At 36.5% G+C, this 144,179-nt stretch overlaps 5 protein-coding genes and 1 long non-coding RNA gene across 9 annotated transcripts in view; 3 read left to right on the top strand and 3 right to left on the bottom strand.

Moving 5' to 3' along the window:
- Nucleotides 1-25,437: 25,437 nt before the first annotated feature.
- anapc1 (anaphase promoting complex subunit 1) lies at nt 25,438-97,571 on the bottom strand. 2 transcript variants are annotated; one of them, XM_079854948.1, is made up of 48 exons: nt 97,377-97,571; nt 95,883-96,119; nt 94,410-94,565; nt 93,665-93,707; nt 93,378-93,478; nt 92,595-92,677; nt 92,388-92,461; nt 90,944-91,086; nt 88,883-89,106; nt 87,712-87,921; nt 87,522-87,617; nt 87,293-87,383; nt 85,354-85,419; nt 83,037-83,174; nt 80,905-81,045; nt 78,913-78,973; nt 73,169-73,356; nt 72,437-72,511; nt 70,343-70,608; nt 68,604-68,695; nt 67,017-67,165; nt 63,178-63,256; nt 61,642-61,678; nt 61,441-61,514; nt 60,661-60,839; nt 59,593-59,819; nt 57,135-57,253; nt 55,988-56,259; nt 53,224-53,458; nt 53,002-53,093; nt 50,458-50,592; nt 49,791-49,873; nt 48,900-48,978; nt 47,071-47,145; nt 45,628-45,698; nt 45,340-45,430; nt 45,200-45,253; nt 44,924-45,117; nt 41,146-41,232; nt 38,311-38,428; nt 36,978-37,055; nt 36,829-36,896; nt 35,628-35,766; nt 35,242-35,328; nt 32,901-32,996; nt 32,564-32,768; nt 31,553-31,687; nt 25,438-26,456 (listed from the first exon to the last, which is right to left on the bottom strand). In XM_079854948.1, the coding sequence occupies exons 2-48, from the start codon at nt 96,093-96,095 to the stop codon at nt 26,344-26,346; spliced, it is 5,832 nt and encodes a 1,943-aa protein (XP_079711074.1). In that variant the 5' UTR covers nt 96,096-96,119; nt 97,377-97,571; the 3' UTR covers nt 25,438-26,343. The 2 variants fall into 2 exon arrangements, with proteins under 2 accessions (XP_079711074.1, XP_079711075.1); XM_079854949.1 differs by having other exon boundaries at nt 45,203-45,253.
- LOC307148977 lies at nt 60,663-62,403 on the top strand. Its single transcript, XR_013819510.1, has 3 exons — nt 60,663-60,844; nt 61,146-61,183; nt 61,411-62,403. It is a non-coding gene; the product is annotated as an uncharacterized lncRNA (long non-coding RNA).
- A 4,722-nt stretch (nt 97,572-102,293) lies between the features above and the next one.
- vip (vasoactive intestinal peptide) lies at nt 102,294-105,255 on the top strand. The gene is made up of 6 exons (XM_079855371.1): nt 102,294-102,444; nt 102,864-102,968; nt 103,672-103,776; nt 104,318-104,449; nt 104,539-104,647; nt 104,734-105,255. Coding segments are annotated over exons 1-6 (462 nt in total). The 5' UTR covers nt 102,294-102,442; the 3' UTR covers nt 104,743-105,255.
- A 13,120-nt stretch (nt 105,256-118,375) lies between these two features.
- Nucleotides 118,376-122,802, bottom strand: fbxo5 (F-box protein 5). Its single transcript, XM_079856365.1, has 5 exons — nt 122,679-122,802; nt 120,892-121,553; nt 120,708-120,798; nt 120,066-120,239; nt 118,376-118,946 (listed from the first exon to the last, which is right to left on the bottom strand). Exons 2-5 carry the CDS (start codon nt 121,527-121,529, stop codon nt 118,695-118,697), a joined length of 1,155 nt encoding a protein of 384 aa, XP_079712491.1. The 5' UTR covers nt 121,530-121,553; nt 122,679-122,802; the 3' UTR covers nt 118,376-118,694.
- Nucleotides 122,803-123,033: 231 nt separating this feature from the next.
- On the bottom strand, nt 123,034-128,526 carry mtrf1l (mitochondrial translational release factor 1-like). The gene is made up of 7 exons (XM_079856210.1): nt 127,979-128,526; nt 127,820-127,899; nt 126,778-126,961; nt 126,479-126,642; nt 126,105-126,222; nt 124,665-124,801; nt 123,034-124,273 (listed from the first exon to the last, which is right to left on the bottom strand). Exons 1-7 carry the CDS (start codon nt 128,388-128,390, stop codon nt 124,064-124,066), a joined length of 1,305 nt encoding a protein of 434 aa, XP_079712336.1. The 5' UTR covers nt 128,391-128,526; the 3' UTR covers nt 123,034-124,063.
- Nucleotides 128,527-131,549: 3,023 nt separating this feature from the next.
- Nucleotides 131,550-144,179, top strand: part of slc29a1a (solute carrier family 29 member 1a) — a 39,541-nt gene continuing 26,911 nt past the window's right edge. For all 3 annotated transcript variants that reach the window (XM_079855089.1, XM_079855088.1, XM_079855087.1), the window contains exon 1: nt 131,550-131,694. The gene's annotated coding sequence lies outside the window, so the exon portion shown is untranslated. The remainder of the gene's footprint in view (nt 131,695-144,179) is intronic.

Raw genomic sequence — 144,179 nt, 5'->3', positions numbered from 1 at the left:
CAGGAAATAAACGCCCTCGGAGGATCAGACTCAAAATGCAAATTACCCTTGTAATTCGGTTAATATACAATGACACATAGGCTAAACAAAGATAAAGAGGGAAAAGGCATTTGAAATGAAAACCTCCATAGTCAAACCTATCCTACACATAAAAACGTTTTGTTAGTGCTTTATGTGATAACACCAAAATTAACTAGTCTAATGCATCATCAAAATATGACTGAATAAATCAGAAGATTACAGATAACACCTATGAAAGTCAATGAGTCAGAGGTTGAAATATCTCCTTAACTACACTGTTTTATAATGAACAGTTGTATATATGAAGAGTTCAGATGCAAAATCTGAAATTTTCTTCTAGAATGATCATTTTTATCAAGCTCGTATATTTAAGTTCAGTAATTTCACTTAAATGGCAATGAAAATTACCCATGAATTGTCATTTAAGTGAAATTACTGAACTTAAATATACAAGCTTGATAAAAATGATCATTCTAGAAGAAAATTTCAGATGGCACTTAGAGGCTTTTGCATCTATATATATATATATTTATTGTATTTTTACAAATGCTTTATAAAACATATTATATAATATATTATGTCTTCAGTGTATATTCATGAGATAATGACAACTTATAAAGCACCAAAAACGCATGTAAATGTACGAGCAAACAAAAAGCTGCTGGTGTGTTGCAATTCATGAAAACCAACCTAAGGATTAATGTTAATCTGGATATTTGATCATATTTCAGAATGTGGTTAGCAAACGAGACAAACACTGAGGCACTGAAACCAAAATAACGACACCTGAGACCATTTTTTAAAGACTAAGCAGGCCTATTATCGAAATAAATTAGATATAGTGCCATTTTAATAGATGCTGATTTACCATGAATAAAACTAATGTCAAAATAGCTTTAATTTCATCGGACTGACTAGAAATTATTTCAGATGCTGCTCCTCTAAACTCAGTTTACACAGAATTGCTGTGTTAACTGGAGCAGAGCAGGACAGAATCCCACAGAAACCAGTAGAATATTTATTTTATAACACTGACCGTTTATAAATAATTTATTACGAAAGTAATGAGCTCTCATTAAATACGAGAAATTTGAATTGTGACCCTTTTCACATACCGAAGCGGAAGTCGTCATATTTGGGTAAACATGAGATAATACAAAAATATATTTTTTTGGTGTTCCCATTTGCTCAAATAGCAAAAGAAACCCCCAAAATAGTGTTTTCACAACTTTCAAAAAGAGGAAAAAAATAGAGAGAGACTGATAACGGCAGTCACACAGAAAAGAAAAAAATGTCACTCCTTCAGCCACTGTTTTAGAAACAGCAACTTTAACTAGTTTGTTGTTGTTTTTTTTGTCATTTGATGTAAAGGTAATATCATACAAAAGGTACAGAGCTATAAATGTACATACATTAAAAAGAAAAAAAATTGAAATGTTGCAGGATTGCTGATGCCGTTAAACCGCTTCATCACAGTCTGTGAGAACTGTGCTGTGTGAGTTTTCATTAACAAAAACGTGATTTTTTTTTAGAAGTATTAAAGGTTGTAGGTTTGTAAATGAAACTCCGATATTAAAGAGAGTTCCCTTTGTTTCAAAATGACGCTAATGACTCATCTGTGTCATATGGGGAGAGAGATATAACGTTAGCCTACCTGCGCCGAAACTTCATCACAATAGAGGAAAGCAGAGCTGCAGTTTCAGCAACAGGTGTTTGGCGACACCAACTGGCCGGACGCGGTGTTACACCATTGCTCGAACTTTACATAACTCTGTTCTTTATATGATGGACTTAAGTGCTTGGAACTGGAACAAACCTTTTCATTTGCAATTAAGTTTCAAAATAAGGTTTTTGAAACTTTTTCACTCAAGTTTATTTGATCAAGAGGGGATTAAGTAGAGCAAATGGCCTTAAAATCTCGTTTTTTTTTTTTTTTTTTTTGCTCTATTGAGCCCAACGTAGAGCCCCAGATTAAAAATGTTTTTAATTTAACCACAGAAGTTGTGGACAATCAAAAAACGGAAACATTATATTAACTTACAGCAAGAAGGAAAAATAAAAAATTGAAAAAGCATGGATAGCCAGACACATATTTGTTCTACTAGCTTTAGCTTTAAAAAGCTCCTGTGCACCAGATCAGCTGTCAACAATGAGCAATGCTGTGTTCTCATTGGTGGTGGAGGAGGAGGAGTGGGCGGAGACTAAAGCAATCAAACAAGGAGAGTGGTCAGGCCTCTCACTGCACCACATCATGTGACACTGTAAATCAACAATACATATTTAATAAACAACAAGTTAGTGTGAGTGTATGTGCCCAAAATAATTACTGGATGTGTGAGATGTCATTTTTATTTTATTTTAAATGGCAGTTAAAATATCCATAGTAGATAGATAGCCTTCTTGAGGTTAGTCATATAGACAGGGTCTACTGATTTTAAGACTTGTAAGGGGGGAAATGACTGATAACACCACACGAGTCGTACACGTGCGTAGCGGTCACTGTTTGAGTAAAGAAATCACTTATTTCAAATTTGTCAGATTGATTAGTCAATTATACTGTTGCTATTTTTGAGAACTGAGCAGAATTAAGTGGACAGTTTACAATGATTTTCATTCTCAAAATGTACACTACCTTTCAAATGCTTGGGGTCAGATTTGTTTTTAAAGAAATTAATGCTTTTATGCAGCAAGGATGAATTAAATTAATCAAAAGTAGACTTTAATAATGTTACAATTTTTTTATTTCTAATAAATGCTGTTCTTTTCAGTGTACTATTCATCAAAGAATCATGAAATTAAAAAAATTATCACAGTTTCTAAAAACAAAATATGAAGCAGCACAACTGTTTTCAGCATTGATAATAATCAAATGTTTCTTGAGCAGCAAATCATCATATTAGAATGATTTCTGAAGGATCATGTGACACTGAAGACTGGAGTAATGATGCTGAAAATTCAGGAATAAATTACATTTTAAAATATATTACAATAACAAAAAAAATTGTTCAAATGAAGTATAAGACACTTATTTAAATAACTTTTTTTTTTTTTAATTGCTGACCCTAAACTTCGAAACAACAGTATACAGGCTAAAGTAGGAAATAAATGAATTTAATTCTTCCATATACAAAATTAGACATTTAGTAGAATTTCTAAGCTGCACATTTTTTATACAATGATAGTGAATCAGGGGCTGTTAATCTCCACAAAGGACAAAGACATGTCATAAAACATCTTGATTGACAGCTGTATTCGCCATTCACTTTCAATGTATAGAATAATTCTGTAAAAAAATAAAATAAACGTTTCAAAAACCCTGAGGGTGAGTAAATGATGACACTTCATTTGTAAGAAAATGACTTTAACTGTGCACATCAAGATATCTGAAGATTTGAAAATAATTTCTGGTTGAAAAGACAATATTTTATTTAAGCATGTTATCTGAGCCCAAACTATACTAACAATATTGCACTAATACTGCGTCATTATTATTCCCATCACACAGCTCTCTTATCTGAACCACCCAAGCTTACATCTACTGTTCCTCATTACATCAGTCCTTTAAATACAAAAACACACCGGCTAAAAACAAAAGCTAACAATGCTATCATTTTATGTAACCCGAAATTAAGTCACAGGTCTATTCTGATAAGAGTCACAAACAGCAGAGAATAAACAAGGCTAAAATGTAACTAACTATATAATCAGATAGCAAAATAAAAATATGCATCAACTTTTAAACACTTTCCATATGCTTTTGTCAATAACTTTATGTACTTACAAAATTGTCGATTTTCCTGTTGAGTCTGTTTTTTGTGTGCACATTGTTGGGCCTTTATAGTTCATGATAATATTCATAAGTGTAAATAGTGGATTTTAAATACATTTATGGTAACACTTTACAATAAGGTTTCAGTTGTAAATATTAGTTCACTACATTAGTCTAACAATGAACAATACGTGTACACCATTTATTAATCTTAATGTTAATTTTAACATTTACTAATGCATTATTAAAATCAAAGGTTGTACTTCTTAACATAAGTTAATGCACTGTGAACTAACATGAACAATTAGATCTTTAAAATATGCATAAAAATATATATTGCTCATTGTTAGTTTGTGTTAACAATGAACAATACATGTACACCATTTATTAATCTTAATGTTAATTTTAACATTTACTAATGCATTATTAAAATCAAAAGTTGTACTTAACATAAGTTAATGCACTGTGAACTAGCAATTAGATCTTTAAAATATGCATAAAAATATATATTGCTCATTGCTAGTTCATGTTAACAATGAACAATACGTGTACACCATTTATTAATCTGAATGTTAATTTTAACATTTACTAATGCATTATTAAAATCAAAAGTTGTACTTGTTAGCATAAGTTAATGCACTGTGAACTAACATGAACTATTAGATCTTTAAAATATGCTTAAAAATATATATTGCTCATTGCTAGTTCATGTTAGCTAATGCATTAACTAATGTTAACAAATGAGAGCTTATTGTATAGTATCACCACAAATTTGTAGCTTTTTTGTGATAAACACTTTTGCTTCTGTGTCGTGTCACACTACGTGATGTAAAATCGTGATTATTTTTAGACGTTTATATAACATCGGGGGAAATGTGTGAGATGCCTTTCCCACGATGGACTGGCGAAATGCAAAGAGTTAATGCATTTCTACTCTGCAACCTTGAGAATCTACAGTGCTGACTAAAAGCTGGAGTAACCGGAGGGCCGGGACCGTGCCGTGCCCTACTGAGCATCTGACATCATGCATCAGCAAACCTATTCTCTGCACCCTTCCAAAAAAAAAAAAAATGTGCTGAATCTTACTACTAAAAAAAGACACCAAAACGAAATGACTACACCATTTCACAAACATTTCAAGATTTGTAATTCGTTTAGTTCGGTATGACGGGAAAGCGAACTGAAACCAAGCTCGGATGATCAAATAGGCAATTTTAAGAGTCATCTGACACCTGATTGATACGAGTTCTTTTCCTGTGACATTAAAGTGACATTTTGCCAGCTCAACGTCAATCTTTACCAGAAATCATAACAACTCATATAAACTTTTCATCACGTCATTACCCAAAAATCTCAGCACATTCTGTAGCAGACATAAACACTGTTCGATCAAAGACTGAGAAATGAACTAGAGAAAATGGAGACACTTTACAATAAGGTCTCATTTGTTAATGTATTAACTACCATTAACTAACAAACAATGAGCAATGCATTTGGTAAACTTCTTTGTTAATATATTTAGCATGCGCTAAAAATACAGTCATGCATTGTTTGTTTATGTTAGTTCATGAACTAATGTTAACAAATGATTTGGTGACACTTTACAATAAGGTTCATTAGTTAACAAGAACTAATGAACAATACTTCTACAGCACTTATTAATCTTAGTTAATATTAATTTCAACATTTACTAATACTTTATTAAAATAAAAAGTTGTATTTGTTAACATTAGTTAATGCACTGTGAACTAACATGAACAGCTGGATTTGTATCTACTAACGTTAACAAAGATTAATAAATACTGTAACAAATGTATTGCTCATTGTTAGTTAATACAATAACTAATGTTAACTAATGAACCTTATTGTAAAGTGTTACCAATGATTTTAATAACGTATTAGTAAATGTTGAAATTAACATTAACTGAGATTAATAAATACTGTAGAAATATTGTTCATTGTTAGTTTATGTTAACTAATGTTAGCTTATTGTTAAACATTACCGAGAATATATAACATTTGCAATTCAAAACAGAAATTTTAATGACTAACAAATCATGTTTACTTTCTTTCTTGCTGGTGAGGTCAAATTAATTAATCTTTTATGTTGTGCTGTGCACTTAATATCAATGCCCATAAACTAGGACTTGTAATTTGTGTTGCATAAAATATCAATATTCACTATATAATATCAAAGGGCAACAGCGGTCAATGTATGACGTGTGTAAAATGTAGCGGTCAATAAATGACGTGGCCCAGTAAGATATCAAGTGAAAGCATCATTTCATTCATTTGACAGATTTAATTAGAAAATGCATTATATTAACTATGCAAAATTAATATATATATTATGCAAAATGCTAAACGCAACGTAAAAGTAAATCTAAATCTAAATCTTTACTGTCCTGTAAAGTAGGTTCTGCAGTAAGTGCTGCAAAGTCTTTAAAAAAAAAGCAATTCATGCAGAAGCAAAATGCATCAATAAATACACAAATAATAAGATTAACACATGCAACAATGCAATGCAATGCCATCTCCATGTAAAATAGGATGCATATACATTTAGACTATCTTATACACACATATAGAAGTCTTAACCTTCTATTAAAGAAAAATAAATCGCAAAACAAACCTGCAATTAAATGTTCTCACTTGAGATGCTATAGTTGAAACCTCTCCGAGTGTCATCGGTCTATGAGAATGTTACGCTCTAGATGAAGATTAACGTTTAAGACTAATTTGGTTTTTTTTTTTTTTTTTTTTGCTTGGCAAGACTGCTGACTCATCTCTGTCATGCACCCCACGCAGTGCTCAGTGCATCATGCTCCCTAGAGCCAGCGGTTTACGCTATCAGTTCTGACGCTCTCCACTTACTGTAAATGGTACACTAGTGTGGGGTACATGCCTCCATGAAGGACTTATTCTGCATCATGGCAATATCAAAACAAGACCTCTCACACTTCTGCAAAAAGTGCTTTGCATTAAGCTGCATGTGCTTTGGACTCTCTAATTTCACATAGGCCTACTTGCACGTAATGAGTATAGCCTACTGTAAAATAATACGCCAGTATTGGAACATACATGCGTAAAATATGCATTTGTTGAGGACTGTTTAGGTGCGTCCCAATTCGCGTACTTATGCACTAATGTTCACTAGTGTGGAATGTTAGACACTTCATGCACTCGACTGTCGCAGGATTCAATACATTGCTGAAGGGGAGGGGCTAACAGACTCCGATGATGAATGACTAAATAACCTTATAACATTCATACACCAGGGGTCACCAAACTTTTTTCTCTGGGGGCCACATTATCGTTCCTGACTGTGATGGGGGGGGGGGGGGGGGGGGGGGGTCGGCCGGGTCAGCTATATAACATAAAATTGTATGACCCAGACCAAAATGACCACCAGCAGGCCTCATTGTGTAGTAGAGATTACTAGCCTGGCACAGCAATCCCCACTACGTCCAGGCACAGCCATCCTCCGAATCCTGTCTTCTCTTGCTTGCCCTCGCAAGCTAGCATACTCTTTGTGGCGGGTTTCGTGGTGACGACGCAGATTATATTCTTTGAAAACTGCCACACTTTCTTTACATATAATACAAACTGCACGGTCCTTACACTGAACAAAAAAATAATTGTTGGTCCACTGTTCTTTGAAAACTCTGCACTCTATCAACTTTCCGTTTAACGCTAGCCATTTTGCTGTCCTGAACACTGACAGTTCTCTGACAGTTCTCTGCACGTGCGTTATCTGTCACTGCTTGATCTCGAGCATGTCGGGTGACGAAAATTCGAAAATTTTTAACTGAAAAAAATCAACAAAATACCAGATGCAGATATGTTATTATTTTCCAAAAAGCAATTTTAAAAAATTGGCCATGACGACTTTTGGGGTTTGCCTCATAGGGCCGGTTCAAGTAGTGAGGGGCAGAGGGGCTGGGGGGGCAGTCAAAGGGGGGTGGCGGGCCTGAGTCGGCCCGCGGGTCTTAGTTTGGTGACCCATGCACTAGTGCATAGTATTGGTGCGTTCAAGTCATGTTGGAACGATCGTATTTATGAGTGAAACGCACATAACGAACAGAAACGCAGAAGCTCTGGATTTTCGTCAGTGAAAAACATGGCGGGATTAGTGCTTTCAAATCGATTAATCGCGATTAATCGCATCTAGCATACATGTTTGTGTTTATATAATATATGCGTGTGTATATGTATATATACACTGTATATATTTATGTGTATATGTATATATACACTGTATATATTTATGTATACATGTACACTACACACACACACACACACGTACATATATATTATATTATATTATATTATATTATATTATATTATATTATATTATATTATATTATATTATATAAGTACACACATATTATATAAACAAACTTTTATGTTAGATCAGATGTTTTGACAGCTAGCAATGGCATTGTCAGGCTTTTCTATCTACAACAAAGTAAGCTAATTTCCTGCACAAAATATGATGGCATTATCTAAAAGTAAAGTTAAAAACCATGCATGTTTTGTGTGTGTGTGTGTGTTATTTAAAAGAAGGTACACCGCCATCTTACTGATGAAAGTGACTTGAACACACCTGACAGCATAAACATGACTTGAACACCTCGTAAATTCGAACTTCCCAGAACGGCTTGAACCCGCCATATAGGTATTATTATAGTATCATATTATTAGTATTATAGCATTATTAAAATTAAGGTGTATTAACCTAAATATGTTTAAAGCTACACTGTGTAACTTTTTTAGTTGATTCTTAGCAAAAAACACTTAGTTCTTTCAAAAATATATGTGCTCATTAATGTATAATTACTTCTTTCAAGTAATAAAGTATTCTCGTAAGTTTATAATCTGCCATTGAAAGTACATACGGGTGAGGGGTTCAAATGCCGGTCGCCATGTTGCCCCTCCATCTTGAAACTACATTGGCCAAAGAGGTACATACAAGCTTCGCCTTTCGCGTTTTTACACTCAGTGGCACCGTGACGAATGTGAGAGGGAGATTACTCGCGACTGCCGGCAGATTTGAAATAATACGGCCACCGTAGGAGTTAAAATGCCTTTGGAATGGGAGGCGCTAGAAAGTAATATTTAGTTGGTAGTCATATACAATTTCACCGCTAGATGGGAGTAAATCCTACACAGTGTAGCTTTAAGTTAATATTTGTTCACTTTGGCTTTGCATTTCTTGACAATTTGTCAATATAAAAAAACCATCACAACCTGCTCCACTTCTGTGGCACAAGGGATTGTGGGTAATATTAGCCAAGCTTGAATGCACACTTTTGAAGATGCATGGTCTGTGCATACTATCTTCTAAATACTATGATTAGCAATGCACTATTTGAAATCTTTGTAGTATGGCTAGCATACCAGTTGGGACTTAGCCAGTGTTCGTCTCAATGAACTACATAAATACATAACTGTGAGACATAACCAACTCCAGCAGCTAAAGATAGACCAGAGGAGGGACTGTTTTCCCACACTGTGCTGGGAAAAATCCAAAGGGTCTCTGGGAAATGAAGAAGGTCACATATACTTCCTTTTCTATCAGAGGGACAGCATAATGTATAACAGTTAGACTCTAGTTAAGCTACTAAGATCACACATTTACACCAGTTATAGATTGATGACAACATAAATAAAAAAATGCATAGATATACAGTCATAAAAACATGACGTATACCAGAAGATATATTGTTTATAAATTAAAATACACTTGTACGTGCGCATTACAGTCCATTTACAGGATCTGCGCACCAAGATCATAAAACAAATCTTTGACTTAATCAAAGAAATCAAACAAAAGGTCTGAATGGCTTTCTGCCACTTGAGTGGAACAATATCAAAAGCTTCCACAAGCGACTCCAGCACGTCTGCACCATTCAGACTGTAGGTAATGAATCACCACAATCATACAACAAACAGATTCATAGCCGCTTAAACTAGCAAACTGGCGCACAGGGCCAATATCAAAGCGTTATTGATGTCACGTGTTGTAATTTGTCAGCGCGCCACAGACTTTAAGGCACAATTTACAACAAACGCTTTGCAAATGTTTTTACGGTCTGGGAAAGTGCCAACCCAATACTACTATCGCAGTGAAATATCTCGATTTTGATTTCACAACTATGGGTGCGTGATATAATGTATTGCACAGTTATCTTATTTCTTATAAACACAACAAATCAGAGTAAAGACACATCCAAATACATCCCATAAACATTCCTCCGCATCTGTGTGTCGTGAGTTACTGCCCATCCATCTCTAAATATTGATTAGATATTGACTTACCATTCACTCCTTCTCTTGACAGTCGCACTTACAGCAATGAACAATACAACGGCAGAACAAATGGACCAGAAACAGAGGAACGCAAGCTTTCCTCCCCCTCACACACACCCATCTCACAGGACCACAGGGATCTAGATGACTCAAACAGCTAAAGAGAGGCAAAGGCCAATGGAACGGAACGATTCATGAGCGCTGACTCACTAAACCACTGCTTCCTCTCCACCGCATGCCTCTCATAACTGCTCATATGACTGGTCAAGTTCCCACAGCACTGCATGTGAGGGGCCAGGTCAGAGGAGACACACACTGACCCCTGAGGAAGATCAGAGCATGTGTGTGTGTGTGTGTGTGTGTGTGTGGGAGAGAAACCAACCCATGACAGGAATGCACCATGAGTTCAATGATCTCCAACTTCACACAGCACATTCACTGGATGATCAAGTACACTGAAAAAAATGATTTCCTAACTTAGTGTTTTTTTATTACAAATATCTAAGCATAGTTCAATCAAGAAACATTTACTTGGGATGGAAAATGACTGTACTATATATATATATATATATATATATATATATATATATATATGTATATGTGTGTGTGTGTGTGTGTGTGTGTGTGTGTGTGTGTGTGTGTATATATGCATGTAATGCATGTATGTATGTATAGCCTATATATTCCAGATGTACTTCACCATATTCATCAGCCATTTCACACACACACCTAATATAAAGTTTGTAAATATATAATATGTGTATAATATATATATATATATTAGTGCTGTCAAATTGATTAATCGCATCTAACAAAGATTGTAAATATATATTGTGTGTGTGTGTGTGTGTGTGTGTGTATATATATATATATATATATATATATATATATATATATTTCCATGTTTTAAGCACAAACTCAATTAATTGTTATATATTTTTCAGAAAACAAGACTCTCAAGCAATTGTATCTTGATTTAAGGACGTTTAAATAGTTTTTTCTGGAAACCAAGACGAAAATACTGAGGAAGAAAATCTTTTTTTTTGCAGTGTACAAACAGATCAGACAGACTCTCCAAACATGTTGCAAAATGATTTTTCAAAAAAATGCAATTGTGGTTTATATCAAATCATGTGACTGAAAAAAAAAAAAGAGGCTGTGATTTTGACCTTTTTAAGTCAAATGCTTCAAGCCATTTCAAATAAGCGCTTTACACTAATTGGTTTCTGTCTGAGAAATAGATTAGTGACTATCATATGAAACAACAAGGTTTTTCGTTTTCTGAAGAAAGCATGGGTTGTGTATGACTCGCTGACAAGATGCTAGGGTGTTGTTGTAGGCGGTAGTTAGGGCGTTGCTATGCGGTTCTGAGAAGTGTTTTGATTGCACTGTTATGTGGTTGCTAGGGTGTTCCCGGTGGTTGTTTACTGGCTAAAGAGTCCACCCTCAAGTATCTTATCTTCAGATCTCTGTCAATGGCTTGGATCCCTACTTCAATGCAAGTCTAATGTGTTTCTGTGTCTTATGTGTTTGTTGTGCACTAGTTGAAAATCTGGTCAAAGTCTTACCACTTAGAAATAGTAAAAGCACATCAATCAACAAATATGAGGTTTCTGAAGTGTCGTGTCTATTGCAAAAACGTTGTGGCATGAGTTATGCAGAGAATACTTGGTTTATATCAGGGGAGTTACATTACAAAATGTGACATTAAAAATCACTTTTTTTCTAAAGCAACAGTGTTAAACAGCGGCACCATTTGCTTTGAGTTTGATTGACAGGCGATCTGACCAATCATAACGCAGAATCCGCTATTTTGTCCGACAAACAAACCACACAGAACAGTTAGTAGATTAACGTCGGTGGACTTATACTTGGTGTGTATTTACATCTTTCCGTGGTTGAAACAACAATTTCTGATGTTAGTTCATGTTTATTTCGTGTTGTAGCTCGTGGGAAATGATGATTGATTCACATGCTGCTTGAACTGAGGCGCTACAGCGATCTGTCACCACAAAATAAAGGGCCACAAAATAGTATTTATCGTTTACATTTCTTTAAAAATGACTAAATTTGAAAGCTGAGACTGTTTCATATCAGAAGTAACCTGCCCTGTCTTGTTTGCCGGCGCGTTGTCCGCGATGTATTTTTTACTGCGTGAGAATGCCACGGCTTGTCGGATGTGGGGAAAAGTCACGTGAGAGGAGGCCTCGATCACGCTATGGTTGGATATGATTGGTTTGTGCGATAAATCCCACGTCTTGTTTTCATGCACGTTCTGGAATCGGACTGAATAAAGACAATGTTAATGGAAAAATGAATTAAAGGGGTGGTTGATTATGATTTCACTTTTCTAACTTTTGTTAGTGTGTAATGTTGCTGTTTGAGCATAAACAACATAAGCAAAGTTACAACGCTCAAAGTTCAAAGCAAAGGGAGATATTTGCTTTTAAAGAAATTGATTTTTAAGGACTACAACAAAGACTGGTAGAGACTACACACAACATTCCTCCCGGGTTAGTGACATCACCAACCCTAGAATTTACAAAAACCCACCCCCGGGAACGCTATTTATAGATTATCAAGACAGATGCTAATCAATGACTAGAAGATAGTTAACTCCACATCAGCTACATAAATTTAAACAAACAAAAAAGTTTTTTCCCCGTGCCGGGAGCAGCAGCTCATTTGCATTTAAAGGGACAGACACAAAAACGGTGCGTTTTTGCTCACCCTTAAAAAGTGACAATTTTAACATGCTATATAAAAATATCTGTGGGGTACTTTGAGCTAAAACTTCACATACACACTCTGGGGACATCAAAGACTTATTTTACATCTTGTGAAAAGAGCATTATACCACCCCCTTAAAAAGTAAACAACTCAGCCATTTCACCACTTTACGTCACGTCAAAATCAAACTTGAAATGGCCTGAAAACATGATGACGGTGGGTTTTTTTTAGTGAGCATTCAGCTTGGTGAAATTAAAGGTAAGCTACATCTTTGTTTCTGTGTGACCACTAGTTTCATTTTTGCAGACTTGATAGATATCTCAAAAACTGTTGTGACATCTCACCTTTTTTGACAAAAATATCACGTTAATGTTGAGTACAAAAGATATGAAAGAACTGCCAAAATGCCCTACATGGAAAAAATGTAATTAAATTAAATCATCATAACAAAGAGGTTAATTCACTATTGTATGTTTGCACCATATGTACTTACAAAAGGCAGATTTGGTAACAATACTTGCTGAAATAAATTTGATTTACTGTACAACTGCTAGCTTTTTTTGACCATGTTGGATTTTTTGGCAAATGTCACATTTCGAATTCCATCTAATATATATATATATATATATATATATATATATATATATATATATATATATATATATATACACATACACATACATATATATTCCTTAAATGAAAAGGTATGAGACTGAAAGGATCAACAGAGAGACTGTTAGCGTCGTCATACTGATAAAGACACATGTGTGTAGTAAAGTGAGTACTGTACTAATGACTCATGATGCGGCTTCTTCACACCCTCAATGATCAGTCCTTCTCTGTTTTACTTTCACAGTGCTATGACACACCAGAGTCACTTAAGGTGAACTTTTAAACTACACACACATCACCACATGCCGAATTGCTGCATCTGGAATCATTCATTTAGAATTAATGATGTTAAAATCGATCAAAGTTATGAATGCAGTCATGCTCAGACCACCCACTGAACATTCACTGACTGTCTGATTTACATTAAATGGAAAAAATAAACACTTTCTTGATCTGGCAAGCTCTAATCTGATTGGCTGGCTTTGTGGCATAAGTAAAGGCACAATTTATTTATTTTTTATCAGTTTTCCAAGAAACTTATAAGTCACTTATAGGGCAAGAAATAATCGCAGGATTTGCAAAATGTTCAGAGATTATCACAGAGTGGCAATCGGTTACCTTTCATTTTAATGGTCCACTTTAGACACGCTACTAACTATAAGTAACTTTGCAACTCCTGTACATGTCAACTAACTCTCATTAGAGTATTAGTAGACTATAAGGTTTGGGTTAGCAGAATAAGTTGACATAGTTGCAAAGTTACTTATAGTAAATAGCAGAATGTCTGTTGGGGAGCATCAGAATAAAGTGTTTGCAGATATTAAGTCAAGTCACCTTCATTTATATAGTGCTTTTAACAACATAGATAGTTTCAAAGCAGCTTTACAGTGATAATAGGAAATTAAAGTAACAGAGATTGTTTTGGCTTTATAGCAGCTCTAGAATAAAGTTATTGTCCAGCTAAAATTAGTTTTATATTGATTCACTTCTGTTGCAACGATCATTAGTTATTAACTTAGGGGCCGCTAACACGACACTGTTCCAACAGAAAACCCTTAAGTTAAGCTGACAGTCCACTAATGCACTAATGACTGCTAGTTGACATGTAGTTGCAAAGGTACTTGAAGTTCGTAGAATGTCTCCATCGGATTAAAGCGTAACCAAACAAAATATCCATTGTATGACGGCATGCAGGAAAAGATTTGGCTAGTCAGGAACTGAGTCATAGTCATTTAATGCTTTCCCATGTTGTTCTCAGATCCGTCGCTACTGAACTTCCCGTGACGAGTCTGAAAACAAACAAACCGGGGGAGGAGACGGAAGAATAGAAATGATTAAGATCCATCGGTCCAGATCCGGCAGCTGGGAGGAAAAGCAGAATCTGTGAGTCACAAGATAGTAGTTTTCTCTCAGATTTCACATGATCTTTACAGCTTCTGTTCACAGCATGAACTCGAAGTGTCAAGATATTGAAAGTCCTCTTAGATCAAATCATTATAAGAAAACTAAAGGGTGAGAAGAAGAAAGTCTGCACTATTAGTGGCGTCAATGGTCACTGACGGTGCAAAGTCAAAGTTTTCTGGATGGGATTTTGGTTAAATGCCTGAAAGCTCAAGATATTTTCACATTTTGTTCTATGGCACAGAAATACATCAGTAATAGCCCAATCATGATTTTTTTTAAGCTTTCATGTGTCTTGAAAAAAGGTTTAAAAAAAGAAAAGTTTTTTACTCACTAGTTTGCTTTCACAGCCTCGTTGTGTTTATAATCACATTTGCAAACTATTCTAACTCAACCTTTCCGACGTGTAGATTTGAAATAAAGAGTGAACGAGTTGTCAGACGCTTAGTGGTGGTGTAGTTCATTTATAGCCTAACTTAAGCTTTTTACTTCTGGTGACTGTATTTAGGCTTCGAAATTAATAAAAGTTGGGTTAATTTGTGAAGATTGATCAAGAATCATGTAAGAATCATCAACTTTTTTTGGTCACAGAGCTTATTTTCTGCAATTATTCAATTGGGTTTTTGTTGAGGGAATCAGGGTGATGCGAACTGGGTTGAACCTCATGTCGTTCCAAACCTGTAAGACAACACAAATGAAGATCGTTTTTGATGAAATCCGAGAGGTTTCTGAACCACCCATAGACTGCAACGTCATTGCAATGGTGGGCCGGCGGACTATTTTAACGATGTCTTTGCAACTTTCAAGGCCTAGAAAGGTATTAATGATGTTATGGATGGTTTAGAAAGCTCTGGAATTTAACCAAAAACTAAAATAATTTGTGTTCTAAAGATGAACGAAGGTCTTACGGGTTTGAAACGACATGACGGTGAGAAATTAATGACAGAATTTTCATTTTTGGGTGAACTATCCCTTTAAGACACACCCCAACTCCATCAGGAGAGTCACAGTGCTGCCCCACGAAGGCCAAACATAGTAACACATTTTTTTGTATTCTTATCTAGTGCAAAAAAAAAAGTCAAATTACTTAAAAGACTTTGTAACCTGCTAATGCATTGGTTTAGTTTTCTCTACAGTCCAAGACACTATCCAGACAAATCCATTGGGATTTCTCCCCATGCACTTTATTGAGCATGGGGAGCATTCTCCCATAAACTTTCCTATCCATATTCTGAAAATGTATATATATATATATATATATATATATATGTATCCTATGAACACATTGTATACAAAAAATATGGTGTAGCCTAACTGTTTTTCTGGATTTTCTGCTAATATGGAGATTAACTCTGTACATACCTTTAAATGTAATATGTCAACAGGAAATGCATGTCATTTGCATCACAAAACAGGCTGAAGAGGATTTCACTGTTCGCGAGCGCTGAAAGCTTCTACACACTAATGCTACTGCGTTCTGCATGCAGGAATGTCTATAAACTAACTGAAAATAAATGCACAGTCAATAAGTGTCAGTAAAGACACGTCCCCTGTCCCGTGTGCAGCTGGGTCTCTCGTCCACTGACCCTGTGAGAACAAACTCTGGATTCATTCTCACCGCAACCTGCACAAACCCTCTGATCAATACTCTCCTATTACACACTCCTCCTGGGACCCTGAGAGCGACCCGTCACACACAATAGCCCTCTCCGCTACAGAGGACCTCTAAAGACGATCAATAATCATTTGACTGAGCTGGTTTAATCCTGCAGAGGACGACTGACACTCGCTGTCGCTCAGGAGGAGGGCATGACAGAGCAGGTTTACTAGTGTACAGATGACTGTGTCGCACTGCATCAGTGAACACATGGCTGCTTATCTTCATCGGTCTACATAATCACTAGAGGCTGTGTTTGACACTCTGGTGTATATATATATATAAATACATATATATATATATGTGTATATATAAACACTATATATACACTATATATAAACTAATAATAATAATATATGTAATATAATTAATATTCACATAAAGTAAAATTTACATAAGAATTTTTTTATTTGAGATATATATATATATCAAATAAAAAAAAATTATTTGAATTTTTAATGAATGAATTTTTAAATGAATGAATGAATGAATATATATATATATATATATGTGTATATTTATTCATTCATTCCTTTATGTGCCTTGGCATACCATGTATAAATTTTGTGGTATATGAATATTAATTATAATATATATTATTATTGTTATTTATCTATCTATCTATCTATCTATCTATCTACCTACTAACAATAATAATAATATATAATATAATTATTACACACAAACACACGCACACATATATAGATGATCATATACCACAAAATTATACATGGTACTCCAAGGCACATAAAGGAATGAAAGAATATATATATTTTACATACTTTTAGTATTTTTTGTGGTATATTAATATTAATTATATTATAAATTATTATTGTTAGTAGATAGATAGATAGATAGATAACAATATTAATATATATTGAATGATCAGATTGAATGATATATTGAATCAGATTGAATGCATTAATATTGCGAACAGCAGCTACGCTAATTATTTCCCATATGCTTTTCTGTTGTTATCTCGGGACGCTAGTCCCGAGGTAAATACAGATCGTCAGCTCCAGTTTGTATCCAGCCTCTCATGGAAACTACAGATTCGCCAACACCCGTGCAGAGACGACTCGCCGCCTGTGAAGAGACGACTCGACGCTGGCTATGTTTATGCCCTAAATCAATACATGATTAACTAACTGTATTTCTCAATGTACATTTCTGAAATGCACTTTCTGTAAAGCTGCTTTGAAACAATATGTATTGTGAAAAGCGCTATACAAATAAATTTGAATTGAATTGAATTGAATATACCATAAAAAAAATACTAAAAGTATGTAAAATATATATATTCTTTCATTCCTTTATGTGCCTTGGAGTACCATGTATAATTTTGTGGTATATGATCATCTATATATGTGTGTGTGTAATACCACAGTACTTTTTTTTTGTTAGGGTTAAGGGCATGATATACTAATATAATGATACACTGATATAAACCATGATACTGTATGATTATAACATTCACATAATTTTGTTTGCACAGTACTCCAGTGCACTTATGAAAATACCATGGTACTGTTGTACATATTAACAAAGAATTTATGACTATGCAGGACGTGTATAAACCACTTAAAGGGATAGTTCACTTTGAAATTAAATTTTGGTATGTTTTAGCTTACCTCAAGGGCATCCAAGATGTTGGTGTCTTTGTTTCTGCAGTGTTTTCAATTTTGATATTTTTAGGTCAAACCGTTCTTGTCTGTCAGTCATATAATGCAGGTCTATGGTCACTGTCTCAAAGAGCATGCACAGAGAAGTCCAAATTAAACAATTCCCCATCGTAAGTACACATTGATGGCCTAAGACACGAAACGAGCAGTTTGTGTGAGAAAACGAACAGTATTTATATCGTTTTTACCTCTACACAACCACGTCCAAGTGATCTGAGGGCGCGCGCTTCCTGGTGTGTGACGTGTGCGCGCGTTCTGGCTTAGTCTGCGCAAGCGCCGGAAAGTGTACAAGAGGTAAAAACAATATAAATACTGTTCGTTTTCTCACACAAACCGCTCGTTTCGTGTCTTAGGCCATCAATGTGTACTTACGATGGGGAATTGTTTAATTTGGACTCTGTGCATGCTCTTTGAGACAGTGACCACAGACCTGCATTATATGACTGACAGACAAGAATGGTTTGACCTAAAAATATCAAAATTGAAACTACTGCGGAAAAAAAAGATTTTTTTTTGGATGCCCTTGAGGTAAGCTAAAACATACCAAAATTTCATTTCAAAGTGAACTATCCCTTTAATCTATATTCGTTTATGATTAACATAACATTAACGCTGAACTGCCTGCAGTGATTAACTGTATGGAAAGTTTGTTACGTCCTGATTTTGCCGAGTTAGACGCTTACCTGGGTAAACATATTGCTGATCCAGGAACAACATTCCTGTCCGAAAGTGTACCCTGACCCAATCCCTACCCATAACCCTTTACCCATAACTTATCCCTAAAATCAGAGGGAAATAATAGGTGAATAACACTGATGTAGAAGCACCAAACCCTAAGCTGAAACTTGGCATAAACTGTAAACGTGTCCCTCAAATCTGATTGGTTGATTGGAATGTTGTTCCAGGATCAACATCTTTGTGGTACTTGGTGAAATCAGGTTCTGCACCAAAGGTCATGTGTCAGAAATGTTGTAAATACTGCCATCTAGTGGACAAAAGAAACTCACGTCTTCATGTTTCACTGCTGATATAAACCATTACCGTACAGTTTTTATGTATACACTTAAAACAAAAAATACTTATTTAATTTTAATAGTTGCTTTTTATTATAATTAAAAATCACAAGTGAAAATCTTTAAACAATATATATATATATATATTTTTGGGTAGAACTTTATTTTAGTGTCCTTGTTACACATGTAACATGTAGTTTCTATTGTAATTACTATAAACTATGCATAATTACATTCAACTAACCCTAAGCCAAACCTAACCCTAAGTACTTGTACCCAAGGTTTCGCAAACAAGGCGTATGTCTAGTCCCAGACTAAAATGCATGTTTGAGCTGTTTTAAAGCAACTTACTCTAACATATCTTAAATATGTCAGTGCCATTGTTTTGTCTCGAGATGCACACCAGTAATGTTTTTTTTTTTCTAAATTATTATTTCTTAAATTCCCTAATTGAACTCAGGCTGGCTTAATCTAAGCCCTGTCTGTGAAACCAGGCCTATATGCTTTACTTAGCTGAGAGAAATGTCCACTAGATGGCAGAGAAACCTAGGAAAACACGAGGCCCTCAAAATCCATCACTCACACCACAGCAACAGCACATGGCTTGTTTTCTAATCACCCTTTATCTATCATCAGATATGCATTTTGCAGATATATATGCATTCATCAAAGCCGTTTTACTTGCTTTTTCTATTCTGACTGATCAGACTAAACTCAGGCCCAGTGATTCAGAGATTTCCCTCTCACATACTCAACCTCAGAGCCAAAGATGAATTGCATCAGACTCTGAAATATGAAGTGATCTATATCCCCTGAACCACCAAACTACTGATGAACAGTATAAGACTGCGTACAGTCATTCTAAACACATCTGAAACAGAACAATAGCCACTTTTTTTATTTTTATGAATGTAAGTTTCATTGCCACCACTTCCGCCTCTCTACGGCCACCAGTAAGCGGGTTTTACTGGAAACCAAAGTTGCCTAACTAAAAGTAGACGTGGAGGAGGCATTGTAAAATGACAGGGTACGAATGTGACCTTAAAAATACATGTCGACTTCTTAGAGTGCTTACTTTCAGTTCAATAGCTGGGCCTTCTGTCACTTCAGATATGTAAATTATCATAAAATTGTACTGTAAATTGGTATTGCACAGTCATATCATATATTTAAAACATAAAAGTACTAAGGCGGTAACATGTTACAGTGATAGTATCATATGGTATGACTATCATATTATACCATGGTATTTACATGGTACTCCCCAAGAGCATGGTATTACAGTGGTCTGAAGACTAGGATAATCTACCATAGTGCTTTCTGAGTGATATATTTTAAACCAGCCTAAGAAGGTGTGCTGGTTTTATCTGATCAGGCATACAAGGCTGTGGGACCATTTTAAATATATTTTAAGATATTAGTTGAGCAGGGTACTGAATTAGCATGTTCCACTCATGATCTAGATCTTGAGTAAATTCTGTAATATTCATCACGTTTGTTAAAAGATGTCGGGCACTGGAAATCACCTCTGTGATCACAGATTGTGTATATAGTACAGGCGCGCGCGGTGGCTACTAAACCACATGAATGGGCGACGGGAGGAAGTTCCAGAAGACTGTTAAACATCATACGAATAAGAGGGAAAACATACTCAGAAGAGCGGGATTATATGACTTTCTCACAGTAAAGGGGTCAAAAGTTGATTTCAATTAGTTTAATAAACGTTTCTTTCGCGGCGCGTTCCGTCCGCGTCTTGCATGAGTCACATCGCGTCGTGTTTATTCAACGTCATCAGTGACGTGTAAATATAAATACAAAAGACTAAATGTAAAAATACTAGTTTTTATTTCCATATACGGATATATAACAGTCAAATCAAGAAAAAAAAATAAGTTACTGGACATTTTGATGAGGTTATAAAAATGTCTGTAATAACACACAGAAGTCGATGTCAGCTATCGATTGATAAAGCCACACATATATTCATAAATTGGCTAATTTCGTTAGAAGTCCGCTATCAGGCATCGGCCATGAGGACCCTAGTTTTGTTATCTAGATTCTAGGAAGCCAGAGAGCACACTGACACGGTTTGACAACCAATACGCGCGCGCTTTTCTACCCAGATACAAACGCATTGACAAGCCGAGGCCACGCCCCCTCGCTGTGACGTGGCTGGAACTACTTAGTACGTGACTCGACAGTCGACACAGTAACTAACCACAGAACGGGCTTCGCGTAACGGGTCAAACGCTTCGTAAAATTAACAAGAAATAGTTTTTTCATTGGGAGCTCAGTTACAGGTGTCATTACGAGACGTTTACATTATCCTTGGTACGTTATTCCACGCGAAAACAGCAGTATATGTGCGCTTGCCATAGGGAGACATGCATAGCTATTCCAATTAAGTGTCTTTTTCTAAAGAGGAACAGGAAGTTAGAAACACTATCTCATGCTTGCACCGCAGGCTTCCTCTTATCTTCATCGAGCGCCCAATGAGAATAAAATGACCCGAAAAACTCACTGTGTCTTATGTAAGAAAGCCTGCAACCGTTCTTTGCATGTGACAGTATAATATAGTGCATACTAAGTAACGTTATGCACATATATGTTTTAAAAAAACTATTATATTGTTCTGGTAGTGTCTACAGCCGTGGTGATGGGAGGAACACACCAGTGCACGCTCAAATTCTGACTCATTTTTATACTAGACTAGACTATACGGGTAGAGGAGTGCATCTAACAGTAAAAGTTTAGAGAATCATATAAAACACAAAATAAATAAGAACAAAAACGCATTAACATGATTATTTCCCCCCTAATTAATCAAAAGCCTACTTAAGTCAGTGCGTTAGTGAGTTTAATGTACACTTACCACAAAACTGCTTGAGAATGGAGCTGCACTTCTGCGCAAAAGTTACCAAGTGACTTTGGAGAGACTTTGCGCAGATGCGCACGCAAGTTCCACTGCGAATGCTCAAGATGTCCCCTCTTCCTCTTCTTTTTCCTTTGAAATAGTGGTTTCACGCGTGTTCTTTACTTGAGTCATTCATGTAGAGTCACAGGTCCATACACACACACACACACACACACACTTTCTCTTGAGCGCTCTTGGTGACGCCCACTTCACCCGACACAGTTTGCCGCAACGATTCAAAATCTGTCTGTAGGTTGTGAATGAATAGAGTCTCAGTTAACGCCTTGACAACAGTGACTTCATTTTCCAGGGTAAAACAATCAGTTTATTACTCCATGATGCATTGGGCACAATGAGCTCATTGTGATGCGTGCCAAAAATTTTTAAAAAAAGTGTATATGAGTGAGGTTTGGTGACCTGGCACAACTTTTAGACTTAGATTTTTAGAGGAAATGCACACAGCATTGGTTAACTACAGGTGGGTGGCAGCCATGACATGATAATATATTCCATCTGAAATGATTCTTAACTGATTATTTTACCATTATTATGCATGCAGTTTTTAATGGAACATTTGTACTTTTATAAAAAATAAGTCACACAGTAAGACTTTTTGGATAAACTGCAAAAAGGTGATTAAAAATGAACAAAACCCCAATATTATCTAAAAACATTTTTCTTTAAACATTCAGAAACTCAAAATTCATGTTTAGTTAACTCACCAGACCCAGTTTTTTTATTGGCAGCATTGTAAAGGGTGGAGGGGATGTGAAAGAATTTGGGTGTGTATGGGAATTTAAACTGCGATACTGCCTGAAAACCTGCTCATGCATGTTTTAAATGCTTGTCAAATTCAAGCCACTTGACTTGACATAATCAATAATTAATATAAAACACATTCCTCCGGTTTCACAGGCAAGGCTTAAGTCTAGTCCCAGACTAAAATGCACGTCTGAGCTGTTTAAACCGAAAGCAACACATCTTAAAAATATATCAGTGCCATTGTTTTGTCTCAAGATGCACACCAGTAATGTTTTTCTCTAAGACACGTTTATAAAAGCAATTTAAATGTCCTAATTGAACTCAGGCCTAATCATGGCTTAATCTAAAAACTGTCTGTGAAACCGGGCCTTGCTCACCTACATAAATGCACTCGCTACATATAAAACAATACTTCCCCACATTGTAACTTTGAACGTATTGTGATGTCACAGCAGAAGAAAGGGAAGTCCTTCATTCTGACATGACTAATCATGCCAAATATAGACTCGGGGCGGCAGACCAGGGGGGTATCCGATCACGCTTAAGCACAGACAGCATGCTTCATTGTGTCAGCGAGGACTTTCCAAAAAAAAAGCTGCATGCAAAGACAAATATTTAAAATGTGAAACTGTTTTCGAAGCATGAAAAATATCAATAACATCCCAAAAAGGCGGACTGCCCTTCAACCACAAGACTGCACAACATCATTGTTCACATTCCAAACATCCCACGTCTGGTATCACAGTTTGCCCTGCCTTCCCGAAATGCACACGAACAGAATGACAGTCAAAAACTGTCTCGTAACAAAATTAAACAAGTTAAATAAAAGCCATGCATGCTTTCAAATAAACCGAATCTTCCAAACCTCACAAATAAGCTTCAAAAGTGAGTTTTCCCCCCAGAATTCAGCACAGATCTCATGATTAAAGGTTCAGTAATCACAGGCGTCACTGTTCAGGAATTTCCAGACACGTGAGCGGCGGTTATTTCTTCATCCAGACTTTATATGTGGCCTCGCAAAGGTTGCACAGCCTTCTGGGCGGAAGTGATCATTTAACTCATTCCAGAGGGAATCAAGCAGAAATTAAGTGTTTAAACACACACACATACACACGAGTATATCTGATCAAAGAGCATTGGTGGAATCACATTGCATGGGTTTCCTGAACAAGGCACTGCCATACCAATGCCCAGCCACACAGGAAGTGAACAGAGAAGTAAAGAGTGTGTATGAAACTCTGAATATGCTTTTTGTCCAAGTGGTGCACTCCAAGCTAACTAATGGAAATTTTATGCAAATTGAAAGCTGTTTCAAAATGAATCTCCAATCGCCAATGGCATGGGATTGGCAGACAGGAGAAAAGTCTTTATTCTCACAATTATGCTTGATAGTGGCACAGAAAAAACTTCCTCTCTGTTGCGGCTTTCAAATCTCATTCACACTTCTGCATACTCCAACTTGACATCACATTCAAGTATGAGAGTCTCAGTCAACGTTTTAACAAGTGACTTCAGTTTTCTGGATAAAACGTACTTCTAAATAATTCCATGACGCATTAGGCACAATGACCACATTGGTTTGGTGACCTGGCATCGAAATTTTAGAAATGCAGCGTTGACATGTTGTTGACATGACATGTATTTATATTTTCCATCTAAACTTATTATGAACTGATTCTTTTAGCATTATTATGCATGCAGACTTACTTAATGAGAGACTACGTATGTGAAACATTCATCCATGAAAAATTCGTGTCAATTTAAATAAATGGTGACAAAAAAAAGACCAAAAGTGGCCAGGTACAGCATCTTGACTCTTCCATTTACATTCATATAAATGCTCATAAAAACTCAAATCTTCATATACAGCTTGCTGTGTAAAATTAAAGTACGAGATGCATGATAACTTTTTGGGTAAAGAGAAAATGAAATGATATTCTAGTGGCTTCTACACAAGTGTTCTGACTTCACATGAAGTTTATATCACTTCACGTTTTTTAAACAGCAAGAGTTTCAGCAGAACTTTCACTTCAGTGTGGTTTAGTTTAGTAAAATAGTTACACAGTAACTGAAAGCAGTATTCAAAGAGAAGTCGAACCAGAGCTATTTTAAACAGCAACGTGGCTATTCAAATACTGTGGAATGTGAGAGGGTGTGTGGCGATGTGTTGCTGGCAGTGGGGTGGTTTTCATTTATACAGGAATGCTTGTGCGATACTTGTTTTGCTGAGCCACAGTAAATAAAGGCAAAGACAGCAGAGCAATGTGGAAGACAAGCAGACGTATACAAACTAGATTTTTACATTTCCTTATGGAAATGTGAGCGGTAGATGCCCATGCAAAACCTGTCAACCACACATATATATACTCACACACACTGCCGTTCAGAGGATACTCGACAAAACTGGGATTTTGACAATTTTGTTTTAAACTGAAAAAAAAAAATACTCGCAAAAATTAACACGTTCATTTTGACAGCCCTAAAATATAGATTTTTCAGGTTTTTTTGTAATTTTGTTGTGTGCTTTCGTCTTATATATATATATATATATATATATATATATATATATATATATTTCTATATAGACTTTTTTTAGTTCTAGCTTCAGTAATTTTAGTACTTCAACTTCAGTTAGTTGCCAAGGTAACATTTCATTTTTAGTTTTTCATCTAATATTTATATTCAATTATTTTTAATAGGTTTAGTTAATAACAACACTGAAAATGACAGCACACCTCTCCTCAACAAGACATGATGTCCTGGTGAAGTTATTGCGGAAACGTTTAATACTTCGGTTTATTGATTTGAACAAACCTCTAACCTTAAGTATAAGCAATAGTGAAGGGATGTTCACACATACAATTATGTGCAGCAACAAAGTGACTGGAAGTCATTCTTTTTTATAACAAGAATTACTGATTTCCAGACAGTTGGCAGAGTAAAACTCTATGCAAATGAACAGTGACATGATATGAACTCTATCAATGGGAGTTATGCAGTTGAGTTTTAAAGATTTTTTTTTTCCAAAGATTTAGTAGATGTTGCATGTGTGAAAACCCCTTAACAGTGATGCTCACCTCGGCAAACACCCCTAAAATCCCCCGCAAAACTGACTAAACAGAGCTTCTTTTGTTTCTGACAAACAAAACTTATTTTATTTCATACAAGGCAGGCATACTTTATCAAAAGCATGTCCTCAAGACATATTTACTGGCTGAATTATCATAAGTACAAATATAGTTACAAATTATTTACATCAAAATAAGTGTTTCTTCAGAGCTTCTGTGCATCACTTTGGCTCTTAAAGGACATCATGTCATAAAAACGTCCACGCAATAAACCTTAAAAGTTGACGCAAGGTATTGCAGCAAGTTCCTGTGAGTCGTTGGCTGGCTTGTGAGGACACTGCCACTGTACCTGGTTAGGGAGAACGTTGGTCGACCTCCAGGAATTGGTCTGAAGGAGTGCAGTTAAACTCCAGAATCACGATTCTGAAGAAACAGAGGACTCAAACGCAGCAGGGCACGTACAGGAACACCCAACTGACTGCTCTTGAGCAGGAACTCTGGAAAACAGGAACATCCTGTACAGATAAAGTTAAGAAACACAGTTTAAGAAAGGCTGGCTGCACATAAGTGAAACATTTCAAAACAAATTAATCAGATATCCAGTACTTCAAAGAAAAACTGACTCGCTTTGTCTCATTTATGGTTGCTCTTGTCATTCCGACTTTATTTCTTCTGTGGAAGCAGCAGAGACCAGAGGTCGTAGTGCAAACAAAGCACCCATGAATGCCCCAATATACGTACGTACGCAAAGCTCTTTTTCACTCTTTGTTTAGGGGTAAAAAGAAGAAGTTTGAAAAATGTGAGAGTGGCAGTATACTGTAAAGACCCCTGAGATGTCATTTCAAACAAAATACAGTAGAAATGAACCAGAGAAGATTTCCATGTCAAAGAAGTTGGAGCCCCAGAGCCACACGTATCTATTACGTAATCACCATGAAACAGTAGTAGTTTGAAGGTGTTTATCAGCTGGAGTGAACATTTACAGAAAGTTTGCTTTTGCAAGCTGTTTCAAACTTCCGAGAGAAACTCTAAACGAACTTAGTTTCAGCCTGATTTTGTTCAAAACCACGTCACACAAGTTCATTCTTCAATTTCGGCTGAAGTATATCGACCCTTAAGAGTAGTTTATACACAACTCTAGCACTATATTTCAAGTCTTCTGAAGCCATATGAGAGCTTTGTATCAGGAACAGACTGAAATGTAAGGGGGACATTTTTTTTGTCCTTTTTGGAGCTTTAATTTGGGTTTCACCAAACTAAGAATTAGTGTTGAGTTCAAGTCCACCTTAGTTGAGTTACGTCCAAACCATGTGTGCCGCACAAGTCCTGAAAAGTGAAGCCAAAATGTTTCGATCGCCCCCCCAGGTGGCTGGATCCAGTATATGTAATAAACCCCGCCCTCTCCATGTAGTCTAATGGGACGTGAGACAAGGGTAACTTTACTAGGGTAGATGGAGTAATGTAGTTTTACCACAGGACGTCTGTAATATTAATGGTCAATTTGCATGGGATAAGATATCTCAGTAAAACTAGCAGAAGTGGGAGGGGTAACTAGATTTGCGCATCGCCATTACCCTCCTGTCGCCATGTGTGTATTACGCTGCTTCCTGATATCACGTGCGCAAACACATTTAACCTATATATATATATATATATATATATATATATATATATATATATATATATATATATATATATATATATTTATAAAACAGGTCCGGTCAATATATGTCCGGTCAAACGATGTATTAATGAACTTCAGATTGGATTGTGTTGGTAATAGGCACTTACCTAACGCTAAAAGATGTTTCGTGCCTCTAACAAGTGCTGTCGATCTTCTCTCTGATCTGAATGGTGTGTGGAAAACACTTGAGTTTTGCCACAGACTCGTCCCAGCGTCTAGAACGCAACTTTTCAAGCGTCTCCATACTTGAAAAACCACGGAAAACTACTTTTAAACACGAAATGACGAAATATTTACGTACATATTTACAGCGGGTCTATTCGCACGGGATTAGCATCACCTGAGGTCATTTTTCCAGACCTTTTTACTGAAGGTAAAAGTCGCCGTAATCTTTACTGACATTGTCCGTGATGATCACTGAGATGCACATTCGGACGAGACTAAAATCACAGAGAAGCTCTGGTAATAATTACTTTAACCCTCCTCTCCATGTTAAACTAGTCCAGTCCGAATAGGGCTAATGGAAGAGAGTGAAGGTGCGTCTATGGTCCAATCGAGTCCAAATCAAGTCCCAGTCTAACTAAACAATACTGTATTTCATTAAGTCAATAGCCCCTTTCACACAGCAATCCTGGTAAATTACCATAAAATTGCCAGAATGACTGGTAAATACACAAATATGTTGCTGTATGCATGTGTGGCATTCCAGCTTTTTACCGGTAAGAGACCATTCACACATCAGCTCCAAAATACCGGTAAATTCTGAGATGTCAGTCATCAGAAGTGATCTTTCATAATTTTTCATGGATGAGAGTAAGACTGTGAGGAGACAGACCTACAGTTTTTACAGTGGCATGCACTGTGCATTGTATGCTGGAGAAACTGGAAGAACTGGTTGAGGAACGACCACTCCTCGAGAAGACAATGGACCTTTCTGGAAATTAACATTTGAACTCTCTCTTGTGAAACTAGCACCTCTAGCAATCCTAATCTACATTTCTTCCCCTCTTCCCACACCCCTCCTCCCTCATGCTGAGAGCACCAAAATTCCCCCAAGAATCTATAGTTTTAATGTGAATAATTATCATCATGTTTGGTATCACTTGAAATGTCTCAGTGCGACTGGTACAAAGGTCTCATTCCCAAAGTAGTAAAACAAAAGGTAATAAGGTTTTTAAGAGTTTAGAGATAACTGGCACACAAAGGAGGGTGGGTCTCCAGGCAAATGGCCTCCTACTCCCAAAAGGTGTCAACTCTGAATGTAAATTCCCATTGTTAGCAGATGTTTCCATGTCATGTGAAAGAAGTTTCTGTCTATATAATGAAATGCAACGAGAGGATGGGGGCGATTCTGTACCTCAGATCAGCCCGTGAACGCTGAGAGTCGCCATCATGTATTTCCTAATGTCGGGTTCGCATCTCTTCTCTTTATTCCAGAGCATTTGGTGTTTTGTATTGATTATCTTTGAAATGATTATGTGATTGGCATGATACATTTACCTTACATAATAAATTGTAAACATTTGATTTTATTCTAATCGACTCTGACATCATTTTCAGTAAAGAGTTAAAAAGAATAGTCAAACATTCACTCACATTTAATGATGCACAGATATCATTAAAACCTTTTCATGTATGGAGTCGGATGAAATAACCTATGAAATAACCGCGCAGAGACCTTCACCGCTGATCGGATGCCTCCATTGGGGCGATTGAGCGCAGGTTTACAGTACAGTATAAAGGTCCTGTAGCCTGGTTAAAACCAGACTATTCTCAGTAGTAACTGAGTTATAGTCTGGCAAAGCTTCATTAATAACTCATTTCCAAAGGGGCGTCACCAACGGACGTCGCTCAAATGCCTCTGGGCACAATTGGATAGACCTAAAACCAATCGGAGCGATCGACATCGTGTAAAGCCATATGCTGCGTCCCAATTCGCCTAAGTTACACTACGCCATAAAAGTATGTACTCATTTTGTGAAGAAAAGGTATTTACTTTTGAATGTGTAGCAAAAAAGTAGGCAAGCTTTGGGACATACTACTTCGTCATCTTTATCAGACGGATCTGTCGCGTGCATCCTGTCACGTAAACTGCCCTGTCAATCATCTTGTCACAGTTAAAATCCTCTATTAAATCTAATTTAATTTCCTACCGTTTCGGAGAGAAATGTAGTAGCACGTTCATCTGCCAGTGGGTCTTTCATGGAGACTGTCCTCATGTGTTTGCAATTTGAATATAATAATGCATTTAAAAGTTGAACGGACGTCGCTCAAATGCCACTGGGCACAATTGGATAGACCTAAAACCAATCAGAGCGATCGTCATGTGTAAAGCCCGCCTCAACGTTTCTGATTGGTGCCACGATTTCTCGGCATGGGGAAATGGACTTGAATGAGCTCTTTGCCAGACTACTTGCAGAGCAAATCTAAATTTGCCGGAAGTTGTCTGGGTTTTCCAAGGCTAAAGGTCCTACATGTAATTCCCATAACTCAGGGCCAACTCAAAACAGTTTAATTTTTTTTTAATGCATTTACGATTAACAAATTATATTACTGGCAGTTTTCAAGTTGATGAAAATGATCCACACGTGCATATAATTACTGTATATTTCCATATTTATTTAACACAGTAAAAGCTATAGTAATAATTAGTATTCAAAAAACAAACAAGGATTTTTATTGCTGTTTTTGAATTCTAAACCAATGTAAATTACTGCTTCAAATATGTTAAAAACAATCTTTTTCTTTGAAACTAGAAGCTGCCACCATGTTTAAAAAAATTAATTTCATTAAAACAGCAAAAACTAATACTAGCCTAACTAAAGTAAGTAAAAAATTCTCAAGCTTACAGAACACAGGTAAACGTATTAACCGTCTATTACAAGCAAAAGGACACATAATATATTAATCAAAAACATTTTTAGGCTGCTGTCAATTTAAGATCTAATGCACGGATCCAATATACTGACGCATCCAATTTTCTCCCAACTGTTTACATTCACTTAAGACTGTGGGGTGTTTCTCAAAACCAAGAATGCAAAGAACGGACTTGTGTTCTTGGGGAGAACGCTCTTGCTAGTTGTTCTTGGAAGAATGAACTCACAAGTTGACGAGCACACAGAACGCTGCTGACAGTTTGAGACGATGTGTTCTTGCTGGTATTGCGCAATAATACCCAAACATAACGAGAATTATTGACGTTATTATTGGCCGTTATTCTTATGGAGATTCTCACTTCCGAAAACGTTTGAGCACATTTTCGATTCGCCATAAATTTTCGTAAAAATGCCAATATTTGAAATCTACACAGTTGATTTCTCGCATCAAATGCTCTCAGAAGTGAATTTAGTGATGAAATAGCGTACGAAATTGTAGAAAAACGACTTGTATTGACCTGCCTCTCCTTCCTCGAATGCCGAAATGAATGCTGGGATATTTCTGCCGTCAAGGTCACACAAGTTACCAACCGTTGCATCCTCGGTAAAATGGGCGTGTCAAGAACACTTCCGGGATTTTTAACCGTTCTTGCCAAAATGCAAACTTGTGTATTGGGACAGTACTTGGGCAGCGACTGATGACGTTTCACAAGTCCACAAGAACACAAGTACAGACAAGAACGCATATTGAGAAACGGCCTGTGTTTACGTGAATACTCACTGAGACGGCCATTTTAACAACTTGGTGTGTATTTAAGTGTTTAAGCACAATAAGACGCGAAAGAGAACTTAATTCGGCATTCACACGCTGACTGATAGGCCCTTTCTGTGAGCGCAAGTGTTCGCACAGAAACTCGTTTTAGACAAGCTTGCAAGTATCGAAATGATTGTATAATCCGGCAAGACTTTAAAGACAACTTTTCCTTTAAATTAAGACTTCTATGTTCAACAAGTAGAACCAGGTTTAGCTTCTGTTCGAGCGTGACCTTACCTTCCAGGTCAGACGCCACCATATTCTTGAGGCTAGGGATGGAATGGTAGACCAGGAAGCAGGCCAGCATGTTGACATCAGTGTCGTTGTTCATTGGCTGTCTTCTTAAGTATGCTTGTAGCGCGCGACTGTTATCTGTTTGTAACGAGAAACAGTGTTGTTGGATTAATAGTTTTAAAACAATCAAGCTTCATGAATTTATTTTATGTGCATTTGAATACATAAAAGGTGTGGCTGTACCTTTATACTCCCCAAATTAATGACAAAGAAATTCCCGGGCCATAATTCAGATATCACCCACCCCCACCAATTTTTTTAAATAATTTAATTTAATAATTTAAATAAATATAAATATGAATATATTTTTAAATATTTTAATACAAAATTATTCAAATATAATTCTAAATGAATACATTTATATTAATGAAAAATAAATATAAAATAAATACATTAATAATAATAATTGATTTATTTTGTGCAAAGAAAATTAAATGTGGTTTTTGATCATTTAACATTGCATTTTAACATTGACAATTAAGCAAATCAATTCTTCAAGTCACTCTTCAATTCTCATTAATATAATAATGCCAGAACAATAACCACTGATAATGATAAATAAATATATTAAATTCTTCTTTTTTTTTATTCAGTATAGTAATGAGAAAAGGGGAGAACAGTAAATAAAAACTGAATGGTACTAAAATTAGACATTTCTTTACACAAAATGTAATATTTTTTTTTTTCCTTTAGATTTTGGACTGATCTAATCTAGAAATCTGATGTGATCTAGAAATGTTCTTGAGAGGTTTCATGACATTCACCCTATTAGCCTTTAAGTTGCCAACCCTGCAGAGCATACGTGATCATAGCCTTTCACACTAGCTGAAGGTGTTGACCAAAACACGAAACAAATGCAGTCCTACACGCTGACTAGAGTTGACACAGAATCTCTAAAATAGAAATCTGAGAAAGCACATCTGAGTCACTGTTAATGATGCTGCTGATACTGACCACAGAGCCAGTGATCCAGGGCTCGATCCGCCGAGCTCTTCATGACGGGCAGGAACTCAGAGTTGAGCAGAAGGCCACGGGTCTGACGGTGTGTGTCTCTGAGCCGCTGTTGAAGGACTCTGCTCTCACACAGCTCTAACACCAGCTTCATCTGCCACAGACTGAACGTCTCACACAGATCGCCCTGCTCCAGAGTCCTCACAGCCTACAGAGATGATCACACACACAAGTTCACAGAGAACGTGTTTTAGCTGTTAAAAACAAGGGATCGAACGACTTCCGATTTTTTAAAGTCGACATTTCATGTATTTTTAATGCCATCTTTACTGGAACTGACCTGGTCAATAGAGATGTGTGTTGGCAGCATTTCTGGGTTTTCCTGTGTCACACATTCATACAGAATTGCTGACAATAAGGCCACTGTCTCCTGCTTCTGTGAAAACAAGACAGCATGTGTAAACTACAGCAACCAGCAACACAACCCATACATGAACTTTCACTTATTTACAAACCTCATGCCAATGAAGTGGTATGAAGCTGATGACTACAGAAAATACAGTTCGTGTGTTCATTTGTAATCCACATAAAAGTGGGTCATATTTACTCTTATGTTTACTGTATTCATTAATATTTATAGCTACTGTGACACATGCACTGTAGGCAGCATCATAAGATATAAAGATATTAAAAAAAATAGTCATTTCAGATAGTATTTTAAAGTGGCTCACATGAATCATTCACAAAGGCAAACTCATATTGAGCTACAATAAGTTAAATGGATAAAATGATCCAAGAAATGTAAATTATAAACTTATTATTCATCTAATATTAAGAAGTATCTAATTAAAAAATGTTATTTTACACAGAATTTGTATGATATGAATATTGTTTTGTTATTAGAATATCATGCCATTAGTTTAGCAACAAGTTAATGTCAAACTCTGTTGATAATACCTTAAGTCTGTGGTGTGGAGTGCTATTAATTTGAGCGGGTAACACTATTGTACTTGCAAAGTCACTTATAGTCAGTAGAATGTCTGTTGAGGAGCATCAGAATAAAGTGTTGGCAGATAATAAGTCTACTAATACTCTAATGACTGCTAGTTGACATGTAGTTAGAAAGGTACTTAAGGTTAGTAGAATGTCTAAAGCGGACTATCTGAATAAAATGTAACTTCAGAGCGAACCCAATCAGTCACATGACAGTTAGGATGCTGCCTTAAAAGTTAGATGGCTAAGCTCATTTCTGAGGCTCCAGAAGTCATTTCACATACAATAGGAAAGAAATGACAATAAACGTACGTTGATGTGTTACGGTTATACTTTTGAAGCTGAGAGTTTTTATTTGTGGCACCGCCTGCTCACCTGCTGAGCTTCCATTATTTACTATAAACACATTTCCCGTTTGTTTATACACAATGAAGGGGCGAGTTGCATTATTGTATGTTGTATTTGCCAACATACTAGATGGTGTCCAGATGTTCATGGGTTCAAATGGAGAGCATTTGATGCATGCGTTTGATATAATTATTTTTTAATCCTGTTCAAAAATGTGTTTTATTAAACATGTAAAGTTTTCGAAATCAGTTGAAACTCTAGTCACTGTATGCCTTACCAACATAATTCCTGTGTTTTTTCTCCATATATACACAATCCCTTTCAAGCATCATTGCACATACTGTATCATGTAAAAGTGATCAGTTTACCGACTTCACATGGTCATGACATGACTAGTGATTTTATCACACTGGTCTCATATTCAGTCATTTTTATCATTTTATATTTGAACGATTCTCCTGGTGTAATGCTTCGCCACTTTCATTCTAAGTGCATTGCTCGGGAAAGCAAACTCATCAAGGATAAGAAAGGTGGCAGCTTTAAAATGTACATTTCTAGTTGAAGTTATCATAAGGGAATATAGGGAAAAAACCTACCCTAGACTCCATATAGTTGATAAATTCATGGATATTTAATTGATTTGCTTTCGAATATTAAACCATTGAGCTTTCATTCTGAAGGAAATTTTGGGTTGTATTATTTTGGATGTCATTTCAATTTGGGAAGATGGTTGGGGAGTAAGCGACCTAAACTCAGTGCTCACCAGATCATGTGCTGTTTATGTGGAAAAGAATGCAATGCTGCATTTCAAGCGCTGAAACTAGAAACTGCAAATCACACAAATGACCTATTTTGGATCCAAAACATCCATCCAAGTTTCCATCCCATATAACTCTTCACATATTTTTGCTTATTTATGAATAGTGAGGGAGGCCTAAATCATTTTTCAACAACATGAAAAGGATGCTGACGATAAAACGTATAACAGAACCCAGAACATTCCTTTAAGATGAAAGTGACCCATAATAATCCTCTAAAAATCCATAAACATAAAAACCAAAGGCTGTTGTACTAAACACTGACGTGGAAACTCATCATCTGTCATGAAAAGAAAATATTAATTACTACACAATTGCATCCTGCAATGTGTAAATTGAGGCCTTTCACTTCACCTAAACAGTTTTTAAAAGATCAAGTCGTCTCAATTTAGTCTCTGACAGCTATTTAGTATCCACATCTCTTTCCTTACGAATGCAAAAGCTCTGTAGGGACATGAACACTTTTTTTCCAACTGCACAAACCAAGCAGTTTCCCTTAAAACAACATGTTTATGGTCTCACATGCTTCATGTTTTCCGAGGCTCTGCAGAAGTACTCGGCGAAGGAGACCAAAGCAGCATCTGAGGTGAAGGTTGAGATGGCCTCGGGCTGCGTAGGAGACGGACAAAAGAGTGGGAGGGAAGGGAAAAATAGCTCATTGACATGAAGAAAATTCTTTGCATGAGTTTGAAAGAACACATAATGCTGCATTAATCCAATTAGGAACACAATGTGACCTTGGCAAACATCCGGAAATATCTTTATATCTTCATCCTCTGTATTTGCATGAACGGTTTAATGCTCGAGTTATTTTACAGCTTTACAAACAGACATATGACATGGTAAATATTGACAGACATTGGCCAAACCAGTTTGTGGACAGTATATGTTCGGCCACACAGACCGACCTTAAAAGTGCGCACTTCAGCACTTCTATTGTTGAGGTTTGGGGCCAGTAAACTCTTCCAGCCTTGAGGGTCGTCCTTGTACGGGAGCTGTCCGGCACGCAGCTTCACGTAGAGAATGCCGTCTCGGGATAAGATGGATCTAGAAAACACAACGTACTCAAACTACCCTGTTTTTTTTGTTTACAATTACCTTAAGTTCCGTTCCAAAACCTAGTGAGCTGGCTTCTAAAGTAGCATACTAACTGAAATGGATCTTAAAGGGTTAGTTCACCCAAAAATGAAAATTATCCCATAATTTACTCTCCTTCAAGCCATCCTAGGTGTATATGACTTCTTTCAGCCACACACAATCAGAGTTATATTAAAAAATAACCTGATAAATAGAGCTGATATTGAGTAGTTTGAGATTAAGCCTAAAACTGCACTACCGTTCAAAAGTTAGGGGATTTTTTAATGTTTCTGAACTTAGGAAGTGTATTTCAAAATGCTCACCAAGGCTGCATTTATCCGATCAAAAACACAGTAAAAACAGTAATATTATTAAATATTATTGCAATGTAAAAGAACAGTTTACTATTTAAATATTTTGTAAAATGTAATTTATTCCTGTGATCAAAGCTGAATTTTCAGCATCATTACTCCAGTCTTCAGTGTCACATGATCCTTCAGAAATCATTCTAATATGATGATTTGCTGCTCAAGAAACATTTCTGATTATTATCAATGTGAAAACAGTTGTGCTGCTTCATAATTTTGTGCAAACCGTGATACATTTTTTTCAAGATTCTTTGATGAAAAGACAGCATTTATTTGAAATAGAAAATGGATTAAAAATTAAATAGATAAAGGATGCACAAATTCTTGGTAAAAGAGTCCATTTTAATTGATTCATCTATATATATTAATACTTCCATACTGAGCAAAATAAATATGAACATTTCAGCATCTTGGATGAGCTTTTTTTTTTCACTGAGTTGTTGCAGTGCATTCTGGGATTGCTTTATTTTAAAGAACACGTGATGCTCATTAGATTGAAAAAAAAACAGTTGCTGCCCAGTTCCCACCTTTTGGGAAAGTCTTTGCATCTGGACTTTGGCTACGATGCCTCAAAATACTGTCTAGATAGGCAGCTCAGATTTTGGAACAAAGCTTAAAGCTGTTTAGTTTGACTCAATCTCTGTTAATCTACATGTAGACTTACTGCAGATGATGGGTTCCTTTACTGATGTCGATGTTTAGCTCCCAATATCTTGGACCTTTTACCTTAATCTGGATGCAAAGAGGAAAAAAAATGTAAGGTCAGATTTAGGGAGTTCATATGAGCTATACTGAGGAAGTTTAATTTGTTACCCGTTTTAGAAGGTGAAGCTCAGGCAGCATGGTGGGAGCCATCAACTCCACGGTTGTCTCTTCGTACCACTGCGTCTCCTATTAAACATATACCACATGCATGCACAAACAGATTAGAAACCCAACGCCTTGCACCACGATGTATACGTCTGCTATGCGTGACTCAATGCCTGCGTGAGCAAAGACGTCTTTGTAATTGCTGTGAACAGCTGGTTCCCTTCCTTTGACTGGCGTCATTTAATTGAAAAGATGAGTCCTCTCAAAGCAGCAGGAGAGACACGGTCAGACGCCACGGTCAACCTTCAACAGTCCTTCGCCATGTTTATCACCCAAGAATCTCTTTGATGTGGCCTAACAGCTTCACATGCAATGGGACGGCTAGATGTTGAGCAACGAGCTAATTACGCAGTCTTGAATGACACATGGCATTCAAGCTTATTTATTGAAGAAAAAAATGATTTGAATAAAGAATTGGGATCATGAAACATGTCAGATCTGAGTGTGTGTTTGCAGTGCACTTTTGAGGAGGCTTTTTGACCTGGAAATGGAGGTTGATGGTCAAATTCATCCTTAAAGGGATAGTTCACTTTGAAATGAAATTTTGGTATGTTTTAGCTTACCTCAAGGGCATCCAAGATGTAGGTGTCTTTGTTTCCGCAGTAGTTTCAATTTTGATATTTTTAGGTCAAACTGTTCTTGTCTGTCAGTCATATAATGCAGGTCTATGGTCACTGTCTCAAAGAGCATGCACAGAGAAGTCCAAATTAAAACAATTCCCCATCGTCCAAATTAAACAATTCCCCATCGTAAGTACACATTGATGGCCTAAGACACGAAACGAGCAGTTTGTGTGAGAAAACGAACAGTATTTATATCGTTTTTACCTCTACACAACCACGTCCGAGTGATCTGAGGGCGCGCGCTTCCTGGTGTGTGACGTGTACGCGCGTTCTGGCTTAGTCTGCGCAAGCGCCGGAAAGTGTACAAGAGGTAAAAACGATATATAAATACTGTTCGTTTTCTCACACAAACCGCTCGTTTCGTGTCTTAGGCCATCAATGTGCACTTACGATGGGGAATTGTTTAATTTGGACTTCTCTGTGCATGCTCTTTCAGATAGTGACCATAGACCTGCATTATATGACTGACAGACAAGAACGGTTTGACTTAAAAATATCAAAATTGAAAACACTGCGGAAACAAACAAAGACACCTACATCTTGGATGCCCTTGAGGTAAGCTAAAACATCCCAAAATGTAATTTCAAAGTGAACTATCCCTTTAATGATATAATATAAACTATAAAGTGGTGTTTGGCATGTGAAGTACATACCTTGTAGGTGACATCTAGCAGAGCATAGCAGGGTTTGAGAGTGTCCACGTCTACAGGCACCAGCAGACGAGGCTCTGCTGCGAGAACAGCCAGGTGGCGCAACGCCTGGAGGTGATACCTTCAAAGAAGAACAGGAACATATGTTTAGGAGAAACAAAAAAAGCTGATTTATACTTCTAACCAGTCACTCCTACTAGCCACTTTGGCAGGTTGAATTTTATATATAGGCTAATATACACATTTTTCAATTGTAGTCTTATAAAAAAAAAGGCATCTGAAATAATAAACTAAGTGCAATGTAGAGTTGTCAAAAATATTTGAAAGACTTCCAATACTCATTTTCCGCAGAACAGATACACAATACTGCGCTTTCTCGCTCTCTCATGAATCTCTCCGACAGCGAGTTACACACAAACCTGCCTCCTCTCACTCACTCATTTCATTTGCTCTGGGATTGTTGGTGTTACAGGGCTTGAATTCCGGCATGGGATTGCGCATAATTTAACTAATTCCTGCAGATTTTGTGCTCGCACAGTTAAACAGTCAAATACACACAAAATAACATTCAAATGTGAGTATTCATGTAAACAGTCAGTTATGTTTCAAGTGAAGGTAAGAGTTCAGTAAGGTAAGGTAAGGTAACAGTTGAGAGAGAAAACGCATGCATGTGTAACAGTATAATGGATCCATGCATCAGGTCTTAAAGTGACAGACAGCAAATTATGAGATCATATTAAAAATATCTATATGTTTTTCTCCATGGTATCAATGTCAAAATTGTGGCCAGTGAAAATGCTGAGTGGCTAGTAACTTGGGAAAACCACTAGTCAGAGTGGCTGGTGAGCAAAAAAGTTAATGTTAAGCCCTAGTCCCAACCTAAAACTCAAACCCATCCAGGGTATTGCCTCATGTGCACACGGAAAAGTACCAATAAATAAATGTATAAACAAATCTGGAAATCAATACATGACACATAGCCAGTTGTAGTTAGCAACTCGGGAGTACACATTTCAAGTCAAAGGATTATGGTCATCTCTATTTTTTATGGTAGTGGCAAAAATTAAATACAGTCTAACCAGAAAATCTGTGTACATTTTGTATACATCTGCATACTTTTCAACACTATATAGTAGGCGAAAAACAGTATGTGAGCTAAGTAGTATGTCCGAATTAGTATTCATAAAACAGTAGACAAAAAGTATATGAATGACCAACTACTTCCAGGTGAGACTCTGAAGTGCGTATCTGATGGACACTTTACTATCCCATGATGCCATTTGAAAGGATTTGTGAATGGTATTAGTGAAGTGACGAATCTGATGTTGTAGGTCACATAGCAACATGGCAGATACAGTGCATTCATTCATACTACACGCATTATACTATATAGCACATACTTTCGGCCGTGAAATAGAATACGATTTCGGACGCACCTTAGACGTATCGTTTTATTTCAAATAGGGCTGGGCGATAAAACGATAACGATAATTATCGCGATATAATTTTTCTCGCTAAAACGATATCAAGAGCTCGATAACTGTTCGATAATGTTTATGCGCCAAAAGCGGAACGAAACTCATTTGAACCGCGCGCCACACGGACCATTTATCCGCTCGGCATAAAGTCCAAACGGCAGCGCAGCGCGAGCTCACTAGAGCCGATGCGTTTACTCTGATCGCTCTCATCACGAGATCCAGTGAGAAGTGCTTGAATTCAGCGAAGAACACAATGTCTCAGTGATTTATACCAGTTTAAAGGCAGATGAAACAGCGCTGACAAACAGGAGAAACACTGTGCGCAATGATACAGTCAGAAGGCTTTTCCGTCTACAAATTCCCATCATTTACCATGAATTTACTGAAACGTTAGCATAGTAATATTAACTGCACCATGAAATGTGGGATATACATATTGAATTGTATTACATTATTAATGTAGACGATGTATTAAAGGACTGATGGAATATAATTACAGTATTTAATAATTTATTTAGGCTACTGTTTTTCATACAAATACCATAGAAACCATAACGTTACATTTTGCCATGATAGTGAGGTTATCATGATATCATAAATGCATGATACTGGATGACCAATGTGGTTAAGTTTAATAAAACTCAGTCATTAATAGTTTAATAAAACAGTCAGAATATTACATTTTACCAAATAAAAATTAGCACATGCAGAAACTAAGAAATTAATTGTCCAATAAAGATATTTATTTTGTTAAGGAAAAATGACAAATGTTTGAATGTTCTACCTCAGATTTGTGAAATGTTCACCAGTTTGGCAAGTGTTTGTCCTGATATGTTCTGACAATAAAGAGTAGTTTAAAACCACAATTAACGCTCTGGTTTCTGCAACTTTCACTTAGGAGCAAAAATCTGCCTTTAAACTTGAAAGAAATAAAGATTTGACTTTTATCGTGATAATTATCGATATCGACTGATTTAAAAAAAAATATTGTGATTTTTTTTTTTTGGCCATATCGCCCAGCCCTAATTTCAAACTCAAAAATATTTTTGTAAAACGTGTGCTAGAAAAGTGTGCTTGTGCTCTTTCATTCAAATAAATGGCACTTGCTTTGACATTCTGTCATCTAATGCAAGACATTCACACTTTTTGGGCCTAATGTATAAAATGACACGTTGACACAATGTAGCTACAGGCAATTCAAACAAACACATTCACGATTCTAGGTAACGCGTCTCATTTACAGTAAAAGTGAAAGTGGTTTTCCTCAGAAGTGAAGACAATATAGCCATATTCTCTCACTGTGACGTGTGTGTGTGTGTGTGTGTGTGTGTGTGTGTGTTAGCAACTGATGTGCATCTACCTGTTGTCTGTGCTGTGAGCAGGAAAATGAGGATAAAGTGCACAAAGGAGCGCAGCAATGGCCGAGTTGGAGGTGCTAAGGGTGTACCTGTGGGGAAAAAAAAGTATGTCAGAAAAATTTCAATCTTGATTAGGTTTTTGACTGACAGCACATTACCAGCTGAGTGAGGGAAACGTAAATCAGCGAACAATGCATGTGAACTGACATTGGAAAATTAGCGTAAAACAAACAATGGACGCACATGCTGCATATTCAATTGTGCCAGGAGGCAATATTTCAGAGTGCATGTGACACACGCAATTGTGTTGCGAGGGGGAAATTGGTCATCCATTGTTCACCGGTACTATTTGTGCTCTTTCAAAGGCCTCACTTAAAATAATGGCCGAGTTGAAGAGTGCACTTGAACAGGTTCTGACAGGACGAGAGGCTCTTACTGTGCATTTCATTGACCTGGTTAGAGGTCAAATTATTTTGCTTTAAAAATGCTCAAGAGCCTGTGTACCGGCCAACCAGACAACCATCACACACGCGCGTTTCCATACATTTGTTATATGCCATTTATTTCCATATCTACAGCAGCATGAATGTAAGGACGCATCTGACATTTTTGGATTAAGGATTTTTAATTTTTTTATTAAAACGTGTCATTCTCATGTTGTTTCTTCCACATTTAAACTTGGTGCATGAAGCATTATTGCAAATTTGAGGTCAATGATGATCCTCATGCATCGTGTAACCGAATGTAACTAAATATGTAGAAGTGTGAATGACATGAGGATGAGTAAATGGCAAAATTCCATTTTTGGAAACTTCCTTTAATGCATTATTTAGCAAAGAATAAAATGTGGGGTCAAAGGACATAAAGAAGCCATTTCATGACAGAGGAAGTATTATGATAAAAAGCTTTTTTTAAAGTCAGAGGACAAAAAGACAATAGTGTTTTATCTGGGGTTATAAATATCATGAAATATAGCTGACATGTTCTCATGCTTTGCTTGGCCAAATACCAACAACCTTTGTCCTGAGAAATAATTCATGCCTGTGTGGGAGTAACAAACCAAAAGTTGAATATAGTGCTGGAGGAATGAGCCCTTAAACCCAGAAACACATTAAGCATTTTTCAGATTCCGGTTCCATCAAGCGAATGGGGTTTTTTTTTTATGGGTTCTTGAGAAAGGCTAAATTGGACTACAGATGTTGCCATTATGCTGAACAGATAAACTCATCTATTCAATATTCCACTTTTACAGCCTTGTTGTGTTTGTACTCTTGCTCTTGAAAACCTATTCAAATTCAAACTTTGCAACTTTTACCTTCGGTTTCACAGATAAGGCTCGAGCCTAGTCCCAGACTAAAATGCATGTTTGAGCTGAAAGCAACTTGCACTGACAGATCTTCAAATATGTCAGCGCCATTGTTTTGTCTCGAGATGCACACCAGCAATGTTTTTTTCTAAGGCACGTTTTAAAAAAGCTACTTAAGGCGAGACACGGCAGGCAAAAACTTTTTCAATTTTGAGATTTTGGGATATTTGTCTTCAATAACATGTCTTCTTTCAGCCTTGTGGTGAAAAAAAGTCTGAAATACACATATAGGGCTTTATTTTACTACACTTTGTTTGCGTCTGTAGATTTCTCATAAATTCAACAAAAGTTGGCGTTGTAAATCATCCCGCTGCTCCGCGATCGCTGCCTGCACCCTGTCATCACATACACCGTTAGAAAGCTCTCTCTCTCCTGTACAATGCTGTCGGATCCAAATATGGTCATTTCCTTTTTATCAGCAACCAATCGTGAAAGTAAAAGGGGAGATTTAACTCTAAATGCGCAATCTCATTGGCTGATATAAATCTTTAAAGCCCGTTTTCTCAAAATGACTTTTCTCTCATACCCCAAGTCCGAAATCTCCACTTCAGTAGCACCTCTATACACCAAAATTTCCAGTCTTGTACCTAGTTATATTATGAAGACATTTACAGAGGGATTTGTAAATATATTATTCCTAGCCTGATTTATATAATATTTTATTCCAAAAAACATGGCGAAAATAATTTTTTTAAGGCTATTGACAGTATATTCTGATTTACAGGGTAACAAAACTAGATATCCATAAATCCCTCTGTAATTTTTTTCCTATCTAATATGTGAACACAATGAAAAAAAATTTCATTTTGAACCTGGCTTTATTCAATACTCAGATTTCGTTTTTTTAAATATATGCAAATTAGCACATTTAATTAGATAATGTCTAATTTGCATATTTAAACATTAAATTACAGAAAACTTGTAATACATTTTGTTCTCATCTTAATGTAGGTAATCAACTGGGAAAGTTTCATGGTGATATTTGCTAGTTAAAAATTGTACCCTATTCACCTGTAGTGTCTCGCCTTAAAGGGATAGTTCAGGATTTTAGACATGAATCTCTATAGCTTCCCCATAAGCAGTGTGGTGCATTGACCATGACTTACCCCCGACAGCGTCCTGTGAGCCGAGCTCCGGTCCAGTTTTGGTCAAGATGAAATTAGTCCGGCAAGTTTGCTGGGGTCACGGCAATAAAGCTTTTTTCTTCTCAAATCAATATGTGTTCAAAAGAGTGATATATTTGCAGCACAAAACCGCTGTCTATGGAGAGGTCAGACCTCGTAATGGCTTGGCACTATTTTCTTCCCCGTCATATCACTGCGCGCTGCCGCTACCTACAGCCAGCTGGGAGCCGCGCACGTGTCACTTTGTTTACAGCTCGTAAAGAGAACGATAACATGTCTGACTACAGCAGCGACGATGACAACATTGACTTCGACACACAGCCAAAAGGATATCTTTACGAAGCTTCTTTATCTTGGCCAGTTTGGTGTTCACATTGAAGCCCAGAGCAATGAGCCAAAGTCGCCTCAGAGCAACATCTGCCACAGGAAATCTTTGAAATGTGTGAGGAGAAAGCGCCACATCTTTGTTTGTACAGTCCGGATAGTCACAAGTCCCCACCATTTTCTACAAAGCTTGTACAAACTGATCGCTCTTGGTGAGTAGCTATGTTAGCTCGTTCGTGTAGCTGTTCTGAGCACGTAAACACTGCTGTAAACACTGCCGAACAACTGAAAAAGTGGTGTGCGCCTGCGCAGCTCGCAGCTGGCTGTAGGTAGCGGCAGCGCGCAGTGATATGACGGGGGAGAAAATAGTGCCAAGCCATTACGAGGTCTGACCTCTCCATAGACAACGTTTTAGTGACGCAAATATATCACTCTTTTGAACACATATTGATTTGAGAAGAAAAAAGCTTTATTGCCGTGACCCCAGCAAACTTGCCGGACTAATTTCATCTTGACCAAAACTGGATCGGAGCTCGGCTCACAGGACGCTGTCGGGGGTAAGTCATGGTCAATGCACCACACTGCTTATGGGGAAGCTATAGAGATTCATGTCTAAAATCCTGAACTATCCCTTTAAATGTCCTAATTGAACTAAAGTCTGTGAAACCAGGATGTAGATTTTAAATGAAGATTGAAAGAGTTGTTGGAGGATTATGTTGAAGTCATGTGACCGTGGTGTAGTTCGAAACTTAAGCTTTTCACTTCTGGAAACTATATTTAGGCTTCAAAATTCATAAAAGTTGGGTTCATTTGTGAAAATTATGTTTGATGAACAAAACGTGTACGAATAATCAACCTTTGTCAGTCACTGGCTTTTGGATTATTACTCATAAATAAGCTCTAATGAAAAATATCAGGGTTATGATAAATGATGTTGGTAGAGCAATCATATAAAACTCAACCAACCTCCCTCCGCCCAGGAAGAGCAGGCCCAGGGCCATGTGATGGGCCATGTGGAAGCCATAGTTCATCTCGCCAAAGGTGCGTTTGTGGAGGAAGCGGCACAGCTGCAACACTTTCAAGTTCCCTGAACCGGCCATGACCATAGAAACCGCCAAGAGGACCATGCTCAAGCACGTCTGCAGGTTATACTGCCCTGTCTGGAGGACACCGAAAGTTGTGTGAACTTTGAGAGTTTTGATGGCATCAGGATGGACGCCATTGATGCCAATAAATACTTACTACCGTAGCCGTAGAGGTCGTCAGACACTGCATGAAGTTTCGGGCAAATTTGTACTAAAGGAGAAAGAAAATGCTTAGGATATTCAGAGAACTTTCAGAAAAATCACAAATCTGTGAGGAGGAAGTAAACGTCCTCTTACTAAGCAGTCAAAAGCATCTGAATTTGCAGACCCAGCAAACCGGAATCCCACGGCCAGGCAACCTCCAGCAATTATATAGTCATGAGCTTGACTGTGGAAACATTGACAACTTTATTTCACTCATCAAAGGAAGAAACCCTCAGACTGTCAAATGGAAATTCAAGTCAGACATGAGGAACATTATTGAAAACACCTCCACATGAATGAGAAACAGTCTGTGGGCATAAGGATCTCCTACAAACACACAAGACGATAAAAACAGATCAGTCAGAATCGGATGCTACTCACACTAAGGTCTCCATGTTAAGATCCTCAGAGACGGACGTCTGCTCCTGGTTTCCGATGTTTTCCTTGATGATCTGAAAACATGCATATTTTTAGCTTTAATCGTATTAAAAGGGCCTGACAAATAATGTGTAAGCTCGATGCTAGAAGCCAGCAACAGTAAAATGGAAGACGTTTTATATTTATTTAAAGGGGTGGTTGATTATGATTTCACTTTTCTAACTTTAGTTAGTGTGTAATGTTGCTGTTTGAGCATAAACAACTTCTGCAAAGTTACAACGCTCAAAGTTCAAAGCAAAGGGAGATATTTGCTTTTTAAGGACTACAACAAACGGCTGGTAGAGACTACACCACATTCCTCCCGGGTTAGTGACATCACCAACCCTAACATTTACATAAACCTCGCCTCCGGGAACGCGGTTTATAGATTATCATGACAGAATATGCTAATCAATGACTAGAAGATAACTACACATAAGCTACATAAATTCATCAACTAACCATTCAGAAACATCTTGTTGCTTCTACATGTTGTCACTTCTTCTTGAGTCTCTCCATCATTGTCTGACTCCGGTTTGAACATAAACTTTGACATTTTCAGTGCATGTCTGTGTGAGGTAAAAGGACAGGAGCTCTTGATGCTCCGCCCCCTGTGCCGGGAGCAGCAGCTCATTTGCATTTAAAGGGACACACACAAAAACAGTGCGTTTTTGCTCACCCTCAAAAAGTGACAATTTTAACATGTTATATAAAAATATCTGTGGGGTATTTTGAGCTGAAACTTCACATACACACTCTGGGGACATCAGAGACTTATTTTACATCTTGTGAAAAGGGCATTATACCACCCCTTTAAAGTTTTATGCATTTGTGGTTTCCGTAACTAAGGTATTTAAGGTTAACGATTTTCCATTGACGTGCATTAATAGAATGTTCAGCATTCAACATTCCAAAAACTAACCGTCAGGGATGATGTCATCAATATTTGAATTCTAAATTGTGATTGACATTTTCTTTTTCACATACATATGCAAAAATAAGAAAATAAAAGCAACTAGATTAACAGAAACAGCCAGTTTTGTACAAAACACTCTCAGAGTTCAGGCTGCAGGGCTTCTGAATACAATTCTAAACAAACTGGATAAACTGCAACACCTGCAGCATTGTGAATGTACCTCATTATTAAAAGACACACTTTGAAACATCTCAATAACCTTCCTCTCCTCCCTCCTCTCTTGCTCAATGACCTGCTCACCACCATTACGGCTGAAGTGACCAAACAGTTCCGCTTTTCACAACACATGCGTTGCTAAATATTTGACCAACCTGTGAACTTACAGGGAATGGGGAAGTAAAACCATGACCTGAGGCAAAAATGTGCTTCCTTTTTTGAGAAACTAGTTGGAAACAGAATGCAATGTTGGATTTGTTAGAGCTCTAACATACCTGAGGCACATTACTGGTCACCCAATCAGCATTGGGAACGATCTCGTCCCACATGATAAGACATCTGGCCAGCGTCTGTAGAGAGAACAAAGACACAGCTACTAAACACAAAGAGCTTGCAATGGATAAACATTTTATGCTGAATTGTCAAAAAGGAAATATTTGTACATCCCTTTCTTTAGAAGCATTCATGTTTATTGGTTAAATCCTGTATGGCTCTGTTTCAAAACCTAGTGAGCTAGCTTGCCTACTTGCCAGATGCCTTCTAAGGGGCTGATCACACAAAGAAGTTTTGCATTTAAAAACGTGAGAATGGAATAAGAAAAAAGATTATTAAAAGTTGACCTTTTTTAACTTAGACACGAGATGTGACCGCAAAGGTCAAAGACATCCGTCTAGCGCAGAGGTACATAAACCTTTAACTATGAAGGGGCTAAAAGTCAAACTTGATTTAGGGCTTGATTTTTTTATATTTTCAATCAAATTCATTTATATTTTCCACATTTCAATGCAAAAATCAAACAAAAAATATTTGCGAGTTTGGCAAAAGCATTTTGCTACATTGCAGGAATTTTATTAAGAGTATCCACCTAATTTTACAATGTGGAAGAAAGCTTTAAAAAATGTTTGTGAATGTGCGAGACTTCCGATTCATTAGCAGTTATAGATAAATAACAATAATAACAAAGTGCAGTAAAAGGTCAAACTATTTGCGCTAAACCAGTGTGTTTATAATTAACATAATGTTGTAAGAAATAGCAGTTTGTGGTATCAAGCAGCATAACGAGCTGTTTTGTACAGCTAAAAACAACTGAAAGCGGATGAGGCCAGGCACAAAGTTACAAATAACCATGCAGCTCTTACGTTAAAAATAAGGTGGATAAACCATTTCTCACATCATTTATAATAAGATCATTTTTATTGATACCAGTACAGTATAAACGACCATCTGGGATGCTGTTTTCACAATGCATTATAGGATTGACTTCTCAGCAAAGAATTTAAGGTAAGAATAAGGTAAGAAGGGCTTCTTAAATTACTACCTTTTGGAAGTCTATGAAGGCAGCATTAAAGTCCTCCTGTAGTCTATAATTTTATCCCTTAAAACTCATCTTTGATCACCAAAATTACATTTAAATATTTTTTCCTGTGAAATAAAATAATAAAATAGCTTGAATGTAACTCTACACCATTGGCTTCATTTAGTATACGTGGAACCATGAATATGCAAATAAGGCCTATAGTTCACAACACCGTAATATACATCATATATAAAATTCACCCGCTATATTGCTAAATGTACCCGATTTTTCATATCAACAGAAAAATATACTGGGATAACCTGGCATCTCTTGAGACTCCCCTGCTTCGCAGCAGTTAATGATATGCTAAACGCGCACCCTCGAGATGGGATTGGTTATAACATATTTTTGACGTCAGAAACACCAGCGATTTCAAAGCGTGTTTTTGAGACTGTCTTTGGTTCACTGCAGTTTTAAGGAGAAAATACTCAGCAATGGTGTTGACTGAAGAATTTGCACATGTTTTGTCTTAAAGCATATTAAAAACACCACATAGACATAAAACAACATTAAAAAACTTGATTTTCAACACATGGGGTCTTTAAGGTTTTGGAATAGTGCCAGAAAGGAAGTGACCTTCCTGTTGGTTAACAAGCACAGCGGGCTAAAATGAGCCCATATGTGGCCTAAAAAACCATCATAAAACATGAGAAGCCTTGGTAAAAAGTGTGAATGAACCCAACATGAGGTGATAATGTGCAAGTCCCCCTGAGCCCAGAGGCTGTCGGCCCTGAAACGCTCTCTCACCCTCAGCAGCAAAAACTCAGGCTTGATGAAGTCCAGCAGGAACATGGTGTCTGGGGCTTTCAGCCAATCAGCTATAGACCTGGAAGAGTCCAGAGAGACAGGTGTGAATGTGAGAGAGAAGACAAGCTGAAAGAAGCCAGCTTCAATCTTGCACTGCTCTTAAGAACTGAGGAAGATGTCTACCTTTTTTTACACAAAGCATTATATTTTATACTTAATTAAAGGCAAGGTGTGTGATTTTTGGGATTTTAAAATACCCTTTTTATCCTGGTTTATTGCACAGAGACAACTATAATTTGAAAGTTGACTTTCTGAAGAGTGTAACACTGTGACTCTAGCTCTATATGTTTGAAGGGCCCAACAACTTCTAGATCAACCAATGCTGCGGGACTATCTGTTTGCTCAACAATGGAAGACAAAAGAGGGCAGAAGGGTCTTGCTGCTGCTAGAGTGTTTTTTTAGTTAACTAAAACTATTAAAAATTACTTTTGGTAATTGAAATAAAGATGAAATAAAATAAAAATTTAAATATTAGATGAAAAACTGAAACTTAAAAAAAAACTTAAAAATTTGAAATGTTACCAATTAACAAATAAAATATGTTTAAATTGAAATAATAAAAGGCAAAAAACAAAACTGAAAAAGCTATATACAGTAGATATGTTTAAAAGTAAAAACTAATAAATATGACATAACAAAATTATGATATTACAAAATAATAACATTAAACTTAAAATATAAAAATAAAAGCCAATGTTAATAAATATCATAATAGTATATAAATAATGCTAAAATAAGACTGTGCTTGTGGCACAAAAATTACACATTTCACCTTAATGTTAATGGTCAAATAGAACAAAAGTAAGTGAGAAAAAAAAAAAAAACACTCACCTATTATTTGTCTTCAGGTAAATCATGGCTAGAGCAAGCGTCGCACCAGGACAGGTCACGTCCACATTGATAGTGTCACCCTCCTAATAAAAAGAGTTACATTTAATCTGTGTTGCCTTTTGAATATTATTATATAATGCAGTGTATGTTCTGCATACTACAACACAATTAATTTACATTTATTAATTAAATATAATGAAACATGCAAAATATAAATAAATACAAATATTCATATTTTTTTCTGGAAATAGCCTACCATTTATGTGCATGAAAACATACTTATGGGTAATGCACACCAATAATATGAAATGCAATGCTTTGATAATTTATATACATTTATTTTAATCTAATTCTATTTTGTCTACTTTCCTTTTTTTGTCAATTTTCTAAATTTCATGCATAATGCATAAATATATATATATATATATATATATAGATGATGCATGAATATAAAGTACGCATGGAATGCAGCATTCATATAGTTCACTTTGACGTCACCAGATAAATATAGTATGACAGCACATTAGCATTGCTAAACATTTCCTCGCTTTCTCGTACAATAATATAAACTGTTAAGCATGACCACATTAGAGGTGTGGCATCATTCTCAGCGCATAGAAAGCTCCAGATGAATACATGCTCTTTGATGGTAATGTCATGACTCCACCTTGATCTGATAGCTGGGAGACTTGTGTTTCTCTCTGTTGATGCCAGCATGAGTGCGCCGATGGCCTCCTACCATATACTGATAGAGCTGCTCGGGCACGTTCAGGTCGGTCATCCCGATCAGGTTACTGCCGTGCTGCAGAGAAGGAGAGAGCAAACAGCTGGGTGAGCGTGGGAATAACTCCGCTTCCCATCTCTCAGAGATGCACACATTGCATGCTTTTTTGCTGAATGAGCTACAAGCTTTTTCTAATAAATACTACTTCAAATACTAACTCCATCTTCACTTTAATAGTACACTACCTACCACACATACTAAAGGCCCGTTCACACCAAGGACAATAACTATAACCAGATATTAGGTTTACACAGATGCATCAGCAATTATTTTGACTATCGGCCATCAGCCGTTGTTTAAAAACAGCCAATGATCAGCGCTGATTATATCATGGCAATCAAAAGGGGGCTGAAAAATGTGTCAGACTGAAACTCTGTGTATTACTCTGAAATACTGTGTGTGAAGAAAATATCTTGTGTTGAATTTCAGGCTGTCGAAGTTAACATGACAATAATGCATTAACAGTTAAATAAATAGTGACGTAAAAGCAGGCTTTGTTGGACCCTATGAATCACCCGTAGTTCAAGCCAGAGCCGCCAGCTCCGTGGATTTTCCCTACACCAAACATTATTTGTAGTGCCTCCCATCCAATAATCGCAAAGAGCTTTGTTACTTCTGATAAGAAACAAAATCTCAGCTTTCAAATTCTGTCCATTTTATTACGAAAGTCAAACAATAAATGGTGTTTTGATGCTCTTAAATGTGACGTGACAGATCGCTGTAGCGCCTCAGTTAAAGCAGCAGTCTTTTCTTTTCTTCCACTTTAATACAAGTTAGAGCATGAAAAAACATGCATGAATATTAAAAGGTATGTTGAAAGATATAGTAACTTACCAAAATGAATCATAACTCATGTAATCACTCAATCTGTGTTTCAACCGCAGAAAGACGTCAAAAAACAGCTTGTGAACTATATGCAACATTGCATTTACCTCAGGAAAGTTGTTCGTTAGTTAGCAATAAAAAAACACTAGAGAGGAGATTATTTACTGTTAGTGTATGTTTAAATACATTTGTCATGAAGACTAGTATTTATGAAGTTATGAAATTACCTTACGTGCAACTGAGCTGTATACAAACATTTGTAATTATTATATCTGAAAATAAATAGCATTTGAATATAATAGTTTGGGCTCTGTTGTTAATTTTAACCTCTAATATTAAAAGTATTGTACCAAATGAGAGGGTTCACTATATAGTTTAAAGCATTAGTTGGGTGGGATTTCCTTTACTTAAGAAAATCAAACGGTATCGGCAGAGAAATCTAGTATCGTGCATCTCCCAGATATAGTTCTAAAACTCGTTCTAAATATAACAGAATAGCCATAATAATAATAATAATAATAATAATAATGTCCATGCCACAACTATAATGATAACGGCACAGGTAAACAATATGATTGGAATCACTTTCAGAACTGTTTTTTTTTTTCCAGCTGATGAGCGATCAGCCAATCAGAATCTATCCTGCTTAAAGTGGAAATAAACAGAACGATATTGTCCACTTGCTAATATAGTTATCGTTATTGGTGGGCGCATCAATAACGTCACTCTAACATAACGTCTTTTCTATTACATAAGTTGTGTGCAATACTGTACAGTATATGTTCTATTTACTTAATAACAGTAATAACTTTATATTTTTAGATATATATAATTATTTACTTAGTTCTTACAAGTCAAACATATCCAACTGCTGCTACACACTTTATGTATTACCTACTTATTTAACTTTCAATTCTGTTTTTACTCTTTGTACTATTGTCGGTATTTATTGTCAATATTTACTGTTGACTATTTTAGTCCTCGGGACTAGTTGCGTCCCAAATGACGCACTATACACTTGTACACTATGTACTCAACACTCATCTGTGTAGTGTATGAACTTTATAAGATTGTTTTTTCATTCAACATCAGAGTCTGATAACTCCTCCACCTCCGTTACGTAATTAAAGCTGCAACGGTTGAGTGAATGAAGTGTCTAACATTCCACACTTAGGTTTTTTTTGGGGGGTTAATTAAGTTCATCATCCAGGTATTTAAAGTGCATGTTTTCAGTTTCGGAATTTTCAGTGTTAACACACTACTTGCACTATTTATTCTACAAAACGGCATAGAACAATGCACAAGTACATGAATTGGGACGCACCAATTGTCTACTACATGCGTCACTGTAGTTTCCTGAAGGAACTGTGTTTTGTTTTTATCCACTGCCTTGCAATGCGCTTAAAATTACAACAAATTTGACTGACTTTTCAGAGACACACATTGGTATGTTCACACTGCACATGATCGAAGACAATAATGATACTTTGCGTGAATTTTATTTGGGGCAAATGGATCATTTAGGGATTTTTTTGTTTCTGTTGTTGCTGAGCATTCAAGGAACAAGAAAACATTCAGAAAATGCTTTGGAAACACACTCACCCCAAGGCAGACCATACCAAGCGCCAGTCCCGCTGCTAAAGAGTACGACTCCCTATCCGTACAGTACTCCATCTCAGGACCAGGTGGACGTCCTTGGGAACGACACACAGCTGTTACAGTCTCAGATATAAAACAATTAACTTGATATTCAATCTTGAATGGGCACAAATGAGAACAGCAGCTCATTTTATTTCATGCCAAACCCTGAACACGCATACTAACCGATCTCTGCCAGCAACACCTCGGCATTGTGCCGGTGACCGGTGCCCTGATAAACCAGACCGATGCCGACCACAGCGGCCACTTGCACACTGTGAGGCACGTCGAGCTCGGTGGAGGTGGGCGGCAGCAGTGCGGGGATGTGGATGCTTAGCAGACGAGTGATGGACATGTCCATGGTGCCCAGTTTAGCAGCAGAAACACCCAGCAACAGCCCGATACTTGTCATTTCGTGACCCTGAATCAGAGGAGACAAGATAGAACCATGTCATAATATGTTCATATGTTAGAATATAGCCCAAATTATAATAATATATATTTTATTTATTATTAATATATAATAAATATAATAAAATAAAATGAATGTATGTATGTATGCATGTATATCTGGGAACACTTTGTTCCAAAACCGAAAGAGCACCATTTTAAGCCATCAACTCTCTCCAGTCAAGTAAAGAATGAACTTGCAGTGAGCTATGCAACCGTGGGACTGACATTAACACTTTATTCATTCATTAAAATCTCTCTCGTTCATTCATTTTTACATGTGCATGAAGTAAAACAGGATGTTTTTCTGCCAGATTCTTGTAAAATAGGCAGGAGTACTATCAGAGTCTAGAAAGCCTGGCCGCAGATCTCAGTGTGAGAGCGGGCAGTGAAAACACCAAACTAGCTATAGGCTCGATATAGCTTATAGATTACAGATATGCTCGGCGACCACAGAAAGTATCAACAAAGCCTGGCCTGACTGGAAATGAGAGAGCAGCACACGTTACTGCCCTGTGAACTGTCAGAATGAAACTCAGCTCTACGTTTGACTTTCATGTGAGAAAAACAACAGGATGAGAGCAAAAACCCCAGAAAACATGCAAACCTGACAGCTCCAATGCTAAGAATGGCGAGATAAGAGAATTAGGGGAGGAGGAGGAAGAGGAAGAAGAGATCTTTGGTTTTCAGGAAGAGCCTTGACGATCTCTAGGTCCATTATCGGGAGAGATGCCATCTTGGCCTTTAAAAAGAAGTTCAATTAAGTGCAGCCCACTTCAAGACTACTTCATCACAAAGTGTCCAATTCTCATTAAGCGAAAGGTAACTTTTTTAATAACTTCTTCAATTCAATTGAAAGCCATTATGCTAAATTGGTCTGGTTTTGTTCTTCTGAATAACCACTAGAGTTAACATCGCCCGCAACTCCTGATTCCCACATAGATCTCCATTATAGATAAGCACAGGTGACTCATGTAATCTAAGGTGAATCATTTTGTTAGCTACACATGAATGTTTGGATTCGTCACATGCTGTATGGGATACATTATCTGGGTTATCTTTGGGGAACATCTGCGGATGTCTTACAGGTAGTTACAGTAGATTTTGTGTTACATTTGCAGTTGTTTATTACAACAACAAAAAACAGGGCCTTAGGTCCCATCTGAAATGTGTGGGTGGACAATATGCAAATTATTTAAGATGCAAATTAATTACGAGATAATAGCTAAGTTTACATGGACGCCTTTTGTTTCAACAGGAACGAAATCATTCCGATTGATGAATCCGAACATACTCCTTACATGATCGCTAAATAAAATGACTGGGTTATATGTAACAAACTTCAAATCGGAATTGATTTTAATTGTACACACACTGCACGAAAATACTGAGTTTTCCGATGTTATACTAACCTATCTTCCTACCACAGCTTTTCTCTTTGTAATAAATATATTCATCTATTACCGGTCCTTATTAGGAGACGACGAGCGCAAAACTTTCCAGTTTTGGTTTTCAATCCGATCAAGTGTTTACATGCCCTATCAAGCGGATTAGAAAAGGTTTAAACCACCCCTTACAATCCAAATGAATTTTTTTGGATTTGACCAATTCATTGCGATTGACGTATTTACTTGTGACTTTTTTATTCAGGCTGTGCTACTGGTCTGATTATAATTGGATTATTAGGCTCCATGTAAATGCTGCTAATCTGTTAAAAGGCACTAGCCAAGGTAGTGTGCTTACACGATTTAAAGCTGCTTTTGTTTTGTTTTTTGCACTGTGGATAATACAAAATATAATGATTATCTCCCAGAAAAGTGGAGGAAAAAGAGCGTGGACCCCAGGTTTATCATTAACTGAAACTAAAGCTTATTAAAAAAGTGCGCCGACATGTAGCGCTGTTGTGCTTCGGGCGACCCGAGTTCGAGTCCCGGCTCGTGGACCTCTCCCGATCCCGTCCCCCCTCTCTCTCCCACCTCACTTCCTGTCTAGCTACTGTCCTATCCTAATAAAAGGCAAAAACGCCAAAAAATAAATAAATAAATAAATAAAATAATAATAATAATAATAATAATAATATATATATATATATATATATATATATATATATATATATATATATATATATATATATATATATATAAACACATATATATATATATATATATATATATATATATATATATATATATATATATATATATATAAACATATATATATACATATATATATGGCGTTTTTGCCTTAAACTATTAAACTATTATTGTTTTTATAAATAATAGCATATATATATATATATATATATATATATATATATATATATATATATATATATATATATATATATATGCTATTATTTATAAAAACAATAATAGTTTAATACTAAAATAACACTGGACCCTAGAGAGTGACATTGGTCCTGTTGCCCATTCGCCGAGTTATAACTCATTGCGTTTTCACTCACGATATAACCATCATCCCATCTGAGGCTGTAACTGACCTTGGTGAGGTAGTCATGGATGTTAAGTGTTGCTAGTTTGGTGAGGTGGCCGTTGAGGCCCAGGGCCATGAGGAAGCCAGCATACTCGTTAGCCAGGTCAGCACTTTTGGGTTTGTTGTAGGCAATCCAGGCTGATTCCACCTGGGACGCAGGGGCGATCTTAAGACCAGCCGCCACTCCATTATGAAAGCTGGGCCAGCTGGTCATGTTGGGCGGCACATCGATGTTACCGCTGTTCAGGTCCACCATGGTGTTCCTGGGAGGAGCACGGCCTGGTGGAGAAGACAAATGAGAGGGGAGTTTAGTTACTGCATGGCTTCTATGGTTTAACAAAGATAACACATCAAAAATGGTGCATTTTACAGGGGGAAAGTGAGTAGCAAGTAGCTAGTAAATTGCAGAGGAAGAGGTTTCTTATAAAATGACACCCTAAAGCAGTTTCCATTCATTTGCTTTACATAGTTTTAACGTAATCAAACTAATAATCTTAATGTGATGCATATGTGTCAGTCATACATAAATTAAACGGGTAAGATTTCTGTTATAGCACTCATCAATATCATCGATAAATCCAATTTGTTTCAGTCTCATATATTTTAACTAAATTAATATTGCTTGCTCGACAACTGAATAAATGCATTTTGAAAATATGATTATATACAAAAAAATCTAATACATGCAAATAGTTAAAAAATAAACTATGCCGTTTTTTGAAAAAAACGTATCCGTTTGTTACCCGTTTGATTTGACCAATATGCATTTCAAGTTTTACAGTTTGTTTATGTTAAAATCCAAATGGATGAATAATTGATATGCAATTCAAATACACGTCTTAAATTAGGCCTAAATATTTATTATTGAGAGTGGTTAACAGAGCGTTGGAGGTCTGGGTAGTCCAAATTGGAAACATCTACATATGAAGAATACCACTAAGGGTCCTGGGAAAACATTTTCTCTTTAACTGACATGAAACCGTTGAAGATAGAGTGAAAGATATAACGCTGTGGTAGGAAGGGTCGGATATTTGCATCTTCTGGGCACAGATACTGACAACAAAGTTCAACAGGGCTCTTAAAAACTGTTTGCTAGCGCTGTAAATGTACTCATTAGAAAACTTCAAAGCATGAGTGGTGGTTTATGAGAGTACCAGTCAGGTTGAGTTTGGGCACAGGGAGTGGTTCGGTTGGCACAGGGTGGTATGAGAAGAGTGTGAAGAGTCCTCGGCCCACCGGAAGAGACATGGTGCGCTGGCACAACTGTAGCAGTCTGCAACAAAAATAAGAGCAATGATGATTTTTTTTTAAGATTTCCATAACGTCACTGTTGGGCATGAGAAACCCTGTATCTCTATATTTTGTCATTTTTCTTTTTTCCATAAATCATTACTATTGGTCACCCTTTAAGTCTGTCTGTGGGTTTTGCAAACATTTAACAAATGAAAAGTATTTAAAAAAAAAAAAAAAAAAGCTTGTAACTCCATCGAATCCTCAAACTGTCTGTACAACCTCGTAAAACCTGCATGTTTGTAATGCAAGGGTAAATGAAGAACTGGTTCTTTGAATAAGTACAGCATTTTCTTTACTCAATAAACACTGTATATAGCTTATATAAAGGCTGATGTTTCATGTATTTGAGGAGCGAAGAAGTGCGCATGGAAGTCAAAGCCAGAACGGTTCTAAATGGTGTAAGAGACACATTATTGTTCTATGGGTATTCAATCAATTACATGAGTACAATCTTACCCGAGTTACTTTTAATCCATTTAGTTTTGGACATGTATACATATTTGTGTGTGTAAATCAATATTTTTTATTGCATGTACTAAAAACAGATACTTCGCCTTTAATGTTACTCAATATATGATGCTTTTGACCGAGGGATTAGAGGAGGAGGACTAAGTAATTCCTTCTAAAGAATGTTAAAGTCCCCCTGTGTTTGTGTGTCTATGTGGTGTTTTTAATATGCTTTAGACAAACCTGCTCGATGAATGTACAAATTCATAAGTCAACGCCATTGCTGAGTATTTTCTCCTTAAAACTGCAGTGAACCAAAGACAGTTTCAAAAACACGGTTTGAAATCGCTGGTGTTTTTGACGTCACAAACTACCTTGTAACCAATCAGATCAACGTGTGAACATCAACGAGTGGATCTCTGAGCTGAGTGAGTGAGTGGAGGCGGGGCTCATTTGCATATTCATAGAACAGCGTATACTAAATGAGGCAAGAGTTACATTCAAGCTATTTTAAGGCATAAATACATTTTTTAAAGGAAAAAACGTTTCATTTTGGTGATCAAAGATGAGTTTTAAGGGGTAAAAATGATTGACTACAGGGGGACTTTAACTTAAGAATGTAAGGGGATGAACCTGAAGGTTTCAAGCAGGTCGCTGCCCAAAGGAGGTTATAGCATACATGTAAGGGTTCGGTTTTGACTGGAGATGTAGTAAGTTATCTGAGGCACTCGAATGCAAGGCCTCAGATAACTACCGAGCCCCTCCTTCCATCGCACTCTTGGTAGAAGACTCAGATGTATTGTCCCTTTTATCTCTTTTTTGTCTCTCTCTCATGTTTCAAGTTTTAATCTGCAAATGCTGTGAAAAACAACTTGTGAATAATGCTTCTTTCTGTAGTCAAGGTCGGTAGGCCTGGGAAGAGTCTAGGGAGTCAAATAAAATGTTTAGTTTTCGACCAAATAACAGAAAAAATTAACCCCCACATAATTACAATGACCTTTACAACCTGTACGTTGATGAAAGCCTAATGCGATGCACTTGCTACCTCAGATGCGGCCATTCTAACGATGGTTTGAATGGTCTAACAAAACATGTCTGAAATTTGCTGGTCTAAAACCTTGTACCTTTATTTTAAACTGTTCTTTATTCTAAACTGTTTTAATTATTTTTAGTTCTTTCTCGTTTCTTTATTTTAAACTGTTTTGTATATTCTTATTTCTTCTGATTATTTTTAATAGTATGTAAAGCACTTTGAATTACCATTGTGTATGAAATGTGCTATATAAATAAACTTGCCTTGCCTTGCCTTGCCTGGCCTACCTTCATCTGAACTTGATTTCGGTAAAATGTTAATAATATATTGGCACATTCAAGTGCCTGACTTTGAATTTTAACTCTAAAAACCTTGAATGTAACAGTGTTTAATTACTAAAAAAATAGTCTTTGTTTCCCCCCATTTCCTGAAAAGTAGCATGTATACAAGGTTATACAAAAATACAAGGGTTCCACCTGACAGCGATGATATACACTTTCAGGACACATTTAAAGGCATTTGTGTTTTCTTTCTGTACTTGGTTGTTCTTTACAGATCTTTTCAGAACCCTACATTCTATAAAATAAAGGTTCCTCAAGAGGGTTTTCACCAGCAATGCCAAATAAGAACCATTTTTGGATCCCCAAAAAAAAACTTTCAGTGAATGGCTTTCTTAGTGTGAAGAACATTTTAAAAACCTAAAAAAAAAAAAACTTTTTCGACTATAAAAAACTTTTTGTGGAAGATAAAAGACTCCATGGATGTTAAAGGTTCTTCATGGAACAGTAGATGCCATAAAGAACCTTTATTTTTAAGAGTATCAGACTGAGCTTGCTCACTTGTTCTCTTTCTCCTCAATGTACTCATGGTCACTGACTTCAGGCAGGTGGGGCACATTGACCCGGACGGGTCTGGAGCTCTGGAGCAGACGCCGGACCTCCTGCACCCTGAGATCCTGACTCCAGATCAGCCCCGTCACCTCCGGGCGCAGGTCTGTCATACCGTCCTCCTCCTCATCTGCGTCGCTGGTCACTGGCGGCTCGAGCATTACGTTCAGACCGACAGTCTAGGGCAAACACAAACACACTGAATATACAATGAAAGTGCATTGTTCAATTCATTCAGTTCACATCAGAATTACTGTAATTACACATTCCAAACTTAGAAAATACCCGTCTTAAATACCATATTCAAGTCTTCAGCCCAATTCAGACAGTAGTTGTTTTAACTGGGACGGTAGTTACTTTCAGCACTGCCAGTACCCAGGAGACAACAATTCAAAATTGTTTTTGGAAAAGCCAATAATAGTTTTAAAAATCTTTTTTGACCCCTGAAAAGTGTCCTAGGGTTTCTATTTGATACTTTGCATGAAAACGAATATGCAAGAATGAAGACAGGAATAATATAAGTCTAATTTTTTATTTCAAGCACAACCAAAATGAAGGCAACTTCAACAGTTAAAGATAGTTAGGCAGGTTTGTGCATTTCATATAATACTATTGATAGTGTCTTAATACAGGATAGTTTACATTTTATCTAGTTATAAACAGCATTGTTACTGTCCACAAAAACCTTTTTTTTTTATAATTTCCGGTAAGTGAAATAAAGCTAAAATAAAATAAAATAAAATATCAATATTATATGAAAAATCTGACCTTAAAAAAAGTAAAAAAAAAATATATATATATATATAGACTGAAAATATAAAAAATATGATATAAATATAAAAAATATTATATGAATATAAAAATTATGATTTAAATAATGCTAAAATAAATGCATAAAATACAGGTCAACAGTTGAGTTCAGAACTAAATGTGTTGCAATACATGTACAGCTCTGACCAAACATGCCATTCAAACTGCAAAGCAAGATCTTGTTTCTTTACATTTGATTAACTTTCTTACAGATTTACGATTGGCCAGGGTGACTTTGTGAGCTTGCTTGGTCAGGTCCTGTCGTCCAATCAGAGCGCAGACATCCTCAGACCAATCAGAGCAGGGGTGTTCTCTGCACTGGTAGATGGCGTCTCTGATTGGCAGAGCCACACCAAACGGAACCGACTCCAGATCCTTCAATGTAAATCCTGAGGTAAAAAAACAAGCATGTAAAATAGTGTACAGTCACATGCCCCTCGTGACAAGCTTGGCTTAAAGTTCAAATATAACTAAGCTAACATAAACTAAGGTAAACAAATGCTGCAGGATCTGAGAAGTCTGTTTTTTAACCCTACATTCTGGGCTAAACACAATAGAAATTTAGGGGGCTTTAGGAGAATAACGATACGTGAATGCAAATGCTAGCTACCCAATTCCGATTTTAATGTGTCAGAATGGAAGTACGCACTGAATTTTTCACCGTGCACTAAAACATCCATGTTTTTCTCTTTCAGGTGAACTGCTGTCATGGCAGAGAACAGATTCATGCTAAGTAAGTTAAAATTGAACCGTTTGCTTGTTTTTAGCTAGCATACTTTAATAACGCATCTGAATTAATGATATTTGAAGGAAACTATCACCCCCTTGAATACTGAGGTTTGTTACCACCGGAGAAACAACAATGCATATTGAGTATGGGACTACATGTTTGTGATGTGTCAGCCAATCATATGCATTTGCAAGTGTGTACTTGTGTTGAGTATGTTTTTGGATCAACAGGTTGTGCCGTGTTTCTGGAATGGCTCTGACCTGCAGAGGTCAACCACACCACCAGCTTCTCCGCCAGGCATCCAGATGAAGGTGCGGGCTTCACGCTGCTCTGCCTGTGGAACACACCCGACAATCAAACACACTGGAGGAACTAAATCAGCTGACTAGAACTGATGAGCCGAGACTTATCTAGAAAAAACAAACATAAGGCACATGACAGTATTCCTGAACCACAGGTACCTTCTCAGAAAAGGATCACTCATATTCTTCTTTTGCCCTGTGAAAACATGAACCAACAAAAACAAACTTTTTATTCTTCTTTTTCACTGGTTTTTGTATTATGAAATCTAATTGGATGTTTTTAGTTACTGTATAATGTTTATGAAAATAATAATACCATTGAAAAGATTAAAGTCAGTAAGACGCCTTTATTCAGCAAGGATGCTTTAAATTGATCAAAAGTGAAAGCAAGGACATTTATAATGCAACAAAAGATTAATATTTCAAATAAATGCTGTTCTTCTGAAAGCAGCACAACTGTTTCAGCATATCAGAATGATTTCTGAAGGATCATGTGACACTGGAGACTGGAGTAATGATACTGAAAATTCAGCTTTGATCACAGGAATAAATTATTTTTGAAAATATATTAAAATAAAAAAATTGCTATTTTAAGCTGTAATAATATTTCACAATTTTATTGTTTTTACTGTATTTTTCATCAAATAAATGCAGCCTTGATGAGCATAAGAGACTTCTTTCAAAAACATTTAGTCTTACCGACCCCAACTTTTTGAACGGTAGTGTGATTTCAAGGGAAAAAAATGCTAAATATGCTGGTCATTTTATAAGCACGGTTGTGATGCACATACAGTATATATTTATTTCATAAATATTATTTAAATCCACATTAGTCTGCATAGGTGCCGATACGGAAACAGATAATCAGTGTTTATTTTGTTCCACACCCTGTCTGTCTAAAATAAACTAGATTTGATCTACAAATATAATATTTGAACTGATTACGGTCAATTTGATTTGTTAATCATTTAAATAACTTGGCACGATTAAAGCAGATTCTTGTGAATGTCTCTGGGAATCTCTTTATTTTTTAGCTACATATATTTTGCCACTACAGCACCACAAATCATGAAACATAGACAAAACCAACTTCTGTGCACTTAGAAACATAAATTGCAGCATTTAATTTAAGAATTGATTTACACAAATTCTATCTTCATGGAAAGAGCACATTATGTGGAAAATTATTTCACTATTCTTAAATAACCCAAGAAAAATACCTATTTTATAACAATGGATTTACACTGAAAAAGCAGAACTAAATTTTCAATTTAGTCCAGCCTAAAGATTAGAGCGACTGGTTCATTTTTAGTGAACAATCTGTAGGTGACATAGTTCGAATTCGACATGCTTCGAATTTATGGTATCAGTATTGGTCAAAATTTCTATATTTGTGCATCCAAACCATGTTTGGCATGCTTCTGTCATGAGTGACAATGCAGGTGACCTTAGGATATAGAAATATAGTGGCTAGCATAGTTCATGTTTGTTGGTTGGATTCCCTGTGACGCTCTATTAGCCGCTGGAGGTTGTTGGCATGGTCCTTCCTCTGTATAGATCAGCCCTAAATTTAGCATCCAAACCATATGTGTAATATAATAAATAAATAAATGAATCCTCTTTTTCACTAGTGTACTTGCTTGATGGTAAAGACGCCCTCAATAGCCTCTAATCTCACACACACGCAGAGCCCACCTGCTGATAGCCTGGAGAGGTACTTCAACATGTTTGTCGAGGTGGCGTCCTCATCTCCAATCACGTACAGGGCATAACTCTGAGAAACAGACAGAGGAAGAGAGTGAGTATTAGCAGTGGGACAGCACCTGTGTGGTTTTGGTTTGCTACTGTCATGACAGTCACTCAGTCTGGTCATGTGAGGGGAGAATGAACATGTCTCATCATGAAGTAATGCAGGAGCGCAGTCATTAACCACACGCGTCACAACCGCAGCACGCAGGTAATACAGCGCTCATTCAGAACATCATTTTCAAAATCAATCAATTTCATTTCAAATGAGGAATCAGAATTAAAACTATTTAGAAATATTTTTAAACAGCAAACTGATAAAAATGACAAAGACATCATAGCTAAAATGCAATTGAGTTGCAAATTCCTGTGCTGTTATTGTTCACTTAAACCATTACAATGGATTTTCTGTTAATTGAAATAAAGCTGATGTAAAATAAAATAATTACATGCAAAACTTAAACTAAATGAACACTTTGAAATGTTGCCTTTCTTGGCAACTAGCTGAAAGATGTTTAGGGTGATTACTGAAGTAAATTTAAACTGAAATAAAAAATAAAAAAATAAATTATCATAAATAAACAAAAACTAATAAAAATGACGTATTACCAAAATACAGTTGAGGATTTCAACAGGAAGACAGTTTGGATTTAGTCACAGCATCAGATGTTCAAGTATTGCACACAAAGTCTGCTGGGATTTTTAACTAAAGGTACACAATGGAACTTTTGGCCCTCTAGCGGTTAAAAAATGAAACTGCATGTATTTTGAGGAAGAACATTGTTTTGGTTGTGCTTCGGCTCTGCGTGAACAGATTGGATAAAGCATCAAAGGCAGACTAGATAGATAGTTTCAAAAGAGTCTAACCACAAAGTCTCAGTGATATTCTGGTGTCTATATATAACGCTTGACTCTCCTCTTTAGTGTCTAAAGAAGTATTTCTCCTGTTTAAACATCCAAAAAGTCTGATAGCTTAGAAAAGTAATAGCACCCCTCTCCTCAAAACCTGCACAACACGACTGCAACTCTACGCATGAGCCATAGTGATGCTGATGCTTTCCTTAGCAATTACCACAAAATGTAATGGGGAGAAAGAAAGGGGTTGAAAAAGAGAGAGAGAAAGACAGGCAGAGAGAGAGACATACGGTGGTAGTTTAAGTATAGAGGGATTAAATGGATGCTCTAATGTTCTGGACTCTAACCTAAGGGACGGGAACGGTGGGGTAAACACAGCCCATAATTGAGTAACGATTTGTCAGTACCTCAGTAGGGTTGTGCGTCACTTCACTTTGCCTGATGGAAGGAAGTACAAAACAAACACACACACACACACCATGGCACCCGTGACCCCTCGTATCGCCCTCTCGAGTGATTCAGCCAACCACTTCCATGGACTAATTAAGGTGGGGCATCACTCCCGCTCACAGGACATGGAGGACGCCCAGGGACGACTCGCTGCTCGCAAAATGTCATTATGATTAGCTTGCAGCACTTTGCCATCTAACTGCTTGACATTTCCACAGAACATGTGTGTGAGTTAAGGGCATGACACACAGCTCCTCTGCTCACTGTTAACGCCCCCTGTTGGGCATCACCAGCATTCAAGTGATTACATACACAACCAATCAAATGTATGAGGACAGCATGATTTCGTTTTATAGAATATAACACTTTTTTTCAGCAAGGATGCATTAAATTAATCAAAAGTGACAGTCAATTTCAAATTTACAAATAAATTCTCATTTCAAATAAATGCTGTTATATCGAATATATTTAATATATATAAATATATTTCTATTCATCAAAGAATCCTGAGAATTTTTTTTATGTTAGTTACACAAAAACATAAACATTTACTTTGATAATAATCAGAGATGTTTCTTGAGCAGCAAATCAGCCTATTGGAATGTTATTTTGTAACAATATTTCACAATATTACTGTTTTTACTTTTTTTTTTTTTATCAAATAAATACAGCCTTGGTGAGCCGAAGAGACTTTTTTCAAAAACACACACACACACAAAAAAAAAAAGGACCCCAAAATGTATTGGGAGTGACAACCACATTTAAATGCAAGAGTCTATCCCCTAAATAACCATAAAATCAATCTCTAACCACATGTTATCAGTCACCAGTCAGTAATGATAGTCATTTTAGTTTCACAAACTGTTGCACAAAACTTAATTTCGAGGTGGACTTCACTGAAAGTAATGACAGCCTGCAGTTTAGAAAGTGAGTCAGATAAACACTCTTGACTGATTCAGTGAATTCACATGAACCCCGGTACACTGATAACTCAGCTTATTGAAATAACATGTTGCCCAGGTTTACACGCAAACCAATAACCTGACAACGCAAGTAAACCGCATTTATTTATCACTTTATTACTAAATCAGGTTATTTCCCGGTAGTGACGTCAAAACTTAATAATTTGAGTATCTGAGTATTTCATTTGTTATGTCGGTATGATGGTAAAATAAAGAATTAAAAAAAAAAAATCGCAATATTAAAAATATTAAAAAATAGTATTGCAACATGTCAGCGGGAAACGTACGGCTCATACATTATCCTCCCATGCAGTTACATTATTTATATTTTTTTGGGTAAAGAAATAGTCTGAGTTTGCAATATATTTTCCATATAAACACTCGCTCTGTCTGGACGCACTTAAATTCACAGTAAGGACACGTTCCTGTCACATATCACACATCCACATGTCAATAAGCCGGCAGAAATCAGGTTAATGTGTTTGCATGCTGGGCAAAATCAGAGTAAGGGGCAAAAATCTAGCCGTGCCGTTCAGTTTATGCTTTAGCTTTTTATGACCTTACTCCGATAGAGGAAAACAGATTAAAGGGATAGTTCGGCCAAAAATGATATTTAACCCATGATTTACTCACCCTCAAGCCGTTCGAGATGCATATGTCAATCTTTTTTCAGACGAACACATTTTCAGTTATTTTAGAAAATGTCTTAGATCTTTCAGTGGTTATAATGTGAAGCTATGGGGTCCACCTCCTTCAAGTCCCAAAATGTGCATGCATCCTTCACAAAAGTAATCCATCCGGCTCCAGGGGGATAAACGAAGGCCTTCTGAGGGTTATCCGTGCAGTTTTGTCGACCGTTGCCGGAAGCAAGTTATTTTCGTTTATAAAGTTTTAAATATGTAGATTTTTACGACAAAACCGCACGGATTACCCTCAGAAGGCCTTCGTTTATCCCCCTGGAGCCGGATGGATTACTTTTGTGAAGGATGCATGCACATTTTGGGACTTGAAGGAGGTGGACCCCATAACTTCACATTATAACCACTGAAAGATCTAAGACATTTTCTAAAATAACTGAAAATGTGTTCGTCTGAAAAAAGATTGACATATGCATCTCGAACGGCTTGAGGGTGAGTAAATCATACGTTATCATTTTTGGCCGAACTATCCCTTTAAACGTGTTTAAGTGATCACGTGCATTGTCGGGCTTATTAAGCATAATCGGGTTAAGAACATGCATGTAAAACGCACTCAATGAGTTTATTCAGTGAAAGATTCGTCAGACTGCTTCAACTCCTGAGTTTGAGAGTCTTTTTTGAATGAATCGATATAAAAACTGCTCAAAGGAGTCATGTGTGAATCGGACTAAACTGGTCGCCGCACTGCAGAACATCTAGAGAAGGATGCGACTACCTGAATTTGTCAGAAGTGAATAGGGTTCTAGAATGTGGCTGGACAGGACCTATAAATCCAGGCATAAAGACCATATTCAAGATCTTTCAGTAGCATTTTGGTTCTTACCAGCACCAGTAGTTTGGTTCTCTCGCAGATGCTGGGTAGATAAGGAAAAGGCGCCACATCTTGCCCTCTCAGACAGCGACTGAACCAGCTGAACACACACGGGGCCTCTCCGTTCAGGAACACCGGCCAAGTCATCAGCTCCATCTGAGCTGCACACAGATGATGACATCACATGTAAAGCTGCGTGACAAGCTATAGAGCGGTTCATAATTCTTTGAAAATGATTATGGGTCAGTACATTTTTGTACATGTTTTTGAAAGAAGTCTCTTATGTTACCAAGGCTGCACTTATTTAAACAAACAGTAAAAACTGAAATAATATTACAATTTAAAATAACTGTTTTCTATGTGTAATATATTGTAAAATGTAATTATTTCCTGTTATGCAGAGCTGAATTATCAGCATCATTACTTCAGTTTTCAGTGTCACAGGAAATTATTTGAATATGCTGATTTGCTGCTCAAGCAACATTTCTGATTATTATCAATGTTGAACACAGTTCTGCTGCTTCATATTTCTGTGGAAACCATGATGCAGTTTTTCAAGACTTTTGATGAATAGATGATGAAATTTGATTCAAAAGAACAGCATTTATTTAAAATAAACAATTACATTTAACTAATTTAATGAAACCTTGCTGAATAAAACAATTAATTTCTTTCAAAAAATAAAAATAACTTATTGACCCCAAACTTGATGGTAGTGTACATGGAATATACACAGCAGGACGTTTAAGTAAACAGCAGAAAGGTGATTAAAATGATGAATAACTGAAATTATGACCAGTCAATGCATCTAAAAACAACCACTTTCCCTAATACATTTATAAAAAGCTGACCAAATGAAATTAAACAAATATGTAATAATTATTATAAATGATTTATAAATGATTTATATATTTATATATATATATATATATATATATATATATATATATATATATATATATATATATTTTTTTTATATATATATATATATATATATATATATATATATATATATATACACATATACATATATACATATATATATATATATATATAATGTATACTATTTATTAGTCAAAAAAAATATTTAGAGCTTTTTTTAAAAAGCTGATTTTTTTTTTTACATATATAATAATTAGTATAAATTATATTATTAATATATATAAATGATATTTGTCTATTCTGAATAATATAATTATGACAATAATTAAAAAAATTATGAAATACTCTCCTGTTCAAGGGCATATACACAAAATGCACAAAAAAGACAAGACTTTAAATACTTCCTGCCCTAACTTCCAATTTCAAATGGAAATGCATCGACACAGGTGAGAACATGCATGTGTCAAACCTTTTAATGGGACTTTTAACCTTAAGTCTCGATGTTGAGAAATAAATCTTCACGTCTATTTTATGTGTCGACTACCCACATATACAACCAACAGAATTCTCAATTCAACAAAGCCTGTCACTCAAACCCTAAACGTGGCTAGAAACACATTTAGTCCAACTCCTAACAAGTCAGCACTGTCTGGTAAATGAATAGAAATGCCTTTAGCTGCTAATGAGGAGTCCCGACCGCATTGATCGGACTCGTACCTTGATCAATCACGCAGGCCTCCTTGAACGTTTTGATGAATGAGGGGTAATCGCGCCAGTACAGATCAATGAAATCCTCCTGCTGTAGGTCCCTAATGAAACGAGAGAAAAAATGAATAGTTGGTAACAGAGTCGTCAGGCAGTCAATATATACACTAATACAGGTATTAAAGCCAAACCAGAGCATGACTCACACGGCAAAGTTTAACAAACCTCTGAACAATGAGATCTGTGGTTTGGTCGCTGTACATCTGAACTAGTGTGGTATTCACCAATATTGTGAATATCACACTTATTAGTAAATACTAAAATGTTTGGATTTATCTAAACAGGATCTATCTTTGGGAGCGAACGCCTGTTTCTTCCAGTTTTACCTCAGTCAATGTGTGTCAATACACTCAACATTAAAAAAAAAAAAAAAACATGTACTGTCAAGTCAAACATTAATTAATAAGCTGATCAATCTATTTTTGATTAAGAATAAATTGAGAGTACAGGATGGTTTCAAATGGACTGTCTGCTCCATCTAACAAACAAAATCTGAAGTGAGTGCTACAAAAAAAAGCATGATTTGTTAAAATCCTAAATATATAGGCTATTTTGTGTGTGTGTGTGTATGTGTGTGTGTGTGTGTGTGTGTGTGTGTGTGTGTGTGTGTGTGTGTGTGTGTGTCAGAGTCTGTGTTGAATGTATAACAAGAAAAATATGGAGTAAGGACCTTAAAGGATGCTGGATGGCATTGATGTCACTGATATTAAGTGTTTTCACAAATATCTGTCAGTGTTAAAAAGTGTATTTTTTACATAAAAAATTACCTTCTCTCAGTACATTTACACTTGTATTTCTCTAAGGTTTTACATGTTTTTGAATCTATATAAAATATAGAAGATATAGACTATATAAAATACATGATGTGATATTATATTAAGTAGTAGAATATACAAAAGTTATAGCATCAGGAAGGGTGACTTGGGGTGAAAAGAGTGAAATATAATAATATTGATAGAATAAAGAGTAAAAACATTAAATTCTGTCACAGTTTCTAGTGATAATTTCTGGATAATTTACAATGTAGCTATTTTCAAAAATAATAGCAGGTAAAATTGTGGGACATATCTTGCCCCATGTTTCAAGAATCAATGGGCTGTTTGGTTGAAATTATGGTTCCTGGAAATTATGGAAATTATGCATATAAGTAGAGATATGCATCCAATATTGTCAAAAGACTTATATAATATTATATTATAATATATAAATATATAAAATATTGAGATAAATATTGCCCAGCCCTAATGCTGACCTACAAACAACAGGCGCAAACAATGTACAGGAGCCAAAGATTCAATACTCAATAGAGGATTATGGTTACAGCCTTATCTGGTCTTATTGTGTATTATAATTCAATGCTTTTAAATTTCAAGCCCACATGGGTTTATCAAAAGGCAACCAATTAAACTCTCACTGCTGTTTTTTTTTATTTTATGTCCACATGACAGCATGCACTTGACATTTTAATAAACAATGAAAAACATTACAGCTATAATTAGGATACGCCACAAAGAAAAGCAGCAATGACAATGTGAAATGGGAGGTTTGAGGAGTTGGGTGAGTTTCCTTGGTTAGGAGCCTAGTGCATGTGTGCATGAATCATAAAAAACACAAACTCTGGTCTCTCCCACTTCATTAATTATTATTTCTATCAAACAGGCCAAAAAAAATCAAATAAAATAAAAAATTACTTGGCCAGCTGTTGCAGCAGACCAACCAGTGCTCTCGCCCCGCTCCGCTGTAGCTCATCCAGCTTCAGGTCTTCATAGAGCAGGTGCAGAACGTAGAAGAGCACCGGGATATGTGGGAAGAGGAGGGCGGACGACTCTAAACCCACAGCAGACTCTTGGTTATTCACTCCACCAGGGGGCGACACCAACTCCAGGCCTTGAACCGCCACCGCAGGTAGCATGGAAATCTGCCAATGGTAGTCGGAGCAACGGAGGTATGCCCAATCCTGTTGATGCCAGAACAGATGTAGACATATCAACAAATAAATACCTTCAAAACATTCACTACAGGAACTCAGTGGAGGGCTGATACACACTATACACTCACCTAAAGGATTATTAGGAACACCTGTTCAATTTCTCATTAATGCAATTATCTAATCAACCAATCACATGGCAGTTGCTTCAATGCATTTAGGGGTATGGTCCTGGTCAAGACAATCTCCTGAACTCCAAACTGAATGTCAGAATGGGAAAGAAAGGTGATTTAAGCAATTTTGAGCGTGGCATGGTTGTTGGTGCCAGACGGGCCGGTCTGAGTATTTCACAATCTGCTCAGTTACTGGGATTTTCACACACAACCATTTCTAGGGTTTACAAAGAATGGTGTGAAAAGGGAAAAACATCCAGTATGCGGCAGTCCTGTGGGCGAAAATGCCTTGTTGATGCTAGAGGTCAGAGGAGAATGGGCCGACTGATTCAAGCTGATAGAAGAGCAACTTTGACTGAAATAACCACTCGTTACAACCGGGGTATGCAGCAAAGCATTTGTGAAGCCACAACACGCACAACCTTGAGGCGGATGGGCTACAACAGCAGAAGACCCCACCGGGTACCACTCATCTCCACTACAAATAGGAAAAAGAGGCTACAATTTGCACGAGCTCACCAAAATTGGACAGTTGAAGACTGGAAAAATGTTGCCTGATCTGATGAGTCTCAATTTCTGTTGAGACATTCAGATGGTAAAGTCAGAATTTGGCGTAAACAGAATGAGAACATGGATCCATCATGCCTTGTTACCACTGTGCAGGCTGGTGGTGGTGGTGTAATGGTGTGGGGGATGTTTTCTTGGCACACTTTAGGCCTCTTAGTGCCAATTGGGCATCGTTTAAATGCCACGGCCTACCTGAGCATTGTTTCTGACCATGTCCATCCCTTTATGACCACCATGTACCCATCCTCTGATGGCTACTTCCAGCAGGATAATGCACCATGTCACAAAGCTCGAATCATTTCAAATTGGTTTCTTGAACATGACAATGAGTTCACTGTACTAAAATGGCCCCCACAGTCACCAGATCTCAACCCAATAGAGCATCTTTGGGATGTGGTGGAACGGGAGCTTCGTGCCCTGGATGTGCATCCCACAAATCTCCATCAACTGCAAGATGCTATCCTATCAATATGGGCCAACATTTCTAAAGAATGCTTTCAGCACCTTGTTGAATCAATGCCACGTAGAATTAAGGCAGTTCTGAAGGCGAAAGTGGGTCAAACACAGTATTAGTATGGTGTTCCTAATAATCCTTTAGGTGAGTGTATACACTGACGTTGAAAAGTTTGGAGCCAGTAAGATTTTTGTGTGTTTTTGAAAGCCTCTTATGCTCACCAAGCCCACATTTATTGAAACAAAAATACAGTAAAAACAGAAATATTATTACAATTTTCTATTTGAATAGGTCTTAAAATGTAATTTATTCCTGAGCTACAAAGCTGAATTTTCAGCATCATTACCCCAGTCTTCAGTGTCACATGATCATTATATGCTGATTTGCTGCTCAAGAAACATTGAAAACAATTTATTTGAAATATAAATAATTTGTAAGAATATACTAATTGCTTTTGATCAATTTAATGCATCCTTGCTTTTTAAAGAAAGTATTGCTTCCTTTCTCTTACTGACCCCAGACGTCTGAACGACAGCGTATATATTTTTATAAACCTTTCTGTAAAAAACAAATCTAAATCAACATTTCAACCTTCAACCTGCAGTTCAAGCAGAGAACAGATGACCAGATGACCTTTGCCTCTGGCTTGTCTAGGGTCACTCACCTCATCTGAACCCGTGTCAGCAGGACGGGCCTTCTTAGGGGCTATTACTGGAGAGAGAGGCACTTCAAAATGAAGCTGTGGAGATGACAAGTGTGTTAATGAGCATTAAAGACAGACAAGTGTTCATTCACCAATTGGAAACTTCACTATCAGCCATATTATAATACAATGATGTTATACAATTCAGTATAAATAAATAGTTTTGTGTTTTGTTTTGATAAATTAATAAATAGTGTTTTGTTTTAATAAAGTATTTTGTTTTGATAGATAAATAATTTTATTTATGTATTTATTTAAACAAAATTATATGAACTGCACGCAAGCAAATAAGATCTACAAAACACTTTACATAACATTTATGCAAAAAAAGAAAAGAAAAAAAAAAATCACAAAAAAATATTTAAACATCATATTTAAAGATTCAGATTGTACTGGGCAATATATGGGTATATCAATAATGACCATTTAATTTGTAGAAAATAATGTTTCATGTATAGTAAATTGTTTTCTGTGCTTACCTGATAGATTCAAAAACAATGTTTATCTATGATCATTTTAAAACACAAAAAAAGTACATTTAAAAGGGTTTAAGTAAATTGTGCTTTTAAGTAAATTGTAAATCTCGTGTAAAGTTTTCATTTATTTAAATTCTTGTGCTAAAACAGGTACCTAATTCCCCAAGGTTATCAAACGCAAAGACAGACACAGAGGTCAGACCAAAGACACACTCACGTTGCGTGTCCATGTCAGTCGTTCTGTGTTGTAACCCATCATTGTCATTAGGCATGTAACAAACAGGTTCCACTCCAGGTGCATGCTGGGACCTCCAGGGGCGTTGTAACTGTTGTACCACTTGACCAGCACTTTCATGGCAGTGTCCTTGGGTAAAATAAACCTGACGGCCTGCAGGCAACGTTTGACTGTGGGAGTGAAAGAAAGATCAGCCGTTAATAACAAAAGTAAGCTTTCTGTAATATTTTAGTCTCTAGATAGGGCTTGAGTGCCTCCTGAAAAAAGTTAATCAATTATTAAATGAATTTGACTCAGCTGTAAAGCAGCTCTATACAAGACAATATAGTGTCATCATCATACAGCTCAATACAGTTCAAGTTTGGTTTACATCCGATAATATCGTGTAGTCAAATCGATAATATTACTGAATATTAAGTGTCTTTTAAACCCCCGCAGGCCTCTTGTGAGTCAATATGATTGTTTCACTAATTTCATCATTCATCAGGCAAAAATCACTTGGTAAGTAACACAACACACCTTTTATTTAAGGATGTGGAAGTGGTAAAACTTTACGATAAGGTTCATTATTTAAGTATGTATTAACATGAACTAACAATGAGCAATACATTTGTTACAATATTTATTAATCTTTGTTCATGTTAGTTCAACTTCACAGTGCATTAACTAATGTTAACAAATACAACCTTTGATATTAATACCAACTAAGATTAATAAATAAACTAGTAACTACTAAGGTGGTTAACTAATGTTAACTAATGAACCGTATTGTAAAGTTTTACCGAAGTAAGAAGTGTAATAACCAATTGTTATAATGATGCTTGCATAATTAAACTTTGGCTTTCTAGCAACTTTCTCCAATTACATGAGAGTAAAACTGAGGTTTTGATTGTAGGTTCTCCCATCTCACCTACCGTTCCTGATCATTTAGGTTCTTTGTCCATAAAGATCATGTAAAGAGTTTTGGGGTAATTATGGACTCATCACTAAATTTTAAGAAACAGATTGGTGCCGTTATTAAAGGTAGCTTTTTTAACCTGAGATCAGTTGCTAAAATAAAGCATTTTCTATCCAGTAAGGATTTGGAAATCGTGGTTCACTCTTTTATTTCATCAAAGATTGATTATTGTAATTCTCTATATATTGGTCTTCCCCAGACTATGCTAGTCCGCTTACAGTTAGTGCAAAATGCAGCAGCAAGGCTTTTAATGGGGGTGAGAAAGAGAGACCATATTACCCCTGTACTGCAATCCTTACATTGGCTTCCTGTTAAATTCAGGATTGATTTTAAAGTTCTCTTGTTTGTCTACAAGGCAGTACATCGGTGATCTTATTATTCCCTACTCTCCTTCTAGAGTTCTCAGGTCCTCTGACCAACGGCTTTTAAAGGTCCCTCGTTGCCATTTAAAATCAAAAGGAGATTGTGCTTTTTCTGTGGTAGGTCCCAAACTCTGGAATAGTCTCCCATTCCACATGAGGTCAGCTCCATCAATTGCCACTTTTAAGTCTTATTTAAAAACGTATTTATTTTCTTTAGCTTTCGAATAAGTTATGTTTGCTTTGTTATATGATTTTAATGTTTTCATTTTTGTAAAGCACTTTGGGGCAATGTCTGTTGTTTGAAAATGTGCTATATAAATAAAGTTGCTTGCTTGCTTGCTTGCTTGAGCAAACACCACTAATGCATGTTTTTAGTCAGCTGTCACCACAGATCTCTGATGAATTAATACCATATATATTAGATTAACATTAAAAATAACATTTAAACATCATTTTTAGGTCATATCGCCCACCCCCATGTGTATACATCAAAAATAAGTGTAGGTGACGATAATGGAGATGAATGTTGCTCTATTGAAGGGCGCACACGGAGGGGGCCGGCGCTTCAAAGGACACAGCCGGAGCTGGAACACACATCTGAGCGAGGGGGTGGAGAACACAGGGGAACCGAGCGAAGCAAGGGACACTACACTTGAGGGGGTTTATAGATGACTGTTTGCCAGAGTGCTCGACTGCGTGACACGGGGGCTACGAGACCTGATACAGAGAGATCTGAGGGTGGAGGGATACATGGGGTTTGGTTGGGTTGGATTGGATTTCTGTAGGAAGATGAAATGAAATGAAAGATAAGACATTTTTTGAACCTTGATATAATAAGCCCTATGTACTAATACTTAATACTACATTTTGGGGGGAAACAATCTGAAATTTTAAAAATGTTAAATACACAAAGGCATGGAATGACGGGAAATAGCTTTTTTGATTTGAATATTCAACATATATTTAACTATGAAAGCCCATTTCCATTTTTACATAACATTTGGAACTTTTTATCTCAGAATTCTGACTTTATTTCATGCAATTTTGAGTTTATACACTCACCGGCCAGTTTATTAGGTGCGTTTGTTTAACTTCTCAATAACGCAAATATCTTATCAGCCGATCACATGGCAGCAGCTCAATGCATTTAGGCATGTAGACATGGTCAAGACGATGTGCTGAAGTTGAAACTGAGCAACAGAATGAGGAAGAAAGATGATTTAAGGGACTTGGAGCGTGTCATGGTTGTTGGTGCCAGACGGGCTGTTCTGAGTGTTTCAGAAACTGCTGATCTACTGGGATTTACACACAACCATCTCTAAAGTTTACAGAGAATGATCCGAAAAAGAGAAAATATCCAGTGAGCGGCAGTTCTGTGGGAGAAAATGCCTTGTTGATGCCGGAGTTCAGTGGAGAATGACCAGACTGGTTCGGCTGATAGAAAGGCAACAGTAACTCAAATAAGCACTCGATACAACCGAGATCTGCAGAAGAGCGTCTCTGAATGCTCAACATGTCAAACACTGAAGCAGAAGAGCTACAGCAGAAGAAGGCACACACCGGTGACACTCCTGTCAGATAACAACAGCAAACTGAAGCTACAATTCACACAAACTCATCAAAACTGGACAATAGAAGATTGGGAAAACATTGCCTGGTTTGATGAGTCTCGGTTTCTGCTGCGACATTCAGATAGTCGGGTCAGAATTTGGCGTAACATCATGAAAGCATGGATCCATCCTGCCTTATATCAACAGTTCAGATCCGACAAATCTGCAGCAAGTGCATGATGCGATCATGTCAATATGGACCAAAACCTTTGAGGAATGTTTCCAGCACCTTGTTAAATCGATGCCTCGAAGAATTAAGGCAGTTCTGAAGGCAAAAGGGGGTCCAACCGGTACTAGCCGAGTGTACCTAATAAAGTGGCCAGTGAGTGTACATCGCAATTCTGACTTTATTTCTCGCAATTACGAGTATATATCTCACAATTCTGACTTTTTTCTCAGAATTCTGACACGCAATTCCCAGTTTGTAGCTGACTTTCTTTCTCCAGGTTATTAACTCTGTTAAGGTGCACCTAATTATGTGGACGAAACGACTGTCTTTATCACGAAATGCATATTTCATTCAAGAAATGTTTTGGTAATATGTACATTCCATTTTGTGTTCATATTGATGGACAAAATCATTCACTAATTCAATTAATATTCTGTTAATTCTGAGAAAAACAGTCAGAAGCACGAGACAAACTCAAAATTGCAAGAAATAAAGAGAGAATTGTGTGCTATAAACTCACAATTCTGAGAAAAAAGTCAGAAATGAGAGATGATCATTCAAAATTGTAAAGATGATGAACAAAGTCAGGGTTGTGAAATAAAAAGACGCAATTACCTTTTAATTTTTTATTCCATGGTGGAAATGAGCTTAGTGAGAGAATTTCATGTTTTGCCAAGACATGCATGACTATCACTACTCCTCGTAATTTGGGTTAGTAATTTAAACAAACCCCTATTTCAAAGTATTAAATTCAGCTTGTAATTTGTCCCACAAGCTTGTGCTAGTGAAATCTTCAGTGGTTAAAATACAATTCCAGCAAAATGAGTAAAAGTAGTTTTTTTGTTCCCAACTAAACATAAATTAGGGATATCTAAAATGGCATTTTCCACTTCTTTCATTTTATTTGTTATCGTTCAGCGTCACACCACCAAACTCTCAGTGACTTTGCCTAGAGCTTAATTAGCAAACAAACTCCAAAAGGTCAGGATGGACCTGAATAAAATGTCACTTTATTAGTGGTACAAAGCCCACCACTTTCAAACTAAAGCACTTATTAACAGGAAGCTGGCATTAATTGAGAAAATTGTAAAGAAAGCTGGATGGGTAGATGTCACACGCAATCAGTCTAAGACGAAAGGCCAAGAAAAATAAATAAATAAATGAATCCGCCACGGGAAACCTGCTCCCGCAGTTGGGATGCAAGCGCTATTTGTCCATTTAAAAGTCATCGCCGTCAAGCTAGCATGCTTTGGGTGGTTTCTAGGTGGTGAACATTATAATTGTAAAAAGTCAATAGAAAAAGTAATAGCAAACCGCTCTAATGACATGAACAGACCCTAAGCATGTATCATGTATACTTCCTGAAATAATTATAGCAAACACATTAGTAAAGGTCACATGTCTAAATGTAGAAAGTGGCAGGAATGACTCACAGTTTTACTTCGCAGTAAAGCACAAGTGCGTTCATTAGTGGCAGATCCTTGAGCACATCATTTATGCCATATAAATCAGGATCTGAGTTCTACAAAATAACTACACAAAATACTGATAGGTCTCATAGGAGTGTGGCTGGAAAAACGTTTTTGTGCACCATGGTGGTAATTTAATTTAATACTAAATTATACTGTTAACAAAAATATGAAAATAAAAAATGTACTAACAAAGTTTTTCTAGAAAAAAATTATAATTATTTCAAATAATCTAATCATAGTCTAAAATGAATGAATATGACATGACCAAATATTCTTTACAAAAATAACACTTTACAATAAGGTCTCATTGTTAATGTTAGTTAATGCATTAGCTAACATGAACTAACTATGAGAAATATCTTTTTTAAGCATTTATTAATATCTTTGCTAATGTTACTTAAAATAAATAAAATAGTTTATGGATTGTTCATGTTAGTTTATAGTGCATTAAATAATATTAATTGAATTTATTGACTTGACATTTATACTTATTTAGGTTTATTTATAGAAATAATTATGTGTATGTTTGTGGTCTGGCAAAATTTCCCTTATGGGATTAATAATTATTTTACCATATCTTACCAGATACAAATTTTGTTTTAAAAGAGAGTGAAATAAGATTAATAAATGCTATAGATTAATTGTTCATTCATTCAACTAATGTAGCTAACTAATGTGAACAAATTAAACCTTAATGTAAAGTGTTACCAAATATTGACTGAAAATATTTTTGTAAGTAAAAATCATTTTGTAAAGGGTAAACCCAAGTGTGAACACTTAAATAAAAAAAAATCCCAAATCGTTCTGCCCTAAATGCATGATTTGCAAACCCAAAAATGTCTGCAACAGTACAAATATTTTTTTAATTATTTTTTTTTATTTTTTATTTTTATTCTGCACTCCCCTACAAATTCACCCACCCATTCTAGAATTATTAATTCCAAATATAGCTATTCAGGTCATCTTGTAAACAGTCCTGTTTTTCCTCATATCACAATATATATTGCAGAAAAAGTTTTTTATTTTTAAATGAGTGTTTTGATGGTTTGTTGTGCCTTTTCAAGCTCACAAACAGCTTGTGACTCAGCTCTGTGCTGCATTTGAAGCAGTGCATCACACTGTTGGACGAGTTTTTATCCGAGTGTACTCTCTTACCCAGCTCTGAAGTGGCCACCTCAGGAATGGTGATTCTTAACATGGAACCGGAGCTCAATTCCTGAACAAAAGAAAAGTGAGAGGCGGATATTAGCAGCACACACTGAACCGCAGACATCATCAAATAGAGTCCGAACCTAAAGGCGTCACGTTGCTATTTATATCTGGTCGAATTTATTCAAAAGCAAGCAGGCTATTGTTGTTCCCTTTGCTAAAATAAATTGAAAACAAAAGAACAATTGCATGCAGAATAATTCCAGCAGGCATTCTACAATGACTTGGATGAAAACAAACCTTAGACTGGCTATTTTTAAACCCCTTTCTCTGAAGCATATCATCCCACATAAGTTGGTTGTGGCGAGATTGCTTTGACAGGCCTGCGAGGGGATTTCTTCTAGTAGGACATGCCGTTCAGTGGGAAATGACAACACAGAGGGGCTGACTGCAGGGGACCAGACTTTATTGAGTCTTGTCAAAACAGTGACGGGCTCCTGGTGCACATGTCTGTCCCTCAATTACAGCCGGGCACTGAACGACAAAAGCAATTACCAGCTCCTGCCTTTAGCAGCAGTGGTCAGCACAAACACAAGCATCTTGACCCTCTCTGACATTCTGAAAATGCATTTAGAATGCAGCTCCTACATTTACGTCAATGGTACAGGCAGCGATATATGGAGTGAGCCAGGTCGATTCACCGCAACATATGTGGGCATTTTGAGATTACTGCCATCGGACAAAAGCTGTGTCCACTTTGCTGAACAACAGAAGAGTGTTCCTTCCAAAATATACGGACAATATTGTGAATCTGGGGTAAATAATGTGTAAATAAATAAGTGCTAATCTCATACCTCATTTGTTATCAATGAATAAAATATATTGTCCACTATTATGCATAGGCTAAATTGTAATTAAAGGGACAGTTCAACCAAAAATTAAATCATTTACTCACCCTCATGTTGTTCCAAACCTGTACGAGTTTCTTTCTTCTGTCGAACACAAAATATGATATTTTAAAGAATGTTTGTATCCTGACAGTTGACGGTAGCCATTGACTTCCATAGTGTTTTTTTTTTTCCCTACTATGGAAGTCAGTGGCTACCATCATTACCAACATTCTTTAATATCTTATTTTGTGTTCAACACAAGATAGAAACTCATACAGGTTTGAAACAACTTGAGGGTAAATTAATGTAAGTAAATGATGACAGAATTTCCAAAATTGTGGGTGTAAATTCTATCCCTTTAATTCGGCAAACAATGTGTCTAAACAAATGTATTGTGCACTGTATATTAGAGATCCAAGATATATTGGTAATTATATCAGTGTCGGCCAATATATATTAATTAATTAATTAATTATCAGGATTGGACGGAATCAGCTGATATTGGAAACACATATCACATAAGAACTGATTTTCAAAGTCTTCTTATACACGTTTTCAAAAGTACTGAAGTGTCAGTCTGTTAAAAGGTGCTAAAGTCAGCATGAAATTAAAATTCACCCTATATATTTTGTAAATGCATGTTATAGATCTAATTGTTAACAATTCATCCATGCATATGTTTAATTTTATATTAAATATATCAAAACTGACTTCTTTAGTCATTTAGTTCAAATCAAAATCTGATGCAAAGAACTATGTGTCCACCCTACATTTTTTCTTCTCGATAATCTATTACACTCAGAAGTACGTCACAATACGGAAGAAAAATCTGTCACTACTTCCGTTTCGTTGGGACTTTTAAAGTCTGGTTTTAATTAAAACCGTGCATGAACTATTGCAAACTGCAGCTTCATGAACAAGAGAAAAATAATTATAGCTTAATAATACCAGCCATCATATCAATTATTACCCATTCTTAAAATATTCAGCCATCAGTATCAGCGCACCCTAATTGTACAGCCCTCTCTAAAAGAGCATGACTCTGTTTGACTGGAATATCAATAAACCAAATGCAGAGAGGGGGTTAGAGGTGCCGGGCTGCACTAACCAGCGTGACTCTGTTGCTGACGGGGTCTCGGAGGGTGTGGATATGAGGTGCAGCCTGCTGGAAAGGAGAGTCTTCCAGCCATGATGATTCGTGGTGCTGCGTCGTGCTGCGGACCTCCAACACAGGGGACGGCATGCCAACCTTACAGCAGGAGATGAGGAATCGGATAATAAAACACAAAAACATCACACCATTAAACAGGGATGCGAGGTCTTGCACGTTCATGCCCATCCCTTCTATAGCCACCTGTTTCCATTTGAAGTGCCCCTGTCATGCTTTTTCAGATATTACCTTTAATTCAGTGTGTGATACAGCTGTTTGTGAATGCAAAAAGTAATTCCAGTCTTCCTGCTCGAACCTAACACATTTGCATAATGGCAGTCTATGGTTTTCATTGGCTGCCCGCGTACGACGTCTACTTTGACCCGCCCTCAAACCCTGTAGTTGTAGCTGAAGCTTGGAATAATTTGGTTCGTGTTGTTGACATGTCAAGAAGACACTGTTTTCTGTGCAGTGAATCCACTTGACATGCACAATTGATACAGTAAAACATTGCATACTGTTCATATCACTGCGTATCAAGTGCTGAAATTCAGATACGGTAATGGATATGGATGTGCCCCTAAAGGGACATGTTTAGGCTTGCTTCGGTAATCGGATGCATTACAATCCATCAGATTTCATTTATCTCGTCAAGCTAGTAAGGAGAGATGATTGACAGGACGATGGTGGAGGATTTGGTGCACAACAGATCCTGAGAGTCATTGACAAATATCTAATCTTGTAAAATGTAGAGTCAGTACCACCACTCTAAATACACAGAGTACACGTGATTGCGAATTCAAAAGGGAGGGATTTAGAGAGACTGAAACCTATATCAAACCGTTTTAAACACTGAGAGTAAAGCGGTGATGCTGCAATGTGTATCATGAGAAAATTAAAGTGTTTTTTTACCTGCATGTAAGCCTCAAAAACAAAATAAGGAACCTTTAAAATAACATAATGGGGGCACTTTAACATTCACTTTCCTATCAAAAAAGGCTTGAAACTAGGCCGGAAACTTCTGGTCAAAGAATGGAAAGCCCCCTCTGCACCTGCACTGGATTTGTGGCGTGCCGCTCTGGGTCAGCTGGCTGCCCTTGAACAACTGTCCTATAGGCTGCTTGATAAAGTGGAGGAGTATAACTTGAAATGGGGGAAGTATCATTCGTACACTTTGGGCATTTAATGGCGTTCTGGCTCATAAACATAGCATTTAACTAGAAAACATGACTGATGGATACATTTTGATAGAATACTGTACCTACATATAGGCAAACTCAAACTCAAGTGCATCACTGTCTTTTCTTTTCTTTTTTTAATTCTTTTACAATTTTATAATATGTATTTATAGTATAGTTTTTGTCTATGGTCGTGTTATGTCTTCCTTTCATTCTATTTTGTTGTATGTGTACTGCTTAATTTTCTGATGGATTTGTGTGTGTGTTTAAATGTTCTGAAAACCAATAAACTGTTAATCATTAAAAAAAGGCATGAAACGCTTTGAAAATATTACTAAAAAAGGTATTTGTGACTGCTTTCTTGACCGTTATTGGTAGTAAATTACCATCATAAAAAGGAACAAACTGTGAATGAAATTGGTTTGTCAACACAAGTACATCATCTGCCCTGAGTACATCTGTAGTTCTCGGGATTAGAAGTGAACAAAATAAAATGCTGTTTGTGCTTTAGGGGACATTTGCAGAAGCTTTTATCAATGGTGTAATACTTCACATTAAATGGTCTAAAATTAAATACACTTACATTTGGTATGATTAATAATTTACTAAGCATTCTATCAATCATATAGGCTACTTGATCTCTGTTTCACGAAATTAGATTATCAAACCAGCCTCAAGTTGTTTTTGTTGTTTAAGAGCAAAAAATAATGGAGCGGGCCATATTACTGTGATTTAATCCTGATATTGATCCATTTGTAAGAACAAAGTGGACGGCCATTAAGCATTAGGACATAATATCAAGATTCCTCTCTAAGAATGTGGTCTTGTCTTACATATATGACTCAATTAGTGTGTCACTAATTGGCTACAATATAACACGCACACACTCCCTCAATAAGCACATTGCAGTACCTCCTCCAGTCGGCTCATATGCTGAACTGTGGCCCTGGCGGGGGTGCTGATGTTCTCCAGAGAAGTGATTAAGTGCGGCTGGTGGTTCTGCACACTGAAGCTAGGAGACAGAAGGCCAGGGACAAACACTTTGCTGACCTGGAAGTAAAACAGTCATGATTATTAGCTTAAAAACTGCACGGTTTTGTATTACAAAAGGCTTAAAACTGAATTACTTTGTAGCTAATGAGAATAATAATTCTGTTTATGTATATAAAGCAGAGGTGTCAAACTCAGCTTGTGTGTACCTTAAAAAGGGCTGACTGAAAATTAAGGACAAATACTTCTAATTTTTGTCTTAATTTATCAATTTTCTTTAAACATTATCCCCTGGTTTCACAGACAGGGCTTAAGACTAGTCCTAGACTAAAATGTAAGTCTGAGCTGTTTCCACTGAAATAAACTTGCACTGACTGATCTTAAAAATATATCAGTGCCTTTTTAGTTTTAAGATGCACATCGGTAATGTTTTTTTCTAAGCATGTTTATAAAAATTACTTAAATGTCCTAATTGATCTATGGTCTAATCCTGGCTTAGTCTAAGCCCTGTCTGTGAAACCGGGCCATTATGTAACAAACATTAAGTTTGTGCTTAAACCATTTTATTTACTGCAGGGCCTTGCTAAAATTGCCAATGTAAACTTTTTTAGATATTAAACAAAGTCCATATGTTTATGTTAAAAAAAACAGACTTTTGTTTTTATTAAAGACTTGTGTGTTTGACATTTAAAAAAAAAGCATGTTTGAAAGGTTATTTTTTCGATTTTTGTCGCTTCCAAAGACATTTTTATTTTACGAACTATGAATGTTTTTACTACTACATTTGTCATTGAATATAACGAAGAGTTGTGATTTCTGACAAGTGTTGAGCACGTCTGTCTCTTAAGAAAGATAACTATTAAAGATAACTATAACTACATTAACATCCACTCCAGCGCACAATATCTTTGTTTATTATAAGCGCACTGCAGTTTTGTGGTCTGCCTCTTTAAATTCTCGAGTCATTTAAAGCATGATGGATTCTGATTGGCTGGAAAAAATCATTTTGAAATTGATTCCAATGACTTTGTGCCATTATCGTTATAGTTGTGGTGTGCACTCTACAATCATTATAGTTATTGTCCTTAGTGTGAACGGGCCTTTCCTCAGCAAGAGCAGTCATGAATTCAGCAGTTCGCCTCGTCACGTCACGTTGTGCACTGAACGTTCTGAATACATGTGTGATATGTTTGAAGGGTTATTACTCCCAAGAAAAAAGCGGTAACTGATTGACTGGGCAGCACTAACTGAGACATTCGGTCAAGTTTTTTCTTTAGAAATTAACTTGCCGGGCCGCATGAAATGAGATGGCGGGTCGGTTTTAGCCCACGGGCCTTGTGTTTGACACATGTGATGGAAAGTATAATGACATGCTACTGCAAGATAAAAGTGTCTCTAGATACTAAAGACCCTGAAACCTAGTATTTTCTAGGTCTGGCTCTCTAGTGATTGGCTGAAAATTGTATTGATCAAGGTGACATTCAACACAACACAAAAGCTGCATCCCACTATCCAGTGTTATTGGTCTTAATATATAGTATGTGATGGTGATCTGTCCTATATAATAAAAATTAATGTGTGTGTGTGTGTGTGTGCGTGCATGCATTATAGGACAAATCACCATCACATACTATATAACTATAAGAAGAATAACATTGGATAGCATTTGGATACAGCCTTTGTATTCAGTTAGATAGGTCACCTTGATCAATCATATTTTCAACCAATCACTAGAGAACTAGACCTAGAAAATTGGTTAGATGTGAGTCATCCACATCTGAAACACACATTATCATCAGTGCTGGAGAGAAAGAGGCTTTTTATACATCAATCATGCATACATCTGTAAGCATCATTTAATGACATTAATAAATTGTATGAATCTAACAGTATAAACAGACATGCCTGTGTTTCTGCAAAGAATCACTGCATTCTCTCCGGCACTAATGACAATCTCTCATCCAGATATGAGTGACTCACCTGAAACCAATTTTCAAATCTCTGGTGATTGGTGGGGAACATGATGGAATGAGATGATGTATTAGATTCAACACTAGGCTTTGAGTGCAAATTGTAATGCACAGATGCCTTTGGCTTTTTTAATAAAAAAAGAGAACTATGCATGGTGGGGACACAGACTCAGACATCTCAGAACAAAAGAGCTGAAAGTGGAAAAATGATTCAGGCCACTAATAATGTCATTTCAGAGGTGAAAACCGCAGATGCAATCAAGCCTCACCCGAGTGACTCCTGTGTACAACACCAGACTTCCATTGGCCTCGAGCACCAGCATAGCATGAATGTCCTTTCAAGAAATGAAGAACAAGAGGAAATTTAGGTCCTGATGACAACAGCAAAATGACAACGACACTTACAACTGACATTCAAGATTTACAGGCATTAAGTGTTTGTTTTTTTTTAAAAACTGTAAATTATTCATCATGAGAAGCAGCAAGATCTGATCACAATGAGTTAGGCGAAATGTGACTCTACACAGAAATGGCATTTGCAACCCATTTTACATTGATTTTCCAATTTATTGGATGGCGAAAAGTGGGCGTTTAGCTATTAGTTAACATTAACCAACAGGAAACACGATTAACTTTCAATAACTTAACTTAAAAATAGCACAGATGAATTATGCACAATAATAGCAGAAAAGTGTATTACGAAACTCGTTACGATGTTCATTTCAAGTTCAATTTATTATTAATCTTATTGTGAATGATACATCCATGCATTTGTTTTGTTACTTTTTTGTGACCTCGCAATTTAAATTAAAATGTCATAATTTGAATTTCTGCACTTTTTGAACTTTCTTGAAATCAACAGAGATCGCATTTGGATCTGCCTCCATTTTTAAATGCAATGCCCACATCTCAAAATCCAATACACAACCGATGGATAGAAGAGTCTCCACCATACATTTTTTGTTTTTCGATAATCCATTTCACACAGATGTACGTCACAATACAGATGGAAAAATTTGCTACATTGCGACTTGAACAGTGAAGATAAAAATAGTTAGCAACTTTCAAGGACACACCAAGATGAAAAATGCTTTACATATTACATATATCCATCTTATTGTAGAATGTGGAAGTAAGCTATTTTCTCTGAATATGCGACATTTCTGATTCATTAGCCATTATAGGTAAATAACTAGAAAAATTAAGTGCAATAAATGGTAACATTATTTCTGCAATAAACCAGTATGTTTATGATAATGATCAATTACATGGGGCCTATTAAGCCCTTTTTCAAAGATTTGATTTTGTTTTTGAGGTATACTAGAATAGGTTTTAATACCTGAATGTTATACTTATATACATAACACATATTTTACATTAGCAAGCCCCAGCTTCTGATTTGGAGCCACTAATTAACAAATATATATTGGATAAATGGCAAACAGAATGGGATTTAATGTCAAACTAACAAACTATTTGAAATAAATCCTGTAATGGAAAGAAGATGCATTTACTCCTTTAAATCCAGGCATGACCAAGTTGTGCATACAAGGTGTCCAATAGGCCACACCAGATTAACCCATGGACATTTACTTACAAGGGTGAAGAAGCACCAACATGCAAATATTGTAGCACCAACTAGTAGATAAAACACATGCTTTTGGTCTGCCAAATTTTTTTTGTCATGAGACAAAGATTATTATCAGGACAAACTTTTAAGGACTTATTTTGTACGCATCTTATTTATAACATTTTGTTTTATAACAAACAAATTGTTTTTTCTCTCTAATGTATAATCTGCATTTGCAATGATATAGCCTGTGAAACTGATGTGTCAATAAACTCAAATACTACTACTCCTACATTGTTGCGGCTCCTCTCTTCCCAGTCTGTCAGTAACGCTCTGTTTAGTTCCTGTTTCTATGAAGCCCCTCCTTCCTTGTGCTCTGATTGGACCAGTGTGTTATGATATGCCAACCACTTCGAGTGTGTTTGGTAAATGTCACGCCCTTACCATAACCTTGATTTTCAACACACCACTAACACAACTAAACCCAGCCTCGCGCCTTTTTGTTGTGTATGCCTTGAGTGGGAATTATTTAAATGAGGAATATTGTGATGTGTTTGTTCCCGTAGGAAAACTCAAGATTGCACCATCCCATTCGTAGATCAACTATTTGACTCCAGTCCTCTAATTAAAATACTCACCTCAAGAGGGGCGGCATCTTTTGCGGTGATAACAGTTACTGATGCAAATATCAGTTGAGAAGTTTCATTGCTCTCAAGAAATTTTACACACCTGCAAGTAGCACACAAGACAGATCATTTAGCTTAAGATTAGAAACACTAGAGCTTTAAAATAGTTAAATAATAAGAAAGCAAATCAGTCTTTCCCATTATTGTAGAAGCAAAATAAATAAATAAGACACACATTCACCTGAGCTGCTGGTGGGACTCGACCAGGAAGCACAGGTACCTGTTCTCACACAGATCAGAGGTGATGAAGACTTTAGAGGCCTGGCAGCCTTTCTCCCTGTAACATGGACACAACACTGATTTCAGGACAAACATCAACAGTAACTTCATGCTCTCGGCTCATAAACACGGCATGACAAAACTCAGCGGACCTGGAGATAGCGCTGGTTTCTGTCCACAGCTGCTCGATGCAGAGGTCTGGTAGAATGGGCTCCATCTCGGGCAGCAGGGCTGTGTCGTTCAGGGTGCTGTTGGGAGAGGCCAGGATGCTGTGGCCACGCGGGGACGGGGTGTGGCAGGACATGTTGAAACGCTGAGTTCCAGAGAAAGAGGGCACGGCGATGCCAGGGGAGTGAGCCCGACTGATGTCAAATTAAAGAGAAACCAAAAGAGCACATTTAGACACAAATGTGCACATTTACCCATTTTACATATTTTTTTCTTAACTTTTATTATATTAATTTATATTTCAGTCAGGACCACTTTGAGAATGAAATTTATTGACTATCTTTGGATTTGGCAAGAGGCTTAGGCTCTAAGGTGCTCGAGCTGCCATAATAGACAGCTTGAGATACATCCTTGAGACACAAAAACTTTTAATAACCAAATGTTTTTTAACATATGTCTACAGAAGGAGATACAATGATTATGTACATAGAGTTTCTATACAGAATCCACTGCTCTATTATGAAGATGCTAGGAGGTGAAGGGGTGGAGGTGGGTGTAAAGCATTCGTTGAATGAGCTTAAATACTATAGTTGATTGAGCGTCAGCTGATATTGTTTAGCGATCAGTGGTCTGCCTGAACTATGCTTGAATGCCACTCGATCACTCAAGCTCTATTTAATATTTACACTACCATTTAAAAATTTGTGGTCGGTATGACTTTTTGTTTTTGAAAAAAGTCTCATATCTATTTGATAAAAAATTAAGTAAAAACAGTGATATTGTGAAATGTTACAATATTTCAAATATGCAGATTTGGTGCTCAAGAAACGTTTCTTATTATTGTCGATGCTAAAAACAGTTTTGCTGCTTAATCTTTTTCTGAAAAATGTGATAAATTTTCTCTTTGATAAACAGTTCAAAAGAACAGAATTTAACTGAAATCTTTTGTAACATTATAAATTTGCCTTTACTGTCACTTCTGATCAATTTAATGAATGCTTGCTGCAAAAAAATTCAAAATAATACATTTTTACCACCCTAGCAGTGTATATGAATCATTTTTGCATAAAAATCTTCTACTGCCTACATAAAATTTACATATACTGTGTACAATATACATAGCACAGAAAGAGCATGAGTAGTGTGTAGACATACCTGAGAGCAGCCATGTTTGAAATGCTAGGCGAGTGAACCCGAGAGTGCAGGGCCGGAGAGGCAGGAATTCGGCTCTGGTTGTGCAGAGCGTGACAGTGCAGGGGCGAGGCGGGCGAGTCCAGCCGGTTCACGTTTCTCAGGTGGGTGCTGAGGAAGCTGGGGGCTGCATTGGGAGTTTGAACCGGCCCGGCCTGATCTGGACACTTCAATACTGTGGTCTGCTCCTGGAAAACCACATGGACATGCAGAACAGGTCCAGATGTTTGATCACTTTTTTTTTTTAAGTGTAGCACATTAAGTTCATGCACGAAATTCCTCTTTTAAGGAGCTAAATTTAATAATATCTATTAAAGATAATTTTTATTAGTACCACAGTAGTGCTCAGGTAGTTTTCTCATTAACATGGTATGGTGTGATTTGCTGCTAATTAGTGATATTTCGCTTCAGTGACAAATTCTGATATAAAAAGATTCCAAATTACTTCACTTTTATTTACTTTATATTAGCCATTAGTAAAAAATCTAAATAGACACCAGTGCTGGTGATCTTTTTCAATCCAGTCTTTAGACAAGATTAGGTAAATGGTTTAACTGGATTAAAGACATTTAACACGGTTAAAGCAACACCAAAGCACATTTCCTCTTCGGTCCCCCTACAGGTTGGAAGCGGAATTGTCTATTACCGCTGTCGTAATTAATTTCGTCTACCGCAGCCTACCGTCACACGCACGCTATTTGTTTATCCAGCACCGGCTTTGGAAATAACGATGTCCACAGACAAGGTTGAGTATGTGGCATGATTTTATGAAAGTATGATGTATTGCGACATCAGAAACAGCTATTTTTTATATAGGCTCCACCTATTGGCTATAGTAACGCTTACCGTAAAGCAAGTCAAATTTGTAGTTTCTTATGTCTCATTCGAACTACAGATCCGCTACCCGATCTGGCAAACTTGCATAGTGCGGTTATAGACGATAGAGGGCCGCAAAGCGAATGCAGAAGTGCCGGTCACCCTGTTACGAGTTGACGATTTTGGAAACATTATTTTAAGGTACAAAAGAATCTTTGGTGTTGCTTTAATGTGCCCCTATTATGCTATTTTAAAGGTTCCTCATTTTGCTTTGGAGGTCTCCTACAATAGGTGTACATGCATCTAAGGTCAAAAAGCACATTGCACCTCATTTCTCATTCTACTCTGCTCTGATTGGTCAGATGGCCCAGTCTGTTGTGACTGGTCAACCACTTACAGGGCAAGTTAGAAATGAAACGCCTATAACCATTTCTGAATTTCAGCTCTGAATCTTCCTCAGCACTTGATACAGAATGATACGAACAGTAACAATGGGCTTTGGAAGTGCATGCAAAGTGGATCCTCGGCAAAGAAAAAAGCATCTTCTCGACATAAACAACACAAACCAAACTCTTCCAGTCTCAGCTACAACTACAGTGTTTGAGGGCGGGGCAAAGTAGACGTTGTTTGCAGGCGGCCAATGAAGACCATAGACTGGCATTATGCAAATTGTTACAAACCTAGCTTACACTTTATTTTAAGGCGTCGTTGTTACAGTGTAATTATACATTTAAGTACTGAGTAATATTAAGCAACTACATGTACTTACTATAGGGTTAGGGTAGGATTAGGATTTGGTTTAGGGTTAGTTGCATGTAATAATGCATAATTTACTGTTATTACTATGGTAAGTACATGTAACAAGGACACTGTAAAATAAAGAGTTACCCAAACCTACATAGGTTTGTAACAGGAAGTGAGACTGAAATTGCTGACGACTCGTTTCGACAGTTTTAGAATTAATTCTTTCTTTTAGGAGACAATAAATGTATTTGTTGTGCAATTTGATCTTTAAACATGCTCAAGCAGCTATATTACACACTCCATGAAAGGTAAGATTAAAAAAAAAAACATAATAGAGTCCCTTTTTTAACATTTTTAATCTCAAACGTTAGAGCATTGACCAGTTCTAATAATGATGTCTTCCTCTAACCATTAACAAAAAAACATGGAAGGATATTTCATTATGACTGCACGAAGCAACCATACCTCAGGTGTGACTTTGCGTAGGGTCCAGACGGTGTGTGTGCACTGCTGCGTGTCGTACGTCATGATAATGGAGGGCTTGAGGCAGGTGAACACCACTCTCTGAGCGCTGTCTGAAACATACTGGAGTCGGGCCTCAAACAGACCTGAACCAATGAGTGGGAACAACAAGAGCATCAACATATGACATATTCTGAAGTCAGAGATTGACAATACATCAGTGTCATTATTATAGAGTTAATTCAATGGTGTCCAAAACTAACACTTTCCAAGTGCCAAATGTATGCTATCCGATGGTGAAAAGACCAGGTGTAAATGCCCTCCGAAACGCTCCGAAATCCGATCACTCAAACCACTTTAGGAGGTGGTTTAATATACATTCTGTAGTGAAACTGGACATGTAAATGCATCTGGTTGTTGAAGCCACATCTATAAATTTTACTCCTCCCAAAATTGTAAAAAATAAATAAATAAATAGCCAGATATGACAACGCTACTGCAACACGCATATGATCCCACAGATCCACAGATATGGCCTGCCACAGACGAGTAGCCTCAGCAGACACGCAGACTGCCACAAATGAAAATGTTTGGCGTTGCATCCTGAATCTCAACGCAATCATCTTCATTAAAAATACTAAATCAGAAATTATTATGAGACTAAATTATCTTACCAGTGCTTATGCCGCTTTGAAATTAGGTAGTAATAAATGACATGCAGCTCATATCTGTTGTTTTTGTTGACGTGAACTGAAACTGAAGATCAGATTTTTATTTATTTTGTGGAAATACATTTATGAGACCAAGTGTAAATGGAACAGTTTTTTCCAAATTGGATAACTATACGATCAATAAAAATGCATGAAGTGACCAGATATGCCCAAACGCCCTAATATGCAAGAAAAACTACTCCTCAATAATCACAATATATAACTGTAATTAGAACAAAATGTAATTAATATAAATACTAAATATAGCTTCATGGCCACTGTAAAGAAATATTTTATATCACTTGCCATTGACAGGTAGGTCATTTTGGGGTCTCAACATTAACCCAATAAATGTTAATTTAATAAATAGTCTTCTTAAATATGGCTTAAATGGATAAGTTCCAAGACAGAGGACCATGGAGAACACAAGTGCAAAACCATGAGACTTTGTGTGTCATAGTGGAAAATAATTAATAATTGCACCAACATTTAAAACACAACAAAAATGCATATGATTGTCAAATCTTAAACATTCCTTCCTGAGGTACAGTGATAAAATAAAATAAAAACTGTCTTTGGCAACTAACTGAAATAAAATAAGTTGAAGTTTGAAGTTGAAGTACTAAAATTACTAAAAGCTCATTTAAAATATGAATTATTAAAATATTATAAATCATATAATAAGTCACAAATAATACTAAAATAACACTAATAAAGTACAAGTTCTCAAGTCTTACCGCTGGACTTACAAACGACAGGAGCGATTTCATCTAAGGGATGCAGCATGCTGAACAGGGTCGGGAGAGGTTCCCTGATAACAAGATTCAAATCATTTAACACCATATTCATACTTACACAAGCATCTTTTACAACGCTCAAATATAAGCACTTACAGTACTAACATTCTGCATGTTGAAAAATAAATAAAATAAATAAATAAATACCTGATGGGGCTCATGGGGCCCTCAACTGTAATATTTTTGCGCTCCAAAAGCAGGCCGAACTTTGTTGACCAGAGAGCGGAGACCTACAAGCAAAACCCAGTAACAGTCGATCAAGAGAAAGACGGAACATTGCAATTTTTCAGCTGATGGAAAATAGTATTTATGCAAGGATTATAGACAGCAAAAGGGACATTGTTACTATGCACATCCTATATTTACTATAGCAGAGTACTCAATGCTGTATTGCTTGTATTCAATCTAGACATTTTTATAAACAAACAGACAGACTTTTATTCTATTATGGAAAAAATGCATTGTGCAATGCCAAAGTTTCATGCTCCCAGTTCCAGTCCCATTTCCCTTACGCCCATTTAAACGCACAAGTCTGAAATGTTTAGGAAAAGCCTCTGGGGCAACATGCCAAAATATGCTTGTGTAAAATAAAGCCAGCATTAGTCAAAACTGTAAATTGCGCTGTCTAAATACTGTTACTAAAACCAAAACCGCCCCCCTTTCCTGCTTGTGTGCCAAATAACCCATTATGCCTCATGAAATGGACAACTACCACACATAATCAGTCACTGAGCTAAAAAAGACAGTCAGGCTGACTAAATCCCAGATGGCACTAGCAAACGTTCTGCCCGTGACAAAGGCTCTGCTGCAAACACACAAGGCTGATACAGCCATTTAAACCGGATTTGTGAGCAAGGCCTCTGTCAATTGTTTTTAGACATAGATGTACTGTGGAGAAACCCAACAGACACAGACATTAAGCATTCTGACCTGGAAGGGGAGTGGAGATATGAACTCTTTGCCACTCATGCCGTGGACGTTCACACAGGTACTCTGGACAATACACACCGTCTGCTCCACAACATCCTTTACTGGAGATTAGGAGGAAAAATAATCACTCAACAACTAAAAAGAGCCAGCATCATATACTTGCTCCTGAAGCAATTAAGCATTTCAAATGCAATAAAGTAATATATAAATAAAAAACAACAAATGTTTTAACTTGTGTGGCAACAATAATATAACAAAAACAACACAAAAATGTATAAGATTCTTACCATCTTTTTTAGACTGAGGAACGGTGAAATGACACCATAGAGCCTATAAAACAATAAGTGAAATTATATTATACTGAATTATGAAAAGTATGAAAAGTGATTCTTGACAAAGCAGCCCCAAAACGTATTTGAGCACTTCAAAAATGTCTATACACTACCGTTCACTGGGGTCAGGAGGTTTAATACTAAATTAATACTTTTATTCAGCAAGGATGCATTAAACTGATCAAAAGTGATAGTTATAAGGTTACAAAAGATTTCTATTACAAATAAATGCTGTTTCTATTTATCAAAGAATCCTAAAATAAAAATCTGTCACAATTTCCTCAAAAATATGAAGCAGCACAACTGTTTTCAACATTGATAATAATCAGAAATGTTTCTTGAGCAGCAAATCATCATATTAGAATGATTTCTGAAGGATCGTGTGACACTGAAGACTGGAGTAATGATTTGATCACATGAATAAAACATATTACAATAGAAAACATTTATTTTAAATTGGGGTTTTTTTTTGCTGTTTTTGGTTCACATAAATGCAGTCTTGTTGAGCTGAAGAGACTTTCGGTCAAAAACATAAACAAACCTTATCAACCCCAAACTTTTAAATGGTAGTGTATAGAATTGATTGTATTACATAAAAAAATATCAAACGGTAATTATTATATTTTCTCACTTTACCCAGAAATGGCTTGGAAATGTGAAGTTTATTCTGAGAAAAGGTCTAGCACAAGTTAGACAGTACCTGTTGAACTGGGCTGTCCACCGTGAAGGCCTTGTACACATATGAGGCTTGATTCTTACTGCCACGGCTCCAGATGACCATGTTTCCAGCCACATACAGCTCCTCCTCATATTCAACCTCATCAGGAGCAGTTCCCTTCCTCAGCCGCCAGCGCTCCTGCCAATCACACCATAATCAAACTTAAAGGGATAGTTCAACAAAAAATTATAATTCTGGCATTAATTACTCACCCTCATGTCGTTCCAAACCTGTAAGACTTTTGTTCGTCTTCGGAACAAAAATGAAGATCTTTTTTGATTAAAGGGGTCATGAACTGGCTCTTTTATATTTTTTATATTGTTGTCTGATGTCAACTTATGACGTTTGCTTGGTTTTTACATTCAAAAACATCAAAATGAATAAGTAATAGGCTATTTTCTATCCTGGTTTTGAGCCTAGCTCCTGAAACGCTCGGTTTTTATGGGCGTGCCGCATTGAAGACTTGGAAGTAAACGCCCACTGCTATGATTGGATTACAGTTTTGCATATTATAATGAGTTTCATGTAATGCGCGAATCGGTGGGCGGGGCTAAACAGGCAGTGTTGAAGTAGGCGTTGATCTTCTTCTGTGGAGGCGGGGTTTGACACCCTTTGACGTCATAGATCCCCACTTTGAAAAACCTGCCGTTCGCTGTGCCTGGTGTCAATAAAAGCTTTTATTGGACTAACAAGGAAGTTTTCAGTTCTGAAACTTGCAGGATATTTTTATAGTATGATGACCTCTTATATGTCAAAAGCTCAAGGAAAATTTGATTTCTCAGTTCATCACTCCTTTAAATCTGAGCAATTTCTGTCCCTTCATTGACAGTCAACGCAACTGACACTTTGTCACTTCAAAAAGTTCATAAAGAGATCGTAAAACTAATCCATATGAATTGAGCGGTTTAGTCCAAACTATATGTAAAGACAAGGTCGCTTTATATGATGAACAGATATGTGAATCAATGTTTATATGTGTAAACATATAATACATATAATATGTGTGTTATTATAAACATAAATATGTTTATATGTGTGTTTTATTCACGTTTATATGTGAATAAAAGCCTAAATTAAATCTGTTCATCATATAAAGTGATTGAGACTCTTCAGAAAATTAACTAAACTGGTCAATTCATATGGATTAGCTTTATGATCTCTTTATGAACTTTCTGAAGCATCAAAGTGGTAGTTGCATAGCTGTCAACGGAGGGACAAAAATCACTCCGATTTCATCAAAACGATCTTCATTTTTGTTCTGAAGATGAACGAAAGTCTTACAGGTTTGGAAAGACGTGAAGGTGAGTAATTAATGACAGACTTTTCATTTTTGGGTGAGTTAACCCTATAAAACATTTAGTATTTTAATTAACAAAAGTTTGCTTTCACTTTAAGGAAAAAGAGCAGTGCAAACATGCTGCTAAACAAAACATCTCCTAATATGGGGAAAACTACCTTCTCTCGCTCCTGTAGAGTGACCTCCTGAAGGGATCCCACGAGCCCAGCCGCCCCGTCGGAGGACCAGAGCTCAGAGGCCGGCTGGAGCTGCCGCAGCTGGAGATTCACGGCATTCGGGTGATTTTTGCAGTGCTCACGACCGAATGGGACAAACGACTGCAATTCGCCTGCGGCTATCATTGTGGCTCTCTCTTCATAGATGTGCGACATGAGTTCCCAATATCAGCATTATTTCTGTGAAACACAAGGACATAGAAAAAAAAAAACGGTGTAATTAATACAGAATGGGTTGACATTTATTTTACCTTCAGTATGGCAGCAAATTAAGTCTGCATTATTGATGACCTTTTGTATCATATTATACAACATATAATATCTCAAACATCTTTTCAAAAGCACTTTTTTGAGCATATGTTAATTTTGACATTGCTGCTGTTTTTCACAAAATATAAAAAAATAGGTGAATGTGCATATTTAATGAAAAACAGCATAAACACCCAAAACACAAACAAATGAACATGGTCGTGCAAGAACTTATCCCCCGGTTTCACAGAAAAGGCTTAAGCCTAGTTCCAGACTAAAATGCATGTTTGAGCTGTTTTAACTGAAAGAAACTTTCTCTGACAGATCTTAAAATATGTCAGTGCCATTGTTTTGTCTCAAGATGCACACCAGTAATGTTTTTTTCTAAGGCACATTTATAAAGACTACTTTACTGTCCTAATTGAACTAAGGCCTATTCCTGGCTTAATCTAAGGCCTGTCTGTGAAACCGGGCCTATATGTTGTAACATTAGATAATATATATATATATATATCTTTGAAATTGCATTATAATTGTACTATACTTAATAAGCCAGCATTGTAGCATGACTGCCCATCTGTTTGTCGGTCTATACATGTCTTTCTTTCAGTTTATATGAGAAAACATCTGTGCATATATCCACCTAACAATCTATCTATCTAGCAGACATGTGCATATCTAATCTATTTATCGTTCTATCTGTCTTGTCTATAGTTCTATCTATTATTTTATCTATCCATCTATTCATCATTCTGCCTGTCTATCCATTAATCGTTCTGTCTATCTATCAACACACATATACTATTTATTTCCATACAACATCTATCTGTCAATCTATAAGTATATTTCGTGCACTGTCAACTGTCCACCTAAAATCACCACACAAAGCAAAAGTTTATCAGCTGCAGACAAAAATAAAACATTTACTGCAGTTTTTAATCCAGTGTCTTGTATCAGTGACAGTTACATTTGTTATGGCATGCGATTAATTCATTACTTAATGAATTCCGGGGAAATCCTTTAGTAAATTCCTCAATTACCCTGCACATGACCTCTTATCTTTTGTTTTTGCTTGTAACGTGTAACAGTGTTTAGGGGAAAAACACGAAACTTTCTATATTTCAGTTAGACTGTCATCCTGTCAGCATTAGCAGCCGAGCTACTGCTAACATCCGCTCGAATCTTCACCTGCTAATAACAAATAGTCGATCTTCCTGTCCTGGAGTGCGGTCCTTCCCTTTGACAGATGCCTCTCCCTCTGCAATCGCCTGCTCGTTGAGCCCAACATACAAACACATCAAAGTATGCAGTGAAAACCGATCGAGCAGAGCACACTACACTGTTTCAAATGAACGCGGACATGTTGTTATCCCGTGACGCACTTCCGAACTTCTGACCAATCAGAGAGCTGCGTTCTGGACGCGCAATCGCACGCATCTGTCGGCACCAAAGTGATGGTGCTATCATTCACTGTATCATGGCTTTAGCGTGGTTTTTCGATACATGCCGTGGATTACCATGGTACTTTACACAATACCATGGTATTATCACGTATATGGCCAAATATATATATATATTTCCGTGGTGCATGTCCAAAAAACCCCAGTAACACCCCAGTATCTTGACGGTATTTTTCTTAAAGAAAGGTGTCAACATTGAAAATCATATATTTTATTTTGTATCCTTTGTATGGCATGTGGACTGAAAGCAGGAGAAAATCTGGACAGGTGGCCAGTACCCCTATCTTTCTAAATATAAAATAAGAATTTTAAATAGATGTTAAATGCTAGTTCGATAGCTATATTCCATTACATGAGTCCTATGATAGATCCTTTTCAAAAATAAATACAAAACCTGTCACAATTGAAGTTGACAAAAAGATTGAATCCCATATTTGGTGATAATAGCAATAACAAGAGATTTATACACTTATTTGTTGTAGGTCGGTCATTTTTGACCAGGAACATCCACAAGTGGGACTTTGTTCCATTTTGTACAAAACAAACTTCCTGGTTAAACATTAAAGCTATGAGATAAACAGCGCAAATTATTTTGTTGAATATTGACAAAATTGTCCACAAATAATGCTTTTTTTTTCACCCAAAAACTGCAGGTGCATAAGCTCAGATCATTGAGGCCTACAATCAATCAGTTCCAAAAAGAAATACAAAACCTGTGCTAATTGAAAGAAAAGAAGTTGACAAAAAGATTGAATCCAATAATTGGTGATAATATGGCATAACGAGCGATTTTCAAGCAATTTTTAAAAGGCCGGTCATTTTTGACTGAAAGCATCACAGGTGTTTACAGGGTTTTCAACACAGCACAAGGGTTAAACTAATAAAATTACTAATATATTAGAGCAGATTTAGCCATTGTGGTGTGGTAATAATTTTATTATTCACCACAATCAAAAATATTTATTTACATTTTTAAGACATTTCGAGCCCCCATTGGAAGTTTACTACACGTCTTGTGTGAGTGCTTGTAAAGACATTCATGTAAACACGGGACAGCACAGATATTGATTTATTTTTAATGCACTGATGATTACACTTCTCATGTTACTGCCTCTTAGGATTAATAACGACTATGTTGTTGTATTCTTCATTTGTAAGTTGATTAGGATAAAAGCGTATGCTAAATGAATTAAAGTAAATGTTTTTTTCTGATGTTCAGAAAGTTCAAATGTTCAAATCTGCTTTACAGCTTCATACAAATGATAATGACAAAATATTTTGTATGTACTGTAATGTTGATAAAATAATAAATAAATATTTTTATTGTATAGCTATGATTTTGAATACCACCCATATTTATTCTCTGAATATTGGTGATTTCTTAATCATGAACAAAATAACTGCATAGCAACAAGCACACTAAAACCTAAAGCCACAGATTATTAATAACACTTTTCTATTAGCTCTCCAAGGCTGCAGGTCTTAATAAGTTGAATTTGAATTATCATGGCACAGAAGAACAAGGTAGTGACTCTGGAGCCCTGAGACAATGAGATATGAGATATGTATGCTTGGAAAATCAATTTTAGAAAACTTGCTTGGTATTTGATGCAAGCATTGTACTGTATTTTATGCATGCTGTATAAAAGCTATTCATATTTTGATATGTATATTTGTTTTGCAATCAACAGAGAAATCGATTCTGTTTGAGTGAAACCAATAGATTCTGAGGTGGTATTGAATTTCAGGCATTTTATTTCCCATAAACTCTGACACAATAGAGATGGATGTGTTGAGATCAATATGAATTCAATAGAGACGGAATAAAGGTTGCACGCTTCCTCTATAGACTTGCAGAGATTCTTAATGTACACTAGATAGTGTGTTCCTGAATGAATGTGTGTTGTCATCTCACTCGATTATTTTTCAATAAAACTCCTCCCTCTCACACATATGGGAAGCATCACCTCAGATTGTTTCTGTGTATTACTAAACCCAAGTCTTTCCACTGCGTGCACAGCTAAACTTCAGCTAGTTAAATTGGCAATATCGAATGCAGAACTTCACAATATGACAGAGTCGTGCAAAGAAAATATTTCGCCAATGACTGAGAGCTGTCACATCCACGTCTGAGTCAAGAGCATATACATGGGGAATGGGAAGAAACTGCATGATGCTCGTGTGCGAGATGACGTACGGAAAACAGTCAGTGTGCAAAGATGAAACTATTAGTCATAGGACAACACACAGGCTTGAAATATTCTATGGCAATCAGCATTAATTATTGAGTTGTGCATAAATGTGTTTGTGTACAATATTTTTCAATTCTAGATAGATAGATAGATAGATAGATAGATAGATAGATAGATAGATAGATAGATAGATAGATAGATAGATAGATAGATAGATAGATAGATAGATAGATGTACTTCTTTTTTAAATGCATTTCTAAAATAAATATAATTTAGATTGAAATGGATGTACTACGCTAAATAAACCTCCTAATGCGATTGGCCGAGTGGAGTGACGTCTCGGGAGGATGATGCTGTTGTCTTTAGCTTTGATTACAGATCTAATGATGCTCTGATAGCATTATTGAAGCTAATGTCCTCCGTGTGGCCAGATATACAGATGTATTTACTGGATTAATCTGGATGCACTTAAGGGTTTGTCTAACTGATCCGTCACAGGGTTTTTGGGCCGCAGTATAAAGATATTGACAGATTTTCAAGACAAATGAATAAACTAAATATTACAAACCTAACATCGACATATTGATTCATTTTAAATTTCTTAAAACTCTTTCAGTTTGTTAGAGCTCCTTAAAGACATTTTATTCTTTTTTTTTGACAGTTTATTGAGAAGTAACGACTTGAACCTGCAGCTTGTTAAGTCAAGCATCTTTATTTCTATTGCTCATATTTGGTGTTACGGATTTGAACAACTCCCTAACACTATATTAAACTCCGCCATCTAATTGATCCAGATAAAGGAAGTCTCACGCTTAGATTCTGTCTAGATGCTACGGAGTGAACACAGAACAGGGACTGAAATTGTTTTTGTCGACTTGATTTATTGGCATCACATCTGCAATCTGCTTCCCTCATTAATCACTTCATCCACAAGGAAATCCAGTCCCAGAAAACAGCCTTCCAGATCAAATCATTAGAATGCTGTTCAGGTCAAAGGTCGAGTGGTCCCTGTTACTGCAGAGAAATATGTAAACCAGGACTCGTCGTTCAAACTATGAGGACAGTCCTAATGCCAGGCCAACGGCTAACATATATTAATGAGAATAAATGACGACTTTTCAAAGTAATGAGTGATCAGGACAACCGTCTCTAGGGTCTTAGTGGACACTTATGCATATAAACATTTCCTGTGTTGATGCTTTAAAAGAGTCTGGTTTATGTCACTATAGCGGCTCTCCACAACTGACCATGTTTGTTCATTATTTTGGCAGTGATGTATTTAATGCAGAGAATGATCCTGTTAGCAAAGGGATTGAACCGGGGTGAAGATGAGGGTAGACTACAGCTGTGCAAAGATATCCTTAATCATATCCATTCACTAATGTTTGTTTAAAATAATCTCTTTGTATATCTATCTATCGTTCTGTCTATCTATCTATCTATCTATCTATCTATCTATCTATCTATCTATCTATCTATCTATCTATCTATCTATCTATCTATCTATCTATCTTTATTTCTCTCTGTCTGTCTATCTATCTTTCTATCTGTCTGTCTGTCTATCATTCTGTCGTTCTGTCGTTCTATCTATCTATCTATCTATCTATCTATCTATCTATCTATCTATCTATCTATCTATCTATCTATTGTTCTGTCTATCATCTATATATCTGTCTGTCTATATCTATCTATCTATCTATCTATATATCGATCTATCTATCTATGCATCTATCTATCCATTGTTCTGTCTATCTATCTATCTATCTATCTATCTATCTATCTATCTATCTATCTATCTATCTATCTATCTATCTATCTATCTATCTATGTATTGTTCTGTCTATCATCTATATATCTGTCTGTCTATATCTATCTATCTATCTATCTATCTATCTATCTATCTATCGATCTATCTATCTATCAATCTATCTATCTATCTATCTATCTATCTATCTATCTATCTATCTATCGTTCTATCTATCCATTGTTCTGTCTATCATCTATCTATCTATCTATCTATAAAAAAAATTGTGTAGAAATCCATATAATATTCCCTTTAATGTTTTTTTAGATCAGTTCCAAATTTAGGGAAAAAAATGACAAAAGGAATTTTGTGCAGGAATTATTTTTTACCTTGGGAAGTCCTGCTAGGTTTATTGTTTCATGTTTCATGCTCGCATCTCTTCTTTGACCAAAAAATGCATCCATGCAAACAAATATCCAAAGAATGAATCACCAATGACAAAAAACATTCTGAGCAATCACAAACTTGATTTCACCAGTGTGTGTGTGTGTGTGTGTGTGTGTGTGTGTGTGTGTGTGTGTGTGTGTGTGTGTGTGTGTGAAGTGTGCCTGCCGACCAATGACGAACACATCCATCCCAATGGGACTTTCTTCGTGACGTATTAACACAAATCAAATCTGATTGTCTTCCTCTCTGATGGAAAGTATTCAGACATATAAAACGGGGCGAGGGGTGAGACTATTCAAAGAGACACAAGACCGCGAAAAGGAACTTTAAAAACCACCTGGTCACTTTGGGAGATTTGACTGGAGGCATTTCAGGACCCCGATCAGCGCGCGGATCACATCACCATAGCTCATGTAAGTTCCTTTGATTTTAATATTTGAACATTTACCAGTTACTTTTTACTTCTGTACATGTTACATTCATTTAGACTAGTTTTATTTTACAAACTCAAGAAATTGCATGACATATAGCCTACATTAATTAATGTCCACTGAAACAGTAATATTTAGTATTTTCTATACAAACTAATCTTCAATTGTTTTAGGCAAAGCAAAAAAAAAAAAAAAAATCTTAGAATTAATCAAAATAGAAATATCTTCTATAAAGAAGCCCCTTTTAATTATAATGTTTGCGAAAAGAGTGCACATTTTAAGTTAGTTTTTGCAAATGCATTCAAATGCCTTTACAATTGCATTCAAGCTTTAAAAAGCATTTACATTTGATTGTTAATTATTGCAATGTTAAATCACAGTATGTATTCATGTATGCACAGGTGTAAAGCAATGCTCGTGAGGAACGGCTCTCAGATTTTGCTCTTCATAACTCTCTCCAGTGTTTTATATGCCCGGACCTTAAGTTTACCCTTCGCCTCCATGAGGTAAGAGCTTTATTCTATGAAAGCACACGAATTAAACACAATTCCTAACTCTTTTGTAAGGTTTTAAAGCATTTTATAAATCGGAATACGAGCGCGCGCTGTCCGCGCCATCAGAGCTGTGCGCGCGCATGGTGACTGAATCGCACCAGAAAAGAAAACAAGAAAGACGATTTAAAATAAAAACACGGGGAAAGAAAGAGAAGAAAGTTATTTTTGTTGTCTTATTGGATATATAAGTAGGTAGGTTACAATTCTGATACGCTGTATGAACCAATCAAGTAGGGAAAATCCCTATTTAGTTTACACACCGTTTCTTTCAATAGGCTACCGAATTAAAATGGTCATTTAATTGTCATTGAGTTATTTTAATCACCTCCAAATGCTTGAAATCGTTGGTGGCTCTTACACAAACATGCTAAATGTACCATGTTAATCATAGTTTCCGGGAAAATAGTTCTTATTCTTATAGAATGTTAATACGAGTTCTTCAAGAAGCTTTTAGAATATGAACGTTTTTAGTTTAACTGGAATTTTGATGGAAACTGAGACAGACATTGCTCGAAATCTTTCATATAATTAAAACAAGCATCTTTTATTACAACTCAGTGCTATAAGAGCAACTGAAATAGACTGCCATTCACTGGTTTCTAGAGTAAAGTTGGTTATTTCACTTGTGAAATGATTGGTTTCTGTGTCTGTGCAGAGATACCAGACACGCAGACGGGCTCTTCACAAGCGGATACAGTAAACTTCTCGGACAGTTATCTGCCAGACGATACCTGGAGTCATTGATCGGAAAGCGAGTCAGGTAACCCTTTTTTTTATGCCAATGCATCTGGGTTTAGTGGCATTTGACAATCCGGCAGAGGTGAAATCCTTGACATGATCCATAGCCATGCTGGAACCAGCCTAAGGTGATTTGATGGTTTTCACTGGTCACCCAGGTGGTCCCAAAACCTTCTAAAACCATTAAACCAGAATAGTGGAAACCAACTTGGTGGCGAACTAAAACCATCAATTGTCTCAGACTGGTTTTAGAAGAGAGAGTTTTTAGATGTTTTAATAGGGAGAGGAGAAATCAGATCCTGTAATTAGGAGACAGATCAACTGAACTTGGTGTAAAGGGAATTATATTTTGCTAATCCTTCAATATAATCACAGATTTTAGATGCAAAGAAAGTTGTTATCTACTTTAATGGATTATTTATCCATATGGAGACTCTGATCAATCTCAAAATGTCCATAGGATTATATACCGTATAATCTTATAATCCTGTAAGGCTGGTCTGCCAAATGTCAAATGAACTGTTAGGAATGTATATCTGACCTGTTTCTTTGTGCAATTTTAGTGATGATTTGATGGAAGACCAGGCGCCGATGAAGCGTCATTCAGACGCAATATTCACAGACAACTACAGCCGCTTTCGCAAGCAGATGGCGGTGAAGAAATATCTTAACTCTGTTCTAACAGGGAAGAGAAGGTATAAAGGACCAGCATGTTGCTGCTTGCATGTTTTGTGGTTTTAAACAATGAAAAGGGTATTTTACTGGTGTTTTTTCCTTTCTTCAGTCAAGAAGACCCACCCAGCATGCAGGAGGAATCGGCTGGCGGAGAGACCTCGTATCGGGAGAGCTACGATGACGTCACTGTAGACCGACTTCTGAATCATATACCGTTGGTAAGTTAGACGGAGACGTGCATGGCTTTGTATTACCAACAGTCTGGTTTTCAAGCACATTTAAACACTGATCTTTTCTCTTCTAGCCGCTCTGAGGTGGGTTTGAAGGCAAGAAAACAACTCTCCTTGACCATCATAGGTTTTCCATTTACACAGTCTAGTATAGGACATCAGCATAATACTAAAAACAACGTGTTGAAGAAAAAGAAAACGTAAATGTTTGCACTGTACATAGAAATTAAACTTTGATGAGAGATGTTAGCTTTAAGATGCACATAGTGTGCTTTGGCCTTGGAACCGACACGTTTGCTTTGACATGTTTCCTGTAAATTGTAGATCAATAAATGCATTGAAACAAGCCCCGGACTGGTACGATAATAAGAGAACCACATATTTGGACCTGAAGACTGCTGATTGGACCCGTGACATATCTCGAATGATGATGTATCTCCGTGCATTTTGTAAATTGAATTATTTTGTAAAATAATATTGATGTTGCTTCTGTGTGAATTCTAACTCTAGAGGGATCATTTGGGTTTGGGAGGGTCAGGCACTGGAAATCTTTATTTTTGCCATTCAAAGTATAATAAAAGGTTGAAGAGCCATACAATTCTTGAGTGCGCTCAATTTCAATGTTGCTCTTGGTCCGGCCTCAAGCGTGAAACAAACTTGAACCATGAACTACAATTGATTCATGGTCATGTTTTGGTTCCACCGACAGCCATTCAGAATAATGGGCCATTACTTTGAAGAATGTTCACACTGTCTCAATTATATTTCTGTGACTTATGACTGCCATATGTTTTCATCCCTGAAAATACAGATAAATTGGACTTAAGGAGCACAGGTGCAGAGCAAGACAAAAATGTTAAATATTGCATAGCACTCACTTTTTTAGAAAAATGTGGTAAATATACAGGCAGCTGGAGTAATGATGGGTGTCACATGATGGTGCGATTATGATGCAGTCTGAAGACAGATATATTCAGAAGGGTTTGTCCGCTCTCCATTCTTCCACCAAATTAAACAGCAAAAGGTGTGCGATCATTCATTCTTGTAATTCCAGAGAAAGGCTTATTTTGAGAACTTCCGAAAGGAAACGGTCATTAGTATTAGCCGGCCTGTGACTAAGCGTCTACAACGCATTAAAGGCAGCTCTGGACATTGAATCATAAATGTCAGAGGATATGGAATGCCAAAGAAGCCGTTATATAAGATGACATGCACTGTAAGAAGGGACTTTGGTCGCCAAAATTAGGCTTGTCTGTCAAATTAGATTTATTTTGAGTTGTCCTTTGGCCTGGAAATGTGGTTTGGTTTGTACCAATTAAACTATAACTGATATAAATATCTGAAAGAGACAGCTAAGTGGTCAGAGCTCAAAAATAAGGATGGTCCAGTGCCAGTGTGAGAGTGTTTGAGCCAGCAGATTAGTCAACAATGCGTTGTCACGAAATATTACGTTTGTTTTTCATGTGCATGTGTTTTTATGCATTGCAAGCCATTTATGATGAAGGTTTGATTTGTATTATAATAGATAGGTTAATAGTATATATATATATATATAATAGTTAGGTTTGTGTTTTTCTGTTGGAAATACAAATGGAGTTAGGGTTAAAGTCAGGGTTAAAGTTAAGGTAACCCAAACATTTGATTCTTAACAGCGTGGTTTAAGCTTAGTTAAGAATAGGTTATTATCAATGAGTGCCCTATTCTTTTGATTGGTCGGCCAGGTTGTTATTGTTGAAGTGCTCTACTTGGCTTAGGTAAGTGAAGAGGCTGTTATGTGTTCTTCTGTGGCCGTGCTTCTCTTAATGCATGTGTCATTTTAGCCTGTCATTTGTAATCCTTGTGGCAGTTGCACATCCCATCTTCCTGGAAATGCCAGAAATCAAACTGAATGAAAAATAACAAACAATCAGAAAAAAACATGGACTAAATATCATGTGTTTGGTCTTAATTTGTCACATTGGATTTATATCATTACAGCACTAAGTAGGAGGAAATGTAAAAATGGAGATGACTAATTGAAAATTACTCATGCACCAAAACTTTTATTTGCGTAATATGCTCTATTTATATATGAACATTTATTGTTAGCAATTGGCTGTATATAGCCCACTGCTAGCAATAAATATTCATTTATCCATGTTAACTCCATTAAGAAACATTATGATTTTTCTAATTCTATTAAAGGGGCGGTTGATTATGATTTAACTTTTCTAACTTTAGTTAGTGTGTAATGTTGCTGTTTGAGCATAAACAACATCAGCAAAGTTACAATGCTCAAAGTTCAAAGCAAAGGGAGATATTTTCTTTTAAAGAAATTGCTTTTTAAGGACTACTATAATCAATGACTAGAAGATAACTACACATAAGCTACATAAATTCACCAACTAACCATTCAGAAAGTTTGTCTACATGTTATCACTTCTTGAGTCTTTCAAACTCTTCTTTCTGACTTCGGTTTGAACATAAAAGGCTAAAAGTTTTTGAAATTTCCAGTGAATGTCTGTGTGAGGTAAAAGGACACAAGCTGTTGAAGCTCCGCCCCCTGTGCCGGGAGCAGCAGCTCATTTGCATTTAAAGGAACAGACACAAAAACAGTCCGTTTTTGCTCACCCTCAAAAAGTGACAATTTTAACATGTTATATAAAAATATCTGTGGGGTATTTTGAGCTAAAACTTCACATACACACTCTGCGGGCATCAGAGACTTATTTTACACCTTGTGAAAAGGGCATTATACCACCACTTTAACCCTGTAAATCCTGAAATCTGAAATAATAGTAAAAAAAATTATTATTAATTTTTGAAGTGGGACAGTTTATGTTATGTGTTTTATGTTTTGTTTCATATTTGATACACATTTGAGTGGTGTCTATATTGTAGTGTGTAACATCAGGCTTTTACAGTAAGTTCCATAGTATGGAGAATATGGAGGGGAAAAAACACCTCAATTTTATTCAGAGGCCCAAACTGAGCAAATATTTGCAATTTTGTGCATAATATGCTGATATTTATGGCCAGAAAGTATGGACTTCTGATAGCTTGTAATTTAATCAATGAGATCTTTATATCAGTGACTACTGACATAAAATGCATACAAATATAATTTGCTTCAGTCCAGTACGTGTTCATCTTAAAATAGCACTAAAAGCTATTCTTGTGTTTTCTTTATAGAAATAAGTGAAGATTTCACAGTAAAAAGACACGTGATCCAAGACATGAAGGTGGACATTTTACAATACTAAAAGGCCTTTTACTTGCAAAAAAAGGTCAACTTTCGATCAGATGACAGAAGGCATGTAGATTGTGCAAAACAGGTTTTTCAGCAACGATTTGATAATTTAGAGGCCTTAGAAATTTGTATATCAAATATTATACAGTTCTCAAGATTACCTTGTTTTCATCAACTAATTTCTTTTGTCTTGTGCCTATATCTTCCGTTCCTGTGTATTTAGTTGCTGTTTCCTTGGTCTCCATTGCTGTCTTATTAGTTTTCTGCGTCCGAAAACCTAAAAATGCTGCTTTCAGAGGTAGGAAGGCATCAAGGCACGTCCGAATCCAAAGTTAGCTTCAACTTGTATGTGTCCTTCGCTGCCTTTGATATCCCACAATCCTATCCCACAATCCTGTGCGTTCCATTCTGTGACAGAAATAAAGATGGCGTCTGAAAGTTGGGGTTGCTGGTCAATTTGTGTGTAAATGTACGTTTTTGCCCAATGTTTCCCACTTCTGATGTTATATAGTGAGAAATTACAATTATAGTCATTAAATATTCACATAGTTTTCAACAAAGCTCTCTCTATTTTGCTGTAGATCATTACACCGTTATGCTTCCTCAGAAGTCTGTCTGAAATCAGTTTCATGAGGTCCCTTCAGGCAACAAGTCAGCTATGTTTTCAGACGCAGACATATTTACCCTGGTTAATCTCCATGTCAACTAATCACCTGCACCTGTCTATCATTATCCCCCTGTTAGTCAGTGCATATCAGTCATCCTCTGTTCGGAGTCTGGTGTTACATTTAGTGCTGGTGGTTCCCGTAATTGTTCCTTGTGTTAAATGTGATTTCACCGTTCATCTGCATTAAGCATCTTGAATCTGGATTTTCAAATCAAGGCACAAGTACATGACAATAGGCTTTACACACACTCAAAAAAGGTACAAAAGCTGACACAGGGGCAGTACCTTTTCAAAAGTACACTTTTGTACCTTTAAGGTACTAATGTGCGCCCTTAAAGGGTTAGTTCACCCAAAAATGACAATTCTGTCAGTAATTACTCACCTTCATGTTGTTCCAACCCCATAAGACTTTCGTTGATCTTCGGTACACAAATTAAGATATTTTTGATTAAATCTGAGAGCTGACTCACTCCTCCATATAGGCTTCTATGTTATTGAAACTAGCCGGCCCAGAAAGTTTAAAGACAATGTTTCAAATAGTCCAAGTGCCTACAGTGGCTCAACCTTAAGTTTATCAAGCGATGAGAATACTTTTTGTGCTAAAAACAAAAACAAAAAAACATCTGAGTGAGTTCACGTAGTGTAACAGCGCAGCGCTTTTGGGTTGTACGTCAGAACGTAGGCTCACTATTGGCCAGCTTCACACGCATGACCAGCGTCGGCCAATAGTGAGCCTACGTTCTGACGTTGCGATACACTGTTACACTACGTGAACTCACTCAGAGGCCCACACAGAAGAAAATAAATAGTTGAATAAAGTCGTTATTTTTGGGTGTTTTTGCTCACAAAAAGTATTCTCGCCGCTTGATAAACTTAAGGTTGACTAACTTTCTGGGCCGGCAAGTTTCAATTACAGAGAAGCCTATGGAGGAGTGATCCAGCCCTCAGATTTCATCAAACATATCTTAATTTGTGCTCGGAAGATGAACAAAAGTCTTACAGGGTTGTCACAACATGAGGGAGAGTAATTACTGACAGAATTTTCATTTTTGGGTGAACTAACCCTTTAAGGAACAAAGTGCCTTTGTTCCGACGCGCCCCAGTGTCAGCTTTTGTAGCTTTTTCTGAGAGTGTACTACACCCTAACAGTATACCCTAACCCTATATAGGTTAATTCTGCTAAATACGATGGTCAGTATAGAACAGACTAGTTGCTCTTTTCCTAAATCCCAATAGGCCTACAGATTTTCCTAAATGCAAAATATTAATTTCTCGATTTGATTCCACAGCTTGTGAATATTCAGGACACGTTTTTGAACGGAAACGTTTTTCCTTTGTGTTTTTCACGCACAGGCGACAACGTTTGCAAAATGGTCCCCGCAAAAACGACTAAAAACGCTGTATTCTGCTGCTAGGCCAGTAGTTGGCGATGTCAAGAAACACCATACATACCAATAGATTGAACACGTGATTACGCATGCGCATGACGTCACCGCTTTCACAAATCCGTGTTTTTGTTGATTTTTACGGTATCATTTTCAAAAATGTTTGACTTTTAAACCTGTTTTCAAAGGCTTGCGTTTTTAGGCCCCCAAAACGTTGTTGTCTTGTTAATGATCGGCCAAAACGCATAAAAAGTTTTAAATTGAAAACGGTGTATTGTAAATGGCCCCTGGGACTCTGGTGACCAGGCTTAATCTTGGCTATTGAATTGTTGTGGTGCAAATCAGATGCTATGTGATTTGCCCAGGGCTGTGTGGAGAGGGCCAGCTCATTAGCTCTCATTACCGGATGGCTAAATGGGCCTGCTGACCACAGCAAGTAAAAATAGATGGATAGACTCTACACTGACCAGCTCCACTCTGATAATGGGTGCATTACCACTTAAAATGATTCAACATAGAAATGGCTGGCCAGGAACCACTTGTTTTGAGCATTAGTGAGCGTGTCTGTTTGTGCATTGCACTTTTCCCACATGCCACATTAGTCCTGTACACATTTGTAGGCAGTTTTGTTGCTCTAAGAATTCAGATAATACCATATACAGTGTTACTGAATTTTTACAATATTTAGATATTATGTTACTCCAAGGTTCTATCATAGGACATGTCCAAAAACACAAGACATTACCATGGTATCATGTCTAAAACATGGTACTTGTTCATGTTCACCTATAGGCTGCATTGATTTGATCTGAAATACAAACTGTGAATATTGTAAAAAATTAAATAAAAATAATTTCTAATTGAATATATTTTAAAATGATCAAAGCTGAATTTTCAGCATCATGATCCTTCAGAAATCATTCTAATATGATGATTTGCTGCTCAAGAAACATTTCTGATTATTATCAATGTTGAAAGGCGTTGTCCTGTTTCATATTTTTGGGGAAACCATGCTATATAAATATATACTGTATATGTATATGTATATATGTATACACATGTGTGTGTGTTTAGGATTAGGATTCTTTGATGGATAAAATGTTCAAAAAACAGCATTTCTTTTAAATAAAAATATTTTTTGATCAATTTAATTGCATCCTTGCTCAATTAAATTATTATTTTCTTTCGCAAATATAAAAAAATATATATTTTATTGATCCCAAATAACAATACTAACCAAATTTTGGAAAAAGCATGATTTGTGTTTCTCCATTTTGATGAGAACAGAGCGCTGCATCTTTAGAAAAAAATGAGAGGTTTAATTTTTTTAGTTATCATGCACAAAAATAAATCTTAACAGAATCATCAAGCCATGCAAGGCCATCAATCTATTAATCTCTACATGTTCCGCAAATCATGTTATGCTAATTTGGGGAGGAAAAGGACTGTAGCGATGAAATTTACGCTAGTGGATCACAACAATGAAGGACAATCAGCATTTCATATGGAAATGACTAATTTCCCACTTCAACATCTGTCCTGCATGCTCCTGACATCTTCTGCAGAGTGAATCTCTCAGTCTCACACTCTTCTGGATGAGTGAGTGTGAGCATCAGAGCGGATCTGCTGTCCTTCGGGCCGGTGGCAGTGCGAGTTGAAGACCATCGCAGTGACAGGAGTCGACCTTTGGAGACCTGATGTAGTCATATGACAGATGCCAGTCATTCATAATAAACATCACACGTGCCCCTCACTTCACAGGGAACAGCTCCAATATAGGACACATGACACATTTAAGAAAACTGAAGGGCAGAAAATCTTATAGACGTACACTGTAAAAAGTGGCAGCCTGCCCTTGTTACCATAAATAGCTAGTTCTACCGGATTTAACCTATAAGAGTTAGATGTTACCATTTTTAGGTTATTACTTCTTCCAGTGTAGAGAAAAAGGGTGATATAATACAAGACAGCAATGATTCAAAAATAGGTCAACTTAATAATCAGAATAAACATTCTTCTGTCAGGTTATAATGTGCATTAGGTTGCAAATGAAAGTACAGTATTTTCAATCAAAAGTTTTGCAATGGTTTCGAAAATGACTAACAGAATTCGTGAGGTGTACCAGAAACTGGCCAAGTAATAGTATACACACACACACTTTGATCTCTAAAAGTTTGCAGACCTTTTACATTCACAAACAGCTTTATTACACACTGCATGAAAGGTTAAGATTCGAATAATAGGGATAGTTCACCCAAAAATGAAAATGCTGTAATTTCACCCTCATGTCGTTCCAAACCCGGAAGACTTTCGTTCATCTTCGAAACACAAATAAAGATCTTTTTGATGAAATCTGAGAGCTTTCTGTCCCTCCATTGACAGCTACGCTACTGACACTTTGACGCTTCAGAAAATTCATAAAGAGATCTCAAAACTAATCCATATGAATCGAGTGGTTTACTCTAAATTTTCTGAAGAGTCTCGATCACTTTATATGATGAACAGATTGAATTTAGGCTTTTATTCACATTTAAACATTGATCAGCGAACATAAACAGAAGCTCAACCGAACCTGCTTAACGCACAAGAACACGAGAATGAACCTCATTGGTTCTTGCAGAAACTCAAACGTGCTGCGTAACACGAGAATGAACCTCATTGGTTCTTGCCGAAGCTCAAACGTGCTGCGTAACACGAGAATGAACCTCATTGGTTCTTGCCGAAGCTCAAACGTGCTGCGTAACACGAGAATGAACCTCATTGGTTCTTGCCGAAGCTCAAACGTGCTGCGTAACACGAGAATGAACCTCATTGGCTCTTGCAGAAGCTCAAACGTGATGCGTAACACGAGAATGAACCTCATTGGTTCTTGCTGAAGCTCAAACGTGCTGCGTAACACGAGAATGAACCTCATTGGTTCTTGTAGAAGCTCAAACGTGCTGCGTAACACGAGAATGAACCTCATTGGTTCTTGTAGAAGCTCAAACGTGATGCGTAACACGAGAATGAACCTCATTGGTTCTTGCTGAAGCTCAAACGTGCTGCGTAACACGAGAATGAACCTCATTGGTTCTTGCTGAAGCTCAAACGTGCTGCGTAACACGAGAATGAACCTCATTGGTTCTTGCTGAAGCTCAAACGTGCTGCGTAACACGAGAATGAACCTCATTGGTTCTTGCAGAAGCTCAAACGTGCTGCGTAACACAAGAATGAACCTCATTGGTTCTTGCTGAAGCTCAAACGTGCTGCGTAACACGAGAATGAACCTCATTGGTTCTTGCTGAAGCTCAAACGTGCTGCGTAACACGAGAATGAACCTCATTGGTTCTTGCAGAAGCTCAAACGTGCTGCGTAACACGAGAATGAACCTCATTGGTTCTTGCAGAAGCTCAAACGTGCTGCGTAACACGAGAATGAGCCTCATTGGTTCTTGCTGAAGCTCAAACGTGCTGCGTAACACAAGAATGAACCTCATTGGTTCTTGTAGAAGCTCAAACGTGATGCGTAACACGAGAATGAACCTCATTGGTTCTCACACATCAAGCAAACATGCTTGAGCTTCCGTTTATCAAAACTGATGTGTAAGTTGATGAATGTTTATATGTGAATAAAATCCTAAATTCAATCTGTTCATCATATAAAGCGATCGAGTCTCTTCAGAAAATTTTGACTAAACCGCTCAAGTCATATGGATTAGTTTTACAATCTCTTTATGAACTTTTTGGAGCATCAAAGTGTCAGTAGCGTAGCTGTCAATGGAGGGACAGAAAGCTCTCAGATTTCATCAAAAACATCTTCATTTGTGTTCCGAAGATGAACGAAAGTCTTCCCGGTTTGGAAAGACATGAGGGTGAGTAATTAATGACAGAATTCTCATTTGTTAACTAACAGATTTATGATTCTAAGCAATTTGAATAGACGCATTTTGAAAATATGATATATTATTTTTTAAACCAAATAGATGCAAATAGTTACTGATAAACCTATGCCTTGTTTTTTTTTTGACTGACAAATATACATCAGAGTAAGTTTATACGTTTGTTTATATTGAAACTGTAATCCAAACTGATGGACTTTTTATAGGCAATTCAAAAACATAAATCTTAAATTTAGGCCTAAATATATATTTTTTGAGTTTGGCCTAAAAGTAAGACATTTATGGTTAAAAAGCAAGTGTGCGTGCATTTGACAGTGAGTCAGAACTATCTGTTTTATAAGACAGATTTCATAATAATTCATTCCTTTAGAGCCAATAATCTACAGTCCACATTTCCAACGAACCCACATGCCCTTAATTCAAATTTAAACCCAGATGTGACTAAAATAATGTTAAAACATCACCCACCCACATACTCAGAGCGCTTTGCATCTAGTCTGAAAGGTTAATCACAGCAGAAAGCTTCCAACAGAAAAATTAGATTTGTATTCCCAAACAGAATGACTCATAATAAGCAATATGTTTTGTGTGTGCGTGCATGTGTGTTTCAGTGTAAACACCTGTTTTGCTCTCCGTGTCCTCCGATGATTTGGAGCTTCATTTGTACAGGCTGTGGTTTAATAAATCAAATGGAAATACAATAATACACGCGCGCGCAGAGGTTTTCTCGTCCAGAAAGGTCAGCTCTGAGATTAATTATACTGAGAGGAAGACCTTAAAGGGACAGTTCACCCCAAAAAATGTATAAATTTTGTCATCATTTAACTTACCCTCAAGTTTTTCTAAACTTATGAGTTTCTTTGTTCAGTTGAACATTATAATGAAGATATTTTGAAAAATATTGCCAACCAATCAGTTGCTGGACCCCATTGACTTCTTTCTGTATACGTTTGCAATGGGGAAAAGTTTGGATGCCAAAAGTCTTTAAGTTGTTCTAAACTTGTAAGAAACTCATACAAGTTTAGAACAAGTTGAGGGTGAGTACAAATGACAGAATTCTCATTTTTGGGTGAATTATCCCTTTAATTATGGAATATTTCTCTAATATGACACAACCTTGCTTTTACGATCCCAATAATTCACTCCAAATCTGTCCTTTTTACAATTGCACATGCATGCAGGCTCCTATGTTTTTGTCTTTGTGCATGCAGCGACTGCAACCCCAGTGTGTGTGTGTTTACAGATGAAGGAATAAATGTAATGAGGAAAGCGGGGGTGTCGTTTAAGAGCCTCATTCAGCCTTGGGGAATGGCCGCTCGTCACAAGAGTCTGTGGGACAGTGACAGCATCATCAACTACACACTGATGGTTCAGCCTTTAGAGTGAACAGACAGACAGGTCCCGTCTTGTCTGGTGGTTCTTTGTCAAGATTTACATTTGCTTTTATTCATTTAGCACATGCTTTTATCCACAGCGACGTACAAATGAGGAAAAGCAAGCAATTTATATCATAAGCTAAAAATATTAGCAATGGAGCCATATAGTGCATTCCAAGAGTAAATCAGGAAAACTTCTGAACGAAACAGCAGAAGAGAGGAAATTTAATTTTATGGTTATGAATTAGTTGAATGCTGAGAAAGGATCAATAAAACATTAAAGCATTTAAAATGTTAAATGCTCAAAAACTTTAATGCTTTTCTTTTGCGGTTGTTGGCTTTTGTGAGTTTTGAAAAGTGTATGTTAAATCTGTCACATTAACAAAAAGTATTACCATGTTTTTTACATGGTAGCCTACCATGGTAAACTGAATTACCATGGTCTGACATCTTCACTGTACCGTGGTATTATTTTAGTATAATTTTTATACTTTGTTTTATTTTCATTCTAGATAAAAGTTTTAGTAATTTTGTTGCATGTTTCATCATTAACAGTTTTTGTTTTTTAAGTAGGCCTATGTATAGTTTTGATGAATTTTTATTTCAGTTTTAGTACTATGAAAATGTGAAATGTTTTCTTGGCAACTAGCTGAAATAAAATACATTACATTTTTTTATATATATATTTTTTCAGATAACATTTATTTTGTTTCAAGAATAAAATTGCAAATATATTTCAAGTTTAAGTTGTGATTTTTTTTTATTTTTATAAAGGCATGCTTATGATTTTCATGGGTAAGAGAAAACAAATGTCTGTCATCGTATACAAAAGGTTTATGTCAGAGATGTGGAAGGAAATCCAAAAATCAATTATATTTTTAATTCTAGGATAAAATTGGCTTCAAGCATGCAGTGAAATCTTATAATATTTCAATCAAACATTGACATGGTTTTTACTTGTCTACAGTTTGGTTTATATCCTCTCACATAAACAATATTCAGACTTCACTGTAATCAATCACATTTTATATGGATGTTATGGTTTAAATATGTTAAATGGCATGTGAGGAAGCAGCATTATTGCATCACAAATAATAATAATTTCGTTATTCACATCTATCAAGAAAAAGTTTTACTTAGCTCCTAAGGAGTACAAAACAATTGGGAAAATAAACTCATAGCCTATTATTGCAATCAGTGTTTTGTACTCTGAAAATACACACCTGAGTCCAGACATGGTTGAAACGTAATGGAAATGAGAAAAGTGGCCACATAATTTATATGTTCTGCTATAAATGAGATATTTTCTCTGGGAAGACACTAATTCAGATTCCAGCAAGTAGTGAGGTAATTGTGTTTCAGGTTTAGCTCTGTTTTCTGTCTGTGAATCACATTAGACATTGAATGATTGGTAAACCCTCAGTGTAGTTCAGTGGAAACCCTTCCATCTGAGATCTTCATCCGCTGCTCCTTAAGAAACACTATTGTGCTTGATACTGTAAAGCACACACATACACACACAAAACACATAATTGAGTCTTTCAAAGAATAAAATACATGAATTTTAGGTGGTGAAACGGTGGATTAAACAGCACAGGAGGAATAGGTGTCAATAGAAAAGCTCTCTGGTGCCATCTAGCTAAAAACAAAAACGCTTCAGAAGTTTTTGGTCTCCATTTTGCGTCTTCATCAGACCACACTACAAACAGGAAACCTTCTGATTGACCAGTTGTACACAAACTCAAACAGCTGATATGTGGTGTCTTTATGAGTTCATGAGAGCAATATAGATGTTATGAAGAAATCAAAATAATGTCAAAATGGTTAATATACTGCCATATATGCAGACCATAGCATGTTTATTGTGCTCAGTGTGTAGACTATCATTCTAAAGCTTGGGGTCAGTTTTAAAGATTTCAAAGTAATATTTTTTTCAGCAAGGTTGCATTAAATTGATCAAAAGTGAGTTACTGTAACATTTATAATGTTACAAACGATTTCTATTTCAAATAAATGTTGTCCTTTAAAAACTTTATATTCATCAAATATTCTTGGAAAAAATGATCAAGGGTTCCACAAAAATATTACGTTTTCAACATTGATTAGAAATGTTTCTTGAGCAGCAAATCAGCATATTAGAATGATTTCTGAAGGATCATGTGACACTGAAGACTGGAGTAATGATGCTGAAAATTCAGCGTTGATCACAGTAATACATTACATTTGATAATGTATTAAAATTCTGCCCTTCATAAATCCTCTCCTGTGGCCTCATGGGATAGTAAAGTGTCCATCATCTGCACACTTCAGAATCTCAGTGGAAGCAGTAGTTCATCCGGAGACTGTTTGCCTACTCTTTTATGAGTACTGTGAATTAGGAAATTTGTCACATGCTGTTTTTCACCTACTATAGAAGCATGTGATTTCAGAAGCAGTGGACATTTCATAAAACGTGTACTGGGAATTGGATCCCATAATGCAATGCTCTCAACCTGAAGTCATCTCAAGTATGCAGGGTTTCTGCAGGTATCTTCAAATTAAATTTAATGCTTTTTAATGCCTTTAAAAAAAAAAAGTATGCTGTACATGACCCATAACTAACCATGGAAATTATACATATATAATTGTTTAAAAAAATAGAGATGTCCCAAATTCTGAATTGAAACCATTTAGTTTGACAATGATGCAACTATATTGCAAAATTGCAATTACCAAACTGGTTCCGCATGTTAAAATATTAAGGCTACATTCAAATAAATTGATACATTTTTCAAAACTATCTAAATTTTTAATGCCTGTAGGATTAAAATCTAATGCTTTTTAATGCCTTAATTTTCACAAAATTCATTTAATGCTTTTTAATGTCCCTCAGAAACCATGGTTTGACCATTTCCAATACCCAGGGTTTGTTTGATTTGAAGCGGTGCTGCAGACATCGGAGTACAGCGAGAGCAGATACAGTTATATAAACGCCCATAAAGTTTGCATGCACAAAGTCATGGGTCAAATGGAGAAGTCATGTGACAAATGAAGCACATTGCAAAAGTATGCAATAAGCAACTTTGGTTCTAATAGCCAATAAGGAATCTCAATAGTCAAACATCAAGCAATTCAACTAAAAAATAAAACTCCTACATATTTGGGAGCTCAATTAAATTGCCAGTCAATAAAGCACCAAAATGTAAAAATATACAGGCTTTTATTTAACCATTTAAATATGTACATTTGTGTGTGAAAAGACAGACAAGAATGGGTCATTTCATCATAAAACATTCATAATTTTTTATAAAATCTTATAAAACAACATTTACAAAACAGAAGAGGCTGTTTAACCTCCTTGTTGAATCTTTTTGGCAAGGGATGATTGTAGGTATTCCTCTTTGTGCACAATTCACTTCACATTTTAGGAAGATAAAACATTTTTTAAAAGTCTTTCAAAACAGTTAAGAACCCAAAGGCATTTTTTGTTAAAAGTTCTTGTAACATTTTCCCTTGTGGTGCTCAGAGGCGACGGACGTTTCTCTTGCTTCGAGCGGAGCCGGCGACGAGTGTCTTCTGGGAAGGGGTGAAGGCTTGGACTGATTTCCGGCACGGGTCAGAGTTGTGGAACGCCGACTGGCACAGTGTGCAAAACTCAAAAGCGCAGCTGATGCGTGTGCACACGGCCTGCTGCATGTCGGAGTCGAAGCGTGCCGGAGAGCCACAGAGAACACACGATCGCAGAGACTCGTGCTGCTTGAGGGATCTGGCCGCCTGGAAGAAGAAAACCACATTCACATCAGCTGCCAAACACACAACTAAACTCATGCATGCATCCGAAGAGAGACCCTGTTCTCATTTCCTAGGTTCTCAGAAGCTTAAGTCATATTTGGGTAAACCTCTATATAGTGGTGAACAGAAACTACAAATCATTTGTGTTTTATTAGGTTCACACGACACGAAAAAAAAACATAACATGTATTTTGGCCGTTCATTTACACGACAACAGCGTTTTGGGGGGGCCTGAAAACAAACATTTGAAAACTGGTTTCAAGGTTCAGGTTTTTGAAACCAATACCATTATTCTGTAAATAAAAGAAGTGAAAACTGTGACGTCATGCGCAGGTGTATTAGGCTTAGGGCCAGATTTACTTGACAGGACAAATTAGCGAGAGAGCGCAATTCCAAAAAAGCACCAATGTGATCTACTGACGACACAAATTAAAGAACAGACGCAGCCGGATCCTTTCCAAAATGACCAAAACAATCTACCAGTTAGCGGGTTTTTGGTGTGGTAAATAATGGCGCAAACCTTAGTAAATCACCTTGCGTGATTCATTTAAATACACTTCTCCCATAAATTTTGCATCTGAAAGGGAAACTCCTACAGCCACAAAAACATCCCTGTCCACGCCTTTTCAGTGCATGTCTTTAGGAAAGCCTGAGTTCAACACCAAAAGAGGGTTTGCACTGGCGCAAGCGGTTAGTAAATTAGCAATTGGTGTTTCTTTACAAAGTAACATCGCTAACTTCTTGCCTGTCATTAGAATACAACGCTTTTAACCATTTCATGAATCAAAGTGAATAGGGTCGTTTTGACAACGTTGTCGTCTGGACGTGTTTCTGTTTTAGTACATCTTTGTCGTGAAAATGTACCATAAGAGGAAAAATTAGAGAGTGTGTTGAAGAGAAAGAGACAAATTCATCCCTCCCTCAACCAATCACGCAATAGTATTGATATGTTCTGTCGTTTCATGCCAGAGTAAACAAAGTATTATAAAAGTAGACTTTAAAAAAGAAAGCTAGATTTACAATGTTTACTGTGAAAACACATCACAGTGTGTGAAAAGGATCCATAAATTAGTGTTATTGGGGGATGTTTTTTTTTTTTACCTCTTGAAACTGTTGGAAGCGACTTGATTTGGAGGAGTTTTGAGCTCCACCCGTCTGGCACTGCGACTTCTTAGCCTTGTGAACGGGCGTCGAGGCGACGGCCTGCATGCAGGAGAACACCACCCTGCTCAAGGTGAAGTCTCGTGATAATGATCCCATGGGGCGGCCCGACTCCTGGAATCAAAAAACAAACAATTAGAACTGAAAGATAGCAAAGCAACAATTAGGAAGGCTCTAATCATGTTCGAACCACAAATATTCACACTTTAAGTGAAACTGCCGTTTGTGTCAAAACAGCTTCTAAGCTTGAAATTTGGCTTGAGTATTGAGGGTTTTTTGTGTGTGTGTGAATACAAGATTGAAACTAAACTCTTGTTGTGACTCTTTAGTAAAAGAAAACCCTAATTTTCAAAGCAAAGCATTATTGTGGAAAGAAAGTTTTTTTGTGTGTGTAACTGGTGGTTTTTCCTTTGAGCGATCTAGAGGTAGTAACTTAATTCTGTTTGGCACCTGAATTAACCAAATCAAGTTTATTTAATTTAGCTTAAACTAAACCATTACAACGTGAACTTTGCATTATATAAAAGTTAATAAAACAGCACATGGGTGAATCAGTCCAGTCGTCATCTGAATGCCTCTTACCCTTTGCGTTTTTTCGGCTTTTTTGCAGCGCTGAAGGGCCACATGATCCTGGGAAATGATTTTCCGCCACGTCCGGCTCACTTTTTTACAGCTGCAACAGACCAAACAAACAGTCAGTCAATCAGATCCACATCAGTGTCGGATCAAGCCACAGGAAAAATGACGAAACTAAACAGGACTTTACCTTACTAAGTCGCAATCTCCCAGCAGGCCCAAGATTCTGGCGAGAATGTGCCTCATGTCTTTCTTCAACAGGTCACAAAGGATGTCCACAAATTGAAGTCCCATCTTCCCACCGATCACATTATGCAGCCCGAAATTCACAGCAACCTTATTGACGACGGTCCAGTCGTAACTTCTGCTCTTTTTATAGCTTTTGGCCAGTTCTCTGCACACCTCCTCCTGGAAATTCAGCACGGGCAGACAGGGCGCAGAATGACACTCGGTGTCCAAGGATTGAGAGGACACATTTTCCACTTTACTCCTCTCCAATGAGTCCACGCCACCCACATCCCCGTGACTCAACCGGCTGTTTTGGAGGGAAAGGTACCCACTGTCCTCAGTTAGGCCACAACTGCTGATAATCACCTCGTCGTCGGACGCCACCTCCAGAGAATGACGCTTATTCTGGTAGTTTTCTTTATTGTGCGGGCCTTTGCTTTTGGCCTCCATTGGGGTGGAGATGATGGCCTTCACCGGTGAGCTTGGGGCGGATGTTTTCCGTGGAGAAACGGTGTGGCGCTTCATCTCACCGAGGTCCAATTTAGCTTTCTCCATGTGGCTTAAAACAGTACAATCGTCACTGTAGCTTGGACACTTCATACTGAGGCCGATTCAGACCGCAAACTAGAGGAAATGAGAAACAAGACACGTTAAAGTATGTTGGACAAATTGTTATATGTCATTACTAACCCAATAATGAGAAAATTTTATAAATCCACATTAGCCAAATTACTAGTTTGATATTTACAAACAGTAAAAGTAAATATAAGTATTAAGTATACACAGGAAAAATAGTTTTTTACTCCCAATAAGTTCTAAACACTCATGACTGCTCTAACACTCTTAAATCAAGATAAATTTGAGATGCTAAACATAAACATAAAAAATTTGAGATGCTAAACATAAACAAGGTATGAAGCCTTTTTCCCTCCTTTTTGTTAAAAACAAGAAAAAAATATATTTTTCCATTTGAATTAAGTTTTTTTTCTTACCTCATTGGCAGATTTTACTTGTTTTCGGCAAAAACTAACTTCATTTAAAAATATATTCCCAGAAAACATGACTTAGTATCACATTAACACTTAAGAAGCTTAGATACACAAATACCTAATATGGAAGTCATTTTTTACAATGTAGGCCTATATTGGAACTGCATTAACTAATTGCAGATCATCTTGATGTGTTATATGTCCAATACTTTTATATAAAGAGTTACATAAACTCATATTGAAACACAAAACACAAGGTCCCTCCTTTTTTTAGGCTCAAATGGAAGCACATTAGCCTGCTCTCACGTCTTAAACATTAACAGCCTTAATATTAAAACACATTGATAATGCATGTTAAAATAACGTTACATCATTCTGGTTGCTTGATATTTAATGTGTTCAGATGTTATACAGGGGATGCGTTTATTTGTACTTTTAATTTTGCGCGCCTAAGTGCATGCATCCCTGACGTGGCTCCTCATGATGCACACTACTGAGGCCACATACTAGCTTTAGGACAACTAACAATCGATGTTCTTACGCGAAAATGCTCATAAGGTGTCTTTGAGTGGCCTCTATAATACAAATAGATAAGTTGCATTTTACAAAGATACAATACTAAACTCAAATCTGAGACCATCACATTGAAGGAACGCAAAAATGGCCGGACAACTAGCAACAATTTGTTCAAAATCCTATTTAAAGGCTTATATTTTCACGAAACTACAAAAAATATAACATTAAAGTAGTCGTCTCTTACCTCTAAAAGATAAAATCACGTTTGTATAGTCCTCATATGTCGTTACAAACACGTCCTGGTCGCTATTGCAGTGGTACTACAAGCATTTAAGCGGCAACACAATGGTTAGTGACTAGTGAGCTTCAGGAAAAAGCGCCACTTGCAAATGCATTTGAAATTTGGCGAAAAAACCTTCTGGCCAATCAGAGCGCAGTGGAATACCTTTAAATGACCCGCAGCCAATGAAAGCGCTCGGCGGAAGACTGAAGTGCATAAAGAGCGCCACCCAATCAAAGGCTCGCCTGAGGAAAAAAGCGCTTTTTAAAAAACAAATCAATAAAGTGGACTTTTAAAATGTTTTTTATTTTTTGTTATTGGTTTAACAGAGATTATACCGGGCAAGCGTTTGGAAACATTAAGTTTTTAAAATGTTTTTAAAAGTAGTCTCTTAATCTAACTAAGGCTGCATTTATTCTATTAAAAATACAGGAAAAACAGTAATATTGTGAAATATTATTATAATTTAAATTAACTGGTTTCTGTGATCAAGGCTGAATTTTCAGCATCATTGCTCCAGCCTTAAATGTCACATGATTGATCCTTCAGAAATCATTCTAATATGCTGATTTGCTGCTCAAGAAACATTTATTATTATTATTATTCATGTTAAACACAGTTGTGCTGCGTAGTATTTTTGTGGAAACTGATTTTTAAGGATTTTTTAAGGATTATTTGATGGATAGAAAGTTCAAAAGAACAGCATTTATTAAAAATAGACCTTTTTGTAATATTTATAAATTATACATTTTTAAATTAAGTCTTTTTAAAAAAAAAAATTTAATTTAATGTGCCTTGGCTAAATAAAAGTACCAATTTCTTTTTCTTTTTAAATATTACTTACCCCAAAATTTTAAATGGCAGTGTATTATGATTTTAAAAAATAAATAAAAATGTGATAGTAAGAAATTATCTTAGAATAATTTCTGAAAGATCATGTGACACTGAAGACTGGAGTAATGAAGCTGAAAATTCAGCTTTGCATCACAGGAATAAATTAAAATTTTAAACTATATTACAACAGCTTTTATATAAAATATATGTTATACTCAGCTCTACATTTTATTTTATGTGCTAGAAATGGCTCTTTGTGAGTTCAATCTCTACAAAATGATTTTTAGAAACCTTAAACAACTGTAAAAGTCAAACTGGCTGTAATTAGTCACCTCACCAAAGCATTTCACAGCGCTGTGTGAACTTCAAGAGAAAGCACAGAGTGTGTGTGAAGCTCCTCAGAGTGATGGTGAGATATACTGCGCTCTTTTCCTTAGACCAGACGGTTCTGCTCACAATTCAATCTGACACCCATAAAGCCAAACTTTTACACATTTCTTTATTGCCACAAATAACTACTGATTCTGATCATTGTCCTCGAGAACGTCCATGAGGGATTCCTGTTCAGAAAACTGTTGCAAAAACACAATCATCTCCTCTAGCAGTTCCTCTCCTTGTAAAAATCCACGCACGTCATGAATGGTTTTTCCAATCCTGTGATCAGTGATCCGGTCCTGTGAGAAGTTATACGTCCTGATTTTCTCTGATCTGCCTTTGGTGCCAATCTGTAATAAGAGAATTAACATAAATCAACTAAACCAATCATATCTGATATTAGATAGTCACTTATACATCAACATTGACAATTCTACATTAGCCTTATTCTGTGCATTAATAAAGTTAAATTCAATATGAATTGATGTTTGCAACTGTTAATGCAATGTACTTCCAGGTAAAACAGGATATTTAGAGAAACTAAATGTAGGGCGGGAATTTATTGGATCATGAAATATGAGAGTTGCATGCCAGAATACCAAATTGATGTGGCTACATTGTCCAATAACCTGTGTGACCAATGTGTTATTTCAGAGGAAGATTATATTTTGCTAAAAGTTTTTTCTTTCTTCTTCTTTTGAATAACATGCACTGATGAATGACTGTCATGTTTTCATGTACCTGGAGTTTGCGAGCCTGGTATCTCTTGCTGGTCTCTTCCTCCAGCCGGGCGCTGTAGAGTTTGGCTCGCAGGAGGGTCATCGCCGTCTCTTTGTTCTTGATCTGGGAGCGCTCCTGCTGGCACTCAGACACTGTGCCTGAAATCAGGACGAATTATGAATAAGTTGTGAAAGTATTACAATCTAAAAGAACTGTTAAAATGCTATTTATTCCTGTGATGCAAAACTGAATTTTCAGCATCATTACTCCAGTCTTCAGTGTCACATGATGCTTAGTATTTTTGTGGAAACCGTTATACCTATTATTGATACTTATTATGTTTTTTATGACATTTATTATTATCATGTGACACTGAAGACTGGAGTAATGATGCTGAAAATGTAGCTTTGCGTCACAGGAATAAATGTCAATTTAATATACATTCAAATAGAAAATTGTAAAAAATATTTCACAATATTACTGTTACTATACACACAACAGTATATATATATATATATATATATATATATATATATATATATATATATATATATATATATATATATATATATATGGCGTAGGTTTGATCTTAACATTGGTGGGGACACAAAAGCACTTTTCACCGTTATTTCTTGTCATCTAAAGCCTTAATTTATTGATATGGTAGTCAACCCACTCATAACTCATAATTTTGATTATGTAAACCAACAACATTACAATTTAGCTTTCTGTACTTTATGATAGAATATTTAGACAAGCATACATTCATAACAGCAAAAAACATTATTTAAGCATTGACATTAAGATTTTTAGTATGTATTGACTTCAGTTATGTATGTAATGTTATAAGTTAAAGGTAATGATGGCAAGGAGACTTTAAGTTGACTGTCCATAATCAACATCTCTCATACATTAACATAATCAGTAAATATTGCATCATGTATATAGAGCACTTTCTGCGAATTACACAGTGTTTTTTTGTTTCTTGATGACACTGTGCATCACTTTATTTTAATATCACAAATGAACTAAACCAATGATTCTGAAAGAAAACGCGACTGAGACTGTGCACTATTGCTGTAGAAACACAACTTCTACATGCCATGCATCTCATTAACTGCACGCTATTATTTTAGTGTTGTTTTTAACTTTGTGGAAATTTGAGCTTTGTTCGTTCAGTTTAACAACATTAAGTTAAAGAGGGTAAACTTTACCATTCAACTGAACTGCGCACATACTTACTAAATATATAAGTCCCTAAAATAAAACAGTTTTCAAGCGCATTTACTTTGACTTCTCAGATGTGGCCAAAATTACAACAACAGTGGTTACATATGAATATTTTTTTAATTGTTTGATCAAACTTATTGTTAGGGACAATTCATTAGTGGCTGTATATTGGTAGGGACATGTCCCTAGCGTCTCAACTAAACTCTACACCCTAATCTCCATCCTGCTGACCTGTGGGTAGATGGACGATCCTCACAGCGCTGTCGGTGGTGTTGACGTGCTGTCCTCCTGCTCCACTGGCTCTCTTCGTCTCTATCCTCAGATCTTTGGGGTTGATGGTAAATGAGATCTGTGAAGGTAAAGAGAAAGTCAACAATCTATACAATCAACCTGAGTACTGCTCAAAGAACACAGCTTCCTCATGAAATACAGATTCTATTTTTTAATAATAACACCTAATTTACACATGCATTTAATCAGATGTTAATTTATTTGTAACATTACAGACTTTTATTCTGAAAAAAGAAAAATCACCCGGAAAAAGAAGCATCGTACAACTGATTTACACATCTGAATTGCCATTAGAGCTGACGTTTTGTGTGTACCTCAGTGGGTTGAGGAAGTATGGCCACGGTCATCGTGCTGGTGTGTATGCGACCTTTACTTTCTGTTTTCGGGACCCTCTGGACACGATGGACACCAGCTTCAAACTTTAGCTTTTTATAGCTGAGTGGACCACTGATACTGGCTGCTGCATGTCTGATGCCCCCTAAACAAGCCAAAAACACCACTGGACATGAGCGTTCAGGGCACATGATAACAAAAACACAATCACTGACACAAATTATTAAGAGTTTATAGAGTCTTTAACTATAACAGGATAGAAGTAGACGAATGTGTCAACCTAGTTCACTAGACATGACCTCCAGGATTCCAAAGTCCCAGCCATGGAAAGCAGCGAAAGACTGATACATATCGAAGATCTCTGCGGTAAAGAGCATAGCTTCTTGACCTCCGACCCCCATAGTGACCTCTAGGACCAGGTCACTCATGTCTGAGTCCTCTTCTGGGATCAGCAGAGATAAAATCTGGAACACAGAACATTAAGTATTGAGTGTCTGTTTACATTATGTTTTACAGCATTTTTACTTGGTTTGACTTACAAATTTTTTTTTTTGTACTGCCTTAAAATAATAATTCAATAAGAGTAACAAATAAATAAATAAATAAATAAATAATCATTATCAAGTCATGCTATTAATGTTATTTATATTGTATATTAGTAATTAATTAATTAATTTTTAAACAATACAGTGAATGTATCAAGTAAATGAATTCATTTGAAACCTATATATATATATATATATATAAAATAAATTGTATATATTTATATATTAATTCTAATTCGTTTACTGGATACATTAACTGTATTGTTTGAAAATGCATAAATTATTAACTTGTACATTTACTTATACATTTATAATGATTATTATTTATATTACACACATATATATATATATATATATATATATATATATATATATAAACAGTCTGTATATATATGCATACAGTATATGATATTTTCAATTAAATATTAAAGTAGTTCTATATATTCATTTCTAGTTCATATACATTTACTGATAATTTATAATAATAATGTAATAATAACATAATGAAGCAGGGTTAATCTTTTTATTCTATATATATATATATATATATATATATTTTTTTTTTTTTATTGTTATTATTATTATTATTATTATTATTATTATTTATATAAATCATAAAACTTGGATATGTGAGACCCATGCAAGTGTTTACATGTCCTCCATCTCATTCCTTAGTATTTAAAAGATCTGTGATTGCAAAGACTGTATGACAATCAATAAGGGTAATTTATTTAATAAAGGAGACTGACATGTTAATGAGAGGATTTCACACCTCACCTTTTGTTTGAGATCTTGAATGGCTGCCAGACAGGTTTCCTTCTCAGACTCGGCAAGCTCATGTAGTTCTGGGTCATTGTCTGAAATGAGATGCAGATGCAAATGAAATGGCACTATAGAAAGCTTTTCAATTTAAGTACATGTTTCACAGTTCACTACCTTTCAGCAAGTCCTGTGTTTCCTCCAACTCCTTCTGTTTTTCCTCCAATTCTTTGATTTTTTGTACCAAAGGCCCTAGTGCAGAGAGATTAGTCCTTTTAATTTTTATATCATCATCATCCAGTGTTTGGTTTTCAGTGCTGATGGAGTCCAACCATGTGTTATACTCCATTTCTTTCTTCCTCAGATAGGCATGTAAAGATTTCTTGTTGAAGATCTCATCCACAGACAGTATCTTAGTGACCAGCACAGACTGGGATGTATGAAAGGCTCTTTGAGTGTGTGGTATTGTGCTGTTAACAGTCCTGTGAATGGCTGGACATCTGCATACTGCTCTTCTAATGACTCCTGCACTCCTGAACACTGTCACATTCAGCAGCTGAAGACTCTTACTAAAGCAAACGACTGCCATCTCCACTCAAGTGCCGTATTTAAAGGAGGATACAAACATTTACCATTCAAATAGTTATCCAAACACAACTTTATTGCAGCCTTCAGTTGACATCCACAACATTCACATGTACTGTACGAAGCTTCTTTTTCCGGGTGATTTTTCATTTTTCAAAATAAAAGTCCGTAACATTACAAACTTACTGGAAATATAGATTCAAGACGTTCTGAGTGACATTTATGTATTAAAAAAACATTTAGTAACATTATGTAAAAATAAATGTACAACCATTTTAAATTTAAATTAAAGTTCATCACGATAGTTCGTCAACACGAAACATCTGTGTTTATTGGAAATCTGGAGCACATTACTATTTAAAATGTTTTATTTATTTATTTTAATAATTTTAATTACTATTATATATAAGAAACATGTCTATATAGTTTTAATAAAAAAAATTATTAATTAAAATTAATATTGTTTATAAAGGATTTTTATTTAGGCAGCAATGCCAGCGTTGTTTATTTTAGGTAAACATCACATTACATTTAATCTATATTATGTTTACATTGACACGTTTTGTATAAGCATTATATTAATATAATATTTTAAAATCAGGACGATCTACTATTTATAAAATAAGATAATTATTCTTAATAATGAATTAGATAATGTAGAAATACTACAATAAATTCCAAATCGTGTAAAAAACAGTACCACATTAAACCAGGAGATGGTAGTATTGGCAGGGTTATTAATAATAGTATGTATTTATATATTTCACACACACACACACACACACACACACACACACACACACACACACACACACACACACACACACACACACACACACACACACACACACACACACACACACACACACACACACACACACACACACAGTTCAAAATCCAGACAAAATTTAGAGGAACCAACGACAGTATAACCAATAACCAATAGATGGCAGTATTAGCAAAGTTATTTAAACATAACATTTATAAATGTAGATAATCAAGTTTTATTTAACTTTAAATTTGCATAACTGTGTTGTTTTACGTTTTGTTTCTGTTTAGTTGATGTTTAGTTTAGTCTATGTTACTATGTTACATACATGCATAATATATATATATATATATATATAATGACTGATATATTTTTTATTAGACCGCAATATTCACTCAAGTGATTCATTCTTTCACAAATTAACTTTGAACATATACCCACATTTGCCATTTATTGCAGAGATTTTAATTTTTTTACACAGATATCATATATTTCCAAACATTTTTACAACATTTTGCAACTCATTAAATGGGTCTAAATTGATGCTTTACCCGAAGAAATTCTACAACAACAGTCCAACACAAATTCCAGAGCTGTTTAGAAATGTCAAGCTAGTACATGTGGCTGCAAAATTAATGTTCTGTTAGATCTAATCTTTGCATTCTTTAAAAGTGTTATGTGAACGTGGACTAATAAAACAGAGCCATGTGGATTGTGTAATTCTCACTGGAGGCCGAGATTTGACATTATGTGGCCCAGAGAAAGAGAAAAGGGTTATACAAAGTTTAATCCTCTGCAAAGTCATGCTGGTTATAGAGGAATTACATGGATTTGATCTATAAATGGGTCATTCATCAAACTTCACACATCAAAAATTGGGTGTGCATGGGGGACAATGAATAGCCTATACGTCATTTCTAACCACAATTTCACATCCAAATCTATACTTCCTTTTGGTGGTGCATATTAAATTCAAGAGCTCTTTGTTATAGTTATGACTCCAATCTGTCTGTCTATGACAAATATCCTTGCATGCCCCTGAATAGGAGAAGTGAACAAACCACTCTGTGAGCAGCTGGAAACCCCTGCCAATGAAGTCTGTCTTCATATGTTAAGAAGATACTAACGGACAATAACAATATCCATTCATTATAGACAAGCACTCCAGTGGCTATTGTCTTCGGCTACATTGTTCTCTGATTAGTTCAGATTCATAATTCTTTTGTGTATGCACATAACACACACCCTCAAACGTCGGGCAACCTCTGAGACCCCAAAGCTGCAATTAAGATTTATAAGCGATGAGAAACACATTTTAATTGTGTTTCAAAAGAACGCTCTAATTTATACAGAATATAGCCTATAATAATTATGCTATAGAGCATCCACACTATTTAGTCTAGAATAGCACGCATAATATTTATAAATATCAATATACAGCAATGAGTAAGAACGTTTGCTAACGTTTAGTTATGAAAACCTTATTTATGAATTTTCCCTGAATGTTCAAAATGTCTAAAGTTTGATTTTTGTTTTGGACATTAAATGTATATTTCACCCATAAATTATAATTCTGTTATCATTTAATCACCCTCATGTTGTTCCAAACCTGTATGGGTTTCTTTCTTCTGTTGAACACAAAAGAAGATATTTTGAAGAAATATAACAAGTTGATAGCCATTGATTCCATAGTATTTTTTTTTCTTCTATATGGAAGTCAATAGGGTCAACAGAGCTAAGAAACTCATCCAGGTTTGGAACAACATGAGGGTGAGTAAACGATGACAGAATGTTCATTTTTGGGTGAACTGTCCCTTTAAGGGAACATTCTATTCTATCATTTTGGGAATGTTACATTTGGAACATTATGTTACATAAGTAGTAGTAGCATTTAAAAAGAAAAAAGAAAAAAGAAAAGAAACATAGAGGGACGTCCAAATAAAACGTTTCAGGAAAACGTTTAATGAACAAAGTACAAATAATGTTTTTCTGCCAACATTTTAAGAACATTTCTAAAAACCAACATTACTGAATGAACGTACTGTATAACTTTGAGAGAACCTTGTCAGAAAGTTCTGAGAATGTGAGCTGACGAGGCATTTTTATTTTGCTTAGCAAAGCCAGTTTAATGAGCTCAGATTGAAAGACTGAATTATTTCACAATCACAGCACACTTGTTAATTTATATAAATTTAATAATAATAAAAAAATATATATATCCATGTTATTTTTTCATCCACTCTCACGGATTGTTACAACCTCCTGCACTGTTGCGTTGTAATTTGTTACTTGTCTAAAATGTATCAGTTGTAATGACGTGTTTCTGACGATTTTTAATCCAAACGGATAATGATGTAAAGCATGCAGCGCTTAACCAGGCTGAAATCCACTGACAGAGCCATTGATTCAGAGAGGAATTTGGAGCAACTTCACACTGACGCAGTCATCACATTCAGAGCTGTGACAACAATCACAGAGCACATTCTGCAAACTCTGCGCGATGACATGCAGGACGTTTCAGGAAAACGCGAAGAACCATGTAAGTAATAACACTGCAGCACTGTAGAGAACGCTTGTCAATGACAGTGACAGTATAAACCAGCTGTGCACGCGCGCAGGAACACTGTCTGCGTCACGACATGGACTGTTTGAAAACGAACACTGTCGAACTTCTAATTGGATTTCTGCATACTGTATATATACAGTACTAAACATTTTTGTACATTTGAAATTTTTTTTTTTTTTTTTTGGTACAATAATGATAAATGTACAATACATTTAAATACATTTATGCTAATTATAATAAATACAATTAAGAAAAGACTAACAATAAGTAGGCTAGTAGCAGTAGTGCTTTGTCAGATTTTGAATAAATTAAGCGACTGAATAAGAACACAGTGTCAGTTGAATGTGGGCGGATTTGTACGCAGAACACATGCTGATTCAGGTCAGACCTCCTCAGGCGATCCCGTGAGAAAATCCCCAAAATATCTGGCTGGCAGATTCTCATGAACACTCTAAGAAAAAAAGGTACAAAAGCTGTCACTGGGACAGTACCCTTCAAAAGGGTTCTAATATGTACCATTTAGGTACTAATATGTACACGTTTGGTACCAATATGTACAGGTTTGGTACCAATATGTACCTTTGAGGGACTTAAATGCACTCTTTAGGTACAAAGGTGTACTTTTTGAAAAGGTACCGCCACAGTGACAGCTTTTGTACCTTTTTTTCTGAGAGTGAATGTGCTGTTAAGAAGCTTAATTCGATACAGTGTATTGAAATGCACAGAAACGAAATAGCAGTGTTTCACTGGTGCCAGAGTATGTGACCTCAGATGTCCAAGTGGTTATCAATGCCAAAATCAGAGTTCTGAATGAAGCCAACTTCTTAAAACCAGCACGTCTTCTGTCAGACAGCCATCTGCATTCACAAGCAGAGCCTGGGTTAGAAGAGGATGTGGATTATACTGCACACATTTATGATATGATGCTTTTGCTGTTTTCATTTTTGGAGTGTTAAAGCCGGCATGCAACAGAAGTTGTGATATAGTCTATTCTTCCATATTGTCTTCTCAAACTAGAAGAAATGTAGGGCGGGACTTGATTTTGTCCTTGAGGAACTGATTGGATGGTTGTGTTTTGCTATTGGTCAATCTCATGTGAGTGACAGTTGCCCCGCCCTCAAGCCAGTAAACAGAAGAGAAGAGATGTCACTGCAAGAGGGAGGGGAAGTTATTTTAAGTGAAGATTATGAGCACATGCATTAAAAAAATAATGATATGCAAGAATAAATCATTTATATTATAAATAGTGCAATATTCCATTAAAAAAAAAAATCACGGGCTGTGTCTGAAATTGCCCCCTTTACTCTAAAATAGGGGATTTTTTGAAGGGAAAGCCATTTGTTGTGGTGTACGAAAACATGGACGTTATCGAGTGCACTCATTCAATCCCACAATGCACCGCGATAACGAGTGTACAACCGATGTACGCTCAACGCCTTGAGAATACCCATAATGCACTGTGAGGGTCATGCAGAATGAATTCCCGTGTCTGACCAGAAGATGAATCATCCATCCATCCATTTTCACAAACCGCTGGTCCAATGTGGCTACAGCGTAATATCATACAGGTATAAAATCCTTTTTAATTGATTATTTAATTGTTTAATTAAGTTTTACATGCTAATTTTCGACAAAGTTAAAGATAAATCTTTTCATTACTACTGGAGCTGCCAGTTTGCTATAAGTTTCAAATGATTATTAAAATGCAAGCTCAAACTATGCATAAGCGACACTCAGTGTCGTTTTCATTCACTCCTTCAAGTGAACTATATTAGTGGAGTAATGTAGGGAATAGCGAATGAGGGTAAATGAGGCGATTTTAAACACAGCTATGGTGACTTTAAAGCATCTGTCCTCAATCACTTTCATTGCGGGTTTTGTTACACTAATATTGACCTTAAACTGTCAATCATGCATGGGCATTGTTTGCTGTGGCTTATGATTAGAGACTTGTTTATTATTGTTTGCATAAGTGCTGCATAGATTTTATGCTTCACCTTTAAATTTGCCCACCAATATTTGTGGAGGCCCACCCAAACAGTAAATCCTGCCTTCGCCCACGAGGTTAAGACATGTAACACATGATGCAGAGATAACCTTCCACTGCCAACAGCCTAAAATGAATTAGCTAGACATTCTTAACCTCTTCTGACCTCAGTTATCCCACTCCTCCCAATGCACTTTGTTGTTCGAGTGTTGAGAAGACACACATGACCCGTGTCTTTTCTCTGGGAACGAGCCAGGAGACCCCATTGCCTGGCTGTTAAGTATTGGAGGGATGAGAGGAATTAATCGTCTTAAGGAACGGGCCTTTGCTGTGAAAACAAGGATAAACCCTGCAAATATTTGATGAATGACGGCTATGCAAATAATTTTTCACTCTCTCTAGAATAATAAGCAGGGGTATGTTTTGATAGATAAATGAGGCCTGCAGGAATACGAGGTTCAAATAAACTCAGAATACGAGGTTCAAACTAAAAATCTCAGAAAGTTTGCTGTTGGAAAGTTCAGTGCTCAGGTTTCAGTCAGACAAGAAACAGTGAATAGTTATTGGGTTTACCAAGGCAAACATCGCTGTTGTTTTTTGCATGTAACTGCATAGCAGAGATGTGCAAATCCATCCATCCTGAATTTCTTTTCATTTCATTTACACCTCCTTTCATTCAAATCGGAATTGCAATTATTAGGCTATTTAATTCAGTTTATTTAAACAGTGCTGGATTTAATACACATTTGGCACTTGGTGTGTTAATTTTAGACCCTGAACATAAGAGTCACAACCCATGAAGTGCATTTATGTAGATACATTTCCTTCGCAAGATAAAAAGGCCTTTTTGGGTTCCGCAGTATACAAAGATTTCTGAACATCCGTGTTTATAGAAAACCGTCTCACATAGAGCGGTACCTACTGTTTTGATTCCCATCGCTCACTGGGGGTTATGAAAACATGACGTGACAGAGTGAAAACTACAGAGCGACTGAGAGTTCAGGGCCGAGGAAGGCGAGCATGTGAAGGAAGCGCCGAAAAGCTGCAGATTCCATAAGTGGGCCTTTATAAAAACATCTGAAATGTCCAGCGGAGACTCCGGACCAGTGAGCAGAGGAACGGAAGAACAGATGGAAAAACATTGTCATTCCTTATAACTATAGCATCAGGAAAACACCAGACAATGTTAAATAAACAAAACATTTTAGTTCACTTTAAACATATGGATACAAAAAGTCAAAACACCAGAAGAATCAAAGCAAAGAACAAAGCAACATAGTTCATGCTCGTGTGAGAAAGAATGAGCTGCATCAGGAGAGCCGCCTGAAGAAACTCATGTACCTGCGTTTATAGATCACTTGATTGAACAAAAATATATAGATTTTGAAGAATAGATAGTTTGTGAAAACGGTTAAAGAGGCCCTTTATGTGAAACTCATGATGTTGAGTCTCATGATGTAGAGCTGTGATGTTTAACCCTTGAGTAAGAGTTAGTGTTTTACCCATTTTCACAAGCGTGTGTGTATATACATTATATATATTTATATGCAAATATCTTATCAGCTGATCACATGGCAGCAGCTCAATGCATTTAGGCATGTAGACATGGTCAAGACGATGTGCTGAAGTTGAAACTGAGCAACAGAATGAGGAAGAAAGATGATTTAAGGGACTTGGAGCGTGTCATGGTTGTTGTTGCCAGACGGGCTGTTCTGAGTGTTTCAGAAACTGCTGATCTACTGGGATTTACACACAACTATTTGTTTAGAGAATGGTCTGAAAAAGAGAAATATCCAGCAAGCGGCAGTTCTGTGGGAGAAAATGCCTTGTTGATGCCGGAGGTCAGAGGAGAATGACCAGACTGGTTCGGCTGATAGAAAGGCAACAGTAACTCAAATAAGCACTCGATACAACCGAGATCTGCCGAAGAGCTTCTCTGAACACTCAACATGTCCAACACTGAAGCAGAAGAGCTACAGCAGAAGAAGACACACACCGATGACACTCCTGTCAGATAACAACAGCAAACTGAAGCTACAATTCACATGGACTCATCAAAACTGGACAATAGAAGATTGGGAAAACATTGCCTGGTTTGATGAGTCTCGGTTTCTGCTGCGACATTCAGATGGTCGGGACAGAATTTGGCGTAACATCATGAAAGCATGGATCCATCCTGCCTTATATCACCAGTTCAGGCTGCTGGAGGTGTAATGGTGTGTTATATATTTTCTTGGCACACTCTTAGTACCAGCTGAGCATCATTTAAACACCACAGTCTACCTGAGTATTGTTGCTGACCATGTCCATCTCTTTATGACCACAGAGTATCATCTTCTGATGGATCCTTCCAGCAGGATAACATGCCGTCACAAAGCTCAAATCATCTCAAACTGGATTCTTGATCATGACAGTGAGTCACTAAACTCAAACGTCTCCACAGTCACCAGATCTCAGTCCAGTAGAGCAGATTTGGCATGTGGAGGAATGAGAGATTCACATCATGGATGTGCAGCCGACAAATCTGCAGCAACTGTGTGATGCTTTCATGTCAATATAGACCAAAATCTATCAAAGTTTCCAGCACCTTGTTGAATCTCTGCCACACACAAAGAATTAAGGCATGTAGTTCACACAGTATACACATTATATTTCTCTCTCTGCCGCACCACAATGTGACAGCACTCAGAGATGCATCATGGGACTGAATCCCTACACAACAACAGACAAAAGGGTAAAGCAATGTCAGTGACAATGCCAAAATAAGCAGCAACAGATATTCCCTGGCCAGTAAATCATAGCAGAGACGCACAACATCACATAACACAGTAACATCTGGAAGAAGAAACTCTATCAGGGCGTCTCCTTCACTAACCTGCAAGATGAGATCGTGTTGAGGTGGATGCGTGTATATATTCGACTCAATGATATTTATACCTGCTCAGATTTCATGTGTATTCATGTCCTTTAACTAAGAATGATGTCAAGCTCTCAAGCCAAAGATCAGGATACAGAACACCGCCAGAGGTTAAAGAGTGTTATACAAATTAACTTGCAAAATAAAATAAATGTCTCTGCAGCGTCCAACTACACGGATAAAAAACACTTTTAAATGAGATAAAGACGCACAATAAAAGTAACTTGTACACATAATAAAAGTGGCGATCACTTTATGCAACTTCCAATGTTAGTGAAGACAGTGGCGGACAACTGTCAAATGTGGATATGGATAAAAATGGACATTTATTTGAAATTGGTTGTTTGACATGAAATATGTTTGCAATGTTGATATGTCCTGTGTGTGTGTGTGTGTGTGTGTGTGTGTGTGTGTGTGTGTGTGTGTGTGTGTGTGTGTCATTCAAATCCGTGCAAAACTATTTTAAGAAGCATTTTGCTAATTATGCATGCATCTTTTATGAACTCATTAATCGAAAGACTACATGGAAAAGTTAATTTGTCCAGAGGTGGACAGTAACAAAGTACATTTTCTTGAGTACTGTACTTAAGTACACTTTTTGAGTATCTGTACTTTACTTGAGTATTATTTTTTCTGGAAACTTTTTACTTTAACTTCACTACATTTGAAAGACAAATATCATACTTTTTACTCCATTACATTTCTGTCAAGGTCCTTGAGTAGAAAGTAGTAACATTAGTCAGGGGTTGCATTTTGGTTGGAAATGAAAGTTGGGTTGACGTCAGAAACCCGACGTCATATTGACGTCAGCATCCGACGTTGGATTTTGGTTGGAACGTCTGTCCAACATTGGAGATTAATGTCAATCTGATGTTGGATTCTGACATCAACCTGATTTTCATTTTCAACGTTGGGTTTGGTCTTCTAAAGTCAAATCTTGTCATTGTTTTGGAGCACACTAGCTTATAGATAACAGTAAGGCTAACATATTCATACTAAAAGCCAAAAAACTTTAAATAGGGCACTATTTGAGGGAACAGCCATTTGGGTGTCTGAAACCATTCTGGACGTTATTGAGTGCACTTATTCACTCAATCTCACATTCAATCCCACTACTGGAACTTTGTTCTGGAAATAAATTTAATATTGATATGAGGGTAGGCAGGCGGGCATATATTCAGAGGCATAAGGTACTGTAAGTATTACAAACAACAATGCAGCAATAATAAAACAATGCATTGACATTTACTTTTTACTTTTGATACTTAAGTACTTTTAAAGACAAGTACTTCTGTACTTTTACTTAAGTAAAAATCGGTCTTTACAACTTTTACTTGTAACGGAGTAATATTTGACAATTTAAAATGAACTGATGAAGGCAGAAATAGGATTAAATGGGACATAAAATGTATTTATCCCTCATGTAAACTTGAACAAGTTGGCAAAACTCTAAAAAAAAAAAAAAAAAAGACTAATCGGTTACATCGAAATGTTTAAGAAATTCAAAGTCAAGCGGAACTGTCGGAAGATTTTTATTTTGTACTCATACATTTTAATTGCTCTTAACTTGAAACATTTGAGTAAGCTTATTTGTACATTTAATCTAAAATTATCATGTAATTCCAACTAAAATATTTTTCAGGAGTGGAACTGGAAACTTGGCTTAAACTGGCTAATTTGATGATAAACTTTGATGATAAACGACAAATACAAACAACTACAAAGCAAAACAAACTAAACCCAAAATCCCCCTTCAACATGGCAGCACATGGTATGGCTTAATTGGCAGGCCACAGGATTTCACAGTCCTCCACCCTTGGCCACGCATTTCTTCCCCCAGGACAGACCGCTCTCCAACATGGTAACAAATAAACAATGATTAATAGAACAGAAAATGGTTTACATAACCCTACAATGTAAAAAATATGAGGTTCCATTTGTGCCAAAATTATGTCGACATGCTATCTGTCTATGCTGTGTGTCGTCTTCCTATGTCTATGTGTCTGTTTACTGTTTATCTGTGTCATCTTGCTGTGTCAATGCTGCATGTGTCATGACTATGTGTTGTGTCACTCTGTCGTTGCTATGCGTCGTTACTATGCGTCGTTTCCCTCTGTCATTACCATGGTCGTTACTATGTGTCGTCTTCTCTCTCTTGCTTCATATTCATATAAAGCAACGACAGAGTGACACGGCGCATAGCAATGACACATACAACACAAAGCAACAATATGAAGCAATATGAGAGAAGACGACACATAGTAATGACCATGGTAATGACAGAGGGAAACGACACATTAGTAACGACGCATAGCAACGACGCATAGCAACGACAGAGTGAAACAACACATAGTCATGACACATGCAGCATTGACACAGCAAGACAACACAGTCAAACGACAAGGACAGATGACAGGAGTAAGTTGAGTTGACAAAGACAAAAGTTGAGTCATGTGGGCAATCACATAGACATAGACAGTTAATAGACACATAGACACGGAAGACGACACACAGCATAGACAGATAGCATGTCGACATAATTTTGGCACAAATGGAACCCCATATAAAAATGTGTGCACTCCATTTAAACAGTGTACGGTTAAAGCAAATAAATAAATGTATATTATACCTGAAATAAACTGCGATCTGTGTATTCAAATCATGAATTATTTGGGGTGTGGCTACCTGCAAAAATAACTTTACCTGTGTACCTAAAACATGGCTTGTGTGCTGGTAGGCTTGTATGCGGTATTACCATTGCTGGCTGTTACCCTGCCTTGCCGGTTATTCATCCTGTGTGGTTTGGGCCATCACACTATGTTAATTTAGAAACTCTTCTAAATTAACATAGCTAAACATTAAACGCTACTAATGCCTCGTTTCCACCGAAGGGTGTGGCACTGTGTATTGTTAGTATAGTTTTGTTCAGTGTATTAGGCAATTTTTGCTGTTTCCATTGTCAGACGTTGTGAATGGTAGTCTGAATTCCGAACCATACCGTACCACTTTTTTTGGGGGGATCTGCTGGAATGGGAGATATATGTGTGTGTATATATATGTGTATATATATATATACATGGATATATTAGGGCTGTCAAACGATCAATCGCGATTAATCGCATCCAAAATAAAAGTTTGTTTTTACATAATATATGTGTGTGTACGGTGTATAATTATTTTCTATATATAAATACACACACATGCATGTATATATTTAAGAAATATTTGCATGTATGTACTGTGTATATATATTTATATTATATATAATTTATATTATATATAAATATTTTATATATAAATAACACATTTTTCTTAAATATATATGCATGTGTGTGTATTTATATATAGAAAATAATTATACTCCATACACACACATATATTATGTAAACACAAACTTTTATTTTGGATGCGATTAATCGCGATTAATCGTTTGACAGCCCTAATGTGTATATATATATGTGTATATATGTGTATATATATATGTGTATATATATATATATATGTATGTGTGTGTGTGTATAATGTACACTCATAATATAAAATAAAATATAGCACAAAAATGGATGCTGCATTATTTTTAACGCATTCAACCACCAGTGTTAACTGCAGAATACGTGCTACTTTTCCCCAGCTCTATAATATAAACCCCAAAAATATTTTACATTTTCTAAAATGTATCATGCCTTTAAATATAGAACTGATAAGAAAGTAAATGTGTACCTTGAAATGCAATGTAAGTCGCTTATGTCAAATGCATAAATGTAAATATCACATATTGTTCTTTAATGCGTCTTTTATTCATAATACACTTAAAGGCTTTTTTGCTTAAGTTGGATTTTTAGTTTCATTGGACCCTAATGGTTGTAACAAGATTTTCTTTAGGAACATCAATGGGGCTCAAATTTGACCCAAAGTGGGGGTTTTTTGTCAGTAATTCATCCACAACTGATTAAATAAATGCTCCTGAGTACATCTCTGCAAGATTTTCCAAAGTGTCGTTTCTAATGAGTTTCAGAACAGCCGGCACACTGTGTCCAGTCATGAGGCAAAGAGCACGCTTCTGAATAAAGGCCTGTAAAAGTTTCCAAAGTTTGTGTAGGCCTTGTTTCTTAGGTCATCTGGACTGCCAACAGTGCGGACAGGGCAACTAGTCCAGATTAATATAAGCAGTTTAAGGATGACGATACAAATTTGCATCAAATTTTCAGTAGTGTACATTTTTTAAAAATGATAATAATATTAAACATTGATGTTTCAAGCAAACTGCACTACAAAACCAGCATGTGCTTTCCATTTTGAACAAGGTTTATCTGAGGTTTTATTACAAAGCGTGTTTTTTTTCTTCTTCTAATAATCTCATATAATCTCAATGTCAATCAAGATTGATGCTGATCCCTCTTACTGACAAAATCCATGAAAAGATGATTTGAGACATTGCATTTCATTCAAACTAAGGTTTTAGGTATTTAATCACCTTTCAAACTCATTTGCAACGAAGCAACACAGTTTTTGCTTAATTGTGTGAGAAAGCGTGAGCTGCATCAGGAGAGCCGTCTGAAGAAACTCATGAGCATCAGAATGTGTCATGGTTGTTGTTGCCAGACGGATCAGTGAGATCAGTGTTTCAGAAACGGCTGATCTAGGATTTTCACACACAACTATCTGTTTAATGTTCTGAAATAGCGCAAATATCCAGCGAGCAGAAATTCTGTGGGTGAAAATGCCTTGTTGTTGCCAGAGTTCAGAGGAGAATCAGAGAAAACCATAGTTAGGTTCTGACTCCAGACACTGACTCATATTATTGTACAACACCCCCTCCATCTGCAGTGGATGCAACTTTAAAGGTCTCGTTCTTCGTGATCCCATGTTTCAAACTTTAGTTAGTGTGTAATGTTGTTGTTAGAGTATAAATAATATCTGTAAAATTATAAAGCTCAAAGCCAAGCGTGATATTTTATTTAACAGAAGTCACCTACATCGAACGGCCGGTTTGGACTACATCCCTCTACTTCCTTCTTTAATGACGTCACTAGGCGTGGTCTTGTTGCGCTCCCACGGAGAAGAGGAAGAGTTGCGTTTGTAGAGTGTGTTTGTCGCCATGTCGTCGAGACGCTGTTATTTTCATCCCGGAGTCCAATCACCTTTGTTTGGCCTTCCCAACGGGCAACGTGTGCTAAGCTGCTGTCGAATCACAACACAGGAACCGCTGGCACAATCAGAACTCGTTACGTATTTCTGAAGGAGGGACTTCATAGAACAAGGAAGTCATCAGCCCGTTCTTAGGACAGTGAAAACAGTGGTATACAGATAAGTAAATTGTGTGAAAAATACTTTTACATGCGAAACATGAACACATGTTATATTGCACACTGTAAACACAATCAAAGCTTCAAAAACACACGAAAAACGGGACCTTTAAAGGCATCTTCACTATGTTAATCAATACGGATGTTGCATGAAGAATGTTTAATCATTTCTGACGTGGGTGGTTTAAATGGAAGGTCATAAGACTAACCTCATAAGAGTCAGGCTATTGTGTTTCTCTGGTGAATTGGCCTAAAGGGCAAAAGTCATGTGATGTATTGACTTTAGACTTAAAGTCATTGATGTTGTGTGTTTATCATGCTATTTGCACCTTGGTTCTGCATGTGATTTTACTGCTGAGACCTTATTTCTACCACTTTATCTCCCCATTTTACCTTGTCTAGTCTGTACTACGTCAGAACTCAAATCAAATCTTCCTTTCATCTTTGCTTAAGCTGCATAGAGGATATGAAGCTATAGTTTTGTTTTTACCTCACAAAGGTCTTTCTAATATCAACACTAATCAAGGAATGGGGGTTAGCAGAAGTATTGCTGCAAAAAAAAGATTTTTTTTTTTTGATGACAATTTTTTTTTAAAGTTATATTTTAGGCTGTGCTCGTATTCTAACAGTGCTCGTCGATGTCAAAATGATCGCGATGGCCAGTCAAATCAAAGAAAGCGGCCTTTACTGTAGATAAATGCGAAGTCAAATGTGATGCTTTATTTTTAATGGTGAAAGTGTGCATGGTAAGATGTAAGTAACTAAACATTTAATATTTGCCAGCTGTTCTACGATAGAAATGTTAAATGACCCGCAGTAATATCCAGTGATGAAAACTATTGAACTTTATCAAATGTTGCCATTTTAAAGTGAAAATATGGTATCATATACATGACTGAATCTAACGAGACCAGAAACGTTTTGTGTTTTTGACATATTAGACATACGAATAAGATTGCATGTGTGCATATTTTAAAATAAAATATTATTTGCAATTTAAATTGATTAGTTCACACCTATACAATTAGACCTATAATTCATCCGTTTCTTCTTTATTCCTTTAAATCCTTTTTAATTATTTTAATCCACCCCCCAAAAAAGAACCTCACCCCACCAATGTTCAAGGCATAAACACGCTTAATTTTGTATACTCTTTTATGAGTTGCCTACTGTGAATTTGGACATAGTTCATTTGTCACATACTGTTTTTTTGTCTACTATATAGTTGGGAAGTATGTGATTTCGGATGCAGCCTTGATATTTTATGTTATTTAGCTTTTCAATAAACGTGTGAAACAAAACAAAATATTTTGCTTTTCAAGTTAAAGTCTTTGTTTTGATTTAAGAATTTTTAGATATTTGTATTGGAAAAGAGGATAAAAATAATTTTTTTGTAGAGAGAACTGGACGTGAATGGACATGAGTTTGTTTGTGTTTTCGATGAAGTCATCAGGCCCTATTTTAATGATCTAAGCGCATTGTCTAAAGCTCACGACGCAAGTTCACTTAGGCTGTGTCCGAATCCACTTTTGCTAGTTTAATGACGGGAAAAATGGTCGGCGCTCCCGGCACATGGTCTAAAAGGGTTGTCCCTATTCTCTTAATGAGTAATGGGTGTGTTTTGGGCGTAACGTGCAATAAACCAATCAGAGTCTCATCTCACATTCCCTTTAAAAGCAAGTTGTGCTTGCGCCATGGCGGATTCTCTAATTACATGACGGAATTTGCAAGTGGAAAGACTGAACTCTTCTCCAGAGAGGAAACTTGTGCGCGAGGTTAACGCATAAGCAGATCATCTACGGGACAAGCCGGATTCCACCATATCTTTATGTACACTATTATAATCTTTTACATTGTAATCCTTTTATTTGTAATATTTGGCTAGTCTTGTGTGCTGCGCGTCCCTGTGTGTGTAATAAGCAGAGTGTACTGCATTGTGGACCCGCTATAGGCGCACATTACTAAAGCGCTCTTTAAATAACAAAAAAAATACTGCGCCATTGACTTTAGACCAGATTTCAGTCGGTTTCAAAATAGCAACACGCCAACAATGTGCCTGAACACACCTCGTTCTCAGACCAGAAGCCCATGGGCGAACAAATGGGCGCAAATGCATTTGCTATTTAAACAACGTGACGCAGGACGTGAAAATGATAACTGCGTCGGGCTGAAACTAGCAAAAAACTCTTGAGTCCTGCTGCATTGCACCGGTCGTATGGGCCCATGGTGCGAAAGAGGAGTGCTGATT

Source organism: Squalius cephalus (assembly GCF_949319135.1).
Source record: "Squalius cephalus genome assembly, chromosome: 21".
In the NCBI taxonomy this organism is placed as follows: domain Eukaryota; kingdom Metazoa; phylum Chordata; class Actinopteri; order Cypriniformes; family Leuciscidae; genus Squalius; species Squalius cephalus.
This window is presented reverse-complemented; position numbering and strand designations above follow the sequence as displayed.

Coding starts and splice junctions, on each gene's coding strand:
- vip (XM_079855371.1), top strand. Junction 103,777..104,317: donor TTGATCGGAAAGCGAGTCAG/GTAACCCTTTTT, acceptor GTGCAATTTTAG/TGATGATTTGATGGAAGACC. Junction 104,450..104,538: donor GTTCTAACAGGGAAGAGAAG/GTATAAAGGACC, acceptor TCCTTTCTTCAG/TCAAGAAGACCCACCCAGCA.
- anapc1 (XM_079854948.1), bottom strand. CDS start 96,095: ATGTCGCACATCTATGAAGAGAGAGCCACAATGATAGCCGCAGGCGAA. Junction 94,566..95,882: donor CTCTACAGGAGCGAGAGAAG/GTAGTTTTCCCC, acceptor TGTGATTGGCAG/GAGCGCTGGCGGCTGAGGAA. Junction 35,329..35,627: donor CTGAAGTGCGCACTTTTAAG/GTCGGTCTGTGT, acceptor TCTCCTACGCAG/CCCGAGGCCATCTCAACCTT.
- fbxo5 (XM_079856365.1), bottom strand. CDS start 121,529: ATGAAGTGTCCAAGCTACAGTGACGATTGTACTGTTTTAAGCCACATG. Junction 120,240..120,707: donor AAGCCGAAAAAACGCAAAGG/GTAAGAGGCATT, acceptor TTTTGATTCCAG/GAGTCGGGCCGCCCCATGGG. Junction 118,947..120,065: donor GCTTCCAACAGTTTCAAGAG/GTAAAAAAAAAA, acceptor TTCTTCTTCCAG/GCGGCCAGATCCCTCAAGCA.
- mtrf1l (XM_079856210.1), bottom strand. CDS start 128,390: ATGGCAGTCGTTTGCTTTAGTAAGAGTCTTCAGCTGCTGAATGTGACA. Junction 126,962..127,819: donor TTCAAGATCTCAAACAAAAG/GTGAGGTGTGAA, acceptor TCTGTGTTCCAG/ATTTTATCTCTGCTGATCCC. Junction 124,802..126,104: donor GATCGTCCATCTACCCACAG/GTCAGCAGGATG, acceptor TCCTGATTTCAG/GCACAGTGTCTGAGTGCCAG.